Source organism: Salvia hispanica, chromosome 4 (genome assembly GCF_029641045.1).
Source record: "Salvia hispanica isolate PSC_SH4W2 chromosome 4, Shi_PSC_v1, whole genome shotgun sequence".
Lineage (NCBI taxonomy): Eukaryota > Viridiplantae > Streptophyta > Magnoliopsida > Lamiales > Lamiaceae > Salvia > Salvia hispanica.
In genome coordinates, this window is record NC_142695.1 from 55,184,858 (window position 1) to 55,326,539 (window position 141,682).

Genomic DNA, 141,682 nt, shown 5'->3' on the forward strand with positions numbered 1-141,682 from the left:
GGGAAATTTATTCATTTCATTTTAAAAAAAAGGTACATAGATAAAAAAAAAAGTACATATTTAAAAAAAAAAACGGGCTTCCACACACGAGCCCCGCCTCTCTCTACTCCTCATCGTCGTCGCTGCCGTCGCATCAGTCCTCTAAAATCGCGTATATATAGTGTTTCAAAAAAATTCAAAAAATAAAAAAAAAAGGCGCTGGCCGATCGCTCACCGATCGGCACGCCATTGTGGCGGCCCGCGCATCGGCGAGCTCCTGGAAATCTGCGTGCGCTCGCTGATTTCTACGCCGAAAAGGCGCTGGCCGGTCCCAAGCGAATCGGCTAGACGGTGCGCTAGCCGCCATTGTGGATGCTCTTAAGTAGAACAAAGCTAAGGTTTTGATTCATTTGGAGGATAAAGAGAGTAACCAAAATTACAACCTGATCCGCCGTTGTTGTAAAAGCGCTGCTTTTCATTTTAATGTTCAGCGACTTTATTTGTTTGCTTTTGCTATTTGGTAAAATTCCTTCCACATTAAGAGAAGGTTTTATTTTTTAGGTATTATAAATAACTGAAATCGCATCTTTTTGTTCACCTCTCTAGAGCAAGGTCAAAACACAATATTACCAAAACCTAAAAGATATGCTCCCTCCGTTCTTTGCTAATAGAAACATTTCTTTTTGGCACGGAGTTTAAGAATAGTATGTTAAATGGATAGTGGAAAAAGTAAGAGATAATAAAGTAAGAGAGATGAAGAGAGAATAAAGTAAAAGTGAGAATTACTTTTTACCAAAAATAGAAATGACTCAATTAACTTGGAATTTCCCGAAATAGAAAAACGACTCTGTTAACATGGAACGAAGGGAGTATTAAGCAACTCGTTGATTATTGGAGTATCTATTTTCTTGTTTAATAGGAGTAATATGGTGCAAGACCGGGGTATCAGATGATCGGAACGGTGACCGAGATTCTGTGGTAAAGCAAACCATATCCCACATTGGAGAATTGGAGAATGAACAAGAGTTGCAAACATATAAATGGGCTTCTCCAACTCCATTAGTATGAGGCCATTTGGGGTGTACCCCAAGAGCAAAACCGTGATGGCTTTGCCCAAAGCGGACAATATCATAATAATGTGGTATTCGAGTGTGCACCACCAATACCTAACAGATCCCACCTATACGTAGAGAGTTACCACAGATAGGTGAGAGAGAGGAAGAAGAAGGAGAAGCAATTTGCATTAATTCAACTTACAACGATAAAACAACTTATATAGTTGCATGTACGGAAATAATAACTCAATCAACCTACACGTAGAGAGTTACACAGATAGGCGAGAGAGAGGAAGAAGAAGCAGCAATTTGCATTAATTCATATATGTCAAATTACAACGATAAAGCAACTGATATAGCTCCACGTACGGAAATAACAACTCAATCAACAAACTAACTAACTATGATCTCATGCAATCGCGCCTATGGTGATTCGATCCTTGGTTCACACGTGTTGCATGCATCCATGCAACACTTTATTTTACTCTCATATGCGTTTATTCTTAGCTCGTGCTTCGCATATCGTAATATAATGAGTCGAGCATTATTTATCGCATAATATATCACATGTAGGCAAAGTATAAGGGAGTATCTCCATAATTTCTCTCGACAATGCTAACATTGAAAAATACCCTACAACTATTATTACTGGTAGAGCTTGTAATTTTTATGTCAAAATTCTTGTTATGCTACTATTCTATTTCTTACATACTCCTTCCGTTCTATAATAATGGAGGCGAAACTTTTCAGCACGGAGATTAAGAAAAATTGTGTTAGGTGAGTTAAGTAAAGAGAGAATGAAGTGGAAAATGAAAAAGGTAGAGAGATGAAGAGAGAAAAAAGTAAGAGAGAGTAAAGTAGGTGTGGAAAAATGTCTTGACTTTTACTAGAAAGAGAAATAACTCTATTACTATGGAACTTACCAAAATGATAAAATAACTCTATTAATATGGAACGGAGGGAGTACTACGGTACTATTTTTATGCAGGTTTTATGTTTGGTGGGAATAAAGAAAAGTTTAGCTATAATCTCTGAACAAATAAGATTATTAAAAGTAATTAAGCATAAAAGATTGTTTAGTAGTGATTTTTTATAACATCATAGCAATCTATGAATAAAGTTTTAATTTTTATTTCTGAATTTGTTTTAGTAGCGTAAATTTTACAACGTGCCCCTGAAATAAAATTTATGTTTTGATTATATAATTTATATTAATATTAACAGTATAAAGAAGGAAATTATCGACATAGATAGGGCTGGCAAATCGTGCGGATTGGGTCACTATCGGGTCAACCCAATATCGACCCAATGTTATCGGATCCCAACCCAACCCAAATCATCGTGTTCTTGTCGCAACCCAAACAGATTCGTGTCGGATTTGTGCAGATTTCGTGTCATACAAAAAAATATCGGTCGTGTCGGATTCGTGCGGATTTCGTGTCATCCAAAAAAATATTGGTCATCTTTTAATGATAGTAAGTTACTACAAAATATAAACGGTATACGATAACGACCGACATATGATATTATATAATTAAAATTTGATATTACACCATAAAATAAGATATTACAAAAATTAAAATAATTAATTATTTAAATAATGTTTAAATCCAAATAATAAAATTAAAGTATATTAAAATTAAATCTAACAAATAAAGTTAAAATAATTATTTTTTAATAAAATTTAAGTATGCAGTCATATTTTTTTATCATAAAAAATAATTAATAATAGTATTAATCATATTTTTACTAATAAAATTAAAATTAGAATATTTTTTAATTAATAGAAATAATTAAAATTAAAATTTAATATATTATTTTAATTAATAACATAATCAAAATAAAATATTTTTTCTTAACGGATAACCCAACCCGACCCGCATCCGACCCAACCCAACCCACAATTTCCGGGTTCTTATTGGGTCGACCCTATAAGGACCCAAATCTTAAACGTGCGTGTTCGTGTCGGGTTAACTTCGTGCGAATTCGTGTCGGATAAAAAATTGCCAGCACTACATGATTGACATTATTAAATCTAATTCAAACCCAAATACAAAGTTTATCTTTTATTTAAACTATTTTTAATACAATTATCTAATCAGCAAATCATCATCCGCCTCCACCACATCAGCATTCGCAGGATTCTAACCCTTGCCATACTCGTTCACTCACAAGAATTACACCCCTACTCACATGGCCATAACCGTTAGTTTTGTTTTCTTATAATCACGAAAATTTCTATAATTAATCGGATACCTTATATATTTAACCTTCAACCTTTGGCCTCTCATTCCTCATACTTTTCAAAACACTAATTAAATTCTGAAATTTCTCCAAAGATCAAAGGCGATGGACGAGACAGACACAGAGATAGATGATCTTGAATTTGAAGAAAGTAGTACTACTAGATGGTGGCCATCAACCATGGGAGAAGTTCGTGTGGACTTGCCTGCTGTTGATCCCTTTGCCCAATATTCTAATTACTTTGTTCCTGTCGTCCTAAATCCAACGCCGCTGGCCCCCTCCCGCGATCCGCCCCAAGGCGACGTTCTCTCCGGTTTCAAGACACGTCGCATTGACGATAAGGATCAACATGAAGAAGAGGTTTGTAGCATATGTCTCGACAATCTGTACAGTGGATCGGCGACGGTGACTGTTTTGGACTGCCAACACGAGTTTCACCCGGACTGCATAAGGCGGTGGCTCGTCGACGGCCAGAACTTCTGCCCTCTCTGCAAAGCTCCGGCGATCAAGTGACCTCTTTTAGTTTGAATGTTAGGGATTCCATATGTCAATGAAATTATGAAATACTAGTACTACCATTTTTTATGAATTTGGCAAAACTTTAGTGGTTTATTTAATTATCGTTTCATCAATTCTTAGATTTGTTTGAGGGGATCTATCAAATACTAGTAAACCAATTAATCTGATTGTATCGGTATTTATCGTTTCTTCAATTCTTAGATGTATGGATGATTATAACTCAGTGGCATTAAAAACAATCGACTATACCACTAAGCATGGAAAGATTCTTATTGAATATAGTCGATTTCCTTCCATATTTAAAAAGTTTCAAATTTTTATTTGTTTTGGTAGCGTCGTTCATAAAAGATGGATTCAAATAAATTTGTCACAATTGATTAAGTTAATCTTAATGTTATTAATAAGGAATATATCGCTCTTAGATAGAATCCACCTGAAAAATCAAAATTAATTTCAATAATAGAAACAAAAGTTACTTTCCATGTGATTTTCAACCACTAAATTTTCATAAACGCAAAATAAGATTCTTCCCAAAATATTTGAGCACAAGCAAGCTTATACGGCGGATCTAGAATTTTGGATTCGGGGGTACGACATATATATAGTTAGATGAGTTTGAAAATCCGTACAATCCTTTTCATTGTATTAAATACAAATGTTGTGTATAAAAATCCGTACAATCCTTTTAATTGTATTAAATACCAATGTCGTGTATAGACGCGAATATAACGACAAGACAAGAAATTCTATAATATAGATATAAACCTTTTGGACATAAAATATCTGAGTAAAGTTTATTTTTTTTTATTTTTATTTTATTAATATAGTACTAATAGATTTTAGAAGTAAACCTTGTGAACCTAAATAATTTAAGCAAAATGTCAATTATTTTTAAAAAATTATAGATGTGAATATATTTGCTACAAAATAGATAAATTATTACTCCCTCCATCCGTTAAATTTTGTCACACTTTGACCGGACACGAGTTTTAAGAAATGTAATGGAAAGTGAGTTAAAAAAATAAGTGAAATGTTGGTCCTACTTTTATATATTAGTTTTATAATAAAATGTGAGTGGAAATGAGTTGGTGGAATATGAGGTCCACTACCAAAAATGATTAAAAAGTAAAATTTGACAAATTTTGTGGAACGAATGGAAATGAAAAAATGTGATAAACTTTCAGGGACAAAGGGAGTAGTTTAAAAGTAATTTGTTTGATTATTTGATAATTTAATCAAGAAGTATATAAATTTATTCTTTTTATTGTTTTAGCATACAAAAAGATAATACATCTATTCATTCGATTGTTTGAATAAAACTAAATAAAAAAATAAATATGTTAGCATTGTAAAGAAGTAAGAGGAGATTGAACTTTTAATTGTATGAATAATATAAAAAGTAAAAAAAGGGTAAACAAATTGTATTAAAAAAAATAGAAATTTTTTGAAATATTAAGTAAAATGATATATTAATTGGTAGAATAAAACAAAACTGAAAAAAAGGTAAAGAAATCAAAACATAAAAAGAATTGAATTACGCAGCTAGACCACATAAATGCGTGCTAAATTATCTCAATACATGATACTAGGAGTACTAGTTTTTAGGGTTTGATTAAATTAATGTTGATATTATATATAAGGAGTATATCAGCACATTATCTTCAACCTCTCGTCTCATTATTCCTCCTCATTTCTCCCAAAGATCAAAGGCAATGGAACAGACACTGACAGGGGCACGTCGTTCTCTCTGCCTTCAAGACGCGTCGCTGCGACGACGATTCAGATATTCAAGATGGTGGCCATCAACCATGGGAGAAGTTCGTGTGGCCTTGCCTGCTGTTGATCCCTTTGCCCAATATTCTAGTTACTTTGTTCCTGTACACTTCCCAAATCCAACGCCGCCGCCGCCCTCCCGCGATCCGCCCCAAGGCGACGTTCTCTCCGGTTTCAAGACGCGTCGCTGTGACGATACGGATCAACATCATGAAGAAGAAGTTTGTAGCATATGTCTTCTCAATCTGTACCGTGGATTGGCGACGGTGACTGTTTTGGACTGCCAACACGAGTTTCACCCGGACTGCATAATGCGGTGGCTCGTCCACGGCCAGAACTTCTGCCCCCTCTGCAAAGCTCCGGCGATCAAGTGACCTCATATAATACTAGTACCATTTTTAATGAATTTGGCAAAACTTTATTGGTCTGTTTAGACTAAACGAATTAAACATATTGTATTAGTACTGGTAATGATCGTTTCATCAATTTTTAGATTTGTTGAAGGATCTATTTAATACTAGTAAACCAATTATTTATCTGATTGTATCGGTATTTATCGTTTCTTCAATTCTTAGATATATAACTCAGTGGCATTAAAAACAATCGACTACAATAAATACTCTACTAAGCATGAAATGATTCTTATTGAATATAGTCGATTTCATTCCACATTTGAAAAGTTTCAAAATTTTTATTTGTTTTGGTAGCGTCATTCATAAGATAAGAGACGGATTCAAATAAATTTGTCACAATTGATTAAGTTAATCTTAATGTTATAAATAAGGAATATATCGTTATTAGGTAGAATCCACATGAAAAATCAAAATTAATTTCAATAGTAGAAACAAAAGTTACTTTCCATGTGATTCTCAACCACAAAATTTTCATAATGAAAGCGCAAAATAAGATTCTTCCCAAAATATTTGATTTCAAGTAAGCTTAAACTTATACGGCGGATCCAGAATTTTGGATTCGGGGGTACGACAAATAGTTACATGAGTTTGAAATCCGAACATACTTTTCATGTATTAAATACAAATGTCGTGTATAGACGTGAATATGACGACAAAATAAGAAATTCATAGATATAAACCTTTTGGACATAAAATATCTGAGTAAGGTTTTTTTTTTTTTTTAATTTTATTAAAATAGTACTAATATTTTTAGAAGTAGACCTTGTGAACCTAAATAATTTAAGCAAAATGTCAATTATTTTATAAAAAATATAGATGTGAATATATTTGCTATACAAAATAGTAGATAAAATACTACTCCCTCTATTCTTAAATTTTGTCACAGTTTGACCGAACACGAGTTTTAAGAAATGTAATGGAAAGTGAGTTGAAAAAGCTAGTGGAATGTGGGTTCTACTTTTATATATTAGTTTATTATAATAAAATGTGAGTGAAAATAAGTTAGTGGAATATGAGGTCCACTAAAAATAATGGTAAAAAGTAAATGTGACAAATTTTATGGGACGGACAGAAATAAAAAAATGTGACAAACTTTCAGGGACAGAGGAAGTAGTTTAAAAGTAAACTTTTTGATTATTTGAGAATTAAATTCTTAGATTTTTAATGAATTTGGCAAAACTTTATTGGTCTGTTTAGACTAAACGAATTAAACGTATTGTATTAGTACTGTTAATGATCGTTTCATCAATTCTTAGATTTGTTGAAGGATCTATTTAATACTAGTAAACCAATTATTTATCTGATTGTATCGGAATTTATCGTTTCTTCAATTCTTAGATGTATGGATGATTATAAGTTTATAACTCAGTTGCATTAAAAACAATCGACTACAATAAATACTCTAGTAAGCATGGAAAGATTCTTATTAAATATAGTCAATTTCCTTCCATAAAAAGTTTCAAATTTTTATTTGTTCTGGTAGCGTCATTCATAAGATAAGAGATGGATTCAAATAGCATTTGTCACAATTGATTATGTTAATCTTAATGTTATAAATAAGGAATTTATCCCTATTAGATAGAATCCACCTGGAAAATCAAAATTAATTTCAATAGTAGAAACAAAAGTTACTTTCCATGTGATTCTCAACCACAAAATTTTAAGCGCAAAATAAGATTCTTCCCAAAATATTTGAGATCAAGTAAGCTTAAACTTATACGGCGGATCTAGAATTTTGGATTCGGGGGCACGACAAATAGTTACATGAGTTGGAAAATTCGAACACTCTTTTCATGTATTAAATACAAATGTCGTGTATAGACGCGAATAGAACGACAAAACAAGAAATTCTATAATATAGATATAAACCTTTTCGACATAAAATATCTGAGTAAGGTATTTTTTTTTATTTTATTAAAATAGTACTAATATTTTTTAGAAGTAGACCTTGTGAACCTAAATAATTTAAGCAAAATGTCAATTATTTTATAAAAAAATATAGATGTGAATATATTTGCTATACAAAATAGTAGATACAATACTACTCCCTCCATTCTTAACTTTTGTCACACTTTGACCGAGCACGAGTTTTAAGAAATGTAATGGAAAGTGAGTTGAAAAAGTTAGTGGAATGTGGGTTCTACTTTTATATATTACTTTATTATAATAAAATGTGAGTGAAAATAAGTTAGTGGAATATGAGGTCCACTAACTATGATAAAGCAACTTATATAGCTGCATGTCCGGAAATAACAACTCAATCAATAAACTAACTAACTATGATCCCATTCAATCGCGCCTATGGTGATTCGATCCTTGGTTCACACGTGCTGCATGCATCCATGCAAAACTTTATTGTACTCTCATCTACGCTTATTCTTAGCTCGTGTTTCACGTACCATAATATAATGAGTCGAGCATTATTTATCGCATAATATAGCACATTTAGGCAAAATATAAGTGAGTATCTCCATAATTGTTCTCGATGATGGTAACATTGAAAAATACCCTACAACTCTTAATATTGATAGAGCTAGTAATTTTTATGTCAAAATTATTAAAAGTAAACATAAAAGATTGTTTAGTAGTGATTTTTTATAAAATCAAAGCAATCTATGAATAAAGTTCTTATTTTTATTTCTGAATTTGTTTTAGTAGCGTAAATTATACAAAGTGCCCCTGAAATAAAGTTTATGTTTTGTTTATATAATTTATATTAATATTAACAGTATAGAGAAGGAAACTATCGGCACAGACACTATTAAATCCAATTCTAACCCAAATACAAAGTTTATCTTTTTGTTAAACTATTTTTAATACTATTATCTAATCAGCAAATCATCATCCGCCTCCACCACATCAGCATTCGCAGGATTCTAACCCTTGCCATACTTGTTCACTCACAAGAATTGCACCCTCACTCACATGGCCATAACCGTTAGTTTTGTTTTCTTATAATCACGAAAATTTCTATAATTAATCGGATACCTTATATATTTAACCTTCAACCTTTGGCCTCTCATTCCTCATACTTTTCAAAACACTAATTAAATTCTGAAATTTCTCCAAAGATCAAAGGCGATGGACGAGACAGACACAGAGATAGATGATCTTGAATTTGAAGAAAGTAGTACTACTAGATGGTGGCCATCAACCATGGGAGAAGTTCGTGTGGCCTTGCCTGCTGTTGATCCCTTTGCCCAATATTCTAATTACTTTGTTCCTGTCGTCCTAAATCCAACACCGCTGGCCCCCTCCCGCGATCCGCCCCAAGGCGACGTTCTCTCCGGTTTCAAGACACGTCGCATCGACGATAAGGATCAACATGAAGAAGAGGTTTGTTGCATATGTCTCGATAATCTGTACCGTGGATTGGCGACGGTGACTGTTTTGGACTGCCAACACGAGTTTCACCCGGACTGCATAAGGCGGTGGCTCGTCGACGGCCAGAACTTCTGCCCCCTCTGCAAAGCTCCGGCGATCAAGTGACCTCATATAATACTAGTACCATTTTTATTGAATTTGGCAAAATTTTATTGGTCTGTTTAGACTAAACGAATTAAACATATTGTATTAGTACTGTTAATTATCGTTTCATCAATTCTTAGATTTGTCGAGGGATCTATTTAATACTAGTAAACCAATTATTTATCTGATTGTATCGGTATTTATCGTTTCTTCAATTGTTAGATGTATGGATGATTATAAGTTTATAAGTTAGGGGTGGCGAAATAGGTTACCCACGGGTACCTGCACCCGAGAAATCGGGTACCCATAACCGATTTTAGCCAAATTTGTTGTCCCAATACCCATCCTGTGATATACCGAGATTATCCGGTACCCGTGTCGGGTATCCGGTACCCGACATTGCGGGTACCCGTACCCGACATGAAATCCTAATAAAAAATTTGAAAACTATAACAATCGTCAATGTTTTCTAATTTACTTTATTAATATCGATGGTAAACGTTGAATAGATTGAGAATAAAATTGAGGGACACTCTATAGCTAGTTCCGATGAGTTTTCAATTATATGTTCGTTGGAATAAGAAAAATGGTTTTAAAAGAACTCTTAGATTATTGAATGTAACAGCCCGCCCTCCTAGGGTACAATAAATGCGGCGGCTGCTACCCTAAACCAACTCTAAAGAAGTAAACATAGACTAGGGTTTCATTTAAAGAGTGTTGACCAAAAGAATTGAAAGAGATATCAGAGTATTAAATGCAACAACTTAACCTAGATGATTAGAGGAAAGAAAAGTATCATAAATCACGATCAAAATCTCGAGAGTACGACATCATATCCAAGTCAAAATCACAAGGAAAGACTAAGGCTTCAAACCGAAGGCAAGATGCAAATATTCCAAAAAGAAATTCTAGAGTGTATCAAAAATTCAGCGGAAAACGACCAAGAGAAAGTATAGCTATGTATGAAGACACAACTACGCTTGAAGTTCAACATATCCTTTTTAATTCATTAATCTGCTCAACACCCGCCACCACTCGTCGTCATTCAACCTGCACATAAGGAAAACACATGCAGGGCTGAGTATTTTGAAATACTCAGTGAGCTCGTTGCCAAAACATTTTATAAGTTATGCCACCCTTACCAAGTGAACTCGAGTTTTAAGCAGTTATAAAAGGAATATCACGAGTATCACAAAATATATTTTCATAGACTGGCCAGTCAAAATAACCTCCCATTTTCTCATCAATTATCAATCACAAACATTCCATGGTGCGACGAAAGTGTGGCCACACTTTTCGCCCACGAGACCGGCCGACTAGCAAGGACGGCTCTCGATCCCATTGTGTACACAGCCTGGTAGGGCTTGCGGCCCATACTCAGACCCGAATTCGTATAAGCATATCCAACAATCACATTTAAACAAACATAGGCATGGCATAACAGTTAAACCACCCTTATAACCCCGAACAACATTTTGATAAAATAAAAGAGAGTTTTTAGAGTAAAGCCCACCTCGACTGCTTAGTTTTCAAGTAGATTCGCTTTTCCGTTATCCGGCTTCGCAACCAAAGTTTCACCTTTTAATCACATAGGCACATATCACAAATTAGGTTCAATACTACTCTTACTCATGCATGTCTCATTACTTTTCCCTCTTCCCAACGATTTATCTTATCATTACTAATTAATCAAGATCATATTTATCGCACACGAAGATTTAACCATCAAACACACACTACACAACACATCAACACACACACACACGACGCACACACACACACGCCACACACACACACACACGCCACACACACACACGGCACACACACATACACATGTCCCCACATCCCTTTTTATCCCTCTTTCACTCAACCACGATGCATGAGGGTTCAAGAAGACCGATTAATCGGTTGGAAGAAGAAAAAGAAGAAGTAGAAGAAGAACAAACATAACTCTTAAACAAAAATACCTTTTTAGCGAAAAAAATCGGTAGAAAACAAGTATTAGCCTTGATTCTTCAGAGTTCTTGGATTAAACTTCAATTTCTTCTCAAAGGATGAAGGATTAATGGAGTAATGTAGAAGAAAAATTGAGAGAGTGTGTGGGAGGGTGGGGGCCGAAAATTATGGGGGCTAGGGTTGATGTTTCTCTTATTTATAGTGCTCAACAAGATCTTTAGATAATTAGAATAGAATATTTGGTAAGATCTCATTCTCCACAATTAAATAAATAAGTATAGTGAAGTAGAGAAGAAGAATTAACAAAAATAGATCCTAGGGCAAATCCTCCTAATTTTCGAAAATTAGGCTCCCAAAATAGCCAAGACTTTGTTTTGGTATATTTCCATATAGAATAAATATTATGGAGCAAAATAAATATAAGAATTCTCCCAATTTGGAGAAGAAATAGGCGTCCTCTATGCCTATTTAAATAAGGCATGGATTTTTGAATATTGACTAAAATAAGGTAAGGCAAGATCTCTTGAAGTATGGAAAGATTTGGTAGAATATTTAAATTCTAGGTATGGAAGGAAATCAAGTAGGGAGTCAAATAAAATAAAATAATTCCTTCCTTCCTAAAAATAGTGATTTTCGAAAATCACTAGAAAAATAAGGGGGCTCGATTTTTCCATCTCTAAACAAGGAAATAATTGGCTCTTGGAATTAATTTGGATAAATATCCCAAGGATTAAATAAATTCCGGAAAAATAGAAATTCCTTCTCCAAGGGGCTAGGGTTCGAAAATTACAAGATTTAGGGTGACAAGTATTTATGGAAATTTTCCTCTAATATTCTCACTCACCCATAAACAATTAAATTGCCACATAATCTCATAACTTAATATATCACATGCCACATCATTAAATCAAATAGTTTAACTTTTCAAACTTTCAACAAAAACCCTAGGCTCGACTTGGCCAAGGCATCCCATGAAATAAATGCATTCACGACTCCATGTCATCAAATAATTAATTCTAGGGCTTTAAATTAGGGTTCTAAATTTCAGGATGTTACATATAAAGTACTCCCACTATTCCGCCTTAATAGAGACATTTCATTTTTTTCACTCATTTTAGTAATATAATAATATAAATACTCTTTTGTACATTATTATCTCTCTTACTTTATTTTTTCTCCGCTCTAAATATTTATTTTAATTTTTCAAAATGAGTGCGTATATGACTATTACTCCCTCCGTCCACGAAAATTCGTCCCGGTTTGATCGGGCACGGATTTTAAGAAATGTAATGGAAAGTGAGTTGAAAAAGTTAGTGGATTGTGGGTCCAACTTTTATATATTAGTTTTATAATAAAATGTGAGTATGAACGAGTTAGTGGAATATGAGGTCCACTACCAAAAATGGTAAAAGTGAAATGGGACAAATTTTGGTGGACGAACGGAAATGGAAAACTGGGACAAATTTTCGTGGACGGAGGGTGTATTATTTAATTATTTACTTTGTTTTCTCCAATTTAACTATTTGAAACACCTCTATTAATATTGAATGGAATGTCTATTAAAAGATGGAATATGGCTAATACTAATAATAACGGGTATTATCGGGACTAACGGGTATACCCGCACGGGTAGTGGGTATACCCGCTACCCGCAAAAATCTAAAACACACTATCCGATCCCACCCCGTTTCCCGTTATCGTCGAGTAGTGGGTACCCAATACCCGGTGGGTAGCGGGTCGAGATGGAAATTATCCATTACCCGCTACCCATTTTGCCACCCCTATTTATAACTCAGTGGCATTAAAAACCAATCGGCTACAATTAATACTCGACTAAGCATGGAAAGATTCTTATTGAATATAGTCGATTTCCTTCCATATTTTATTTGTTTTGTCACAATTGATTAAGTTAAACTTAATGTTATTAATAAGGAATATATCGCTATTAGATTGAATCCACCTGAAAAATCAAAATTAATTTTAATAATAGAAACAAAAGTTACTTTCCATGTGATTCTCAACCACAAAATTTTCATAATGAAAGCGCAAAATAAGATTCTTCCCAAAATATTTGAGATCAAGCAAGCTTAAACTTATACGGCGGATCCAAAATTTTGGATTCGGGTGTTCGACATATAGTTACATGAGTTTGAAAATCCGTACAATCCTTCTCATTGTATTAAATGCAAATGTCGTGCATAGATGCGAATATATAATGATAAAACATGATTCATTAATATAGATATAAACCTTTTGGACATAAAATATTTGAGTAAAGTTTTTTTTTTTAATAAAATAGTACTAATAGTTTTTAGAAATAAACCTTGTGAACCTAAATAATTTAAGCAAAATTTCAATTATTTAAAAAAAAATTATAGATATAAATATATTTGCTACAAAATAGATAAAATACTACTCCTTCCATCCCTTAAATTTTGTCACACTTTGACCGGACACTGGGTTTGAAGAAAAATAATGAAAAGTGAGTTGAAAAAGTTAGTGGAATAAGGGTCCTACTTTTATATACTCCCTCCGTCCCATGCTACTCGCACTTTTCATTTTAGGCCGTAAATTTGAGATTGATTTTTTTATGTAATTAAGTTAGAATTTTAAGTGTAATGAGACGTCACTTAATAAAGGACCTCTTAACTTAAACTAACATATTAATTATATGCATTAATTCTAACTTAAACTATAAATAATTTAAGGAGTTTGTGACGTGCCAAAAAGTAAAAGTGCAAGTAACATGGGACGGAGGGAGTATTAGTTTTATAATAAAATGTGAGTGAAAATGAGTTATTGGAATATGAGGTCCACTACCAAAAAATGGTAAAAAGTGAAATGTGACAAATTTTGTGGGACGGACGGAAATGAAAAAGTGTGACAAACTTGGGACAGAGGAGGTGTTTAAAAGTAAATTTTTTTGATTATTTGAGAATTTAATCAAGAAGTATATAAATTTATTCTTTTAATTATTTTAACAAAAAAAAGATAATATATCGATTCTTCAATTGTTTGAATAAAACTAAACAAAAATAGATAATACATCTATTCTTTCAATTGCTTGAATATGGGTCCTATTCTAATGCTTTTAGTACCCTAATCCAAAATCAAGACTAAATCTCCACCCTTGGATTTTAAAATGAGTGGATGAGATTAAAGCTCACAAAATCTCAATAAATAGTAGACAAAATATCAACAAAAGGGTAATATCGTCATTATGTTATCATATGATAATTTTCGTGAGTGTTTTTTTATATCAACAGTGTGTATTACAAATATCAACAATATGACATTAGAATATCAACACAAGGACAAGAAAATATCAACACATTTTTATTGGGATTGGACATACATAATATTGAGATTTTGCCTACAATATATTGAGATTTTTTGTTGCATTTGTTGAAAATAGCTGTTTATCAACATGTACGAAAATTGAAATATAATTTATCAAATTTTATACCCGAACATCGTCGGAACATAAGCAATTGAGATCTCGTTGGAATCCTTATTAAATTATCTTTAATTTGATATATTTTTTGCGAAAAAATAATTTAAATTGAGAGAGTTACGTAAATTTAAAGATTTGAGATGATTTTGAGGAGAGAGAAAGTAGTTAGTTATAATCCTATATGTCATTAATACCCTTTTAATTTAATTAATAATTATTTAAATTTAAAATATATTACACTTGGCATTATATTAACCACAAGATCTTCTAATCTAATGGTTGAAAATTGGTCTCAATTTGGGATTGGTAATTAGTTAGCAATTGATTACATCCCGCTTGAATAAAACTAAACTAAAAAAAGTAAATCAATTATTTTAATTAAGAAGTAAAAGACTATTGAGCTTTTAATGGTTTTATTAACATAAAATGTGAAAAAACGGTAAACAAATTGTATTAAAAAAAAATTGTAATACGTACTAAGTAAAATGATAGAGAAACTTTAATTGTTAGAATAAAACAAGACTAATAAAAAGGTAAAGAAATCAAAACATAAAAAGAATTGAATTATGCAGCTATGTCTGAACTAAGGGGTGTCGAACTCAAAACCTGAACTTTGAAAATGGGGAGCATAACCAATAGACCACCAAAATGTGTTTGCTAAGTTATCTCAATACATGGTACTACTTTATTTAGTTTTGGTTGTTCTAAGATGGATACACCATATATATATATATTCAAACCTCACCCTTTTTTGTATACTCCGACTTTTCCAATCCTTTAAAATTGATTTCGAAGGAACGTCGGTTGTGTAGCCGAAAGTTATCTAAGAGCCCAAATTCTTTCTATACTAGTATATGACTTTTGATTTTATTTGATTCAATATCTTTTATTTTAATTAGTTATTCTTATTTGTTTTCTATACATTCTGTAAGCTTTATTCAATTATCTTGCTTGATTAGCAAGATACTCCCTCCATCTCAGATAATTTAACCCAAGGCCGTCCCACATATTTTGTTCCACTTCACTTTTATCATTTCTTGTAGTGGACCCCATATTCCACTAACTCATTTTTACTTACATTTTATTGTAAAATTAATACTTTAAAAGTAAGACCCACATCCCACCAACTTTTTCAACTCACTTTCCATTAGATTTCTTATAACCCGTGACGGGTCAAAGTGTCCCAAATTATCTGGGACGAAGGGAGTACATTTTAGGGTTTAGAATTCTATAAATAATAGAATTCTATAGTATTTTCATTAATTGAGAAATAAAGTTAATTACTTGTTCTCATTTCCGATTCTGGCAGAAATCGTCCGCTAGCACTTCAACTAGGGTTTATCTTTTCCTCTATGTGTTTGTGGTGCTCAGGCTCGATAGGTCAAGGAACTATCAATACCCATGCAAGTATAATTATTAATTTTTTTTTTATCAATTTCTTTTATAATGATTTGCTTCTCAATATATTGGTTGCAAACAACCAATTAATTTTACGCATGATATTATAATTCTTCAAATAAAATTAAATAACATAATTTAACTAGTCAAATATAATACTCCCTCTGTCCATAAAAATTACTCCCTCCGTCCCTGAAAATTTGTCACTTATTTCCTTTTTCGTCCGTCCCTAAAAATTTGTCACCTTTCACTTTTACCATTTTTGGTAGTAAACCCCGCATTCCACTAATTCATTCCCACTCACATTCTACTTTAAAACTAATTATAAAAGTAGGACCCACATGCCACTAACTTTTTCAACTCACTTTCTATTACATTTCTTAAAACCCGTGCCGGGTCAAATGATGTCAAATTTTAAGGGACGGAGGGAGTATGACATATTTACCATATTTGGCCGTCCACAAAAAATAGAGCACATTCATTTAAGGAAAGTTTTCAACAAAATAATAACACTACACATCATTTTATTTACCATTTGTGTCATTAGAATTAAACTTCTTTCTTACACTAATACTACTTCTCTCTTACTTTTTTCTACTTCTCTCTTACTTTTTTTCACTTTTCTCTTACTTTACTAATTCTACATTAAAATCCGTGTTATACGTTAATAACTGCCCTATATTTTGTGGACGGAGGGAGTAATAATAAGCACATAAGTACATGTATATACTAAATTAAGAAATACAAAAGCCAAAACAACTTAAGAAGAAAAAATACTAATCCTAGCCTGACGGCATTTCGTGCGTGATTTGGCATTGGGCGCCTTCGACGACTGCAACGCAACTACAATTCCGTAGACCGGATGGTGGCCCATGCTCGATTAATTTTCAAGAACATCGGAGACTTGAATCGGTTCCTGGTTGGAGGCTTGGAGACTTGAAAATCAGTGGTAATTAATTTTACTAACTACCGTAGAATTTATGATTCCGCTAATTAAAACTCCTACATAAGTGATAACATTCGATGCTCTTGTTTATAAAATTTTGTATGTGGTGAAAAATAATACACAAAGGCAAAATATAAGGGGTCTTCCTAGCACCGAGAAATACCCTCCACTGTTAATAATGGTTAAGGCGTTGAACTAAAAATATTTCTTGAAGTTAACATGTTCCTAGCTCTGACATTTTGATGGGTAGCTTTAATATTTGAATAGATAAGATTATTAACAATAAAAGACTATATAGCTGTGAAATTTGTTTTATAAAAAAATACTGTAAGTCAATCAGCGATTAAAATTATTTATTTATTATTTCTGGTTTGTTTCAGTAGCATAATTTCTGCGACATGGCCTTTCAAGATAATTAAGTTTAAAGTTTGATTAAATTAATCTTGATATTATAAATAAGCTGGAATATATCGACTTTGACATTATCAAATCCAAACCAGATTTACATAATCAAAACGCACTAACTATATAAATCTTCAAACCTTCGAAAAAAAGCTACTCCATGTACTTCTTACCATGCAAATTTCCATAATCAAAGCACAAAATCAGATTCTACCCAAAATAGTTGGGCTGAAGCTACTGTGCGCGCGCGCGCACATATATATATATATATATATGGGCATGTTAGGGTGCTACCACCCCTTAAAATAACACTATACCACCAATCTTAGCCAATCATTTGTACACGTGAACGAATAATAAGCTGCCACGTGGCAAAAAAAAATAAAAAAAAATCTGAAAAACTCGGCCAGCAATATGCTGGTCTTTAACCAGCAATTTTTCTTATCCAGCAATATCCGACACACTATACAACAATCTATAGATTGCTGTGTAGTGTTTGTAATATTGTTGTGTAACGTTTATAATATTGCTGTATAAGTGTTGTCACGGTGTCATTTTAAGAGGAGTTGTCATTTTAACAAGGGATGTACTATGGTGCCACCATAGATAAGATAACACCATACCACCAATATAGTCCGTTAGATCTCGTTTATGGACGCCTAGGATTAAGTTTCGTGAAAAAACACGGGTTTGCAGTCTACTTTAGTAGATATTGCAGTCTACTGTATTAGATATTGTAGTCATGATAAACTGCAATATTGTTATGGTAAGACTGCAATATTCAATGAACAGCACTGCAATCTGGTAACGTAAAATTAGAAATTTCCTATTTTACCCCTCCGTGTTTTTACACGTGGCAGCATGACAAGCACATGATTTTCAGATCCAATGGCCTAAAATTGTGGTATGGTGTTACAATAAAGAGTGTTGTCATCTTAACACATACATCTTAATCCTAGGCGTCCATAATCGAGATCTAACGGACTATATTGGTGGTATGGTGTTATCCTATCTATGGTGGCACCCTAGTGCACCCATATATATATATATATATATATATATATATAAAACCAACCTTCTAATCCAGAACCCAGAACTATCTCAATATTATGTATTAAAATTATCAACACAAAGACAAAACTTTCTCAATAGATTTCTGTTGATAAAATTATGTCTTTGTGTTGAGATTTAAATTTACATGTTATGTTGAGAAAGTTATACTTATATGTTGAGAAATTTCCAACATAATGTTGAAGTTCTGAGTTCTGGATTGGAATTAGTTAGCATTTGATTATAGCCCTATATATATATATATATATATATATATAGGGGCACACTATGGTGACACCAATATTAAAGTGACAATGTAACACCATTATCAACCGTTGGATCTCTTATATAGAAGGCTTAGAATGTATTGTAGAAATAGACCACAGATTGCAATCTTGGTGGTGAATAATGTGTTGCTTTGCAGGGTAATTTTGTCTTTTTAGTGGAATTAAATTCGAATATGGAACGGAAAATTCTGGTTATTTTGGGCGCTAACGCATGCCCACTACATGAGAAACTGAATCAGTTCTCTCTCCAAATCTCCCAGTCCGATCATTTACCGATTTATTCCAATCTATCATCCACGATTTTTTTTCATGAATTTTAAACAAACCCTAGTCTACTGCTGCTCTCACCAAAACTCTACACCAACGTTCTGTGGTTCTCTTCTTTTTCGTGTGGGATTCCCCCATCAGTAGTTAATCCCAAAATCGACGACTGTAGTTTGCTGATTTGCATTATCGGTTAGTCTGAATGTGAATGTGATTGTCCTCTTCAGTTTTATTTTCCTACCTTTTTTCACCACGATTAATCCAAAATTCTGGTTTGCATTATCTTGTTCTGTGTTTTGGTTTTATTAAGTCCATGAAATTTCTGGATTAAATTTACAAGAATCGGTTTTTGCTATGTTCTATGTAGTTTTTTTTGGGTGCTTACAGATTTCCCCGTTGATTCGGTTTCATGGAAATATTTTTTTTTCTGATTGATAGACCATGTTTTCTAAAAATTGGTTACAGATTGCTGGTTAAGATTGATTTGTTTGCTTACTCTAGAGTTACAGAATGCTTGGTTTGTTGTTCGAACTTATTTTTTTTAAAAGTGGTTCGACCCTGTTTGCTAGCTCTAAAATTGGTTACTAGGTCTTTTTTTATGCTCTATTTTATGTTGTTTTTTGCTTGTTTACAGTTTAATTTGGTTTTTTTTTTTGTTTGCTAATAGAACATTGATATTTTGCTTACTCTAGAGTTAGATAATGCATGGTCTGCTGTTGCACAATGTTTTCTAAAAATTGGTTGCCGATTGCTGATTGAACATTGATGTTTTGCTTACTCTAGAGTTAGATAAAGCTTGGTCTACTGTTGCACAATATTTTCTAAATAGTGGTTGTGGATTACTAACCAAGATTGATATTTTGCGTACTCTAAAGTTAGATAATGCTTTGTGTTTTGACCTTGCTTGGTTCTTTGTTGATTGCTTGGGTGTGAGCTCACTTTACACATTTGCTGGCTTATGACTGAATAGTTGCTTGTTGTAAGGCTGTTAAACGCTTCAGCTCATGTCAGTTAACTATTTGCTTGGTTGTCAGTGCACTATTTGCTTATTCTAGAATTAGACATGCTTGGTCTCATATTAGAAACTGTGTATACTACTTGATGAAGCATTGCTCATTCTAGATTTAGTAAATGCTTGGTTGCTTATTGAGTGAAGAATTCATTCTGTAATTCTATGTTGTTGTTTGCTTAGGTGGTATTTCATTTTATATGTTTGCTTATGTATGTATCGCCATTTGCTTGTGTGCAATTGTCATATGGTTTATCTTAAATTAGTTTTTGGTGTAATTAATTTGTTTTTTTGTAAAGAAACAGAGGAGTAAACTTTTGCAATGGTTAGAAATACGAAAAAAGTACGAAGACACATGGAAGAAGCACGAAAAAAAGGAGACGTTGATGTTGAAAAGATGGTAGCTAATTTCCCCAAACCTTGAATGCTGAATGACATTGATTGTGAAAAGTGACAATTACTTTGTTCTGATTTGAATTTGTTTTGAGTATTGGTTTGTTTTGGTTTAAGTTTTTTTTGGTTTTAAAATTTTGTTATCCGTTGTTCTGATTTTTTCTTTATGGAGAAATATGTTTGAATACTTGAAATTAGGAAAGCAAAATAAGGTAATGCTATGCCAACCAAACAAATGCATAAACATAATCAAGCATTAAATTAAATGTAACCAAGCATTTGGTTATAAGTACATTAACATTCTGCTAACAAAAGTATTCGTTCGCGTCTACCGGCAACTAAAGTGATATTAACACGCAATTCCATGTATCCAAGCAGTCATGAACATTAACTAGCAATAAATTGAATGTATCCAAGGAATCTAAGCATATCCATAAATTTAATCAAACAGTAAATTGAATGTATCCCATCAATTGGTTATTAGTTCTATGTACAAAGTTCCACGCATACAAGTATTACTCTGCGCCAACCTGCAACTAGAACATTATTAAAACGCAGTCCAATATATCCAAACTGTTGTTTATAAGTTAAACCACGAAAAGCCATACACATAATCAAGAAATAAAATGAATGTGTCCAAGCAATCAAAACAAATCCATAAGCATCGTAGAAAGCAATTCTGGCATCCAAAGTGTTGAATTTCTTGCCAATGAATGGTTTTAGGTTGTCAGGGCACTCAGGCACACAAGCAGCTGCACAGGATATAAAAAAAGCAATAATATCAAAAGAACCAAGCAAGAAATGGTATTACATCAAGCAAACTGGAGAGGCAAAGTCACAGTTGAGTTAAAACACAACAAGCATTGTCATTCAAACAAATAAGCAATACAGTATATTTGTCTTTGCAATTGCTTGTTAATTAATAATTTAAGCAAGCAATAGGAGTCGGGCACACAAGCAGCTGCATAAGATAAAAAACAAGCAATTATATCAAAAGTACCAAGCAACAAATGGTATTACATCAAGCAAACTGAAGATTCAAACTCAAAGTTGAATTAAAGCACAACAAGCATTGTCATTCAAACAAAGAAGCAATACAATATTTTTGTCTTTGCAATTGCTTGTTAATTAATAATTTTAAGCAAGCAATAGGAGATATTGGCAAAAACAAATGGAGCCAAGTAATTTAGCAACAAAACATATTTAACAAAGCAAATATATTTTATCAACTAAGCAATGCAAATGGATCACCATCAGAAAGCAACGCAACATATTAATAATAACGCAATCTACTTTCCGAAGAAACACAAATATTGAGTATCCTCCTAAATTGAAGAAAAATAAGGAAAGTGCCTCTTACCATCTTCAAAATCAGTGAAATAGATATCAGCAGGAACATCATTCTCCATAGATTGACTACTGACTGAATATTGAATTACAGAGAAGAGAATGGAAATAGCGCTTCAGATTAAAACAATCGCGTACACTGAATATAGCTATGGCGGTTTTTTCCTAGAGATTTCAGAGATAAATGGTGAAAATAGAAGAAAGAGAGAAGGAAGAAATACTGTGAATTGCGATTTGGAAGAAACGGATGCAAATGTATGGAGGTTTTTTCCTAGAGATTTCAGAGATAAATGGCGAAAATAAAGAAAGAGAGAATGAAGAAATACCGTGAACTGCGTTTCGGAAGAAACTGATGCAGATGTGATTTCCAGATATAGCCTTTAGCAATATTTTTATTCATTTTAATAATAAATCTAAACTGCCATATGTCACTTTAAAATTGAATCTCACACCAAATCTAACGCCTAAGATTGGTGGCACAGTGTCACTGAAAATAGCGTTGTCATTCTAGCAATTCCCTATATATATATATATAGAGTCCCATTATTCACAAATCTAGTCTTAAAGACCGAACTAGAGACCAAATTAGGGCCCTTAGATCTAGGGCTTAATGGATGAGATTAGACAATGCTATATTAATTTCACTCCTTCATTAGGTAGACAATTTACTTCAATGCAGGGGTATTTCGGTCAAAACATATATGAGCTCATCTCCTACCCCATCTCATATTCTCTTATTTCCTCCGTCTAAATCTCTCCTCCATCCATCTCTCTCTCTAAACAAAATTGAAATCCCTAGAACTCGTCGTCCTCAATGCATATGTCCCTCATTCGCGGTACCGCTGCCGTCGCCGGCGTGAGATGGCATGTGTTGCTATCACTCTCACGACTGTCACGCCCCTTCAATGTCGTCACCTCATCATAGTCGCAGATGCATCGTACCAACCACCATCGGTTTGCGCTCGGAGTTGTCTGCTCTACCTCTGCCTATTTCTAATCGAAGCTACATTGTCGTCATCTCCTTCGCGCTGCATCTGCTCACCGTGTTCGTTGCTGCTGTCGAGTGACCATCGTGGACAGAACTGCCTCGCTGCTGTTTCTGAGTACAAATAACTCTCGGATCTTGAAATGATGGCCATAATTGATTAAAAATGCGATGAGCAAGTGAGATTGGTGTGGGAAAGGTGATGCATTTTGTTTGATTACTGTTCAATTATTGGGGCAGAGTTTTGGTTTTCTGAGTCCTACTAGATGAAGTATTTGTAGAAGAATTTGGAGTCCTACTAGAAGAAGTAAAAAACCTAGTATAATGAAGTAATAACATTTTGGAATGAAGTAATAAACCTACTATTATTTACAATGAATAAAGTAAATTACCTTCAACGAATTAGAAAGAAACATGTGTTGAATCATGTGAAAATCTATTGGAATTAACTAAAATCCTATTTAAATGAAGTAATGACCCATTTGAATGAAGTAATAAACCTACTAGAATAAAGTAAAAACATGTTCATTTCCAACTTATTACGTAATGGATGGAATGAAGTAATACACTTACTTGAATGAAGTATAAACGTATTAGAATGAAGTAAAAATGTATTCATTTTCAATTTATTACGTACTGCATTGAAGTAATAAACCTAATGGAATGAAGTAAAAACCTACTAAAATGAAGTAATACCTACTGGAAATAAGTTCAGCAATGGTATTTTTCAATTTATTAGTACAATATGTTATACGTCAATATTAATAGTCATTTGTGTAACATCCCAACTTTTTGTCGTCTTGTTAAGGTGGGTAGAATGTAATATCTCGATTTATTTTTTTCTTTCTTTCTCAAAATGTTATCGAATGTTTAGCAAAAAAAAAAGGGGGAAGGAATTAAAGAATAATATAAATATAATTCTAGTAAATGAAATATCATATGGTCACACTAATGGAACCAAACTTTTTATTTTACTAAGTCTAACTACATGTATACATCTTCAAAACTAGAAAACGAAATTAAGGGAATTAAGGTGTATATATGTGGGCCTATTAAACTAAATCCTAGCCCACTTCATATTCGTTGAGTCACCATTGAGAGGGCCCAATTCATGCTCTCCTTCTTTCTTATGACAGGCCCAATACATATTCCATCTCCCAACTCCACACGTGGATTCCTCAAATCCTTGCCAAATCACTCCACCGCTTTACAAAATCTCCAACAAAATGCCATCTCATGTGTATTTATATAATCTCGTTCACACACAATAACATAACAATCCAATTATTCCATTCAATTTCAAAGAATGAGAAGTGAGAGATTTTAGAGTTAGCAAGGTAGTTTTTCAACAACAGCAGGTAACTACAACTCTTAGCCCTTTTCTATTTCTTCTCATCACATAGGAATCTTGCACAACTTCATGGAAAACACAAACCTCACATAAGTTAACAAACCTTGAGTCTAGCTTTCACAAGTTGCTCGTTCTAGTGAGCAAAATATATACATGTCACTTTAGTTTAGAATCTTAGCTAGTCCTCCATATATACATGTCACTTTTGTTACTTTGAAGCAACTCGGAGCATTTCAAAATTAATAAAAATTGAGAAAGTGAGAAGAGGGTTAGGGACTTAGCTTAGTTGTGCAAAGGTGACTCCGGAAGAAGAAGTCCTCGACGGAATGGCTGCCCACGAACTCCGAACAGCGGCCCTGCTATGAAGGCTCGAGGGCTGCAGCGAGATGGGAGTGATGGCAGTCTAGGACCACGACTCCAGCAGCAATTACGGCAGCGTGGCTTAGAACGGGCCGGGGTAGCGACGGGAGATGGCGACGGCGCTGTGAACCGCCAGGCACGGCGGCGCCGATTTTGGAGTGAGAAAGAGAGGCAGATAGGAAATTGGGGCGGAAGCGTGGAGGAGAAAGGAGAGTTCTTAACCGTATGAGAGTGAGATGCTGTGAGAAAGGAGAGTGACAACGACCAGAGGGTGCCGGCAATTGCGTTGGGAAACGCGAGACAGGTCGAGAGAAACAGAGAGGCGTGAGAGAGAGACCCCGGGATAAGGCGGCGCTGCAATCGTGTGATGAGGGAGATGGTGTGTGATTTCTGTGAAATTCTGAATTTTGGGAGACGGAGAAGATGAACATGTAAAATAAAATAAAAATAGGATGGACTATTTAATTATGTTGGACTTCCTTTGATAAAGTAATTAACTGAAAGAATTGGGCCAAGTAATAATTTTTGAGTGAGGATTTGGGCAGAAAGAATTAAAATGTTGTTTTGGGCTGGATCTAAATAAAGACTGATGAATTATTTGCTGGAATTATTAATTAATTTCTGAAAAGATTAAATAATTCGCGAATGGATTCCTTTTCGAAAATAAAGTGTTGAAATTGATAGCGCGCCTAATTAATCTCATGATGTACGTAATTGTGACTTTAGCCATGAGTGTTGTGGAGCCGAGAGTGTAGGTTTTTGTGGACGTGTATCGTCGGGTAACTGCATAAACCAAGAGAGAAAGTAAGTGCTTAGCGCAGCTATGATTTAATTGCTGTAGAAGGATTTTTGAAGGGCCCTAAGAAAGAATAAAGAACAAAACGAAAACACATGTAGGATGCATGCATTTTAAGTATATGTTTTCCTTGAGTCTGATTAAGTATATATTATTATTTTTTTTTCTCAAAAGACTATCTCTACGAGCAAGTGATGGTAGGAGTAAAGAAATTCAAGTTAAACGCAAGAGGTGAACTTTTCTATCCTACATTCTAATGTGGATGAAAATATAAACTTATGTTTGTTATTTGTGCAAATGATGTTGTCTTGCCATAAATGATTTGTTTTATGCCTATCTGTTTGGTTGGAACGTAAGAATCGAATTCGGGTCCGAGTGAGGGTGGTGTCCCTACTCGGATTAGTGTACACAGGTGACCGTGGAAGGTGGCCACCTTCCACGGCACAAAGATGATATAGTGGAGGCCGTTGGGAGGTGGCCACCTCCTCGGCTGAAGAAAGATGTAGGTGACCGTGGGAGAGCACCATCTCCACGGCACTTGGTGTTCAGATATGGCAAAAGAAAGAAAGAACTTAGACTGATCAGTCGAACTTTAGCTCACAAAGAATTTAGTAAGCTCGGGCCTTTTAAGAGAAAACCCTCGAGTGTTACTGTGATGGCATGACAATATTTTCGTTTTATGTATGTATATTTCGGCAATGTGTTCACTGAGTATTTTTATACTCAGCCCTGGATATATTTCTAAATGTGCAGGTTGAGCAGTGACGGTGGAGAATGCTGAGCAGAGTTATGATTTCCCTTTTATTTTAAGTAGAGGCTCTCGGCGGTGTATTTCTCCATACATGTGACCGTATTCATTCCGCTGCGTACTAAGATTTTAGTTAACCTCGATTGTTCTTTTGTACTCTAATAATTATTTATTGAATAGTAAGATTTTCATTCAAGTTTTGGTGATTAAGAGTTTGTTTGTGTTGTTTTCCCCTTTATTTCTAAGTGAATATTAGTCATTGTTTATCCACTTTCTATTCCCGTCTTCTTATTTCCCACCCCTAGTCACGGTTTCCCGACTTTGCTATCCCTAACAAAGTGCGGTCGTGACAATTTGATTCTTTTCATTTCTAATATTATTCATCCATTATACATTATTACTTAATTCAGATAGTTCCATCACTTCAACTGTTAGTTTGTAATTTATTGTACTTCATTTATTTGTTTTCTGACAATATAATGATACATTTATTTGTTTGTAATTAATTACTTCATTATAGTAGGTTTGATACTTCATTTCAGTGGTTAATTATTTCATTACATGTGGTTATAACTTCATCAAGTATGTTATTTAGTTCATTAAAAATATAATTTTTTGCAAACTATGCATACAACACGGTTCAATCCATATTACTTCATTACTTGATGTTATTACTTCATCAAGTGTGTTATTTAGTTCATTAATATAATTCTTCATAAACTATGCATATAATACAATTATGTCCATATCACTTCATTATTTGAGGTTATAACTTCATCAAGTGCGTTATTTAGTTCATTATAATATTAATTCTTCGCAAACTATACATACAACGCAGTTCTCCAACTGTTTCTTCTCCACTCCCAAAAATTCATTCAATCTACAATGAAGATTTCCACCAGAAATCCTTCAAAATCAAACCGGATGACGATAAATAGTTCTCGAAGCTTCTCTAGCCCGAATCAAGTAATTTATGCATTTCTTTTTTTGAAGAATTCTCCCAAGTAGTGTTTTTATTTTGCACTGTATGCTTGCTAGTAATCTGCATCACAACTAAACAATACGAAACAAGAAACAAGAAGAAACACACTCCAAGATTAACACAACCAATCATATAACTCAAATGTCGTGGATTTGGCAGAATTATTTTCTCACTTTTATTCAATTCAGTCAAAAATATCGAGCCTCCTCATGATGGAGATTCTCCATTGCTAAATTGGATAAACTAATTAAGGCTGAAAGCTGCTAAAGTGGATTATGCATAGCTCAAAACAACAACCAATTTAGCTAGAATTCAGAAACTATAAAACAAATTAGGATTCAAACAAAAGCCCCAACGTTTCAGAGAGAGAGAGAGAGAGATAGTAGACAGAGCAAAATTCCCATGGAAGTAATATTCAAACAAATTTCATAATCTGCAAACAATCGAGAACCACAGATAACCATAGATGTAAAACTACATCATAGTTGTTGTTTTCCCTAAATCTGTGACTTAGGTGAATGACCTAGTCAAATGAAGTAATAACCTAATAAAATGAAGTAATGACCTAATCAAATGAAGTAATATAGAAATATAAATAGTGACGATTTCCACACTTCTTCAATCAGCTTTCTCCACGCTGCTCTTGCAGCTTCTTCTTTTTAGCCATCAATGGCAGCTTGTCCGGCAACCTCTCCGGCCCATTCTCTATGGCCCCATGACCTTATCAATTATCTCCTTTTGCATCTCCTTATTCACAATCTTCCATGTGCTGAACCGATAATGTCGACGTCATCGGAGTTGTTCTCTGTCAATTCCTCGACGATGTAATCTCGATTTCGTAATCGATCGATTTTCCGGCGGAGTGCTTGGAGGCGAACAACTTGAGGGATCCGTAGGGAAGTCTCTGTCTGAAATAATGAGAGGAACTCCTGACAGCACCAGTGACTCCGACGATGGAGACGGAGGGGATGTCATTGCAGAGAGACAAGCTGAAGGAGAAAGGGGAATTGGGGTCGGGAAAGGTGAGAGAGAATTGTAGTGAGAGAAGTGGGTTAGATTTGGGAAGGGAGGAAGAACTGCATATTCCGGAAATACCCTTTTACCAATTTAATTAAATAAATAAATCAGATAATGTATAATTATTAATAACCATTAGATGTGATTAATGAGTGGATGAGATTTGGTCTCTAGTTCGGTCTTTAAGAAGGGTTCGACATTGATCACAACTCTCTCTATATATATATAGTCCCATTATTCACAAATCCAGTCTTAAAGACCGAACTAGAGACCAAATTAGGGCCCTTAGATCTAGATTTTAATGGATGAGATTAAACCACGCCTCATGAATTTCGCTACTTCATTATGTAAGCAATATACTTCAAATTAGGGGTATTTCGGTCAAATTACATCCAGGGTAAAAAATTTCAACGTTGCTTCTCTTCATTCACGCTGCGCATCTTCTTTCTCATCTCTCTCGCTCTCTTCTTCTCCAAATCGAAGAATTCTTCTACAAATCGACGCATTTTCTTCTACAAAGCGACACTAATCTTCTTCTCCAAATCGACGTTCATTTCTACTGCAAATCGACGCTCATTTCTACTGCAAATCAATGCTCAAACGTTGTTTCTCTGCCAAAATCGACGACTCCACAACTTCCTCTTCTACAATTGATGACATCTCAAACCTATTCAGGTCGAAATGTGATCTGTGGTTGACACTCAAAATGTTGACACTCGCAAATCGTTTACCGAAGGTGAAACTGCCGATTTGCTTGGAGTATCTGTGGGGTTTCAATTGTGATTCGATCATGAAGAGACATAGTAGAAGAGGAAAGCAGTCTAAGGTAAGAGATGGTTGCTTGGAGTTGTGCCTTTGATGTGTTCGTAGAAATGTTTCAAAGAATGTAGAGGTTTGATTAATTCATATACGGTGAAAACGCAGGGAAACTTGGTTTTTCGTAGGTATATGACATTTGCTTGATCAAATACTGGAATGAAGTAAAACCGTAGTCCAATGAAGTAATAATGTTTTAAAATGAAGTAAAATCCTACTAGAATGAAGTAAATATCTATTCATTTTTAATTTATTATATACCGGATTGATTTGTGTTTGTTATAATTTTTTACTAACAACAGTTAGTTTTTATGTTTTATACTAGTGTCTGGTTTTATTTGCCAAATAAAGTATATGTCCAAGCCTGGTCGTAGATGTGCCAAATGAAGAAATAAGGATTTGTCCAAGCTTGGTCGTACATTTGCCATATGCTACGTGGTTGGTCGGCATTCAAGGAATTGTGACAAAACAGATGAGAAGAAAAAGCAACTATATAAGTAATGAGTTGTTTTATTGATATTCTCTTGTTAGGATTTTGATTTTCTAAAAATGTGATACATTTATTTGTTTGTAATTTATTACTTCATTCAAATAGGTTTGATACTTCATTTCAGTAGTTAACCACTTCATTTTGATACTTTGTTACTTCATTCCATTTTGAATTTGAATCTGTTTAACTTTCTGCAAACTTTAAAGTGAATAGACTATGAAGTTTTTTATTCATATGTTAATATTGAACCTATTCATTTAAAGAAAACTATATATGTCTGCATTATTAAAGTATTTCCACATCCACAGTATTTATTATGATGTATTTGTATAGTTTGTTGTCGTTTAAATTTTTGAAGGTAAAATAAAATCTCATTTCAAAAAACACATAATAACTCTACTTACGAAGTACTTTTATGCATTTTGTTTCATTATTTATTAACCTTCCAATCTCTTACCAAATAAAATATACAGTATATGATTAAGATTATCATGATAAGTGTTCTGTTGGACAATCATTTATCAATAGTTCTTGTCTTGTTTTATGTTGACTCAAAGTAGTGAACAGAAGAAATGAATTAAATCATTTACGAGATAAAGTTTATAAACCAATGATATAAAGGATTCAAGTGTAGATGCGGACAAGTGATCACTACTTCATTTATACATGCATTTACTTCATCCAACAAGTATATCACTTCATCACAATAGCTTTTTACTTCATCGAACTTCAGGAGGGTTATTACTTTAGTTCACAACCTTATTAAATAAGATTATAACTTCATCAATTAGGTTATTTAGTCAATACAGGTACAAGTCCAACTGCACACTTATACATAAACACAATTCAGTTCATATTACTTCATTACATGTGATTATAACTTTATCGAGTATATTATTTAATTCATTACAATTATAATTCTTCGCAAACTATGCATAAAACAAAGTTCAGTTCATATTACTTCATTACTTAAGGTTATAACTTCATCATATGCATTTTTTAGTTCATTATAGTTACAATTATTCACAAACTATGCCTACAATACAGTTCAGTTCCTATTACTTCACTAACTCATTCTCACTCACATTTTATTTTAAAACTAATATATACAAGTAGGACCCACATGTCACTAATTTTTTCAACCCACTTTCTGTTACATTTAATAAAACCCGTGTCAATTCAAATGGTGACTAATTTTGGGGGACGGGGGGAGTAGGAGTTTATTTTTCTTTTTGGGATATCTCATCCTAAATGACACATTTCTTAACTCTCTCTCTCTCTCTCAGTTAAGTGATAAGATCTATAACAATTTATCTCATCTATTTTATTCAACCCTAAGTAATAGGAGTATATTTTCCTTTTTGGGATATCTCATCATAAATAACACATTTCTAAGTAATAAAAATGTCACTCTCTCTACTTTTTCTCACTCTTATTTTACCATATCTCCACTTACCTCACAAAACAACACTTCAAAAAATCTTGTATCGAACAAGAAATGCTTCACTTGGAGTGTGATGAAGGAAGTAAGTTTTTTCATGGCATCTCCTAAACTTAGGGAATGAAATTTTTGTTCTTGAGTAGATAAATTTAGGGATAATAGTTATATAAAACACGAAGTTTGATCAAATTCAGATCTGTCTCATGAAATTTTGAGCAAAATTTAGAATACTAAATCACGAAATTTCATTTTATTCTTATTTTCTCATCTATGCATAAATCAACGTAATTTTATGATAGTAAAGACGACAATATGTTAATACAATAAGAAGAAAAATATAAAAGAAAAAATACTTATATTGATAAACACGTTGTTTTGAATATCGTTAAACAATAACTTTTTTGGATGGATGAGACAATTGAGAAAAATTGAAACTTTATAATTTAATATTTCAATTTTAAAATTTATGGGACATATTAATGTTTGACCAAATTTTTAAAATTTAAAAGGCTGTTAACAAATAAATTTAACATACTTGTCATACTACTACTATTTATGAAATTCTTCTCTCTAGTTTTAATTGAAGTGAAAACACATTTGATTTTTTTTGTTTGCCAGAAAATAATCGCATGCTTCAAAGATATAAGTACTTATTTCTAGTACTCCTATCATACTTCATGGATTGTGGTGCCCTTAGCTACCCTTGTAACTTGAAAGAGATGTAGTGAAGACACAATTAACCAATTCATTGTTATTAGTAGGAATGGTTGGGTCTTACAAATTATAATTCAAGAGACCAAATATTCCACAAAAATACATTTTATCCCAATTCGAAAGGCACACATATGACATACCCATGAGGCAACAAACACTAGACATATTTAAGTCTCACCTCGCACCATCCATATCCAGCAACGAAAACACCTCACTCCCATTTGGCTGACTCGAAAATACACCGCTGAACGACCGACTAACCGAGTCCTCCTCCTCAACCGTGAAGCTGTCCGTTGGCAGCCGCTTAAGGACCTGCATGGGCACGCCCCATGACACCTCGGTCGTGGTGTCCTCATACGGCTGCCTCGGCACGGCCGAGTGCTGAAGCTGGCGGCAGTACTCCAAATCCCACAACACATCCACCATATTAGGCCTATCCGCCCCATTTTCTTGCAAACATTTCTCCACAGTCTCCCCAAACTTCCTCAGTGAATTCGGATTAATCTTCCCATCAAGACAAGGATCCACAACCTTCTCCAACTCCCCCTTCCTTTGCCACACCATTCCCCAATCCGCTAAGTTCACCTCCTCCCTCGGCAGGTCCTGATCAACCGCTGGCCTCGCGCATAGCACCTCCAGCAGCACCACCCCGAACGAGTACACATCCGAATTCTGCGTCAGCTGCAGGCACCTAAAGTACTCCGGATCCAAGTACCCGAAGCTGCCCTTCACCTCCGTACTCACATGAGTCTGATCAAGCGGCCCGGAATGAGACAGCCCAAAATCAGCCACCTTCGCCACGTAGCTCTCGTCCAACAAGATGTTCGTCGACTTAATGTCTCTATGAATGATCGTCCCGGTAGATCCCGTATGCAAATAATGAATCCCCTTCGCTGCCTCGCAGCATATCCGCAGCCTCTCCTCCCACGAGAGGCTGTGTATCACATCCCCATACAAATGCTCCCTCAAAGTCCCATTCTCCATGAACTCATATACAAGTATCATCTCGTCCTTCTCGTTGCAGTAGCCAATGAGCGAGACGAGATGCTGGTGTCGGATCTTCGACAAAACCCTTATCTCCGTGTGAAACTCCTCGAACCCCTGCCCGTGCCCTGCCTCGCTCCTCTTTATAGCCACTTTGTTTCCGTTCCATAGCGTCCCCTTGTACACCTTCCCGAAACCCCCCTCCCCGATCATCAGCTTCGCGTCAAAGTGCTTCGTCGCGAAGAGGATTCCGGACAGCGGGATCTTCAGCCCGAGGTTCAAGTCAGCAAAGGGCGTCCCGGTCACCGATGTCCGAGCAGTAGTCCTACAATAAGAACTCCCCAACGGCCAATTCAAAACCCCATTCTGCTTCACCTTCCTCTTCCTGAATCGAAGAAACACTACACCAAACACTACCAAAACCAAAACCAAAACCAATCCACCAATACACAAACCAAGAATCAGAAACAAGGCTTTCCCAGAACCATCTCCAGAATCAGAGGCCTTGTCTCTGAGAAGCTCCATTATCTCCACACCATTCAACATTGCATTCTTAACATCCGATTCAGAATTAGGGCCAACGCTTACATTCACAAAACCGGAATCATCGGTTTCCACCAACCGATCAATATAAAACGGAGCTGCCCCCTGAGAATATTTATCCCAGGGATACACCACAAAAGGCTCATCACCATCGATAGAGAGATTGAATTTAAATAAGTCATTCGAGGTATCACTAACAATGTCACAAAAATGCAACCTCAAGAGATGGCTAACTCCCTTCTTAACCTCAAACCGCCACGAGATATTATTGGAGCTATTAGCATTCATCTCTCTAGCAGTGTTGTAAACAGAATCAGGAGCAATGAATGGCGTAGCTCCACCGTCCTGATACTTAATCTCATCAGTGTAAGGGTCGGACTTGGAAGTGTTTCCGGGGAGCAAATACGGATCGTCGGGAACCCAATACCTCATCAGCGTGTCAATGTCCCGCGTAACGTTCTCGCCACCGACGTTAATCCTGTGAAGAATCCGCAGCGTGAAATCGCCCAAAACGCTGTTATAGCCTCCGTTATTTCCCTGATCACTCACGCGAGGAATGGGAACGGCGTAGTATGGAATTAGCTCCGGCGGCGCGAGGAAGACTTCAATTGCGTTTACGAATGCGGAAGATCGGTCTTTTTGAGAAGGATTGAAGTTGATCTTCAGCTTCCCTGCGGATGCATTGATTAAAAACTCTTCTACGATTGGGAATCCGTAGCGGCCGGCGCTCTGCGCGGTGAAATTGGAGAGGAGTGAGAAGCCGGCGGCGGAGACGTGGAATTGGGGATTTTCGAGGGAGGGGAAGGGGAAGAAATGGAGGCGTAGGATGTAGGTGCCGGTTTGGTCTAAATTGAGGTGGTAGGAGGATGGTTTTGTGAAGACTCTTGCGGTTTGGTAGAGTTCGTGGGTTTGGTTTGCGGCGGAGGAGGTGGTGCCGGTGGAGGAGAGGGAGAAGGTGGAGGGATTTTCGTCGCCAGTGAAGTTGCGTTGGAAGGTGTAGAGGTTGGAATGGGAGCCGCAGTTGATGAAGTAGTAGTCGGGGAGAGTACTGTAGGAGGAGGAGGAGGAGGGGAAGAGGAGGGATGAGAAGTGGAGGAGGAAGGTGAGGGAAAGTGATGAGAGGATGTTGCTGTGGGAGTGAAGGAGCTCCATGGATGATTGGATTTTGGGAGAGGAGAATTATTGCAGAAGAGAGATGGGATATTTTAAAATGGTTTGATTGGAGGGGAGAAGAAGATAGAGTTGATGAGCTTGACTTGAAGTTGACTTGGGCAAGTCTTGTGTTGTGGACCTCACAATTATGGAGTTATTATTCTACACTTATATGCTTTTCAAGGTTCTCTTTTATTTGATTTTTCAGATTTCATTAATTAGAAAAGTCTTCCATGTACATGTTGACGAATTCCCGAATGATCAGAGCAACTTCGGTAAGTTGATTCATGATATTATTAATTGATGTATTTCCTCATGACACACAAACATTAAGTATTACTACCATATTTAATAGTATAAAATTTTTTGCATCATTCGATAGTCGATACACTCTCTCTCCTATTGCCAATCATTGAGGAAAAACTTCAGTCCAGTGCGCATATGTCGGAATGGCAAGGAGAAAATTATTTAGATTAAATATAGTAGAGAAAATAATGAATGAGAAACTGAAAGAGAGTGATTATATTGAAAATAGGTTTTCTTTTCCAAAAAGAGAGATCCACTTATCTGTTTTTAAGTGATGTATTAGGATATATAGTAGGAAGGGTATTTGGTGATCTTAAGAGTATCCACTGTAGAAGAGTCGCAGCTCGTGGCTCTCTCGTGGCCTGGCCGCGGCGCTTGGGCGGGAGCCGCGGCTCTCCCTATTTTCATTTTTTAATTTTTATTTTATTTTATTAATTCTATAAATATACTCATTTTGTCCATTTTTTTTACCTCGTTCCAATCTCCACTCTTTTCAATTTATCTCCAATTCTACTTTGGTTTTAATTTTTGTTTTTATTAAATAATGCATTTTTTTAATTATTATAGTCCAATAATTTTATTGTAGTTAAATTAAAATATACACAAAATGAAAAAAATATTTATTTGGTGGCTTGGGCATATTCACTATAGTGTAAAACATGGGCGTTGGTGGCCTGGCCACGATTTTATGGCTTGGCCCGGCCAACTATAGTGGACACCCTTATCGTCCCTCGACAATCGATGTTGTCTTCAAGAAGAAGTTCAATTTGTTTTTGTTTCCTTCTACTTGTGTGATATTTTGGATGAATGCACTTTGTGTCAACCTGTCATAATTTATTGAAATGTCATTACTTAAAATAGAGAAAAGTGGGATAGATTTTGGTCTTCAGACAACTTCAACTATACACCAAAATCCATTTTGGGTATAAAAATCATCTCCCATGATACAGCAAACTCAAATCCATTTTTAGTGTTTTCTACGAATTTACACCAAACATGATTGTAAAATACCAAATATGGTGTTATTGCAAAAAATTATGAGATATTGCAAATCAGTTCATTATTATATAATTATGTGAATTAAAACACAAAAAAATATATAATAACAAATAAAGATGTTCGATCTCAAAAGTATTTGACTTGATATGATGCAAAAAGAAATGAAATACTCATCTGGACTTGCACTGATCAATTGTGGGAATAAACACAAATTTCTAAGTCTTGATTTTTTTTAATTTCATATCCATATTGTGGTATGCTTTATTTTTTGTAATTGTGATATTTTTAAATATATTTTGATTTATGTTTTAATTTTACCATAGCATATGAAGTGTATATTAATTTTCAAGTTAGTGTATTTTTCTAATATAAAGTATATTTAATATATAATAACAAAATTTATTTTATAATTTAATTTATTTAACTTTTTTATATAATGTTGTGGAATTAATGTGTAGTAATTTAAATAAGTAATATAATTGAAAGGGTATAAAAAGTAGGTAGATATAAAATATTCTTTGGGGTTTGAGTTTGGTGTAAATAATTGGAGTAAAATTATCTTTGGTGTTAACATATACTAAAAAATGGGTTTAAATTTGGTGTAAATAATTACAAATAGTCTCCATATCTTCACCAAATTCACCTCTGATTTCTCCTAAAAATTTGAATCCAAAGAAAAGAATATAACATGAATTAAATCAACGAGCAATATAGTACTTTCTAGGTAGAAATTATGTGATGTATTAATGAGCATTGAATTTAGAAAATATTGTGAGAGATATTAAAAAAAAAAAACAAAAAAAAAATATCACTTCTTTTGTAGAATAAATTGAAAATAGAAGTGTGATATATATCTTGAAACGGAGGGAGTACTTTTTTACGCAACGAAAAATAGTTGATTTTGGAAGGTGAGTGCACGGAAACTCGTCATGCTCTTTCTCATCTTTTTATCTGTAGTACTCCATCCGTCCATAAAGATTATCTCACTTTGATCGGACACGAGTTTTAAAAAATGTAATGAAAAGTGAGTTGAAAAGTTGGTGGAATGTGGGTCCTACTTTTATATACTCTCTCTGTCCCACGTTACTTGAGGTGTTTCTTTTTTGTTTGTAATTTATTACTTCATTCAAATAGGTTTGATACTTCATTTCAGTAGTTAACCACTTCATTTTGATACTTTGTTACTTCATTCCATTTTGAATTTGAAGTGAATAGACTATATGAAGTTTTTTATTCATATGTTAACATTGAACCTATTCATTTAAAGAAAACTATATGTGTCTGCATTATTAAGGTATTTCCACATCCACGGTATTTATTATGATGTATTCGTATAGTTTGTCGTCGTTTAAATTTTTGAAGGTAAAATAAAATCTCATTTCAAAAAACACATAATAATTCTACTTGCGAAGTACTTTTATGCATTTTGTTTCATTATTTGTTAACCTTCCAACCTCTTACCAAACAAAATATGTAGTACATGATTAAAATTATCATGATAAGTGTTCTATTGGACAATCATTTATCAATAGTTCTTGTCTTGTTTTATGTTGACTCAAAGTAATTGTAACACCCGTCTTTTTTTTTATACTTTTTCACGTTGAGTTTTGTTTTGAGAAAGAGCGAGTGATAGACTTTGATTAAAATACTGTCTTTGTCTTGATTAGTTGCGAATGGAAATAGTGGATGCTTGACTTGGTCATTGATTAATTGTGTGATGAAAATAGTCGATGAGATTGACGTGAGAATCATCAATGAGAAAATTAGGCGTTCGTCTAAGTACTTGGAATAACACCAAAGTACTTTACAGAAACACCACAACTTAATTAATACTCTAAACTAAATATTTGGGCTTATCTTTCTATCTTCCTTGTTTCTAGTTTTTGTTTCTTTTGGTTGACCGATTTTGAGAAGCCAAAATATTAAATAATTATTCTACTTCTTCTGTAGTCAAATAAATCTCTCCCAATCCCATAACCATACGGTTTCTTCCATAGGGCCGCGTTAAAATAAAACCAACCTTTTAATCCAGAACCCAAAACTATCTCAATATTATTTATTAAAATTATCAACACAAAGACAAAACTTTATCAATAGATTTGTGTTGATAAAATTATGTCTTTGTGTTGAGATTTAAATTTACATGTTATGTTGAGAAAGTTATACTTATATGTTGAGAAATTTCCAACATAATATTGAAGTTCTGGGTTCTTGATTGGGAATTAGTTAGCATTTGATTACAGCCCTTCTTCCATATATCCATCTTCCTTAAAAATCTCCAACTAAAACCTCCCCTTATAAATTTCTCCACAATGCAGCTTCATTTTCCTTTTCTATATCTGCCGTTATTTTCGTCTCCTCCACTAGAAGGTATATTCTCCTCCTCAAATTTATTAATGTGAAAACTTCAATTCGCTGATCCCATGGCCAAATTCTTGATATCACAGCATTGAGAGGAGTAGACCGAGAGAGTTGTGGATTTTATTCTTCTTGTTATTTTCTTCTTTCCAAAGGTATAATCATTCCCTTCAATTTTGTGTATACAACTTTCTGGTATTAAATCCATAGCACCATATTTTCCTTTTCTCACAGTTGAGAGGAAGCCGAAATCGAGTAACCTGTGAAACAGCCATCTTCCTTGCAATCTCAAATTTGTTCTCTTTCTTTCTAAAGGTATATCCCTTAATCTGAAATCCTCTCCCCATCATTTCATGACTTAGTTCACATATTCACACATGGGAATAAATTCTTGTGAAATTCTTGAAACTGTTAGTATGATAAATTGTGTGAAAGCCTCGATTCTTAACACTATTAGAAGTTGCCCTTTTGATCTTCCTTTGACCACAGTTCATGGAAATATATTTGTCTGCCCAAAAATGCTTAATCGAACATATGAGAAAAATTAAATAAAAGATGTAGAGAGGAGAAGGTGTCTCCTGCGAATATTGCTGCGTGCGAAAATTTGAGATTTAGAGACTGAGACAGTGAGTGAAAGGAGTGAGTTTTAGAGAGAGAAAGCCATGGTCGTGTTTCTGTTTTTGGGCGATAGTGTGAGAGCTGGAGAGAGAATTTTGGCTAGTTCTTTTGGTGAAGAAGCCGTAGGTGACGGCTGGGACTATTTAACCTGTGAATTGTTATTTTTTTATTTATTCTGAGTTGGATTAGGGAGTATACTTTATTAAATTCTTTTATATAATAAGATTTCTTTTGTTATTCTGTGATAAAGAGTTGACGTGAGGGTGGGAGTATACTTTGGTATATTATTTTAAATCGTTCTTTCCTGTTGTATATATACGTGGTGGCTGTAAGGATGAGGGAGTATGTAAATATTATTTTACCTTATTTAATTTGCTACTTTATTGTTGAACTAAATACTAAATTTTTAAGTAGACTACTTTAGTTTAATTATATGCTTGAAGCAGTAGATGGACTTTGTTCTAGACAGATTAGTTCTATCGACGATTTGATTTGAGGAAGGAGTTTAGTTTTGGGCTACATGATTTAAATTCGTGAGTGTCCCTTGTACGTGAGACTAAAGCCGACGGATGAGAGTATAATTTTAGTGATGTTTTGTTTGATTGATTATATGAAAGTTCTTGGTGGAGAGGATGAATGAATAATTTGAGCATATTCTAATTTAGCAATGCATGCATTGCTAAATTTATTTTTGCAAATTCTAATTTTGCATATCATGTTTTTCGAAAAGGGTGAATTGGTGCACGTTGGTTGCAGTTGGAACAGTGAGTGATTGAAGAGCTAAGCTTGTGAGGTGGGCTTTCCTTTTAAAAAAGGACTATGTCCTAAATACTTTTTATATGAAAGGAGGTGAAAAATTGTTTGTCTTGCCATGTTTTGTATTTGAATGAACCTATCTGAAGTGGCTATGCCATGTATGTTTAATCGAATTCGGGTCCCAGTAGGGCCGCAAACCCTGCTCGGACTAGTGTACACCCAGTAGATCGTGTGCTATCTCTTTGGAGTTGGCCGGTCTAGTGACTTGGCCACGTTCCTTGTCATGTATGTTCAGATATGGTGATGGTGGATGTGGATGGAAAATGGTTGCAACCGAATTTTATGTGAAAATGATTTTAGTGACTTGGGTTCTTTTCAATTAAAACCCCCAGGATCACTCGTTTTGGCTTGACAAACTGATTTGACATGTGTCCACTGAGTGCATCAAGTACTCAGCCCTGCATATTTATTTTCTTAATGTGCAGATTGAGCGACGACGGGCGTGGAGGATGTTGAGCAGAATTCATGGATTATTTATTGTCTTGCTTAGAATTGTTGGATATGTCGTGTCTTCATACTCGGCATTTTCCGCGTCTTGAACGCTTCCGCTAAGTGCATTTTCTTTCTTTAGAACTGTCTTGTCATTGAAAGTCAAACTATTTTCAAAATTGTTTATTGTCTAGTCATTATTTCCTTAGAATTGGTACCTTGTTGAGATGATATTATGTCATTTTTCAAGTTAATTCAGTTATTTAAATATTTTGGTCAAAAGTGTGTGTTTCCCCCCTTTCTTCCCCGCTCCTTTAATCCTCCCCTAGTCGCGATCAACCGTGTTTTCTATCCTTAGAAAATGCGGGCGTGACAGTAATGAACAGAAGAAATGAATTAAATCATTTACGAGATAAAGTTTATAAACCAATGATATAAAGGATTCAAGTGTAGATGAGGACTAGTGATCACTACTTTATTTATACGTGCATTTACTTCATCCAACAAGTATATCACTTCATCACAATAGCTTTTTACTTCATCGAACTTCACGTGGGTTATTACTTCAGTTAAATGAGATTATAACTTTATCAATTAGGTTATTTAGTCAAAACAGATACAAGTCCAACTGCACACTTATACATAAACACAATTCAGTTCATATTACTTCATTACATGTGAGTATAACTTTATCGAGTATGTTATTTAGTTCATTACAATTATAATTCTTCGCAAACTATGCATAAAACAAAGTTCGGTTCATATTACTTCATTACTTAAGGTTATAACTTCATCATATGCATTATTTAGTTCATTATAGTTACAATTATTCACAAACTATTCATACAATGCAGTTCAGTTCATATTACTTCATTATTTGAGCTTATAACTTCATCATGTGTGTTATCTAGCTCATTACAATCCTAATTCTTCACAAACTATACATACAACACAGTTCTCCATCCGTTCTTCCCCACTTTGAAAAATTCCTTCAATCTACCGCTATGATTTCCAACAAAAATCCTTCAAAATTGAACCAGATGACAATAAATTGTTCTCTAGCCCGAATCAAGCAATATATGCATTTCTTTTTCGAGCAATTCTCCGAGTAGTATTTTATTTTCTAATGTATAAATTTCCAGTAATCTGCATAACAACTAAAATATACGAAACAAGAAAGAATAAGAAACACACACGAAGATTAACACAACAAATCATGAAGTAACTCAAATAATGTGGTTTTGACAACCAATCATGAATTAACACGCAAAGAATAAAGTAGATGTACATATGAATAAAGTAGTGATCACTCTTTCTCATCTGCTGCATAATATAGTTTATATTTATAGGTTATTACTTCAGTAGATTTATTACTTCATTCCAACAGTTAATTACTTCATTCCAGTAGATTAGTACTTCATTCCACTTTGAATTTGTTTAACCTTTTTACAAAATTTAACATTTATTATAGAACTCAGTACCATCATCAAGTTTAGGAAAAATTCGTCCTATATAGGGCTTCAGTTAGGATGGACAGTCAGGTAAGTATGACACTGATATAAAACATGCAAACTATTGTTAGTGGAAAATTAAAACAAACAATTTATGCCTACAAATTTAGTTCATTATAACAACAATTTAGTTCATTCAGCTGTGTTATTACTTCATTATAACAACAATTAAGTTCAATAAGAGTCGAATTGATGGCATACTTTAATGTGCAAACAACACATAAGTTAAAGATGTTACTTTATTATAATGTTTTATTACTTCATTTTTACTGTGATTTACTTCATTATTATGTATTATTACTTCATTTTAGTAATAAAACCTACTATATAAATATATCATTTATATTACTTCATTATATGAATTCAATACTTCATACTAACTAGGTTATAGTTAATAGGAAAAAAGATCATTTATATTACTTTATTATCATAATTTATTACTTCATCTTATCAATTTACTATTTTATTAAAAATAATATGTAGTTCATTTTAATGTGCAAACAAGTCAGCAGCTGAGTTAAATACTAAAACCCTAAACCCATGCAACACAGTAAATAGATAGTTCATATTTAGTATCTATTACTTCATTACAAATGCTTTATTACCTCATTTTACGAAATTACTACTTCATCAAACAGAAAAGTATGCACTGCTGCCCGCATTAATTCGACTCAGAGCATGTCAGCATACTTTACTAGTCTTAGAAATCATACTTTAATTTGGGGCTGATAGTTCTTTTTTCATTGTTCATATTTAATTTGGGGGTGAAGTAAACATTATAGTTCATATTTATAGACTATTACTTCATTATCATGTTTTATTACTTCATTTTGGTAATATACCTAACTGTATAAACAAATCAATTATATTACTTTATTATCATATTTTATTACTTCATCTTATCAATTTACTACCTCATTAAAAATAATATGTAGTTCATTTTAATGTGCAAACAAGTCAGCATATACACTACAATAATATCAGCATTTAATATTCAACAAGAACAGAAGTTCAGTTTTACTTGTTATTACTTCAGGATAACCAAAGTTTAGTTCATTATGAGTACAAATCGCCAACTTAAGGTTATAACTTCATCAAGTGCGTTATAACTTAAGGTTATAACTTCATTACTTAAGGTTATAACTTCATCAAGTGCGTTATTTTGTTCATTACAATCATAATTCTTCGCCAACTATGCATATATACGATACAGTTCAGTTCATATTACTTCATTATTTGAGGTTATAACTTCATAACGTCTGTTATTTAGTTCATTACAAAATTAATTCTTCGCAAACTATACATAGAACATAGTTCTCCATCCGTTCTTTTCCACTCTGAAAAATTCCTTCAATCTACCGCAACGATTTCCACTAGAAATCCTTCAAAATCAAACCGGATAACGATAAATTGTTCTCGAAGCTTCTCTAGCCCGAATCAAGCAATATATGCATTTATTTTTTGAGCAATTCTCCCAAGTAATATTTATTTTCCACTGTATACATTTGTCAGTAATCTGCATAACAACTAAACAATAAGAAACAAGAAAAAATAAGAAACACACACAAAGATTAACACAACCAATCATGAAGTATCTCAAATACTGTGGATTTGACAACCAATCATGAATTAACACACAAAGATTAACACAACCAATTATTTTCTCACTTTTATTCAATTCGGTCAAATATATTAAGCTTCCTCGTTATGGCAATTTTCCAATACTAAATTAGATAAATTAATTCAAGCTATTTGTAACACCCCACTTTTTGAAACCCTAATTTTCAAACCCTAAAATTTTTGCATTTAATGTTTTGAACGTCATGGCATCCGTGAATTAATTGCCGAGTAAATTTTGGTTATTTGCTACTCTTGTGACCTAATTTGATTTAGGGTTTGAAGGTGCGTTGGCAGAATTAATTTTGTGTATATATATATATATATATATATATATATATATATATATTAATAATTCCTTTCCGTGAGAAAATATTTATTGGACTCAGTTTCGTGTTGGATCTGATAAACTAAATAAATAATAATACAAGTCCAATCTTACAAAAGAGTAAATTGCGGGCTACAGAATTTATATAAAAAAAATACCGGTGCTTGAATCCAAAATCATTTTTAATTAAATTCCTATTTCTTGTCTTGACCACCAAGACTTCCCTTGGTGGCAAATTTTAAACAAATATTTTGCCGAGGATCTTCCTCCTCCTCCCTAACGTATTTTCCTCTTCTCCCTTTTAATCTGCAAAGGAAATACCAAAGAATAAGATTAGTCAACACCAATTATTTTGTGAAATCATTTACGCATTTAACATCCCCCTTCTTACGCTCATAAACCACTCCCCACTCTGCAAATCTCTTCCAAGATTAGACCACAATCAACTCTCAATTATACACCCATTTTAAGCAGTATATAAATCCCCATACCCTAATTCCCCACCGCCGCTTACTCGCATAACACCATTCTTTCACAATCTCAAACACTCCAACAATGAAAGAAGCATCACCCAACGCCTTCATCTCCTTCCCGTCGCCGACGCTAGACTCCGAAACTTGGAGGAGCAAAAGAAAGCGGCAGCAACAGCAACTCGTCCATCCACCAATCTGCTTCATGTACAAACGGTATACACCTCCCTCACCCAAATCTTACTTTTACTGCTGCACTCATACATCCTACACCGTCCATTATCAATCAATAATCAAGCAAATCGAATTGAGGAACCTGATTAAAGAACCAACCTTTAACGAATCAAAAATTTAAGAACTTATTTCGCGCGGTGAATTCGGGGCTGCCGGAGCGGCGACGCAGCGGCTACTGCGGCGCCGAGCGACGGCGATAAAGCTCAATTTTCGATTCAATTTGGTGTGTGTGTGCCTGCTGAAATCTTCATTTGGAATATTGGTAAAAACTGAGAAAGTTTGGGTGTGTTCCTTGTTTGAGAATTTCTGGAGAGAGAGCCGACGGCATTCTGGATTGGTAGTATAAAGTGTTTCCTTTACTAAATTTTTTTAACTAATTGGTTATTGTCTTTAGGGAGTATAAATTGGTGATGTGTATTAAATGGATTGTGAGGTGTACGTGTTGTTTGGGAGTTGGAGTTAATTGCAATGGTATGTTTAATTCAAAGAGTCCATAATGAAGTTCGTGGGTGAAAATTAATCGAAATACCTAAACTTATAATTGAGAAAAAAAAAAATCTGTAATCTTTCTCGATAAAATAATCGAAGCCTTAGGGTGCATTCATCTTATTTATTACTTGATTCCTTGTGTTGATTTATGGGTGATTTTAAATCTCAAGGTGATTACTCGCAAGTGAATCGTGATCGCAAGGGAAAGAATAAAATTTTGGGTTAAGCAGTCGAGGTGGGCTCTCTTTTTAAATACGGACAATGTCCTAACTATTTTTGTCGATGGGAACGAAATGCAAATTGTTTATCATGCCAGAATTTTTGTTTTAACGTGCCTATCTGAAATGGCTTTGCCATTTATTATTTAAATCGAATTCGGGTCCTTGTAGGGCCGCAAACCCTACTTGGATTAGTGTACACCTATGGTAGACCGTGTGTCAGCGTACGGGTTGGCCGGTCTAGTGACTTGGTTTGTGGCCACATTCCAAGTCATGTATGAGCAGATATGGTAAACGTCTATGGAAAATTGGTTGCGCAACCGCAATTTTGAACAATGGAATATTTTGGTGCATCGGGTATTTCTAAAGCTAAAACCCTGGTGGTTACCTGAAATTGGCATGATAAATATAAATATTTTTGACAACTTGTTTTCGGCATGAGTCCACTGAGTGCATCAAGTACTCAGCCCTGCATATGTTTTCCTTATGTGCAGGTTGAGCGGCGGCGAGCTTGGGGTGGTGTTGAGTCGAACCTTAATCATTGTTGGATTTATTTTGAACTCAGAGGGACGTCGTGTCTTCATACATGGCGTCACTCTTACTCTTGGATGCTTCCGCTGAGATAATACTTTTCTTCGAAATTATATCTTTGAACCATTTTCACTCTTGGATTAAATTATGATAATTGTTGACTTTAGATTCAAAACCTAAGCATTTGCTTTGATTATTCCTCAGTTATTTGGATATTAAACGCTTCAATCAAATTCTTTATTGAAACCCTAGACCATTTCCCTTTCTTAAAGTCCCATTAGTCGCGACCACCCACATTTATTAACCCTAGAAAGGGCGGTCGTGACAGTTTGGTATCAGAGCCTCCGTTCTTTCCGCTCTGGACCCAAGAGTCTTTTTGAGTTATAGTCTACCCTTGTATCGATAGACTAAAATACTAAACGTCGAAGGCTCAACACCACAACTCGTCTCGCTCAACCACGAAAGAAGAGGTAAAAATATTTTGGTGACTTTTGAAATGTAATACTGGATTTTTGGAATTTGCAATTGGAAAATGGTCTCATTTAATAAGGTAATGGACTGAAGTAATAACTCAATTGAAGTTTATTGAAGTAAAATCCTATTGTGATGAAGTGGTATACTTGTTGAATGAAGTAAATAATGTAACTGAATGAAGTAGTAATAATCTAGGTGAATGAAGTAATAATGTAACTGAATGAAGTAATAGTCTAGTTGAATGAAGTAATTTAGGTAGAGGCTTAATTCTAAACAGAGCGCAAAACAATCCAACGACAAAAACCAACTGGAAGAATACACCCAAAAACACATAATTATTCATGATTATCCTCCTCCACCGATCAACGTCATACGCCTCAAACATCTGCAATCGTGCGGCCATCTGCACACCCTTCGCGTAATCGGTCAGAAAATCTCCGGCGCCGTTCAAGAACACCTTCACCTTCACCAGCTCCGCCGCCGCTCCAACTTTCCCAAATCATCCAAACACGTGTCCACATCCTCCTGCGCCGCTGAGATCCGCTTCATGGTCTTCGTCCTCTGCTCATCGGTCCTCGTCTGCACTAACGGATTGGCCTCGATCGTGGCTAGAGGGCGCCGGATCTGGTACAGCGCATCGCGCAGCGATTCGGAGCAGTTGCTTAACGAAATTGAACCAATCAAGCGCTAGAGATCGTCGGCTGCTGCTTGGAGAAACAGACCGAAGATTTGATTTGGATCTGAGACTAATTTGTGGCGGATTAGGGGCTGAACGGCGCGAAAACACGCCCTAGAGTCAGAATTGGCGTAGCAAAATGCTTGTGTTGATGTAGATTCTAATTCGTCTTCAACCGCATAATTTGTTGAAGTGGGTCCCAATCTGTCGATATTCTCCATGAGCGTTAGAATATTGAGAAATTGAAGCAGAACTCGTGAATTAAGGCTCAGCGTCACCTAATTCGTCAAGCAGGCCGCCGCCGTCGCCGGCCGATCCCCTCCAGCAGATTCTGATGAGCCCGAAAAGAATGAAACACCAGCTGCAACGTGAATTAAATGTGAATATTGCGAAATTGAATTGAACGTGGAATGAAGAAGATCGACGCAGATCGTAGATGGCAGATTGAAGAAGATCGACGCAGAGCAGATCGTGAATTGCGAGAGTGAAGAAGATTGTGTGAAAATTCAAAGAGATTGAGACAAAAAGAATCACGTTATCTATGTTGAGATTTGATTTCCTAAAATACCCCTCAACAAGTTTTTATTGAATAAAATATTAAGTTAATTGCAAATTAATCCTAACCACAAGATTAAAAAAATGAAGGGCCATAATTTGGTCTCTAGTACGGTCTTTAAGAAAGGTTCGACATTGATCACAACTATATATATATACATATATATATATAGGGGTGCACTGACCGCGTTATGTAATTCAACATTTGAACGAAGAACACAACCACCCCATGGTTTTTGTTACAACATTTGAATATTAGATTATTATGACACAATTTACCCTTAAGGTGACATGACCCAAATTTAATATTGTGTTTTTTTTAATAAGTCAAAAACAAGAGCATAATCTTATATTTTACTTTGGTTTGTTTGAAACGAACATTTCGACCAGGTTTGTATAACTCATTCTGGTACTCCCTAGTGTTATATAATGACTTGAATATTGGTTAAAATTTGATATGAACAGTTCATTCAGTTTTGTATGATGCATTCAGGTACTCAGTAGTTTCATACAATGACTCGAATATAGGATTATTATGACACAATATACCCTTAAGGTGACATGACCCATATATTCATCTAGTATGGCCCAAAAGTACAGAAGATGTTTGGGTTAATGTTTGAGTAATTTTCGGTCATTTTAATATTGGTAAATTACAGCAGCTCCTGGATTACTAGTACATAGAGACTCCAAAAATCATTTATAAAACGTGTTCCAAAAAATGAGAATTACAAGGTCTAAACATCGTTAAATTAAAATGGTGGTAAACTATAAAGAAATGAAAACACTTCGTTCAGTTTTGTATGACGCATTCAGGTACCCAATAGTTTCATACAATGACTCGAATATTGGATTATTATGACACAATTTACCCTTAAAGTGGCATGACCCAAATATTCATCTAGGATGACCCAAAAGTACAGAAGATGTTTGGGTCAATGTTTGTGTAATTTTTGGTCATTTTAATATTGGTAAATTATAGCAGCTCCTGGATTACTAGTATATAGAGACTCCAAAAATCATTTATAAAACATGGTCCAAAAAATGAGAATTACAAGGTCTAAACATCGTTTAATTAAAATGGTGGTAAACTATAAAGAAATGAAAACAGTTTCAGTAGTTTTAGCTATACGACAAAACAATTGATTAATATATGTAGTTTGCTATCATCTTTTTTACGTTTATCTTGGTTTTCTTGCTCTCCTTTGCAGAATGTTTGTATGCCGCCTCTTTATGTTTAATGTAAGTACCTTTCTTGAGAACATCTTCAGCTGTTCCTTTCCCTTTTTCATCTTCTACTCAGATGTCTTTTATGTTGTGCTGTATCTAAAACAAACAAAGCATAAAAAATGTGATTTTTTACATATCATGTTTCCCATATGTCTCCTATTATAAAAGAATATCCCATCTCAATTCATGAGTTCTTCAAAAGCAGAGGTACAGAAGGTAATTACATATAACATTAACCTTGTTTTGGGTCATCGATACCATATCTCAGTTCAGTCGAGTTTTGAGTGGAACTTTGACCTATTGCTTATGAAAAAATACCACAATTAAATAACAGAGTTCCCAAAAAGAATCAAAATTACATTCATTCAAAACCCAGAAAATGTAGTCGAAGTACCTTTCTGTGCTTTGGGTTTTGGTGGTAGCTTCTTCTTCACATTCATTTTTTGATAGACCAGGTTACATACAACAAATTGAAGTGAAAATTGGGTCAGATTTGAGTTGAGTTTCAGTAGATCAGTATACAAATTCTTACTAACCTTTTCCGTCATGCGTCGCGGTTCTAGAAGATCCTGTGTCGATCATTGCTGAAGAAGGCGCTAGGTTCCTCGTTCTCGTTGATTTCAGAATCGTCAACTGGTTAAGGGAGTTGTCACCGATTTCTGTAGGGTTTTCAAAAAATTGGAAAGATTTGGGTGAAATAGAGTTAAAATCAATGGTAGAGTAATGACTCCCACTTAATCCGCTCATAAAAAACGGAACGACAGTTGTTAATATTTTCCTATTCCTAATTTACCCTTCTCATGACACAGATCGCTCTTATTATGACTCAGACAATTCAGTTTGCAATCCAAATCATGGTCGTTCATCTACAGATCTAACAGTCCATATGTGGTCTGTATTTCTATACTAAGGGACTTCTTTTGACTGATTAAAACCCTATATATATATATATATATATATATATATAGGGGAGCACTAGGGCGTATCCTTAATTAGAGTGCTAACGTACATCCAACCACGTGCTGCCATGTGGCACGAAAAATGCAATATTGTATATATAAAAATGCAATACACATTTGTGAAGTTGTTCATGCATTTCCGCAGATTGCATTTTAGTTATAGGAAAATTGCATTTTTTATTGTTAAGTTTTGGATTTTCACATAAATTGCATTTTATATTGTTAAGTTTTGCATTTTCACATATATAAATGCAATCCGTATAGACATAAAATGCAAATTAAACAGTCAATATCGAAAATGCAAAACTCAACAATAAAAAATGCAATCTGCATGTAACAAAAATGCAATCTGTCGAAATTCAATTATAACTTTTACAAATGCATATTGCATTTTTCTTCATATAATATTGCATTTTTCGTGCCATGTGGCAACACGTGATTGGATGTACGTTAGCACTTTAAAATTAGTTAGCATATTAGTACATCCCTATATATATATATATAGGATTGTATTAAAATGACAACACCTCTTAAAGTAACACCATACCACCATTCCTAGCCAATCATTTGTACATGTGGACGAATAATAAGCTGCCATGTGGCAATCATAAAAATTGCTCAAGGGTAAATTTTCACGGACTGCAATATCCAATACACTAGAGTGCAATTTTTCCCGACTGCAATATCCAAGCGTTTATACTATTGCTATCTAGCATATATAATATTGCAGACTAGCGTGGTGTCACAGTGTCATTTTAAGAGTGTTGTCATTTTAACGCACCCCTATATATATATATATATATATATATATATATATATATATATATATATATATAGAGTTGTGATCAATGTCGAACCAATTTTAAAGACCGAACTAGAGACCAAATCTGGGCCATTAGATCTAGTTTTTGTGATGAGATGTGCTGCTGTGAAATTTTTTTCTGCTTCATTACTAGCCCATTTTACTTCATTGTATAGGTTTATTACTTCATTCTGTACCTAATACCTTGAAACTACAACATGTTTTTACTTGCTTCCAGTAGGTTTTGAAATGATTCAACATATGTTTCATTCAAATTAATTGACGTGGGTTTTTGCTTTATTAACATTTAAAAATGCAATTTATTCAAGTGAGTTTATTACTTCATTCAGGAACGATATTACTTCATTGGATGAGATTTTTACTTCATTCCAGTAGGACTTCAAATGCTTCTACACATACTTCATTCCAATAATTTATTACATTATTCCATGCGTTTATTGAACCAATATTAGTGCCATGGCGGTGGTGATAGATATTGTAGAGAGAAAGAACGGCACGCGACGGCGAAACCACATTTACGTACTGGAATGAAGTAAAAACCTACTGTAATGAAGTAAAAACCTACTAGAATGAAGTAAAAACCTACTAGAATGAAGTAATATATTCTGGAACGAAGTTAAATCTTCGTAACATGTTAGTATGACTTATTTACCTTCGGATGAATTAAAATAGGCTCGTGATGAAGGCGAAAATAATTTATAAATTTCTGTATCTTATCCATAAAAAACTAGATCTAAAAGCCCTAATTTGGTAGGGTTCGATGGTTCGGTCTTTAAGAGTTGATTTGTGGATAATGAGACTCTATATATATATAGGGGAGCATTAGGGCGCATCCTTAATTAGAGTGCTAACGTACATCCAACCACGTGCTGCCATGTGGCACGAAAAATGCAATATTGTATATATAAAAATGCAATACACATTTGTGAAGTTGTTCATGCATTTCCGCAGATTGCATTTTAGTTATAGGAAAATTGTATTTTTTATTGTTAAGTTTTGCATTTTCACATAATTGCATTTTATATTGTTATGTTTTGCATTTTCACATATATAAATGCAATCCGTATAGATAAAAAATGCAAATTAAACAGTCAATATCGAAAATGCAAAACTCAACAATACAAAATGCAATCTTCATATAACAAAAATGCAATATGTCGAAATTAATATTGCATTTTTCTGTATATAATATTGCATTTTTCGTGCCACGTGGCAGCACGTGATTGGATGTACGTTAGCACTTTAAAATTAGTTAGCATATTAGTACATCCATATATATATATATATATATATATATATAGGGGTGCATTAAAATAACAACACTCTTAAAATGACACTGTGACACCACGCTAGACTGCAATCTATAGATATTAAATCTATTTATTGATATTTAAAAATCTAAATATTAAATTTAATTTTATAAAATTAAATCTAATATTGAAATAAATAAAAAAACAAATTCAGTGAAAGATAACAAAATGGAAGAAGAATGATAATTTTGAAATAATATCAAAGTTAGTACATAACTAAAATAATATCAGATTTAAAATGTTAAAAGTGTAAAAAGACCAAATTGCCCAAACCCCCCAAAATAATATCAAAGGGTATTTTCGTACCAAAAAAAGCCAAAAGGACCAATTTCGAGATAAACCCTTAGTCCAGGGACTACTGGCGATATTTTTAAAGTCCAGGGACTATGGGCGAGATAAACCCATTGTCCAGGGACCATTTTTGTAGTTCACTCTTTAATCTTATATTTCTGAATTTGTTTTAGTAGCGTCAATCATATAACAATTAAACATGGACTTCAAATATATTTTACGTTTGATACGCTTTGATTAAAAACTTAGACCGAAGACTCAGACGACGTTCTCTCCAGCTTCAAGACGCATCGCTGCGACGACAATGCCGATATTGAAGATGAGAAGGAAGTTTGTTGCATATGTTTGGACGATCTGTACCGTGGATCGGTGAATGCTTTGGATTGCGACCACGAGTTTCATCCCGGCTGCATACGACGGTGGCTATTCCGCGGCAAGAACATCTGCCCCCTCTGCAAAGCTCCCGCGATGAAGCGACCTCATGTAACGCTAACTTCTCTCTTAGAGCAACAGTAGTACTTTGTTGTTGTTATAGTCATGTTTTTATATTTGGGATAACTGCTTCAAAAGTCATTAACTTTCATCAAATTCCAGTTTTTCCCATAAACTTTGAAAGGTTCATGTAATGTCATGAACTTTATATTTGGTCGCCGTTTTCCCATAACGGGTTTTCTGGCCATGAAGTAAGCTGACGTGTCTTTTTAAGCTGACGTGGTTGCTAAGGGTATGTTGAGTGAATGACGTGGATGACAAATTTTAAGCTGGCGTGTCTTATCATCCTCCACCACTCACTCCCATCACTGCCACCACCATGCCTCCACCACTCCTCCTCTTCCTCACTGCCAGCCGCCGCCGCCGAGGACTCCGATCAGCGACCACCATCATCGGAATGCAACGACTCCACCATCACCGGAATCAGTTGACCGAGCTGACCTACTCTCTCTCTGTATAAACCCAAAACCCCCAAATCTCCACCACCGCCGGAAGCAATCGGAAGTTGTACAATTGGCCCTTCCCCATCTCCCTCACATGATCCACATGGTCTTCTACTCCACCCTTCCTTCTCCCGCAGCAAAGTGTAGTGACTCAATTCAGCCCAAGCTTGAATCCGACCGCTCCAATTTCCGGCGCCGTCGGATGAGCTTAGAAGTTATTGAGAAACCACTCCGTGTTGGAAAAGCTTCCATCCGTTTTAAGGGTCTGAAACTAGATTGCTGCATTGGAGCTCAGCGATTCAATCGAGGTCACCAGATTGTTGCGTTGATCCTGCAACTCTAAATTCTCCCCTTGCTTGAGCGGTAAAGCAAACCCTAATCGAGAGGGATCGAGGTTAAAGCTTGGCTGGTGTCAAATCGCATGCAATAAATTGGCAAAATTAGAAGCGAATTGGTGGTGAAAAACGCTGGTCTTTGATGATTTGGGGAGTTGGAAATCCATGGCGGGGGAGAATTTGAGGGCGGCGGCGTTGGGGAGTGATTGAACTTCTTGTTCTTACGGCAGCCACCGCCGCCTCCTCTTCCTTTGCGCCGCCGCCGGAGAAGGAGCTTCCAGAGGAGAGAGCAACTTGTCGTCAGTGAGGACGACATCGTTTTGTCTATGGAAAACGACATTGTTTCATGAATTTCCGGCGTTCTCCACATCATATTTCAGGCTTGCCACATCCACACAATTTCAACAGGAAAACACTCGGGTCGGGTCAGATGGGAAAATGGCAACGCCCGATAAAGTTCATGACATTACACGAACCTTTCAAAGTTGATGAGAAAAACCGGAATTTGATGAAAGTTAATGACTTTTGAAGCAGTTATCCCTTTATATTTTGGCAAACCTTTATTTGTTTATTTAATATAATACTATAATTTTTAAACTAAATGAATTAGTTTTATCGTCGTGTACCGGGAGAAATATCATGTTTGATCTACCAACTCTATATTTATTGTTTTATATAATCGATACTACATTTAAACAAGCGGGGAAGGAATAGATAGAACATGATGAATTGCGGCTAACTCGGAAATGCTCGTTCGGATCGAAGATATTGAGGATTGGATTCAGATTCGGATAGCAGATGAGACGTGATACGAACTCACGGATCATGAATCAGACCCAAAGGTTCTCCACATGATAGTGCCTCTCTAGAGCACAAGGTCAAAACACAATATTACCAAAACGTAAAAGATATACTCCCTCCGTCCCACATAATTCGTCTCACTTTGACCGGACACGGATTTTAAGAAATGTAATGAAAAGTGAGTTGAAAAAGTTAGTTGAATATGAGTCCCACTTTTATATATTAGTTTTATAATAAAATGTGAGTAGGAATGAGTTAGTGGAATATGAAGTCAACTACTAAAAATGGTAAAAGTGAAATGGGACAAATTATGTGGGACGGACTGAAATGGAAAAAGGGACAAATTATGTGAGACGGAGGGTGTAACGACCTGCCATCCTAGGGTATAATAAATTCGGCGATCGCTAACTAGGTAACTTAAATGCAACAAAAATATAGGCTAGGGTTTCATTTAAAGAGATTTGACCTAGGTATTTAACGAGCTAACGAAGCAATAAGGCAACGGTTTAATCAAGAAAATCAATGAAGAGTGGATAACATAAATTACGATCAAAGTCAAGGGTTTGACACGAATTCAACAAAACACGATATGTCTCAATCTTCAAAACAACTAAATAATAATAATAAGTTTCAAAATTTAGCGGAAGCATCCAAGAGAAAGCGAAGCATGTATGAAGACACAACTTCACTCGAAGTTCAAAATATCCATCTTATTAATTAGATTTGCTCAACACCCGCCAACGCTCGTCGCCGTTCAACCTGCACATAAGGAAAACACATGCAGGGTTGAGTATTTTGAAATACCCATTGAACTCGTGCCAAAACATTTTAATAAGTTATGCCACCCTTACCATAGTGAACTCGATTTTTTAACAGTTATAAAAGAATATCACGAGTATCACAAAATAATTTCTTAGACTGGCCAGTCAAACAACTTCCCCGCTTTCCTCATCAATAATCACAATCACAATATTTCCATGGTGCGACGAAAGTGTGGCCACACTTTTCGCCCACGAGACCGGCCGACTAGCAAGGACGGCTCCCGATCCCACCGTGTACACAGCCTGGTAGGGTTTGCGGCCTTACTCAGACCCGAATTCGTTTATTCATAGCCACTGTAGCCTAATGGAGCGTACTCACAAACTAGGCATTAGGCACACAATATCATCAAAAGCAATCACAGGCATGGCATAACGTTTCAAACCACCCTTATAACACCAATCGATATTTTGACAAAATAAAAGAGTTTAGTGAATAAAGCCCACCTCGACTGCTTAGATTCCAAGTATGTTCTTCCCTTTTGTTTTCCCGCTTCGCAACCGAGGTTTCACCCTTTTACGACATATGTACATATCATGTATTAGTCTCAACATAAATTCCTAAATCATGCATATCTCACGCTTTCCCTTTTCCCATCGACTTATCTCCATATCACCAATCAAAATCAAGTCATGTTCATCATATCAATTTCATTCGTATCTTAACTCTAGATCTATCATCAACATATGTCACACAAGAGTATTTTGCCAACACACACATACACACACAACACACACACGCGACGCGCGCGCACACACACACACGGTTTCACACACGCACACATATTTTCCATGTTCCATTTATCCCACTTTCACTAAATCTAGATGCATGAGGGTTCAAGAATACCGATTAACCGGTTAGATGAAGAAGAATTAATATAAGAATACCTTTATGAGAAAAACGAACGGTAGAAACAAAGTAGAGACTTGCTTCTTCGAAAATTCTTGCGGCTCAAACTCTAATTCTTCTCAAAGGATGAAGGATTATTGTAGAAAAGTAGAAGAAAATTGAGAGAGTGAAAAGAGAGGGAGAAACTGTGGGTTATGGGGTGGGGGGCGATTTTTTTGTGAATGCTAGGGTTAGGTTTTTGGCCTCTTATTTATAGAGTTCAATAAAATCTTTAGGTAATTAAATAGAATATTTGGGAAGATTTGATTCTACAGAATTAAATAAAATAAGTATTGTGATGTAGAGAGGAAGGAAAAAAAAAGTGGCGTGAATTTGGGGTGGGATTTTCGAAAATTAAGGCTTTTAATTTAGCCAAGATTTTGTTTGGTATTTTTCCAGAGTAAAATAAAATATCACGGAGCAAAATAAAAATAAAAATCCTCTCAATCAAGTAGGAAATAGGCGTGTAATATAGCTATTCAATAAGGAATAGATTTTAAATATTAACTAAAATAAGATATGGCAAGATCTTCTTGAGGTATGGTAAGATTTGCTAGAATATTTGATTTTAGGTATGGAAGGAAATCAATAAGGAATCAATTAAACAAGTAAAATAATTCTTCCTTCCAAATATAGGTGATTTTCGAAAATCACCTAGAATAAATGGGGGTGTCGATTTTTCTCATTGAGGAATAAGGAATAATTGGGTTTTGGATTTAATTTGGATAAATATCCCAAGAATTAAATTAAATCTGGAAAATAGGATTTTTCTCCAATAAAATGAGGGGGTTCGAAAATTTCAAAAAATGAATAAAAGTGGTTATAGTATTTATGGAAATTTCCTAATTTTCTCACTCACCCTTAAACAAATAATTCACCACATAATTCACCTTTAATTCAAATATTCATATGCCACGTCACATACTCAACGAGTTGACTATTCAACCTATCTCAACTCCAAATCGGAATTAGGTCACAAAGAATCATGCATTAATCACTCATAATTAATTCCACATTTTCCTAGCATTTAATGCAAAAAATTTTAGGTAGCAAAAATTAGGGTTCGGAAAAAGTGGGGAGTTACAGAGGGAGTATTAAGCAACTCGTTATTTATAGGAGTATGTATTTTCTTGTTTAATAGGAGTAATATGGTGCCAGACATTGGTCTCCGATGATCGGAACGGTGACCAAGATCCCACCTATACGTAGAGAGTAATTACCACAGATAGGCGAGAGAGAGGAAGAAGGAGAAGGAGAAGCAATTTGCGTTAATTTCATATATGTCATATTACAACGATAAAGCAACTTATATAGCTGCATGTACGGAAATAACAACTCAATCAATAAACTAACTAACTATGATCCCATGCAATCGCGCCTATTGCATTAATTCATATATGTCAAATTACAACAATAAAGCAACTTATATAGTTGCATGTACGGAAATAACGACTCAATCAATAAACTAACTAACTATGATCCCATCCAATCGCACCTATGGTGATTTGATCATTGGTTCACACGTGTTGCATGCATCCATGCAACACTTTATTCTACTCTCATCTGCGCTTAATCTTAGCTCGTGTTTCACGTACCAAAATATAATGAGTCGAGCATTATTTATCGCATAATATAGCACATGCAGGCAAAATATAAGGGAGTATCTCCATAATTGCTCTCGACGATGCTAACATTGAAAAATACCCTACAACTATTAATACTGATAGAGCTAGTAATTTTTATGTCAAAATTATTAAAAGTAAACATAAAAGATTGTTTAGTAGTGATTTTTTATAAAATCAAAGTAATCTATGAATAAAGTTCTTATTTTTAGTTCTGAATTTGTTTTAGTAGCGTAAATTATACAAAGTGCCCCTGAAATAAAGTTTATGTTTTGATTATATAGTTTATATTAATATTAACAGTATAAAGAAGGAAACTATCGGCATAGACACTATTAAATCCAATTCTAACCCAAATACAAAGTTTATCTTTTATTTAAACTATTTTTAATACTATTATCTAATCAGCAAATCATCATCCGCCTCCACCACATCAGCATTCGCAGGATTCTAACCCTTGCCATACTCGTTCACTCACAAGAATTACACCCTCACTCACATGGCCATAACCGATAGTTTTGTTTTTTTATAATCACCAAAATTTCCATAACTGGTAAAATGATATATTAATTGGTAGAATAAAACAAAACTGGAAAAAAGGTAAAGAAATCAAAACATAAAAAGAATTGAATTACGCAGCTAGACCACATAAATGCGTGCTAAATTATCTCAATACATGATACTAGGAGTACTAGTTTTTAGGGTTTGATTAAATTAATGTTGATATTATATATAAGGAGTATATCAGCACATTATCTTCAACCTCTCGTCTCATTATTCCTCCTCATTTCTCCCAAAGATCAAAGGAAATGGAACAGACACTGACAGGGGCACGTCGTTCTCTCCGGCTTCAAGACGCGTCGTTGCAACTACGACGCTGTTATTCAAGATGAGAAGGAAGTTTGTTGCATATGTTTGGACGATCTGTACCATGGATCGATGACTGCTTTGGATTGCGGCCACGAGTTTCATCCCGGCTGCATACGGCAGTGGCTCTTCCGCGGCAAGAACTTCTGCCCCCTCTGCAAAGCTCCTAGCGATGAAGCGACCTCGCGTAACGCTAGCTTCTCTCTTAGAATAATAGTTTGTTGTAGTCATGTTTTTATATTTTGGCAAACCTTTATTTGTTTATTTAATAAGTATACTAGTATAATTTTTAAACTAAATGAATTAATTTTATCGTCGTGTACCGGGAGAAATATCATGTTTGATCTACAAACTCTATATTTATTGTCTAATATAATCGATATGTGACAAGCGGTGTGTGATCAAATACTAACTAAATTACAGTAATAACTAATAACTAATATCAATTTTGTATGTAAAAAATATCAACATAGAGACATAAATTTATCAATCTTCTTGCGTTGATTAACTTATGTCTTTGTATTGATATTTAAATTTGCATGTTGTATTGATATAATTACGTCTTTGTGTTGATAATTTTAATACACAGAATTGAAAGTTATTAGGTTATTATTGTAAATTAGTTAGCACACTAACGCAACCCAGTGACAATATTAATATTCATTACAAATACGATATACATTTAAAAAAGCGGGGAAGGAAGAGATAGACAATGATGAATTGCGGCTAACTCGAAAATGCTCGTTCGGATCGAAGCTATTGAGGATTGGATTCGGATTCGGATAGTAGACGAGACGTGACACGAACTCGCGGATGTTTATGGATGTTAATACATGTTTAAATGTATAAGTTAACTTAACAAAGTCTAAGTCTTTGTTTTAGTAGATCGGTTGTGGGCGGCGTCCACTTTAAGATAACACGGTCAGTTCTAAACAAAGAAAAAGAAAAATTTCACGACCTAGATCGAATTAGACTATCCATCGTGAAAGGTTGCAATGTCAGTCCACATATTTCTAAGCCTTATTGAAATAAGATGACATTGGTGTGGTAAAGCACTGAACGGATCTAACAACAAGACTTGTCTTTGGGCTATCTACTGAAAGGCGAGGTATTGATAAATATTTGTTTCTTAATCAATGTAGGTTAGCATTGAGCATACGGTATTGATTATGCATTACTTTGACTTATCAAATGGTGCGGGTTTTCGTAACCCAATAATCCTGATATATTGGGTAGTGGTGATTAATATCTAGCGGTGCTAGGATTGCTATTATGTTAAATCGTGCGCGAGGTGAGTCTTGTTTGATAATGTCTTCAAGGAGTGCGAAACAAGGTTTTATTATTCGGAACCTAGCTAGTTGGAGTTTGATTACTCTATAAATAATAAATAAACATTTCATGCTAAGTCCACTCTTGGAATTAATAAGAAATTAATTGATTAAGTCCATAGGAGACATTAATTAATTAATGAACATTTTTATCTTAAGCGCGGGAAATGAAAGTTAAAATGGAAACCCGGATTACTTATAATTTCGGATTTGGATGAGGAGAGTTCAATATTACTTACGTAGTGGTTGCTCGTAATATTCCAAATAAAGCTTATATTAAATTGTGGGTTCAATTTAATTAGTAAAAAGTAAATTGGATGAGCCCATATCCAAAACTTTCAATAGATCCATGTCTGGGCCCAAAAGGAACTTAATATAAATAGGAGAATAAAGGAGACAGAAAAATAATACAACTCATTATTTTTCCTCAAAATTTTCGTCCCTCTCTCTCCTAAAGGGTTCGAATTTTTCTTCTCCTCCATGGAGTAGAATTTCTGACTTCTTTATTTAAGTCCTAGTATTCCGGTGAGATCAGCCCACACTGATATTAGAGTACAGTTCGGGAACCAGAGAGAAGATTCGTGGTCTAGTATTCAAAGCGTCACTTAGAGAAGCAGCTAGCCATCATCAATTCTTTGGAGAATTAATTAGGTATTATTTCTGCTCCATAGAAAAGCATGTTTTAGGTTTCAATATTCTTAAAGCATAATTAATTCAAGTTATGAGCATGATACATGTGAGGATTACGTGAATAGATTTTGTCTAAATAATCTGCTAAATAGATCCGATTATTATGTGATTTATTTGTTCAATTAATAATTGTTAAATTATGATAATCTAAACGCACGCTTCCGCTGCCAGTTCCATCAACAACTATATTAAGCAACTCGTTGTTTATTGGAGTATCTATTTTCTTGTTTAATAGGAGTAATATGGTGCAAGACCAGGGTCTCCGATGATCGGAACAATGACCAAGATCCCATCTATATGTAGAGAGTTACCACAGAGAGGCAATAGAGAGGAAGAAGAAGGAGAAGCAATTTGCATTAATTCATACTCCCTCCGTCCACGATTAAAAGTCTCATTTCTAAATGGTGCGGGTTTTAAGAAATGTTAAGAAAAGTGGGTGGAAGAAAGTTAGTGGAATAGGGGTCTCACTTGTATATATTAGTTTTAAATGATATGTTAGTGGAATGTGGGGTCTCTTTACCATTTATGGTAATTATGAACCGTGACTCTTATTCGTGGACGGACAAAAATGGAAAAACGGGACTCTTATTCATGGACGGAGGGAGTATATGCCAAATTACAACGATAAAGAAACTTATATAGCTCCACGTACGGAAATAACGACTCGATCAATAAACTAACTAACTAACTATGATCCCATGCAGTTGCGCCTATGGTGATTCGATCCTTGGTTCACACGTGTTGCATGCATCCATGCAACACTTTATTCTACTCTCATCTGCGCTTATTCTTAGCTCGTGTTTCGTGTACTGTAGTATAATAAGTTGAGCATTATTTATCTCACAATATAGCACATGTAAGCAAAATATAACAGAGTATCTCCATAATTGCTCTCGACGATGCTAACATTGAAAAATACCCTACAACTATTATTACTGGTAGAGCTTGTAATTTTTATGTCAAAATTCTGGTTATGCCACTATTCTATTTCTTACATACATATTTTTATACAGTTTTTATGTTTGATGGGAATAAAGAAGGACCTATCGGCATAAATAGGGCTGGCAAATCGTGCAGATTAGGTCGGTATCGGGTCAACCCAATACCGACCCAATCTTATCGGATCCCAACCCAACCCAACCCAAATCATCCTGTTCTTATCGGGTTCAACCCAAACAGATTCGTGTCGGATTTGTGCGGATTTCGTGTCATCCAAAAATATATCGGTGGTGTCGGATTCGTGCGGATTTCGTGTCATCCAAAAAAATATTGGTCATCTTTTAATGATAGTAAGTTACTACACAATATAAACGTTATATGATAACGACCGGCATATGATATTATATAATTAAAATTTGATATTACACGATAAAATAAGATATTACATAAATTAAAATAATTAATTATTTAAATAATGTTTAAATCCAAATAATAAAATTAAAGTATATTAAAATTATATCTAACAAATAAAGTTATAATAATTAAAATAATTATTTTTTTGTCATAAAAAATAATTAATAATAGTATTAATCATATTTTTACAAATAAAATTAAAATTATAATATTTTTAATTAATAAAAATTAATAAAATTTAAATTCAATATATTATTTTAATTAATAAAAATAATCAAAATTAAAAAAAAATTCTTAACGGATAACCCAACCCGACCCGCATCCGACCTAACCAACCCAAAATTTTCGGGTTCTTATTGGGTCGACCCTATAAGGACCCAAATCTTAAACGTGCGTGTTCGTGCCGGGTTAACTTCGTGCGGATTCGTGTCGGATCAAAAATTGTCAGCCCTACATGATACACATTATTAAATTCTATTCAAACCCATATACAAAGTTTATCTTTTATTTAAACTATTTTTAATACTATTATCTAAACAGCAAATCATCATCCGCCTCCACCACATCAGCATTTGCAGGATTCAAACCCTTGCCATACTCGTTCACTCACAAGAATTACACCCTCACTTACATGGCCATAACCGTTAATTTTGTTTTTTTATAATCACGAAAATTTATATATTTAACCTTCAACCTTTGGCCTGTCATTCCTCATACTTTTCAAAACACTAATTAAATTCTCAAATCTCTCCAAAGATCAAAGACGATGGACGAGACAGAGATAGATGGTATTGAATATGAAGGAAGTAGTACTACTAGATGGTGGCCCCATCAAGCATGGGAGAAGTTCGTGTGGCCTTGCCTGCTGTTGATCCCTTTGCCCAATATTCTAATTACTTTGTTCCTGTCTTCCCAAATCCAACGCCGCCGCCGCCGCCCTCCCGCGATCCACCCCATGGCGACGTTCTCTCTGGTTTCAAGACGCGTCGCTGTGACGATACGGATCAACATCATGAAGAAGAGGTTTGTAGCATATGTCTCGACAATCTGTACCGTGGATTGACGACGGTGACTGTTTTGGACTGCCAACACGAGTTTCACCCGGACTGCATAAGGCGGTGGCTCGTTGACGGCCAGAATTTCTGCCCCCTCTGCAAAGCTCCGGCGATCAAGTGACCTCATATAATACAAGTACCATTTTTAATGAATTTGGCAAAACTTTATTGGTCTGTTTAGACTAAACGATTTAAACATATTGTATTAGTACTGTTAATGATCGTTTCATCAATTCTTAGATTTGTTGAAGGATCTATTTAATACTAGTAAACCAATTATTTATCTGATTGTATCGGTATTTATCGTTTCTTCAATTCTTAGATATATGGATGGCTGATTATAACTCAGTGGCATTAAAAACAATCGACTACAATAAATACTCTACTAAGCATGGAAAGATTCTTATTGAATATAGTCGATCGATTTCTTTCCATATTTAAAAAGTTTCAAATTTTTATTTGTTTTGGTAGCGTCATTCATAAGATAAGAGACAGGATTCAAATAAATTTGTCACAATTGATTAAGTTAATCTTAATGTTATAAATAAGGAATATATTGCTATTAGATAGAATCCACCTGAAAAATCAAAATTAATATCAATAGTAGAAATAAAAGTTACTCCCTCCGTCCGCGAATAGGAGTCCCATTTCATTCCGGCACGGGTCTTAAGAAATATTAGGAAAAGTGGGTGGAAGAAAGTTAGTGGAATATGGGGTCCACTTGTATATATTAGTTTTAAATGATATGTGAGTGAAATGAGTTGGTGGAATGTAGGGTCTCTTTACCATTTATAGTAATAATGAACCGGGACTCTTATTCGCGGACGGGCTAAAATGGAAAAACGGGACTCCTATTCGCGGACGGAGGGAGTACTTTCCATGTGATTCTCAACCACAAAATTTTCATAATGAAAGCGCAGAATAAGATTCTTCCCAAAATATTTGAGATCAAGCAAGCTTAAACTTATACGACGGGTCTAGGAATTTGGATTCGGGTGTACGACATATAGTTACATGAGTTTGAAAATCCGTACAATCCTTTTCATTGTATTAGATGCAAATGTCGTGCATAGACGTGAATATAACGACTAAACAAGAAATTCTATAATATAGATATAAACCTTTTTTCGACATAAAATATTTGAGTAAAGTTTTTTTTTAATAAAATAGTACTAATAGTGTTTAGAAGTAAACCTTGTGAACCTAAATAATTTAAGCAAAATGTCAATTATTTTAAAAAAAATTATAGATATGAATATATTTGCTACAAAATAGATAAAATACTACTCCTTCCTTCCTTTAAATTTTGTCAAACTTTGATCGGACACGAATTTTAAGAAAAGTAATGGAAAGTGAGTTGAAAAAGTTAGTGGAATGTGGGTTCTACTTTTATATACTCCCTCCGTCCCATTAAATATGCAATATCTGCTTTTCGGCATGAGATTTTATGTAATGTTGTTTTGTGAGTTAGTGAAGAGAGAGTAAAGTAAGAGAGAAGAAAAAGTAGAGAGAGTATTGTTTCCATTTTCAGAAACATTTCATTTTTAATGGGACAGACCAAAAAGGAAACCGTTTCATTTATAATGGGACAGAGGGAGTATTAGCTTTATACTATGTGAGTGAAAATGAGTTAGTGGAATACGAGGTCCACTACCAAAAATGGTAAAAAGTGAAATGTGACGAATTTTGTGAGACGAACGGAAACGAAAAAATATGACAAACTTGGGATAGAGGAGTAGTTTAAAAGTAAATTTTTTGATTATTTGAGAATTTAATCAAGAAGTATATAAATTTATTCTTTTAATTATTTTAACAAAAAAAAAAGATAATACATCGATTCTTCAATTGTTTGAATAAAACTAAACAAAAAAAAAAAGAAGTAAATCCATTATCTTAATTAAGAAGTAAAAGGCTATTGAACTTTTAATGGTTTGATTAACATAAAACGTGAAAAAACGGTAAACAAATTGTATTAACAAAAAAATTGAAATACGTACTAAGTAAAATGATAGAGAAACTTTAATTGTTAGAATAAAACAAAACTAAAAAAAGGTAAAGAAATCAAAACATAAAAAGAATTGAATTATGCAGCTATGTCTGAACTAAGGGGTGTCAAACTCAAAACCTCAACTTCAAAAATGAGGAGCATAACCACTAGACCACCAAAATGTATTTGCTAAATTATCTCAATACATGCTACTACTTGTATTTAGTTTTGGGTACAGCCGATACCCTTGTTCTAAGGTAGATATGCCATATATATCTTCAAACCTCACACTTTTTAAACTCCGACTTTTCAAATCCTTTCAAAATCATCCTTTTAAATTGATTTTGAAGGAACGTCGGTTGTGTAGCCGAAAGTTATCAAAGAGGTAAGAATCTAAATTCTTTCAAGTTATCTAAGAAGTAAGAACCTAAATTCTTTCTAAACTAGTAATATATGGCTTTGATTTTATTTGATTCAGTATCTTTTATTTTAATTAGTTATTCTTATTTGTTTTTCTTACATTCTGTAAGCTTTATTTATTTATCTGGCTTGATTAGCAAGATACATTTTAGGATTTAGAATTCTATAAATAATAGAATTCTACAGTATTAATTTTCATTCATTGAAAAATAAAATTAATTACTTGTTCTCATTCCCAGTTCTGACGAAATTGCCCGCCAGCATCTCAACTAGGATTTATCTTTTCCTCTATGTGTTTGTTCAAATCGTGGTGCTCAGGCTCGATAGGTCAAGGACCTATCAATACCATGCACGTATAATTATTAATTATTTTTTTTATCAATTTCTTTTATAACGATTTGCTTCTCAATATATTGGTTGCAAACAACCAATTAATTTTACGCATGATATTACTACCTCCGTCCCCCATAATTTGTCACCATTTGACCCGACACGGATTTTAAGAAATGTAATAGAAAGTGGGTTGAAAAAGTTTATGGCATGTGGGTCTTACTTTTATATATAAGTTTTATAATAAAATGTGAGTAGAAATGAATTAGTGGAATATGAGGTCCACTACCAAAAATGGTAAAGTGAAAGGTGACAAATTTTTAGGGATGGACGAAAATGGAAATAGGTGATAAAAATTTTCAGGGACGGAGGGAGTATAATTCTTGAAATTAAATTAAATAACATAATTTAACTAGTCAATTATAATACTCCCTCCGTCCACAAAAAATATGACATATTTACCATTTCTGCCCATCCACAAAAAATAGAGCACATTCATTTATGAAAAAATTTCAACAAAATAATAACCCTACACATCATTTTATTTACCATTTGTGCCATTAGAATTTAAACTTCTCAGTTACACTAACACTACTTCTCTCTTAATTTTTTCTCCTTCTTTCTTACTTTTTTTTTACTTCCGTCTTACTTTATTAATTCTATACTAAAATCCGTGTCATATACTAATTGCCCTATTTTTTTGGATGGAGGGAGTATTAATAAGCACATAAGTATATGTATATACTAATCCTAGCCTGACGGCATTTCGTGCGTGGTTTGGCACTTGGCGCCTTCGACGACCGCAACGCAACCACAATTCCGTAGACCGGATGGTGGCCCATGCTCCATTAATTTTCAAGAATCGGAGACTTGAACCGGTTCCTGGTTGGAGGCTTGGAGACTTGAAAATCAGTGGTAATTAATGTTATTGACTACTGTATAATTTATCATTCCACTAATTAAAACTCCTACCAAGTGATAACGTTCGATCCTCTTATTTTTAAAATTTTGTATGTGATGAAAAATAATACACAAAGGCAAAATATAAGGGGTCTTCCTAGCAACGAGAAATACCGCCGCAACTGTTAATAATGGTTGAGGCGTTGAGCTAAAAATATTTCCTTAAGTTAACATGTGAAAATCCTAGCTCTGACATTGTTCTTGCAGTATATTTTTACTATGTTTGATGGGTAGCTTTAATATTTGAATAGATAAGATTATTAAAAATAAAGGACTATATAGTTGTGAAATTTGTTTTATAAAAAAATAAGCGATTAAAATTTATTTATTTATTACTCCCTCCGTCCTGCATAAAAAAATGTAATAGAAAGTGAGTTGAAAAAGTTAGTGGCATGTGAGTCCTACTTTTATATATTAGTTTTATAATAAAATATGAGAGATAATGAGTTAGTGGGCCATTACTAAAATTGGTAAAAGTGAAAGGTGATAAATTTTTAGGGACGGACGAAAATAGAAATAAGTGACAAATTTGCAGGCAGAGACGGAGGGAGTATTTTTTATTTGTTTAGGTAGCATAAATTCTGCCATGGCCTTTCAAGATAATTAAGTTTAAAGTTTGATTAAATTAATCTTGATATTATAAATAAGCTGGAATATATCGACTTTGACATTATCAAATCCAAACCAGATTTACATAATCAAAACGCAAAACCCAAATTAAATATTTACTATATAAATCTTCTAAGCTTCGAAATAAAGCAACTCCATGTACTTCTAACCATGCAAATTTCCATAATCAAAGCACAAAATCAGATTCTACCCAAAATATATTTGGGCCGAAGCTACACTACATATATATCGTCACCCTAGCTATCGCCTCATTCCTCATACTTTTCAAAACTCCCTCTCAAATTTCTCCCAAAGATCAATGGCAATGGAAGCTACACAGACAGGGACACTCGTTCTTGAATCCCAAGCGATTCTCTGGTGGCCATGGACCACGGAGGAGTATCAAAGCACCGCGACGAGGTTTAATGAATTAGCCGAACGTGAAGGAACTACCGTTGAGGTCGTGCCTTTTGGCACCCCTCCTATGGCCTTCTCTTCCCTTCTTCCCAATGTCTACGGCTTGTATATCCGTGTGTGGGCCGTCAACAACGCAGCTGCATCCGACAACCACGTAGATTCGCCCCAAGACGACGTTCTCTCCGGTTTCAGGACACGTCTCTGCGACGAAACCGATCAAGAAGACGAAGAAGTTTGTTGCATATGCCTCGATGATCTGTACCGGGGATCGGTGACTACTTTGGAGTGCGGCCACGAGTTTCATCCTGACTGCATAAGGCGGTGGCTCGTCCGCGGCCAGAACTTCTGCCCCCTCTGCAAAGCTCCCACAATCCGGTGACCAGGCAGAGCACATTGCGTGGTATTCACGTTCATGTCTTTGAATTCAAGATTCTCTTAGTTTGAATTTATTTATCTGGTTTTAGCATACAAGATTACATACTGTCGAGTCTCGGTTATTTATTTTACTGTCGCCTTGTATAACTTAAGCGGACGATGCATTTGGTTCGAAACTTGAAAAATCGGGCCCCGTGTTAACCTTCCTTTGACGGAAAAAGCTGCCTGTTCTTGGTGTGGAGCCGCCGTTCTGATCAGATCAATAAGCGGTGAAAAAGGGCTACCTTCGCAGAGCTATACTGACCGGTATAAAAGCCATGACAGAAAAGCTGCCTGCAAAAAAAGAAGTGTGAAAGCCGTTCTACCGATTAATATAAATAAGGTTGTGAACTGGAAAAGGCTGCCCTAGAAAGTGCGTTAGCTACCGACTGGTCGGATTTGGGGTTCAAGTGTGTAAGAGTTTCGCATCAAATGCATCTGATATTGAGGTTATTCACCTTGGCGACGGGATTATAAGTTTTCGAGACTTGATGTTCGTGGTTTTGTTGCTTGATCGGATACGTCGATTCACGCTTGGAGAGTCGAGTGTTTGGATGTGTCGTTTATGCCATGTTTTGTGTTGTGTTTTGGTTAACTGAGAGATACGAATATTGTAATGTTAAAACCAAGTTTATATATACAAGGGGATTTTTTTATTGTTCATATGTTTGAAGTTCTGTGCATTTAGTTAATTGTAGTTATTTTATGCAATTCAAGTTTCCATTCTGGATACAAGTTTATCGGTTTGATATGTCACAAATTTCATAATTAGTAGTAATGCATTATCCAATTTTCTACAAAAATTAAATACTTCAAACTAAATAAGCTGTTCCAGATTCTTAAAATCGGATAACTTAATCCCATCTCAGATAACAGAACAGAAGGTAACTTTTTTAGACTATAGTCAATCAATTCATCACTAGGCCAACAAATGCACGTTGAGACGCCTCTCATTCTGTTATCTGCAAGACCGGCAGAGTTTTGGGGTTCGATCAAGCCAATAACTCAATGGTAAATCTGGATACCCGATCCCTCGGCTTTCCAATCGATCCCCCAACCGTGTGAAATATGGAAAATCATTCCACACAACAGCACTATAACTGGATTAGACAAACTGGTATTTATAAGAATGATCAAAGTATCATCTTAACATAATCTGAGTACACAAGACAGAAAGCAAGATAGGAAAATATTCCAATATTATACAGTTTTGGACCTTTGGTACTAGTAACCAGGATGTCGCTCTTCTATGTCGGGATATCATGCAAGAATAGCCTTTCAACGTCCCAAGCTTTACCGGTATAAGATAAGGAAGAGAATAGTTTTAAGAGACATCAAATGTGCAGATAATTTTCAAGTTATTGATCATATCTCTATCAAGTTAATCATATAACCAGAACAGTATACATACATAAGTTATACTCCTAACACAGGGGCTTTTGCATAAAAAGAGGTGGCAGAGAGTAGCAACGAAGTTGACACTATAGCTGCAGCACATGAATGACTTAACACGGCGCCATATGCTTACTACTTCATTCGGAAACTAAACTGATTTTCACGAATAAACAGTGGGGGCAGCAAGAAACTTACAGCCATGTTCATCCGCCATTCTTCAATTACAGACCACTGTTGCACTGCTTAATCTACAATACACCTTCTTCAACTTGCTGGACTGTAAAATACCAAGAACTTTTGAATCGTTGAGCAAAGCATCATTACTCCTGACAAAAATCGTCTGTTATCTCAGGCCCGCAACAGGGGCTTGACTGGTGGAAGAACTGATGTAGTTACCACAAGCCAGTACGCTCTAATGTAACGACATCTTTCGAGTTTCTGTGAGGAAGTTCCTTCACTCACAGCTCTGATTGTCTCCTAATTTTTCGTCATTTATAACTAACAAGAAATTCAAAAAGTTTAGCAAGCAAAATACCAATAGGTGGAGTTGCTGGTAGCTTAATTGTGTTAAATCTGATGGAAGCAACCACAACTTCAGCATTATAGTAATAACACTACAGATAGGTTTTATATATTGGGGTTTAATCAAGCTTTCAACATAATAATAACTATGCGACAATTACGACTTAATCCAGCAGCATAAATACAATCTATCTAGGCAAAAGAAACCAGCAGAGCAAGTGAACTATCATGATTGCCAAAAACCAGAATCAATGGACTAACAGTCAAGAAACTGCAATTAGAGTTGAAACACTAAGCAAAATGAACAATGCTTTGAATAAAATAAACCTTGTTCAAACACTAGGCAAAGCTACCAATAGTCTACCACTAATTCACAAACAGATTCATCATCTACTCATACCCTCAAAATCTGTAGCTTGTTCGAAAACGCAATCGCCACCCAATCAGGCTGCGAATACGACCACTGCAGCTGCTCAATCTCCGCCCCGGCAGTGTAAGCCAGAATCGGGTCCAATCCGCCCTCCACCGGCTGCCCCATCGACGAGAGGTCCCAAATCAGAGCCTGCGAATCATCCCCCGCCGTGCAAATGTGGCAGGAGCTATGCGGAGCCCATGCAATCGCATTCACACCGGCCTGATGCCGCTGCAGCTCCACCACCGGCAGCGTCGGGAAGCGAATATCCAACACCACGACCTTGCTGCTGTCCATTATGATGGTCGCCATGTATCTAGGATCCTGCTTATTCCACCCCAGCCGCACCAGCGGCGTGTCCGGCTCGGAGCTCTCATAAATTATAGTCGAATGCTCCTTATCGCGGAGATCGAAAACCCTAACCGAGCCGTCGGCGGAGACCGAGGCGAAAACGCCAACGCCGCCCCACGCGATGTCGTAGACCTCCTTATCGTGCGCGATTAGCTGCGTATCCACCACCTCCTTCTCGATGTCCCAAATCGTGCAGGTGGTGTCGATGCTGGAGGTCCCGATCCGGCGCGGCTCTGCTTCGTTCCAGTCAAAGGAGGTCAACGGACCGGAGAATTCGCTGTTGCGGTTGTTGTTGAGGAGGCTCTTGAGCTCGACGCGGCGGGGGGAGTCGGAATCGGAGATTTGCCAGAGGCGGAGGAAATCGGAGGAGGAGGCGAGGAGATCGGGGCGCTGGCAGTCCTTGTCGGGGACGAAGATGAGCTTGGTCGGGGGGTAGGGGTGGTCGAAGGAGAGGTCGGGGCGGATCTCGCCGGTGGAGTCGTCGAGCTGGACGATTTCGACGCGGTTAGGGTACTGCTCGAGGAGGCTGGAGATGGCGAGGCGGTATTTCTTGTCCTTGCGGACGCTCCAGTTCATGGCGTAGATGTGCCATGGGGCTTCGTACGTGTAGATTTCCGAGCGCCGCTGCTGCTCGTCGGAGCCGTCTTGGTTTGGGTCGCTGATTGCCCCCATTTTGCGGCGCGGATTTGGGTCTCTCTCTTCACTCTCCAACAGTGGAGAAGAAATGCCGCACGCGTGATGTGGTTGTACCTTAACGTACAAATACTCCCTCGTCTCCAAAAAAAATAAAAAAATAAAAGGATATTTACGCCTAAATTAAATTTTTAAAAAGTTGATTTTTTCTTACTAATATCATAAATATTATCTTTATTTCACATCAGTAAAAAAATTCCGGATATATTAATAGATTGAAGAACAAATTTAGAGGGTGTGCTTCAAGAAAAACTATTCTCAAAGATTGAAGTTATTATTGAGAAATTACGAAAAAAATGATATTATTTGTCGAAATTTTTTCATTAATGTAAAATAACAAATTCGAGATAAAATTCATAATATTATTTGCCATTTAAAGTTCATGGGAAAAATCTAACTTTTTAAAAATTTCAATAATATTAGATTGTCAATATCCAAAAAATAAATTAGTACTACTACCTTTTTGAGACTGTCTTTCAAAATCAAACAAATCATAAATTATGAAAATTCAACAAAATAAAAATCTTAGACAACATTTATAACAGACTCCTTAATGATTAATACTCGTTCAATTACCTTCTTATGAATTCTTATTTTTTTAATTCATTATTATTTTATCAATTATTCATTAAAATGGTACGTTTTGTTAATTTTATAGGGATATTGGAGTATTTTATTTGGAATCCAAATAAATACAAAAATAGGGAATAATGCTCAGCTGTTTATTATGCATTACTCTCTTTGTCCTAATTAAGTTAAATTAAAACTTTTAAAGAAGAAAATAAATTATTTATATTAACAAAAATATAATAATAAAATGATTAACACCAAAATAACAAGAAAAAAAAAAAGCAGTAATTAAAGAATTTAATATCGCTTCATGTACCATTTGAATGATATGCATTAATGAATATACTTTTGCCCCTTAACTTCAAAAATTTGCTAAAAGGCTAAAAATATTCTTGAATGATAATGTATTAGTGAATATACTTTTGCCCCTTAACTTTAAAAATTGCTAAAAGGCTACAAATATTCAAGAATATTAAAAAAACCCTCTAGTGATTATATTTATACCACGTCATAGAGATTAATGTTCTAATAAATTTGTCTAGATACTGTAAATTGTTCTAATAAAACTTTAGCAATAAAATTGTCTAGAGAAATAAAACAAATTGGGGCAAATACAAAATATACGTATTTTCGCAGGGCCTCGTGAAGAGCTGTGATTGGTCATTTACTTAAACACAGATAAATTCCACGAACTCCCTTTTTCCAGTTTTATAATGTTTCATTTCATTTGGCGCTGCAATTTCATAAATTTCTTAATCAAGGCCAGCCACCATCTCACCAGCTGCAGATTTCGCGCAGCTTCTGCAAATGGAGTAAAGAAGAATTATACTATAGTATTTTTTTAATGCTCTACTTTATTCTTGTCACTGCGCGAAAATAGTTAGGGTTTGCCATTGCAAATCACCATCAATTCGATCTGCTGCGTCGTTTTGAGAATTTGCCTCGCTGCTTCCGCCAATCCTCGCCGTTGGTGGTACGTTTGATTTGACAAATTTCCCCTCTGTTTGGTAATTTAATCGGTATTTACTCAATTTGCTGAAAAATGACGCTAAGATCAGTTAAATTGGTAGAATAGGGTTTTCGTATGCTCATTGTTGTGTTCTTAATCTAAATGAGGTTTATGCATCGGATTCCAGTGATTTTGTGATGATTAGTGTTATCTGCTGATTTTTGTGCATTTTAGGCTGTGAAGGTAAAGACAGTGCATTGCAGCTGGAGATACTGCCTGTTAATCGACTTGTAGACTGGCAGTTTGGTTCATATTGGAAGTGGATTTTGTGATAGACGCGTGCATTTGTTCGTAGGATCTCTGTTGTGTTTGTGGGAGTGACTTTTGGCTCTTGATGTGGAGTTCTGTCCATTTATTCAGCTTTCAAGGATGAAGAGGTCGAAAGGTGACTATTCGAGTGCTAGAAGGATCAAATTATCGTACATTCTGTTGGCTGCAGCTGGGTTGTACTTGATCCTTATTTTCTTCAAGTTTCCTGATTTTTTGGAGAGTGCAGCTGTTTTAAGTGGGGATGAAAGTGCCAGTGTTTTCGATGGATTTTCAATGATGGATGAAAAGAATGCTGAGATCAGTAAATCACGTGTTAGTTCTGATGGGTTCCACAGAATATTACATGATAATGAAAATCAGGATAATCCCCTAAAGCCAGAACAAAGCACTACACAAATGCAAAGAGATCAAAAATCGGTAACAAAGGCCTCACAGCAGCGCTATGGTCGAATAACTTCTGATATATTGAGGCGAATGAATAGGACTAAAAACTTGTCTGCAATGGAAAGAATGGCGGACGAAGCTTGGGCGTTAGGATTGAAGGCGTGGGAAGAGGCAAGCAAGTATGACGATAAAGAGATTGACATGAGTACTATACTAGAAGGGAAGCCTGAGTCATGCCCTTCTTGGGTTTCAATGGAGGGAGAAGAACTGGCCAAGAGGGATTTTCTTATGTTCCTTCCATGTGGTCTTGCTGCAGGCTCTTCTATCACAGTCATTGGAACTCCACACCAAGCTCACCAGGAGTATGTACCACAGCTTGCTAAAAGGAGGGTTGGCGATGGATTAGTTTTAGTATCACAGTTCATGGTTGAGTTGCAAGGATTAAAGGCTGTACACGGGGAAGATCCACCGAAGATTTTGCATTTGAATCCTAGATTAAGAGGTGACTGGAGCCATCATCAAGTAATTGAGCACAACACGTGTTATAGGATGCAGTGGGGAACAGCTCAGAGGTGTGATGGTTTGCCTTCCAAGGGTGACGATGATATGCAGGGTATGCTTCAGTTATTGTTCTTAATCTGCTAACATTGCATCCATTTTCAGTATACCATTTTTTGTATATGTCAATTTATTGAAGGATATAAAATGTCCTGATTCCTGACATCATATGATATGGTGACTGAAGCATATTTCTTGCGCAGCCGAAGCATGAAGGACTCACATTAACTTTCCAGTTGGGATCTCCAGATTATCAGTGTTATTTTAGTTATAGGGCCGCCAAAGCATGAACTCCCAAAATCCACCTTTATCTTTTATGTTTTTATGGTCAATAATCCCCGAAATGTGAGGCTATTGACCTGCCCTTATTAAATGGAAAAAGTCAAAGTGGTACATATTAATTTCATTAACTGAACTAAGGTAACCTTCATGATGTGAAGTACATGGGCTCCCATAAAAAATTATGCCTCTATGGTTCTATTTGTTATGCCGTTCTGGATTGTTTGGTGTTACAAACTTATGATGCTCATCTACTGATTTTGCGATATCTCTTTTTTCTCTTTGAACTTTGATCTTATAAAAAGTCTAACATGTAATCCTTGCAGTTGACGGATACTTGCGGTGTGAAAAATGGATGCGCAACGATATCACTGACACAAAAGAGTCCAAGATATTTTCGTGGTTTGAGCGCTTTATAGGGCGTGCTAAAAAACCAGAAGTAACCTGGCCATTTCCCTTTAGAGAAGGACGGATGTTTGTTCTGACCATCCGTGCTGGAGTTGATGGATATCATATAAATGCAGGGGGGCGTCATGTGACATCATTCCCATACCGAATGGTAAGTTCCAGCTGTTTTCACTGCATAACATCTACATTTATTGAGTTTCTATTATCAATTTTTAGTCGGACCACTGTTAATGTGATGGCTTTCTATGCAAAAGAGTTGGGTAATCTTTATTAAAAGGATCTAATATGTACTCTAATTTTTTGAACTTTTCATTTTATCTTAAGGTAGATGCTCTGTTATGGAAATTATACATGATTCTTATTATTTAAAATTGCTGTTCATTGAGCGAACTTTTATCAGATACGAGAGCTATACTTAGCTATCTACTTGTAGATTCCTTAGTTCCTGAAAATCCTAAAAGATATTCTTGTTTCTTGATCCTATTGTTACTTCTTGTCCAGGGTTTTACACTGGAAGATGCAACAGGGTTAGCAATCAAGGGTAATGTGGATGTTCATTCAGTATATGCTACCTCTTTGCCAACCTCTCATCCAAGTTTCTCACCCCATAGAGTATTAGATTTCTCTGAGAAATGGAAATCCCATCCCACACCCCAAGGTGGTGTTCAGCTCTTTATTGGGGTTCTTTCAGCCACCAATCATTTTGCTGAGCGTATGGCAGTAAGAATGACATGGATGCAATCTATGTCAATCAAGACCTCTAAAGTAGCTGTTCGATTCTTTGTTGCACTGGTATTTTTCTTTCAATTCTGGGTAAATTTTGTTTGGTCATCAATTTACTGAAAATAAAATAGGATAATTTTCAGGAACCCTCATTAAACTGTAAACTCAAGTTACTCAACTGTATCTCTACTTTTTTTAATTAATAGTCATTCTAAAACTTCAAAATTTATAAAATATACTATATGTATATACATACATGCGGTTGTGTTTATGTATATCTGCATGTTTTCTCCTTTCTTCATCTGAAACCTGTCACATTACAGTTCCTGCTTCAGTGCTTCTTACCACAATTTTTAGGCATTCTCTGCTGTATGTAAAATGACAACATAAGTAAAATATGGTCTTAGAGATGGTTTCAGAGTTTCTGGCATACATTTGAGCATTAATCATCCTGGAAAATAATCTGATAATTACTTTTTTCCATTGAGATGCATATTTGTACTGTCTGGTGATTCATAGGTTTTTTAATGTGTAACATAGATACAGACACATTTTATTTGAAATGGATTGCACATGTGCAACACATGAAATATGAGAACACGCTATTGATGGATGTTAGTCATTATGTTTGGCCAAACTTGTGGAGAGAGTGTTTATATTACAATGAATATTGATAGCAGTCCTATTGTACTCCTTTCTAATTGAGATGCAAAGATGGTGAAAAGATGGCATTGGCAAATATATTTCGGTTTGGCGAATGGTATACCATTGTGTACATTGCTTTCTTTATGGTATGAAACTTGGTGGGCTGTCATTTGTGAGTAAGCGTGTTTCTGCAATTTAATTAGTGATTACTAGCTACAGTTTGACCCACTTGAAGAGAATGTTTCTGTAGAACACAAGAAGTGAGGTGAATGCAGTTCTGAAGAAGGAGGCTGCTTACTTTGGTGATATAGAGATTTTGCCATTCATGGACCGTTACGAGCTTGTAGTTCTTAAAACTGTTGCCATTTGTGAATACGGGGTATGATACTATCTCTTCTTCGTTTGGTCTCTTGTAGTAAGATATTAACGTCTTCTAACCGGCACCTATATTTCATTCTAGGTTCGAAATGCAATGGCAGCATATATTATGAAATGTGATGATGATACTTTTATTAGGGTCGAGAGAATCTTAATGGACATCGAAGGCTTGTCACCAACAAGGCCGTTGTATCTGGGAAATTTGAACCTATTGCACAGGCCTCTTAGAACAGGGAAGTGGGCTGTCTCTTATGAGGTTCGTACATTCCCTTGTGTAAGAACAAACACGGTTCATGTTTGTGCCACAATCAGTATTGCCATATCCACAATCGTATTTACTATAAGATTGTCCTCTCTAACCACAGGAGTGGCCCGAAGAAATCTATCCACCCTATGCCAATGGACCTGGATACATAATATCAAGCGACATCGCCAATTACATCGTCTCTCAAAGTGAAAACCATAGCCTACGGGTTAGTAACATCTTGCAATTTGATCACTTCTTCCCGAGGAACATTGAAATTTTACTATTTACCCCATTATGCAGCTATTTAAAATGGAGGATGTGAGCATGGGAATGTGGGTCGAGCAGTTCAACAGTACAAAGCATGTTCAATATTCTCATAACTGGAAATACTGCCAGTACGGATGCATGGAGAACTACCACACCGCACATTACCAATCCCCTAGACAAATGGTATGTTTATGGGACAATCTGATGAAAGGGCATCCTCATTGCTGTAATGTTTGACGTAGGCTGAAATATTTGTCTCTTCGTACATACCTAGTCATGTGTAACTCTGCCTCCATGATTTTGTCGATGAGGGATGGCCTTATGCTTGGTAATGTCTTACTTCTACACAAGGCCTAGGCCAGTAGAAGTCGTATGCCATCATATCTGCTTGTTAAATGTTTTTTAGGTTTACCCTGATTTTCACCGATGCTCAAGTGAGCTGAGCTGTCCAAGCTGTATAGGATGGTGTAATGTAATGAAGAGCACTTCCCCTCCATGTCCAAATTTTGTGGAACACTGATCTTGAAAACTTGCGTAAGAAGTAGCTGTGTAGTTCTGCTGTAGCATTCTCATTAGTTACAACATCTGAAGTTCACTTTATAGTTGCAGTGTACCAAATTACCAATATGGGTTTGTTTATTTCTTTTGGGTGTCGGTAAAAGGATAATGAATTGCCGATGTGAGTTTGCGTATGAGTCTCAAACGAGCGACACATGGCTTATTTTATCAAAACCAAACTGCTCTTGGTTCAAGCTAGATTTGGGGCTTCAGCTTGGACTACGGAGCAAATTGGTTTTGATTATTTATGAAAAAAGAGCTGTGTCGTCGCGCTGGTTTGAGACTCATCTGCGGACTAAACTTAACATCGACAAATACCAGGCAATGTGCAATTACGGGTTAGGACAAACAGTCTGTTCATGTAGCTACTTGAAGGCAATAGTGTTCGAGTTGTTTTGTTTTACACGGTACTATTCTGTGTTTTAGATTTAACAAGGCTACCTCTTATTAAATTTGTTTTGGGAATAGTTCAAAAAATTGATTGGCTGCGAAGTATGACACGTCATTAGCTATAGGGAGTCAGTAGGTTCTGACATTAGTAACTCGATATGAAAAAAAAAATCGATGATTAATTTTGCTTTAGGCCCACAGTAGCAAATAATTGGTGTCTAGATTTTATGTTTGAAGTACTATATATAAAAATCAACTTGTATTTTTGATATATTTTCGATATAATTTTGATATATGAGACTCATGTATTATTATATCATTATTCATGTCGTATTATACAAGTGTTATAAAAAAATGAGATTAATATTCACTTATTTATTTTCGTAACACACTAAATTAATTTTAAAAAATCGTGTCGAAAGGAATGAAACTCGAAATATTCTACTTTCGCGTTCACATTGAGATTGAAGGTTTGAAGGCCAAGATCGGAAATTTGGAATAGCCGTCACTATTCGCAGCATCCACGTCCATTGTTTTCCCAATGCCATGTGTTCAACAATTATTTCTTTCATTTTCATTTAGATAAAATGATAGTGGTCTTCACTTCATCAAGATTTTATTCGTAATGTATCAGAAATAATATTAATCACACGTCGATTAATTTTTTTTTGTATGTTTATATATCAGAGATCAAATGGGACCCATATAAACAAGAATATTGAAAATTTTGGCATATTGAGAATTTAAGATGGATATGTTTGACCAATTGTGTGGACAATTAGGTTCCACGCATAATTGAGGGTGGTCTCGCTGACAGTTTTGTAATGAATAATTCGTAGTACATACCAAAAAATAAAATTCGATTTTGGTGAGGCACTTAATTAAAATAATAATCGGTGCATTATGATTTGATAGATAATTTTATCTCAAAATAGAAGTAATTAAGACCTGTGATTGTGAGCTCAACTCGTTTAGTCTCTCAATCACTAGGGATCATAATCGAATACCCATTCTATTTTGACTCAAATCATAAGAAATAGTATAAAGGAAAGTCGGTATAAAAATTTAATAAAATGTAAATTCTACTTTTATACATTTATTTTATAATGAAATATGAGTTAAATGAATTAATAAAATGTATACGATAAAAAATAGAGTAAATGAGATGCTAAATGGATAAAAAAGAAAATATGAGGATATTTGTTCTTGATATGTTTTTTCTCTGTAGTTGGTCTTTCCATTAATGAGAAATTTATTCATTATTAGTAAGTACTCCGATAACAAAATCTAGTGAACGAGACAACGAACAAAAAATGTATCAACATGATATATTGAAAAGATATTTAAATAATTTTCAGGGTTGCCGGCAATTAAATGTACTAATAAAGTAAATCTGACTTTGAGATGATACTGAAACAAAAAGCAAGTAGTAGTATGATTTTCAATACTTTCCCCCAAAATGGACTTTACAATTGGCCTTAATTTGTCGGGTAAAAGCATTACTAAAAGCCATAGATAAAAAGTAGTTGTAATAAAAAATATACTCATTCGTTATAATATTGTATATGGGGACAACCTTTTTCTATTACAATAATACTACTTGATCAATGAACAATATTTTATTTTTCGTAACACATTTTAATATGATATAGAATGTTATAGAAGCACGTATAGGCACACTTGGCATGCTATAATAGTACACACACGTAATAATCAATGTCACACACCTAACCTATAGTTTGGTGGTGTCACTTTCTAATCATGATTTATCCACACAATATCAAGATTTTATCAGATAGCATAGTCGACATGGACTTTGTAATTTAATTTCTCCATTAATATTTTCATAAACATGACATACACGTACTTTTTTGTATTGTCCTAATCTACACCTTCTGTTCTGGTTAACAGCCTACTTTATTTGACTTGTAATTAACACACTTGACACTACTTATGTATCTAGTTGGGGTTAGAAATTCATAAATACAGTAATTAATGTTCTCAGTTATAGCATGTGTATAACCATTCTTTTTTAGGGAATAATCATTACTTATAAGTTTATAACATGCAATAACGGCAAGAAATCTAGCGAAAAGGGTAATTTAATTACTAGACTTGGGCCATCAACAACAATGTATAGCGTATGCAAAAAGATTTAAATTTTAAATAATTATATTATCCACATATATTACTCCTATTAGAGTATTTCTTTCCTCTTCGTTGTATATTACAATTATAATTACGAATAAAACGAAATTAATAGTTGTTGCAACATATAGTCATTGGGCTATTACTATTGTTGTCCTAAATTTAAATATATTCAAATAAAAGAAAACAAAAAAGCGGGAAGGCGTCACGGTCATTATGGCCGCACGACTTGCATACCGATGCACGAAGATACGTGTATCAACCTCGTGACTATAGTCTATAGATATTGAGCGGCATGCATACTTTTTCTGTTCTTTAAGCACGACGTTGTATATGCTCATAAGCGTGAAGCTCTCTCAAAAATAAAAACTTAAATGCGCGCATCAAATTTAATAACACTAAATATCAAATTTAATCGAATTTCTCGATCCTTATAACGAGGCAGGAGCTGTCTCACCTGAATGAGCCATTTAGAAAGCAAAATCCATTCGTCTCTGCTATAAATAACTCCTTCAACTGCCTCTCTCAACGGTTACTACTTTCTCCTTCTCTTTCCAACGCTTCTACTTAACTTCACATTAATTGGCATCGCAATTCTAGAGAGAGAAAAAAGCAAGCGCCATGGATTTCAGCTCGTTCCTGACGTCGCTGGGGACGTCGTTCGTCATTTTCCTGGTGCTGATGTTCCTCTTCACGTGGCTCTCCAGGCGCCCCTCCAACCACGTCGTCTACTACCCGAATCGGATCATGCGAGGGATGGACCCCTACGAAGGTATCCGCCTCACTCGCAACCCGTTTACTTGGATTAAGGAAGCCGTCTCCTCCACCGAAGCTGACGTCATCAAGCATTCCGGCGTTGATGCCGCCGTCTACTTCGTCTTCCTCTCCACCGGTACCGTCTACATTACTGCGAATTAGCTCAAAATTGAGGTTTAGAAAATGTAGAATTAGAGTAATTAGGAAGGAAGCTGCTATCTGAACAGTATCGTGAACTTTGCTGTGTGATTAATTTTGCTTATGCTTGGTTGCTGGAAATGTAATTGCAAACTGGACATTCACACTCATGAGCTGGAAATTGGGGGTTGAAGCTAGATCTATCTGTTTTGTGTTCAATTGATGTTTTGGTGTCTAATTTCGTTTTCAATTTGACTGATTAAGTTTAGTTTTATACTGTTATTGATTGATCTGGTGCAGCATTGGGGATACTGGTTTTCTCGGGGATTCTTCTTCTTCCTGTGCTTCTTCCTATTGCTTATACTGCTGAGAACAAAATAGACGCTAATGAAACCACAAGTGAAGGGACTTTCAATGAACTGGACAAGCTATCCATGGGGCATATTGCAGTTAGTACTGTTCCTTCTCTGTTTTTGTTATTGTGGAATGATGTATCTGCTTAATAACATTGAATTGTTGGTGGATAACAGCAAAAAAGCGACCGGTTATGGGCATTTGTGGCAGCTACGTATTGGGTTTCTTTCGTTACGTATTATCTCCTGTGGCGATCGTACAGGCATGTTTCGAAAATGAGAGCTGAAGCTCTTATGTCGCCTGAAGTGAAAAATGAGCAGTTTGCTGCCCTTGTTCGAGACATACCTGCTCCCGAGAAAGGTCAAAGCATTAACGAACAGGTGGACTCGTATTTTAAGGCAATCTATCCAGATACATATTACAAGGCAATGGTGATCACAAACAATAAAGTGGTACTTGTTTCGACACTCTTTTGCATCTCTCCATCAATGTTTTGATTCGCCATAGCCTTTCTCTAGGTGTGTGCGTGTTTTCTCACAGGACATTTGGTGATCATATCGCGTATTGTAACTTGTCACCTTTTTTTCTCAGGCCAACAAGATTTATGCAGAGTTGGATGGATACAGAAAGAAGCTTGCGCGTGCAGAAGTCATCTATGCCGAGTCTAAAGGGACTGCTAACCCTGAAGGAACGAGGCCGACTACTAGAGCTGGCTTTATGGAGCTTATAGGTAAAAAGGTTGATGCACTAGAGTACTATGATAAAAAGATAAGAGAGCTGGTTCCAAAGTTAGAATCCGAGCAAAAGATCGCCCTGAAGGACAAACAACAACCTGCAGCTGTGGTTTTCTTCAATAACAGGGTAACTGCAGCAGCCGCTGGACAATGTCTGCACGATACAATGTTGGATAAATGGACAGTCATGGATGCTCCTGAGGCCCGCCAGTTGCTATGGACCAATCTTTCCAAGAATTTCTATGAGAGACTGATCCGGCAATATGTCGTCTATTTCATAGTGTTTCTCACCATCTTCTTTTACATGATACCTATTGGGTTGATTTCGGCTCTGACTACTTTAGCTAACCTGGAGAAGTTGGTCCCCTTCTTGAAACCAGTGCTGGAACAGTCTATGATCAGAACAATCCTCGGGGCATACTTGCCTCAGATTGCACTTATATTATTCTTGGCACTGTTGCCAAGTTTCTTGTTGTTCCTATCCAAGGCCGAGGGCATACCTTCACAGAGTCATGCGGAAAGGGCTGCCTCCGGGAAGTACTACTATTTCTCGGTTCTTAACATATTTATTGGTGTCACAGTAGGTCACACACTTTTCGATTCGTTCAAAGCTATTGAGGATAATCCAAACAGTGTATTCGATGTACTAGCAGCAAGTCTTCCAGGAAGTGCTACTTTCTTCTTGACTTTTGTGGCTTTGAAGTAAGACTCTTTTGCCTTTCTGAACTAGTTATGGTTTGTATGTTCTCAGCGAGACTGTCATTTCTTGCACCTGTTTTTTTAAAAAAATTCCAAGGGTTCAACGTTGAAAAATAGGGCTTTTCATGAAAAGTCCTTTTATTTTGTACTCATTCTTTACATCTTATTTTGAGTTAGCCTGCTGTGGTGAAATTGGACATCATCTCCGTAATATATCTTCGTCTTGATGGCTTGTAAACAGACTCAAATGCGCTACTGACTTTGTGCCTTCAGGTTCTTTGTTGGGTATGGGCTTGAGTTATCACGAATAGTCCCGTTAATTATTTTTCATCTAAAGAAGAAGTATCTCTGCAAGACTGAAGATGAATTGAAAGAAGCTTGGGCTCCGGGAGATCTTAACTATGGGACAAGATTTCCAGATGATATGCTCGTTCTGACAATCGTTCTCTGCTATTCTGTCATAGCCCCGGTAATCCTTCTATTCGGAGTGTTGTACTTTGGTTTGGGATGGCTTGTTCTACGGAATCAGGTGATTCTCCTCAAATCTCCTCCTTCAAGTTAGCTTTATAGACGGAGTAAAACATATATGACACTGACCCTACATGTGCCTCTCTCGTTTCCATAATCCATCCACAGGTGCTCAAAGTTTATGTGCCTTCCTACCAGACTTACGGCCGGATGTGGCCCCACATGTACAACCGCGTTGCAGTGTCGTTGCTCTTGTATCAAGCCACGATGGTGGGCTATTTTGGTGCAAAGGAGTTCGTCTACACTCCGGTTCTGATCCCACTTCCTATTTTGAGCCTCCTCTTCATATACTTCTGCACGATGAAGTACTACCGCTTCTTCCAGTCGACAGCGCTGGACGTTGCCTGCCGGGAACTGAAGGAGACTCCCAATATGGAAGGCGTGTTCAGGTCGTACGTTGCATGTAGCTTGAGTACGGAGAAGACGGCCGAAGTGGTTCAGTTTGTAGATGATTTGGCTCACGTTACCAGACCAGGTTCTGCGGTTTGATGTAAGTTACATGTTTTAGGCTTTGTATTTTGCTCTAGAATTGTCTTAATTTATTGGGTAATAGCATTTTGTTTATAGTTTCCACAAGGTTTGTTGTTGAGAGATTCTGTGGTATATATATCTAGTGATAGGAAATTTGTATGCCAAAATATGGTGTGTATTTGTGAAATTTAGAGAAAAAATGATCTCCTTTTTCCTGATTATTATGGTCTATGTTTTTTATTCAGGAAACAATGTTTATTCAAATTTGTACTCTAATTGTTAACTAAACTTCTAAAATGTATAGTACAAGTCCAAGATGTTTTATGTTCATATTTCCAGCTACTACTAACTCTTCATGCCTCCGCTCTATTATTATATTCTCCCTCTATCCCAGTTTATTCGGCTCTTTTTGTTAATTTGGATCGTCCCAACTTAATAGACTGCTTTCATTTTAACATAATAAAACAATTACAAAGTTGGCATTTGGAATAGTTGGTTAAGTGAACACTTAAATAGATGAAAAATGTAGTTGGGCCTCGTGAAAGTCCATCCTTGTTCCAAAAGGATCATTGGACCACCCTTCCTAATGTTTTTAAGCACAACATAAAAGATTGAATTTTCATTTAATAATAATTTAAGATGCACTTCAATTTTTAATTTAATAATTTTTAATGTATGTATACTTATTTAATTATTCATAAAATTCTAGCCCTGTAATCCAAATTTTATGGGAAAACTAATCTTTCGAAACTACAATTTTTAAAATACGATTCCAGAAAATATGAGTTATGAAATATCAAGATAATTTATTATGATTCTGAATTTATATGGATCAATTAAATTTGGTCAAATATTTGACATAATAGTTGCAGTGATCAAAATTTTAGTTGAGATAATTATTATAATATAATAAGATGATTCGGAATTTTAGAATTAGATATAATTTCTTGTTATTAATTGATAATAATAATAATAATAATATTATTATCACTATTATCATTATAAATTAGTTATTATTATTGTTATTATAATAGTTAATTATAATGCACGATTTTGTAAAATTACATTAAGATTTTATTACAACAATAATTAATGATGCAATAAGATTAATTCTGTTGGATTAAAGAATCGCTGAATAGATCAAATAAAGGTTTTCCAAATACATAAAAAACGCCTTTTTCATTGAACGTGACATTCAAACAAAGAGAATCATAATCACTTGATCGCGGGAGCTTTGTAGAGTGGGCAGAAGTTCTAGCCGCAGACGAGCCACCGCTGTATGCAGTCGGTGTGAAATTGAAAACATCTTGCGGCAGTGTTAACAGACAAGACCCTGATCAAATACACTTCAAGGGCAAGTAACTCCTTCATGTGCAGCAACTTGAATCAAACTGATCATTGTCCCTTGGTTTTCTTCCATGCTCCATGGCCGCCATAGTATTGCTTCAGATTGAAGAGCACGGGTCCTAGGCATGGCTGAAATGAAATATGACTCAAGTAATTAATAATTTTATAATTGAACTAAAACACAATAAATTTGAAATGAAGGTTAAAAGAAAGTTGAGTTAGTAGAAGACCTTGAGATGCAAGGAGCAGATGAATGGATGATATTAGGAACTGATGAGATGCAGAGACAGATTACTACTGCTGGTGAGACCCTCTTCTTCAACCTCCTCCTTGAAGTTCTCCATTGCTTCCTTGTCACCCCGAAAAAGTATAGTAAGTTGAAGGCTCTCATTACCAAGCTCCTCTTGCTCTACCAATGTTCTCATTGCTGAAATGCTCAAAGATGCGCTGCAAAATCTCAACTCAATATGTCCGAGCGTTGCTATTTCTCCTATGCCTGAAGGGAGCTCAATCAATTTAGACAAATCTCTTAGATTAAGATTTTCTAGGACTGGGAAATGGGAGTTGTCAGCATTCCAACAAACCAAATCACCACAACCATAAATACTCAAGTATTTCAAGTGACAGAATTTGCCCTCAACAGGGGTCCAAACAGATCCAATGACTGAATTTTGTAGCAATGTAAGCTTTACAAGATGGGGCAATGATCCAATCATCATTGTCAACTCTTCCCAGTCAACACCACAACCACTTAAAACCAGCACCTGAAGAGAACTTGGGAAAGTGAGGCTCGTAGCGAACTTACGCCACTTGGAATTGCCATCGAACTTTAATGATAGGTTTTGCAGCTGATGGAGGCAGCCAAGATTGCGGGGACAGTAATACCAACTTACTTCATCACAATATGATAACCGTAGTTCTCTGACATTGGGAATTCTCTTGCAAACCTCTTCACTAAGCCTGAAATTCTCCACTTTCAAAAGTGTGTATAGATTTATCATAACCATGCGATTTGCTTGATCTACGGGAAGAGGATCAATGAGACAAATCATGTCGACATCAATCTGCCTAAGCTGTACCATCTCCCAAATCCCATAAGGTGCAATTACTTTTGATTGATTTGGTAGAAAAATTGTTAATATTTGCAGATTCCAAAGCAATGATATCGACGAGGGAAGATAATAAAGAAACCGGCGAGGGATATAAACAAGACTCACATTAAGATACCGCAAGTTAACTTGCTGAAATATAGACTCACTTATGAATGTTGTAGCAATGTTACTCAACGTTCTGAACAATTTCATGTCATTCAGCTTGTTTATACCGTAACGACCTCCGTTGCATATCAGACAACGGACTGGGGCATCCGTGGTTATATTTTCATGATTCACCTCTCCATTGATTATAACCCGGCGCTCCCTAGTTATGCCTCGTGAAGTTTCAAACACTGATAAAAACTCCTCTTTCTTGGCAGTTTGCAGGCACAATTCTCTTACTAGATCATGTATTTTAAATCTACATACGTCTCCCTTATAGTCCCAACAATCCACTAATATGAGATTTCTCATATGAAGATCCCGTAAATAATCCGCTGCAACCTCTTCCAGGCTGCAAATGCGACAAAGTTGTATAAATCCCTCAGCAATCCAAAGTCTAAGAACATCCTCCCCGTAAATCTGTTCATCTTCTGGAAATGTTCCAAGGATTAGGAAACATGGCTTTAGATGAGCAGGCAAGTATCTATAACTCAAAGATAACACATTCAAGCATTGCTCATCGTTCCCTGTAGAATACAAAATTGATTGCGCAACATTCTCCCAGTAGGCTAGAGCCGTTGGGGACTTCCTGAGATGGCCTCCGACAACAACAATTGCGAGGGGAAGTCCTTTGCACCGTGCTACTATCTTCCTTGCAGTCTCCTCCAACTCAGGAGGGCAACCTTGCTGCTTTGCAAATGCATTTTGACAAAATAGATGCCAACCATTGGCCTCATCCAGAAAACTCATTTCAATGCCATAACCATTATCTCCCAAGTGATAAGCTACATCTGCAAGCCTAGTAGTCACCACGACTCGGCTTCCATTATTTGTATCCGGAAACAAGGATTTCACATTCATATCATCCCAGACTTTGAGGTTCCACATATCATCAAGAACAATAAAATACCTATGTCCATATAAACTCTTGTATAACCTTTCTCGCATCTCATCAACAGTTCCACTAGTGGATCGCCTCAGACAAGACAAGAGTTGTGCCAAAATTTTGTGAATGCTATACTCTTGAGATATTGTTGCCCAGAGGCAAACATCAAAGCGTTGCACTATATATGGATGATGAAATGCATTTATGGCCAGAGTAGTCTTACCGATTCCCCCCATGCCTTGGATGGGGATGACTCGTCGACTCAAGGGACCTCTGGTGAGCAGATGCATAAGTCGAAGTAAGATATCTTCTAATCCGACCGTGGAAGAGGTGAGAAGAGGCGTTGACTGTGTGGATAATGATGATGGTGATGGATATGTGGACGGCTCTAACAATCCACTTTGTGAACTCACGATGGATGCCTTTCTCTTCATGTAATCCAATCCTTGGGTTGCTTTGTGCAGATCCAGCAGGAATCGAGATGATCGCGTGTTTCCACAACGGATCTGATGCACCATATGTGCTTTGATCACACCTTCTGCCACTTGAGCTGCACGCGCAATTCGCATCTCTAAAGCTTCTGCTGTTTCTCTTCTGGCACCATGGGAATTGTCGTAGCTTTCCATGAAATCGATCAGGAACCAGACAATATCCCAAAGGGAGTCAATCTGTTCTTCCTCAAAGGTATAGTTGGGGTGATCGTAGATAAGGCGGAGATCATTTTGAAGAGAAACTAGAGCTGCGAAAGCTGCTGCCATGGATGAATCTCTGATTTCTGGTCTTTTTTTGTTTAGCGAAGATCGAGAATTTGAAGCCTGTTTATTTGATGAGATTTATAATGACCTCGGATATAAGCCCGTTGACCCACTAAAATCTACTAGTACTATACTCGACTTCAACTAAGGGAGTAATAACTTTTTTAAAAATATTAAAATAAAATATATACTATACTCGACTTCTGCAAACTTTAATTAATAAAAGTTCTACCACTCCACCACAAGGGCTCATGAAAAATATAAACACTAAATATTCTTATACTAAATCATTAAATTTTTTATTCACACAGACTAATTCGTTTAATTTTATATTCTAAACTTTAATTCCACTATAAAGTCACTAATTTTATTACTTTTGTAGTAATATTTTTGATATATAATTATTAGTTATAGTTTAATGCTATTTACTAAATATTAAAATTGTACAGTATATATTTAATTTATATACCCCATCTATTAATATTGAAGCATATTTTCATTTGAACTAAATAACACTAGTTTGTATTTAAGTATGTACTCCCTCCGTCCCAAGATAAGCGACTTACTTCTTTTGGGCACGTGATTTAAGGAATGATATTTAAATAAATTAAGGTGGAGAGAGTAAAGTATGAGAGATGGAAAAGTAGAGGAGAGAAGAGAGAATAAAGTAGGTGGAGAATAAAATAAGAGAGATGACTTTTTGCTAAAAATAGAAATAGGTCACTTATAGTGGGACACCCCAAAAAGAAATACAAGTCACTTATCTTGGGATGGAGGGAGTATATTCTTTGGATATACTAATATGCTAACTAATTTTAAACTGCTAACGTACATCCAATCATCCAATCACGTGTGGCAAAGTGGCATGAAAAATGCAATATTGTAAACACAAAAATGCAATATAAATTTGTAGAAGTGATAGATGAATTTTGTGGCAGCCAACGTATTGGGTTTCTTTTTCGTTACGTATTATCTCCTGTGGCGATCGTACAGGCATGTTTCAAATATGAGAGCCGAAGCCCTTAGGTCTCCTGAAGTGAAAATGAGCAGTTTGCCGTCCTTGTTCGAGACATACCTGCTCCCGAGAAATGTCAAAGCATTAACGAACAGGTGGACTCTTATTTTAAGGCAATCTATTCAGATACATATTACAAAGCAATGGTGATCACAAACAATAAAGTGGTACTTGCTTCGACACTCTTTTGCATCTCTCCATCAATGTTTTGATTTACCATAGTCTTTCTCTAGGTGTGTGTGTGTGTTTTCTCACCGGATATTTAGTGATCATATCGCGTATTGTAACTTGTCACCTTTTTCTCTCAGGCCAACAAGATTTATGCAGAGTTGGAAGGATACGGAAAGAAGCTTGCGCGTGCAGAAGTCATCTATGCCGAGTCTAAAGGGACTGCTAACCCTGAAGGAACGAGGCCGATTACTATAGCTGGATTTATGGAGCTTATAGGTAAAAAGGTTGATGCACTAGAGTACTATGATAAAAAGATAAGAGAGCTGGTTCCAAAGTTAGAATCCGAGCAAAAGATAGCCCTGAAAGACAAACAACAATCTGCAGCTGTGGTTTTCTTCAATAACAGGGTAACTGCAGCAGCTGCTGGACAATGTCTGCATGATACAATGTTGGATAAATGGATTGTCATGGATGCTCCCGAGGCTCGCCAGTTGCTATGGACCAATCTTTCCAAGAACTTCTACGAGAGACTGATCTGGCAATATGTCGTCTATTTCATAGTGTTTCTCACCATCTTCTTTTACATGATACCTATTGGGTTGATTTCAGCGCTGACTACTTTAGCTAACCTGGAGAAGTTGGTCCCCTTCTTGAAACCAGTGCTGGAACAGACTACGATCAGAACAATCCTCGGGGCTTACTTGCCTCAGATTGCACTTATAATATTTTGGCACTGTTGCCAAGTTTCTTGTTGTTCCTATCCAAGGCCGAGGGAATACCTTCACAGAGTCATGCGGAAAGGGCCGCCTCCGGGAAGTACTACTATTTCTCGGTGCTGAACATATTCATTGGTGTCACAGTAGGTCACATACTTTTCGATTCGTTCAAAGATATTGAGGATAATCCAAACAGTGTATTCGATGTACTAGCAGCAAGTCTTCCAGGAAGTGCTACATTCTTTTTGACTTTTGTGGCTCTGAAGTAAGACTCCTTTGCCTTTCTGAACTAGTTGTGGTTTGTTTCTTCTTAGCGAGATCAATCTCTTCTATTACGATCTTAATGAATCCTTCATTTCTTGCACCTGTTTTTTTTTTTCGAATTTCAAGGGTTCAACGTTGAAAAAAAGGTTCTTTTCATGGTTTACATCATATTTTGAGTTGACCTGTTCTGGTGAAATTTAACACCATTGCCAAAATAAATCTTTGTCTCGATGGATTGTGGACTGACTCAAATGCGGAACTGACTTTGTGCCTTCAGGTTCTTTGTCGGATATGGGCTTGAGTTATCACGAATAGTTCCTTTAATAATTTTTCATCTAAAGAAGAAGTATCTCTGCAAGACTGAAGATGAATTAAAAGAAGCTTGGGCTCCGGGAGATCTTAACTATGGGACTAGATTTCCAGATGACATGCTCGTTCTGACAATCGTTCTCTGCTATTCTGTCATAGCCCCGTTAATCCTTCTATTTGGAGTGTTGTACTTTGGTTTGGGATGGCTTGTTCTACGGAATCAGCTAATTCTCCTCAATCTTCCTTCATGTTAGTTATTCACTTATTTGAAATCTGTGAATTTTATGATGAGTTAGGTGGGATTTAGCTTTATAGATGCAGTAAAACATGTTACACTGACCCTGCATTTGCCTCTCTCGTTTCCATCCACAGGTGCTCAAAGTTTATGTGCCTTCGTACCAGACTTATGGCCGGATTTGGCCCCACATGTACAACCGTGTTGCAGTATCTTTGCTCTTGTATCAAGCCACGATGGTGGGCTACTTCGGAGCAAAAGAGTTCATATACACTCCGGTTCTGATCCCACTTCCTATTTTGAGCCTCCTCTTCATATACTTCTGCACCATGAACTACTACCGCTTCTTCCAGTCGACAGCGCTGGACGTTGCCTACCGGGAACTGAAGGAGACTCCCAATATGGAAGGCGTGTTCAGGTCGTACGTTGCATGTAGCTTGAGTACGGAGAAGACTGCCAAAGTGGTTCAGTTTGTAGATGATTTGGCTCACGTTACCAGACCAGGTTCTGCGGTTTGATATAAGTTACATGTTTTTCGTTTTGTATTATGCTCTCATAATTGTCTTAATTTATTGGGTAACAGCATTTTGTTGATAGTTTCCACAAGGTTTGTTGTTGAGAGATTCTGTGGTATATATATATCTAGTGGTAGGAAATTTGTATGCCAGAATATGGCGTGTATTTGTGAAATTTAGAGAAAAAATGGTCTCCTTTTTCCTGATTATTATGGTCTGTGTTTTTTATACACATTTTTTTTATGGGAAACAATGTTTATTCAAATTTGTACTAATTGTTAACTATAAGATGTTACAAGTCCAAGATGTTTTATGTTCATATTTCCAGCTGCTACTAACTCTTCATGCCTCCGCTCTACTATTATATTCTCCCTCCATCCTAATTTATTCGGCTCTTTTTGTTATTTTGGATTGTCCCAATTTAATAGACTGCATTCATTTTAACATTATAAAACATTACAAAGTTGGTACACATTTGGAATAGTTAGCTTAGATAGATGAAAAATGTAGTTGGGCCTCGTGAAATTAGTTATTATTCTTATTATTATCATAGTTAATTATAATGCACGCTTTTGTAAAATTACATTAAGATTTATTACAACAATAATTAATGATGCAATAAGATTAATTCTGTTGGATTAAAGATTTGCTGAATAGATCAAATAAAGGTTTTCCAAATACATAAAAAACGCTTTTCACTGAAACACTTGACATTCTAACAAAGAGAATCATAATCGCCGGAGCTTTACAGAGGGGGCAGAAGTTCTCGCCGCAGACGAGCCATTGCCATATGCAGTCGGGATGAAATTCGTGGCTGCAATCCAATGTAGTCACCGATCCACGGTACATATCGTCTAGACATATGCAACAAACTTCTTCTTCATCTTGATCCGTATCGTCGCAGCGACGTGTCTTGAAACAGGAGAGAATGTCGTCTTGGGGCGAATCCACATGGCCGTCAGATTGAGGCGACCAGAGCCTGACCACGACGTCGTAGCCTTGAAAGTGCAAGACCTTAAGAGTAAATCCATCATGCGCCGCTGCTTCATCCCAACCGTACATCATCGTCGCGTACTCCTCTAACTCCTCTGCGCTCACTGGCCACCGTAAAATCGCTACCGGCTCAACCTCAAGAGTATATGTCTGTTCCATCGCCATTGGTTTTGGTATGAAATTTGATAGAGAAAGAGAAACTATGAAAGAGAAGCTTTAGGGTTTTGAGAAGTGTGACGAATGACGTGAGCTTTGAAGATATATATAAGTTGCTTTAGCTCAAATTAATATTTTAGGAAAAATATCTGATTTTGTGTTTTATTATGGAAATTTTAATTATTGAGACTCGCATGGAATTAAAGTAACTTTTGTTATTATAAATGAAATTGAATTTTGATGAGACATCCCAATATGGAAGGCGTGCTCAGGTACTCTCTGCCTCTCCTATTGTAACGTACTCCCTCCGTCCCATTGAAGATGATCCATTTTTCTTTTTTGGTTTGTCCCAACCAATATGACCTATTACTTAAAATGAAACATCTTTATCTCTACTTTATTCCTCTCTCTCTTATTTTACTTTCTCCTCTTAATACACAAAATATAAGTGCATAAAATCCCGTGGCGCCCAAGGAAGGAGTCATCTTCCTTGGGATGGATGGAGTACTTTTTTCGTCCTAATTTATTCAGTAATTCTTCTTATTTGGATCGTCCCAACTCGATAGATTGATTTTACTTTAACAGTATAAAATACTCCATCCGTCCCTTATAATTTGTCACACTCATGATGTGGGAGATATAGACTAGCCTGTTAGGCGAGAGAGAGCTCATTAGTCTATATACCTCACACCAGTTATTCTCACAACCGATGTGGTATTGAGTCCGTAATAATTTGACCGGACATGAGTTTTAAGAAATGTATTAGAAATTGGGTTGAAAAAATAGGTAGCACGTGGATCCTACTTATATATATTGGTTTTATAATAAAATGTTGTAAGTGATAATGAATTAGTGGAATGTGAGGTCCATTAAAAAAAAAAAAGTTAAATGTGATAAATTTTTAGGGACCGACAAATATAAAAGTAAGTGACAAATTTTTTATTACAGATGTACGGATGGAGTAGTTACAAACTTCAGGAGTAATCTTTCATTATCACAATTGGAATAGCTTTATTACGTTAAGACTTAAGAGGAATGGAGTGTGTAACAGCCCAATTATTCTATGTTGGATCGGGATGAGATCGCCTGCTGTGCCAAATAGCACAGCAGGAATTGCTGTGCTTAAAATGCAGGTCTCCAAGGCATAAAACGGCAGGTATGTTTCTTCTATTTCCTTTTTCTTTTTCCTTTTGTTTAGATTATCCATTCTTTTTTCTTAAGAAATTGAAACTAGGATCCTTTGCATTTTTTATGAATGATACAGTGATAAATTGAAGCACAAAATTCTTTTTACTAAAGAAATTGGAACTACGATCCTTACCATTTTTTATGAATGATAAAGTAATAAATTGAAGCAGAAACAAAAAAGAATGAAAAATCTAAATAAAAGGAAAAAGAAAAAGGAAATAGAAGAAACATACCTGTCGTTTTATGCCTTGGAGACCTGCGTTTTAAGCACAGCAATTCCTGCTGTGCTATTTGACACAGCAGGCGATCTCATCCCATGTTGGATCTCTGGAGATTAAATAGACGAAAAATGTAGTTGGGCCTCGTGAAAATCCATCGCTATTCCTAAAGGCTCATTGGACCACCTTACCAATGTTTTTAACCCCAATACAAAAGAGATTGAATTTTCAGACTACTAATTTTAGATGAATATTAATGTTAAGTATAATTATTTTATAAATCCTAGAGATATAAAATCCAAATTTTTAGGGAATACTAATCTTTCAAAGTTGATTATATGTCTCCAACTTATAATTGTAACAATAATAACTACTCCATAATTTTAGGAAGTATTATTATTATTATGATCCATAATTTTCAAATGAAAAAATTGTCATTAAAATCAAAACTTTATTAGAATTTTAATCGTATGGGACAATTGAGGAAGGAAAATAAGGATACGATCTAATTCGCTAAGATAATCGGAAATTAACAAAAACTTATGATTTAGATGATAATTTTCTCATTTTAGAATTATATTAAAATTCTTTCAACAAATTATTAGTTGTCAACATAATACATAATAATGGTAACAAAGAAATAAAGGGTTTAATTAAAGAATTAGTATTAATAAATAGATCAAAAAGGTCTACCATGCAAGTAGTAGTACATAAAAGCGATATTTCATTGATCATGAATAGTTACACTGGCATTCCATGCATCTGAACATTAGCTGACATTTAAACAAAGAGCGAACCACAATCACTTGATCGCCGGAGCTTTGCAGAGAGGCAAGGTCACTTCAAGCCGCAGCATATGGGAAGAGGGGAAGAGAGTCAGTCAGGCAAGGTCACTTCATCTTCAAAGTTCAAGGGGCAAGATCTCAACAGTAACTCCTTCATGTGCACCAACTTCATTCATTGTCTTTTGCTATTCTTCCATGCTCCATGGCCACCATAATATTACTTCAGATTGAAGAGCACCGGTCCTATGCACATCCCGAAATAAAATATGACTCAAATAACCTAGGACGAATGGAGAAATTAATAAATTAACAGTTAAACTAAAACACAATAAATCTGAAATGAAGGTTGAAAGAAAGTTGAGTGGAATAGAAGACCTTGAGATGCAAGGAGCAGATGAATGGATGTTATTAGCAACTGAGGAGATGCAGTGACAGATTAGTACTGCTGGTCAGACCCTCTTCGTGAACCTCGTTCTTAAAGCTCTCCATTGTTTCCTCGTCACCACGAAAATATACAGTAAGTCGAAGGCTCTCATTACCAAGCTCCTCTTGTTCCGCCAATCTTCTCATTGCGGAAATGCTCGAAGATGCGCTGCAACATCTCAAATAAATATGTTCGAGCGTTGCTATTTCTCCTATTCCTGAAGGGAGCTCAATCAATTTACACAAATCTTCTAGACGAAGATATTCTAGGACTGGAAAATGGGAGCTGTCAGCATTCCAACAAACTAAATCACCACAACCATCAATAATCAAGGTTTTCAAGTGACAGAATTTGCCCTCAACAGGCGTCCAAACAGATCCAATGACTGAATTTTGAATCAGTGAAAGCTTTTCAAGATTAGGCAATGATCCAACCATCATTGTCAACTCTTCCCAATCGACACCACAATTAATTAAAAGCAGCACCCGAAGAGAACTTGGGAAAGTGAGGCTCGTAGCAAACTCACGCCACTTGGAATTGCCATCGAACGCCAATGCTAGGTTTTGCAGCTGATGGAAGCAGACAAGATTGTGGGGACAATAATACCAACTTACTTCATCACAATAGGATAACTCTAGTTGTCTCACATTGGGGATTCTCTTGCAAACCTCTTCACTAAGCCTGAAATTCTCCACTTTCGAAAGTGTGTTTAGATTTCTCATAACCATGCGATTTGCTTCATCCACAGGAAGAGGATCAATGAGACAAATCATGTCGACCTCAATCTGCCTAAGCTGTAGCATCTCCCAAATCACATAAGGTGCAATTACTTTTGATTGATTTGGTACATAAATTGTTAATATTTGCAGATTCCAAAGCAATGATATTGACGAGGGAAGATAATAAAGAATCCGGCGAGGGATATAAACAAGACTCACATTAAGATACCTCAAGTTTACTTGCTGAAAAATAGACTCACTTATGAATGTCGTAGCAACGTTACTCAACGTTTTCAACAATTTCAAGTCATTCAGCTTGTTTATACCGTGACGACCTCCATTGCATATCAGACAACGGACTGGGGCATCCGTGGTTATTGTTTCACGATTCACCTTTCCACTGGATAATACCCGACGCTCCCTAATTATGCTTCGTGAAGTTTCAACCACTGATAAAAACTCCTCTTTCTTGGCAGTTTGTAGGCACAATTCTCTTACTATATCATGTACTCTAAATATATATAAGTCTCTCTTATGGTCCAAGCTATCCATTAATATGAGATTTCTCATATGAAGATCCCATAAATAATCCGCTGCAACCTCTTCCAATATGCGAATATCAAAATGTTCTATACATCCTTCAGCGATCCAAAGTTTAAGAACAACCTGCCCGTAAATCGCTTCATCTTCTGGAAATGCTCCAAGGAGTAGGAAACATGGCTTTAGATGAGCAGGCAAGTACCGATAACTCAAAGATAATACATTCAAGCATTGCTCATCAATCCCTGAAGTATACAAAATTGATTGTGCAACATTCTCCCAGTAGTCTAGATCCGTTGGGGACTTCCTGAGATGGCCTCCGACAACAATAATTGCTAGGGGAAGTCCTTTGCACCGTGCAACTATCTTCTTTGCAGTCTCCTCCAACTCAGGAGGGCAACCTTGTTGCTCTGCAAATGCATTTTGACAAAATAGATGCCAACTATTGGCCTCATCCAGAAAACTCATTGCAACACAATAATCTCCCAAGTGATAAGCTACATCTGCAAGCCTAGTAGTCACCACAACTCGGCTTCCATTGTTTGTATCTGGAAACAAGGATTTCACATGCATATCATCCCAGGCTTTGCGGTTCCACATATCATCAAGAACAATCAAATACCTTTGTCCGAATAAACACTTGTATAACTTTTCTCGCATCTCATCAACAGTTCCACTAGTGGATCGTCTCAGACAAGACAAGAGTTGTGACAAGATTTTGTGAATGCTATACTCTTGAGATATTGTTGCCCAGAGGCAAACATCAAAGTGTTGCACTATACATGGATGCTGAAATGCATTTATGGAAAGAGTAGTCTTACCGATTCCCCCCATGCCTTGGATAGGGATGACTCGTCGACTCAAGGGACCTCTGATGAGCAGATGCAGAAGTTGAAGTAAGATATCATCAAATCCGACCATGGAAGAGGTGAGAAGAGGCGTTGACTGTGTGGATGATGATGATGATGATGATGGATATGTGGACGGCTCTAACAATCCACTTTGCAAACTCACGATTGATGCCTTTCTCCTCATGTAATCCATACCTCTGGTTGCTTTGTGCAGATCCAGCAGGAAACGAGATGATCGCGTCTTTCCACAACGGATATGATGCACCATATGTGCTTTGAACACATCTTCTGCCATTTGAGCTGCGCGTGCAATTCGCATCTCTAAAGCTTCTGCTGTTTCTCTCCTGGCACCATGGGAATTGTCGTAGCTTTCCATGAAATCGATCAGGAAAGAAACATTATCTGAAAGGGATTCAATTTGTTCTTTCTCAAAGGGAAATGTATGGTTGGGGTGATTGTCGATAAGGAGTATATTATTTTGGAGAGAAACTAGAGCTGCGAAAGCTGCAGCCATGGATGGATCTCAGATTTCTGGTCTTTTTTGAGAAAAGATTTCTGGCGGTTTATTTGATGAGATTACAAAATGACAGTAGCATAGCTTGTTTAGCAAATAAGTAGTCAATTATGAACCACTAATTATTTCATATCCATCCATCTCATGTTTAGCAGGTTTCTTTCTCCCATGTTTTGAACTACGTTGGACTTCTTGACCCGGATTGACCCACCAAAATCTACTTTTCAAATGGAATTGCGATGATTTGTAATCCACTCAATGGGAAAGAACGATGAGATGAATATTATTTGAAGGGCAAAGTAGTCATTACATTTGACCTAAAATTTTGGGCCCTTCCATTTGTCTAATTTTTTTTTTTCGTATATTAAGTTTGTGACCTTTTAGTCTCCAATATATTATTTTGATATATTTTAGTTCCAAACAAGAACAAATGTAAAAGACCAAAAAAGTTAAAAACTTCATTAATTTTTTTTTTTTTTCGTATATTAAGTTTGTGACCTTTGAGTCTCCAATATATTATTTTGATATATTTTAGTTCCAAACAAGAACAAATGTAAAAGACCAAAAAAGTTAAAAACTTCATTAATTTTTTCTATCAACTTTCTCTTACAATTTTTTTAAATAACTTAATCCACTTAATATGGACGATGGGAGTATTTTTAAAAGTACATCGTTGTTCTAAAGGCTCATACATTGAACACCTTTAACCAATTTTTAAGCCCAACATAAAATATTTGAATTAATTTAAAAGGAACTTCAAGTTGTAATCCAATTTTTTTGGGGAAACTCATCTTTGAAAGATGCGTATCTTTTTTCTTTTGTTTTTGAGTTGTCGAAAAAGTATAATAATATGATTCCAATTATTGATTCCACTTAGCCGGCAGGTCACTGTCAATTAGGCTTTTAGACCGATTTGATAGCACAAATTATTTTTGCTTTTGGCCCGTTAGAATACAAATAATTTCATTTGTTTCAGATCAATAATTTAATGGACTCTATTCATGCGGGCCTCATTTTGTCAGTGTAACTGATTTAATAAAATAACCATTTTAATAAACATAAGAATTAGGTACTGATATTCTAAAAAAATTGCTGATATTTTCTGAAACATACTCGCATATAACATAATTTTGTTAATATATTAAGAGTAGAGTAGAAATATCACACAAATTATTAAGCATGTTTGTCTACATATTTATTACTCATATCCACATAAAATAACCACATTTTGTCTTTTCGGATGTCTGTGTAAAATAATTTCATTTCAACAGTTATTTTATATATTATTTATTTATTCTCTTTCTCTTTTATATTATCAATTTTTCATTAAAACTCGTGCAGTTCAAACGATGGACTTTTTTTCTGTAGACAGAGGAAGTATTATATATATATATACAAATAATATGCCATATTAAGATAGAGAGTGAAGTCATTTTCGCAGTAGTGATGTTGCTCTTCACATGGCTTTCGAGGCGACCCGGCAACCACCTCGTCTACTATCTGAATCCGATCCTCAGTAGGTCGGATCCGAAAGAGCGTTTCCGGGTCAGCCACAACCCGTTAGCTTGGATTAAGGAGGCCGTCTCCTCCACTGAGGCTGATGTCATCAGACATTTCGGCATCACTGGTATTTCGCAATTGATTGTCCCATTTATTTGTATTTAGAGGAAATTGTGTATGACGTGGAAGGCTAAATCCATTATTTATTTGCCATTTTGTATACATATCAAAAGCCTTTAATTTTAGTAGGGCCTCCGTCTCAAAAAGTTCGTCACTTATTTTCATTTATGTCCATTCTATAAAATTTGTCACATTTAACTTTTTATCATTTTGGTTTCCAAATAATCACACATAATATTTCCTCGAATCTAAATCAATTGAATAGTAAACAACATAACATAATGATAATATAATTCATTATTTTAAAATTCCGAGACCAACCGAACTTCATGATTTTTGTGGCAATTTTCCCAAAAACTTTATTAAGAAAAAAATCAGAAAAGAAGTTTCAAATAAACTATCAGTGTCATCTAGTAATAATTGTTGCATGATACTACATAACACTTAATTCTACTTAGCTTACTTCCAATTTATAGACAAGATCTTCTAACATTCATGGTTCATGAAGAAATGAAAATAGTGGCACGTGGAGATAATGAAACTCAACTTTAACAATCTTTCATTTTTGCCTTTCTTCACAAATACACCAAACGATCCATATTATTTACGGAAAATTGAATTATTTCATTAATTCTAGTCGTGCGACTCCTGTCTAATAAATAAAAACATGAAATGTACAAAATCGTAAGAATTGTTGAAACAGTAGTTAATGGTACAATAAAATTAATTCGTGCTGTTTAAAGAATTATACTCATAAGACCAATAAAGCTAAGGTTTGCCAAATTCAACGAAAGTGCTAATTCAACGATCTTAAATAAGACATGGAAATGGAAATCCATAAATTTCATATTTTGCTCTAGATCATTTAATTCCTCGGTATTTATTAGCCTGTGAAGTACTCCCTCCGTCCCTCAAAGTTTGTCCCAATTTAATCTGGCACGGGTTTTAAAAAATTGTTTGACTTTATATTAATTGGAATGGTGTAGTGGAATAAGGGTCCCACATTGAGAAGATTGAGAGATGTATTTAATGTCTATTTTTAGAAAGATTCCAATTTGGACAAATTTTATGGGACGGACAAAAATGGTAAATTGGGAGGACAGATGGAGTAGTACACTAATTGTTATAGTAGCAGTCATTTTTTTGTTTAGACTCGGATGTACACTAATTATTATAGTAGCAGGCCATGAAAATATACACTAGTTCAAGTTCTATTTTTCATCGATGCAAGATATTGAATTTTTTAATTTTTTTGTCTATCAGCGCATCACTGGTCTAGTAAATAACAGAACGGCAGCCCTCGGTTATGGCCATTTGTGGTAGCCACGTATTGGTATCTTTCGTTGCATACAAACTCCTATGGCGAGCATACAAATATGTGGCTGACATGAGGGCCGAAGCCCTCGTGTCGCCCCATTTGAAGAATGAACAATTTGCTGCCCTAGTCCGAGACATACCTGCCCCTGAAGAAGGCCAAACTCAAATGGAACAAGTCCATTCCTATTTCATGGGAATCTATCCAGACACATACTACAAGTCCATGGTTCTCTTCTCACAAACAACACAAAGGTAAATTAGCGTGCATGTGCTGGCCTAGTGATAGAGTGCATATATTGTAACTTGTGTCCCAGTAAATCCTGAGAGGGGCAGAAGGATGCGGCCGCCCTCGAGTGAGAAATATATTGTTTTAGTACTATTAATTTCGCCCCTCCAAAATTGTATTTTGGATCTGTCACTGAACGCTTTCGTCTCAGGCCAACAAAATTTAAAAAGAGTTTGAACGATACAGAGAGAAGCTTAAGGGTGCAGAGGCCGGTGGAACGAGGCCGACTACTAGAACCGGGTTCATGGGGCTTATAGGTCAAAAGGTGGATACAATAGAGTATTACGATAATATGATAAGAGAGCTAGTACCAAAGCTAGAATCCGAGCAGAAGGTGACCCTCAGAGACAAACACCTCTCCGCAGCTATCGTTTTCTTCACCAGCAGGGCAGAAGCAGCCGCGGCCGCGCAGAGCCTACACGAAACGATGGTGGACCACTGGACCGTGGTGGAGGCCCCCGAGCCACGCCAGCTGCTATGGAGCAACCTGTCCAAGAACTTCTACGTACGAGAGAGTGAGTGATTCGGCAGTATCTCATCTACTCCATAGTGTTGGCCACCATCATCTTCTAAATAGGACGTTGGCAGTTCCAGGAGATATGAAGTATGGGAAAAGATTCCCTGATGATATGCTGATTCTTACCATCGTCCTATGCTATTCCGTCATGGCGCCCATGATTCTTCTCTTTGGAGTGATGTATTTCGCTTTGGGATTTCTCGTTAAATCATACTCCCTTCGTCCATAAATAAATGCTCCAATTTGACTCAGCACGAATTATAAAAAATTATAAGAGAAAACAAACAGAAAAAAAGGTTACTAGTAGTGAATTTTAACTTGATTGTTTTTTTGCTACTTTACATTTTTTAGTATAAGACAATTGACGTGTGAATATCTCAATAATATTGTATGTATCAACAGGTGCTCAGAGTGTACGTGCCCTCGTACAAGAGTTATGGGCGGATGTGACCGCACATGTACAACCGCATCATGGCGACGTTGATCCTGTTTCAGGTGACGATGGTGTGCTACTTGAGCGCGAAAAGGTTCTATTGGATTGAATAATTGGATTCATTGAGTTTTTTTTTTTTCTGATACATTGTACCTGAGTTTATATAGAACTCTAGACATAAATGTTTCTAGGAACTATACTACATAATAAATGTTATTCTATTTTCCAACATTTCTAGGAACTCATGTATCATTTTACCAATACTCTTGGAACTCATGTTCTCTCTTTTCAACACTCCCCCTCAAGTTGGTTAACGGGATTCCCGATATCCAACTTGCCAAGGACTTCTGCAAAATTCCTTGCTCCTACTGCTTTTGTCAGAATGTCTGCGAGTTGGTCTCTAGATCGAATAAATGGGAACTCAATAATTCCTTCTTCAATTTTCTCTTTGATGAAATGTCTGTCTATTTCAACATGCTTTGTCCGATCATGTTGGACTGGATTTTCTGCGATACTGATTGCAGCTTTATTATCACAGAAAATTTGACACGTCTTCTGTGACAAAAAACCTAGTTCACCCATCAATCTTCTAAGCCACAGTACCTCAGTTAATCCATGTCTGATCCCTCTAAATTCTGCCTCTGCACTTGATAATGCCACGACCTTCTGCTTCTTGCTTTTCCATGTAACAAGATTTCCTCCAACAAATGTGAAGTACCCTGAAGTGGATCTTCTGTCTACTGGGTTTCCAGCCCAATCGGCGTCTGTAAATCCATGGATATCCAGATGTTCACTCTGTCTGAACATTATTCCATAATCAAAGGTACCTTTGAGATACCGAACAACTCGCAGTGCCGCTTCAAGATGGTCGCTTTGGGGTCGGTGCATGAATTGACTTATCACACTTACTGCATATGCTATGTCTGGTCTGGTGTGTGAAAGATAAATCAATTTTCCGACTAACCTTTGATATCTTTCTCTATCGGCAAGTTGAGCTCCTTCTGTGATTTGAAGTCCATGATTAACTGCGATTGGTGTGTCTGCAGGTTTACAATCCATCATGCCAGTTTCTGCCAGAAGATCCAACGTGTATTTTTTCTGATTTATAAAGATTCCTTCCTTTGATCTCAAGACCTCGACTCCCAGAAAGTACTTAAGTGCCCCCAGATCTTTCATTTCGAATTCCTTGGCCAAATTCTTCTTGAGCTCTTCTATTTCATCGGAGTCATCTCCTGTAATAATCATGTCATCAACATAGATTATCAGACATGTAAGCTTGCCCCCCTTTTTCTTCATGAATAGTGTGTGATCTGCATTGCTTTGTTGATAATCATACTTCTTCATTGCTTCTGTGAATCTTCCAAACCATGCTCTAGGAGACTGTTTTAAGCCATACAAGGTTTTCTTCAAATGACATACTTCCCCGTCTTTAAAGTCTTCTTCGAAACCTGGAGGGGCCTCCATGTAAACTTCTTTCTTCAATTCGCCATGTAAGAAAGCATTAGTTACATCAAACTGGTGAAGAGGCCAGTCTTTACTTGCTGCAATAGAAAGTAATACTCGGACAGTATTCATTTTTGCCACGGGCGAGAATGTCTCAGAGTAATCCACTCCATATGTCTGGGTATACCCTTTAGCCACAAGGCGAGCCTTATATCTCTCGATGGACCCGTCTGGTCTTCGTTTGATAGTAAAAACCCATCTGCAACCTACAGTCCGTTTTCCCTTTGGAAGTTGACACTTTTTCCATGTTTTATTCCTCTCCAGGGCTTTTAGTTCTACCATCATTGCGTCCCTCCAATGCTTGATTTTTAATGCTTCCTTTACTGTTTGTGGAATTTCCTCTTCTCCATAGAGGGCTGCTTCAAATGCCCTGGCCAGCTTGGTTAAGTTTGCTCTTGCCACACTTCCTACTGGATATTTTGACCTCCTGCTCGTTCTTTCAGGTGAGTACCGTTTGGGTGGAATACCACGAGTACTTCGGATAGGTCGAATGTACTGTCCGGTGTCTTCATCTATAATCTCTATCTCTCCTCCTTCTGTAACAACATTGTCAGTACCAACATTAACAGAGTTCTCAAGATTGGTTACCTCAGATATCGGAACGGGTACTGTTGGGGTGTCACCTAGTTCCATAGGTTGGGTCGTGTTCGTGGCATGCTCGGCGACAGATGTAGCTGGCTCTGGTAGTCCTTCGGTAGAGGAGTGATTATTCGGCATAGGCAGCCAACTTATCGAGTCAATTATATTTATTTCCTTCTCCCCCTGACTTGGAAGTTGGGTGGCGTAAAAGAATTCAGTTTCTAAGAAAGTGCAATTCATTGTGGTGATAACTTGGCGGGTTTTTGGATTATAGCACCTATAGCCTTTCTGATGAGCCCCATACCCAATGAAAACACACTTATCTGCACAGGGTGAGAATTTGTTGCGCTCATGTTTGGGGATATGGACAAAGACCGAACAACCGAAGATGCGAGGTTCGAGGGACATGGCAGGAGGTATTTTAGACATGGTTGATAATTTTTGGAGGGGGTTTTTAAGGTCGAGAATTTTGGTGGGGAGACGATTGAGGAGATATACAGATGTGGCTATGGCTTCGGGCCAGAAAAAATTTGGGACTTTGGAATCAAGGATAAGGGCTCGGGTTATGTTTAGAATTGCACGATTTTTTCTCTCAGCTACCCCGTTTTGTTCCGGAGTGTAGGCACAGGATGTTTGATGGATAAGACCTTTTTCAGCGCAAAAATCTCTCATTTTAGTGTTGACATACTCTCCCCCATTATCGGATCTAAGGACCTTAATTTTGGTTTGAAATTGAGTAAGAATCATAGTATAGAAATCAGAAAATTTTGAAAAAACATCCGATTTATTCCTAAGAAAATATACCCAAGTCATGCGAGTACAATCATCAATAAAAAGGACAAAATATCGAAAACCATTTCCCCCAACCACTGGCGATGGGCCCCACACATCCGAATGTATTAAGGAAAAAACAGAGTCAACACGAGTATTACTAGATTTAAACGATTGTCTATGACTTTTTGCCAAAATACATGTCTGACACTCAAAAGTCAAGTTCTTAAGAGAATTTGGAAATAAAATATTTAAATAACTCACGGAAGGATGTCCTAACCGCCTATGCCATAACCACATCTCTAGTTCCTTAGGTCTTTGAGCCAACATTCCTCTGCCAGTTTGAGCTACCCCGTCCACATAATATAACCCATGGTATTCAGTGCCACGCCCAATCGTCGTCCCCGTCCGAATATCCTGTAGAAAACAACATTCAGGTTGCATTAGGAGTCTGCAGTTAAGTTCTCGTGTTACATGAGAGACAGACATCAATTTTTGTGATAACGTGGGAACATAGAGACAATTAGAAATTTTCAAAGTTGGGGATATTTGAATAGTTCCCGCTCCTTCAACCGGGACAAGATCTCCCCCAGCCGTCTCAATATAAATTCTTTTTGACTTCTTTAGTTCCCCAAAATCCGCCCTATCATATGACATAGTGTCTGTTGCTCCACAATCAAATATCCATCCTCTCTCATCCTTAACTTCAGATTTTTTGACTTGACAAGCCATAGAAATATCATTTAGGACCGAAAAACGATTCCTACATTCTATGTGGGGTGGTTTTTGAGCATAAGTATGAATCAAGGGTCTGTTTTGCAAATTTTGGGAAGCATGGGGTCTATTTTCTAAAGAACTCATTTTTGGGGTTGGAATGTGAGAGAGTGAGGAAATAAAAGGGTTTGGGGGCAAAGCCCCAAACCCTTTACCTTCAATTGATCGGGTGAAAGAAGCCCTTGCCGCCTCTTCAACTTTCTCGCCTCCTCCACTCGCTCCCCACCAGCCGCCTGCCGTCAAGCTCTCCACCGGCCGGCTGCCGCCGTTCCCGGCGCCGGAGGCCTCCTGGCCGCCCGCTGGGACAGCGTTTCCGTCCACTCCTTCTCGCCCCACAGCAACCTTTCCTTTGCCGGTATTGTTCCGGTTTGCTTTATGGCCGTCTTCCCACCATTCTGGGAAACCAACGAGCTTGAAGCACGTCTCCTTGGTGTGTTTGTTCATCCCACAATGTGTGCAATAAAGCTTTGACTTGTCTGATCCCCTCCGATTGTTGGAGTTTCCTCGCGGTGGTAGCCCCGATGAGCCTTGGTAAGGCGGCTGGGTGCCTCGGAATTGGGGTTGCGGTGATGGGTGTCTTGCTCCGAACCCACCGCCTATTCCCGAATCTAGGGCTTGTGCGGTTGGTTTCCAAATTCCTTCTCTGGACTCTTCTTCCTTTACTCTTCCGAACGCTTCTTCTGCGGTTGGTTCGGGCTTTTCCTTTAGAAGCTCTCTTCGGAGCCCATTGTGTCTCTCGTTCAACCCGGAGAGGAATTGGTATAATCTCTTCGTCTCGAGTTCCTTTTTGTATGTGTTGATTGCTATTTCACAGCAATTGTAGGGACAAGGCTTCCGGTTGTCCATTCCTACCCAAAGGTTCTGGAGTTCGCTCCAATAGGCTTCGAGGGAGTCGTTCCCTTGTTGGAGTTTGTTGGTTCTATCCTCCAAGTCATACACTTGGACTGGATCGATTCTGGTCCCAAACGTAGTTGTAAGGCTCCGCCACATCGCCTTGGCAGTTTGGTGTTGAGCAAACTGTAACACGAGTCGTGGCTCCATGTTGTTGATGAGCCACGAGAAAACTGTGAAGTCGGATGCTTGCCACTGCTGGAACTTTGGATCATTTGTTTCGGGGGAAGCCTTCTCTCCTTCGATGTGGTCGAGTTTCTCTCGACTTCCAATTGCAACGCGCATCAACTTCGACCAAACAGGGAAGTTTGTCCCATCTAGTTTGATTCCGATTGATACGGTTTCGATTGTTTTGTTGGCCATTGAGGATTGTAAACTCACTTGATCTTTTGTTGTTGGTTTTGCAGCAGGAGCTGAAATTGGTATGGCTGATTGGTTTGGGAGGTGTATGGAACAATGATGAGAGAAATTCTGAGTTCCAAAGAACTAATTTTGAAAAGGTTCTAGGATCGTTTTTTTTCTGCTCTTGATACCATATTGGATTGAATAATTGGATTCATTGAGTTTTTTTTTTTTCTGATACATTGTACCTGAGTTTATATAGAACTCTAGACATAAATGTTTCTAGGAACTATACTACATAATAAATGTTATTCTATTTTCCAACATTTCTAGGAACTCATGTATCATTTTACCAATACTCTTGGAACTCATGTTCTCTCTTTTCAACAGGTTCGTCTACACTCTGTTTGTAGCGCTGCTTCGTATCTTGAGCCTCCTCTTCGCCTTTGTCTGCATGACCAAGTATTGTCGATTCTTCAAGACGACAGCGCTCAATGATGCATGCCGGGAGCTCAAGGAGCCTCCCGACATGAAGGCATGTTCAGGTCGAACGTCCCGCCCTGTCTAAGATCGGAGGATCAGTTTGACGATGGTCTGTCACGGCCAATTTCTGTGGTTTGATCTGTGGAAATGTGAATCATCGTATGCGTCATATTTTTCCTCCACTAGGTTTGTTGTTCCACTCAGTTTCCTAACTTTATGTATCAAATCTTAATTAAATAATCCCTTTGTTCCTTATAAATTCCCCACTCAGTATGAATTTCAAAAAATACTCCTCACGTTCTATAATAGGAGTCATATTTGTCGTGAGCACAAATTTTAAGAAATGTAAAAAATAGTGAGTTGAAAAAGTTAGTGGAATATGTGGTGAATAGTTACGCATGAAATTCTATACATCTCAACAGAAGCTAACATTCAAACAAAGAGTGAAATCACTATCAAATGATCGCCTGGGCTTTTGCCGAGGGCGCAGAAGTTCTGGCCGGGGAAAAGCCACGCCATATGCAGTCGGGTGAAATTGGAAACATATTGCGGCAGCATATGGGAAGAGAAGAAGAGAGTTGGTCAGGCAAGCTCACGTCATCTTCATGGGGCGATATCTCAACAGTAACTCCTTCATGTCCAGGAACTTCATTTACACTCATCATTGTCCTTTGCTCCATAATATTGCTTCAGATTGAAGAGCACGGCTCCTAGGCATGGCCGAAATGAAATATAAAGACTTAAATAACATGGGACAAATGGAAAAAGAATTATTTTATAAATGAAGGGTGAAAGAAAGTTGAGTGGAATAGAAGACCTTGAAATGCAAGGAGCATATGTGAATGGATGTTATTAGGAACTGAGGAGATGCAGTGACAGATTTGTACTGCTGGTGAGACCCTCTTCTTGAACCTCCTTCTTGAAGCTCTCCATTGTTTCCTCGTCACCCCGAAAATATACAGCAAGTCGAAGGCTTTCATTAGCAAGCTCCTCTTGTTGGAGTACTTGACACACAAAATATAGGAACACTCAACAAAGATGATTTATGGAGGATAAGTATTTATAGATTTCTCACAAAAGGATTACAAACTACACACAAAGTGCTTCAGCACTACAAAGCTTTCTTCTCTCTTCCTCACTTGAGCTACGGTTCTTATGATTGATTGATATTACAATAAACTACTACACCCCTATTTATACATATTCAAATATAATAAAATAGTCAACTATTGCTAGCTACTATACACATCTCCATTACGTGGCTCATTAGCTTAATTAGGAAGATATTGCATGTAATCCACTAGTTCCACCGCCTGATAGAAGTTGATGAGGTAGATAGGTCGTGTCATCCTCATTACCATGAAGAATTCCAAGGATTACACCACTTATGATAAGGTGGTGATGCAGCAGCTTCATCACCAATGCTTAATTGTGAAGTAATTGAGTTAATAATTTCAACATCCTCCCTTAAGCTCAATTCTTCACGGTTTTCATCCCGAGCATAAATTTCAATCTTCTAAAAACATCGTTCTTTAGCGGCTTCGTAAATATGTCTGCAATCTGATCCTGTGACTTGCAGTATACTAACTCCACATCATTTTGGTTCACGTGCTCCCGAATGAAATGATAACGAGTATCGATATGCTTACTTCTTTCGTGGAACACCGGATTCTTTGCAAGTGCTATTGCAGATTTATTATCAACACGTATCTCCGTCGGGCCTTGTTGCGCGAATCCCAGAAAACTTAGTAAATTTCTCAACCAAATGCAATGGCACACCGTTGAACTTGCTGCAACATACTCGGCTTCACAGGTTGAGAGTGTTACTATAGCTTGCTTCTTGGACGACCAAGTGAAGGCAGCATCTCCAATATAAAAACAGTAGCCAGTAGTGCTTTTTCTTTCATCTAAGTCTCTTCCCCAATCGCTATCCGAATAACCAATAAGCTCAACATCTTGATTAGAGGGATAGAGCATACCTTCATTCAGCGTACCTTTAATATAGCGTAAAATCCTCTTGGCTGCATTCAAATGAGACTGTGACGGCGTTTCCATGTACCTGCTAATTAGTCCAACTCCATAGAGAATATCGGGCCTAGTGCACGTTAGATATCGTAGACTTCCAACCAGGCTTTTGAAGTAAGTTGGATCTACCTCTGATTCACCATCATGCTTCCTCAATTCTTGACCAATCTCCACGGGAGTATTAACGGGATTGCAAGACTCCATTTTGAACTTCTCCAAGATTTGTTTTGCAAATGAACTTTGAGAGATAAATATCCCATCTTCCTTTTGCACTACCTCAATTCCCAGAAAATGTGCCATCAAGCCAATGTCCGTCATCTCGAACTCCTTGATCATGCTCTTTGCAAAACTTTTCGAACAGATCGGATGTGAACTCGCCACCTTGGTCGGATCTGAGAACTTTAATATAGTGTCCACTCTGTCTTTCAACAAGAATTTTGAACTCTTTGAAAATATCAAACACCTCGGATTTCCTTTTCAAGAAATATATCCAAGTCTTTCTGGAATAATCATCAATGAAAGTCAAAAAGGTTTCAGAGGACCACATACGTCTGTATGAACGATCTCCAACGGGCGTGATGCTCTCCATCTCATTTCTTTAGAGAAGCTTGGCCTATGATGTTTGCCAAGTATGCAACCTTCGCAAACTTCTTCAGGATGATCAATATGCGGCAAACCTTTCACCATATTCTTTGTAGACAGCAGCTTCAAACCACCAAAATTAAGATGTCCAAGACGCAAATGCCATAACCACGATTCATCTTTAACAATAGCATTCATGCACTTCAACATATCATGTTTCACATTCAATGCAAATAATCTATTTTTGGACATCTTCACACAGGCAACCAAATTACCACGAGCATCATTGATAGTAAGGCGAGAATTCTTGATACTAACATCAAATCCTTTCTCCAGCAATTGACCAAGACTCAAAATATTACTTTTCATGGCAGGCACATAATAGACGTCATATATAAAACCATGATTTCCATTCTTCAGCTTAATCAGGATGTTACCTTTTCCTTGAACAGCAACTTTTGAGGAATCTCCAAAGGTCACGTCCCCATAAGATGTCTCTTTCAGCTCCACGAAGAGTTCTTTATTCCCGCACATGTGATTGCTTGCTCAAGTGTCCAAGTACCACATGCTGCACTGGTCACCTTCAAGTCCTTTGTGAATAAAAAAGAGAGGTTGAAGTTACCTGCTCATTATCATCTCCACCATCGGCATAATTGACTTGTTGATTGGTCCTGGTATTTTCGACTATTGGACACTCATAACTGTAATGCCCGAATTCGTGACAAGTATAGCACTCGACATTTGCTTTATCAAACCCTTGTTGATTGTAGGATTGAGAATAACCGCCTCTATACTGACCTCTTCCTCGTCCTCGTTGTCCATAAGAATTTCGACCTCTGCCTCGATAGGTGAAATAGTGTCGTCCTCCCTTGTTTTGATAATTCTGGCCTCGTCCTCCTTGGCTATGGTAATTCTGTCCACGTCCTCCATCATACTGGTAATTTTGGCCGCGTCCTCCTCGACCACGATAACCTCGACCTCGGCCTCGGTTGTATCCACCACGTGATGTCCCAGGCGCAGACTTCTTATCTTCTTGGATTGACATCTTCGCTTGTAGCATATGCTCAAGTGCCGGAGTGGTCTTTTTCTTCATGCGTTGCTCGTGGACTTCCAAGCTGCTCTGCAACTGGTCGATGGACATGGTGTTGAGATCTTTTGATTCGTCAATAGCAGCAACAACGTGCTCAAATTTCGACGTCAAGGAACGAAGAATTTTCTCTATGACACGAACATCTTCAATGTTCTCCCCTTGCCTTTTCATTTGATTCACAATAACTAATGTTCTTGTGAAGTAGTCTGAAATGCTCTCCGCTTCAGACATGGCCAAACTTTCGAACTCGCCACGTAGGATCTGCAGTCGAACTCGTATCGCCTTATCAACGCCGGTGAAAGCATTCTTCAGAATCTCCCAGGCTTGTTTTGACGTGGTGGCGGCACTTACTTTCTCGAACGTGGTTTCATCAATACCTTGATAGATATTGAATAACGCCTTCTTGTCTCGTTTCCTAGCGTCTCTGAGGGCGTTCCTCTGGTTGTTCGTCAGGGCATCTTCGGCTTCTTGGGAGGCAGGTTCGGTGTAGCCGTCTTGAACAATATCCCACAACTCTTGTGATTGCAACAAGACTCGCATCTGAATACTCCAATTTCCATAATTGTGTTTCTCCAATTTGGGAATTTGGGGCTGGACCATGTTCAACGTTGCCGCCATAGGTAGGATTGAGTGGCTCTGATACCAGATTTGTTGGAGTATTTGACACACAAAATATAGGAACACTCAACAAAGATGATTTATGGAGGATAAGTATTTATAGATTTCTCACAAAAAGATTACAAACTACACACAAAGTGCTTCAGCACTACAAAGCTTTCTTCTCTCTTCCTCACTTGAGCTACGGTTCTTATGATTGATTGATATTACAATAAACTACTACACCCCTATTTATACATATTCAAATATAATAAAATAGTCAACTATTGCTAGCTACTATACACATCTCCATTACGTGGCTCATTAGCTTAATTAGGAAGATATTGCATGTAATCCACTAGTTCCACCGCCTGATAGAAGTTGATGAGGTAGATAGGTCGTGTCATCCTCACCATGAAGAATTCCAAGGATTACACCACTTATGATAAGGTGGTGATGCAGCAGCTTCATCACCAATTGAAGTAATTGAGTTAATAATTTCAACACCTCTTGCTCCGCCAATGTTCTCATTGCTGAAATGGTCGAAGATGCACTACAAAATCTCAAAGCAATATATTTATATCACAACAACTCGGCTTCCATTGTTTGTTTCCGGAAACAAGGATTTCACATTTATATCATACCAAGCTTTGAGGTTCCACATATCATCTAGAACAATCAAATACCTTTGCCCGAATAAACTCTTGTATAACCTTATTCGCATCTCATCAACAGTTCCACTAGTGGATCCTCTCAGACAAGACAAGAGTTGTGCCAAAATTTTGTGAATGCTATAATCTTGAGATATTGTTGCCCAAAGGCAAACATCAAAGTGTTGCACGATACATGGATGTTGAAATGCATTTAAGGCAAGAGTAGTCTTACCAATTCCCCCCATGCCTTGGATGGGGATGACTCGTCGACTCAAGGGACCTCTGATGAGCAGATGCAGAAGTTGAAGTAAGATATCATCAAATCCGACCATGGAAGAGGTGAGAAGAAGCGTTGACTTTGTGGATGATGATGATGATGAATTTGTGGAAGGCTCCAACAATCCACTTTGCGAACTCACGATTGATGCCTTTCTCCTCATGTAGTCCATTCCTTGGGTTGCTTTCTGCAGATCCAGCAGGAAACGAGTTGATCGCTTCTTTCCACAACGGATCTGATGCACCATATGTGCTTCGATCACATCTTTTGCCACTTGAGCTGCGCATGCAATTCGCATCTCTAAAGCTTCTGCTGTTTCTCTTCTGGCACCATGGGAGTTGTCGTAGCTTTTCATGAAATCGATCAGGAACCAGACAATATCCCAAAGGGATTCAATCTGTTCGACCTCAAAGGTAGAGTTGGGGTGACTGAGGATAAGGAGTAGATTATTTTGAAGAGAAAACTAGAGCTCCGAAAGCTGCTGCCATCATGGATCTTTGATTTGTTTCTGGTATTTTTTTTGAGAGAATATGGAGAATGAGAAGCTTGTTTATTTGATGATATTATAAAATGACCTCAACATGGCTTGTCCAGCAAATAGTCATCTAACACAGCTGCGGTAGTGAGTTTAGAATTATTTTTGAGGAAGAAAACAATGTTCTACTTCTTTTATTTTTAACTGTATTATTAATGAAATGTGCCAAAATGTGTGGGCCTATTATTAGAGTAAATTGGCTCCTTGACGTAACAGGTTTATTTTGTTAAATAAATAAGGTTAGTCATAGGGGTGGCACGGTATACCCCACCGAAAATGTCATACCACTTACCGTATCGCAAATTGCTGTATGAGAAAATGCCATACCCAGTGGCGGATCCAGGTGGGGTCGAGTTGGGTCGGCCGACCCCACCACTCAGCCCTGGAGGCCTGGAGTGCCGCCGGTAAGCTCCTTTCTTCGACATCCAACCCTACGGCGTTCACGTCTCCGCCCCTACCTCACGCGGTGTGAGATAAGACCGAGCAGACAGAAATAAAGGAAGTGAGACAGGACGAACTCCGGAATCTGGCGGCGGCATCAAGGTGGAGACGGCAGATGTCGAGAATGGAGAAATGTTGAGAATTCAGAAATGGCTTTCAGTTTTTTTTCGCCGAAGAGAGAGAAAAGAAATGGGTTTGGCGATACGGGTGAGGAGAGAGAAGGGAGTTATCATTATTATTTTTTCTTCACATTTGATTATCTTAATTAATTCTTTTATGATATGGGGCGAGATTTGATTTATATTGGATTTGTTTTGCGATTATTTAATTAATTCATCAACGATGATGTACTTTACTAAATTTAAAAGGTTAGAGAGATCTTGAATTATGTACTCCATCTAATTGTAAAATGGCCTTTTGAATTTTTCTTTTTTATTTGTATTAATTGTTAGAAGTCCATTAAATGTATATTCTCATTTAATAATTTTAATTAATGTTAAGTATTTTTTTTATATATCACTAAATAAACTTATCTAATATAAACACATAGGAGTACTTATATGAAGTAAATATTTCTTGATTTTTTCTAATTTCAGTTTTATAATTTAAAATTTCAACCTTATTATTCATATTCAAATTTTTTTAACTTTTAAAAATTTGAAATGTTACAGAAAAAGTATACTCATTTCACCCATCATAAGCGACTCGTATTTTATTTTTGGATGTCCCTAATAATGTAAGTCATCTTTTCATTCGTAAAATATAACATAATTACTCGGCTTCTCTTTTTATTGTCCACTGAATTTTCTAGGGGACTGCCTTTAGCTCAATACCCCGTTTCTTCCTATGATGTCTGTACGTCCCTAGAACTTTCCTTGTTCTCCAGAGTGAGGAGGCTTGGCCGTCTTTCGTAGTTTTGGCCATGGTTGTAGCTGCATCGTATATAGCTCTTGCAGCTTTCCTCATTGATCTCTCCTCTCTCCACTCTGGTTCTTCTTCTTCGTGGCTACACCCCTCAGGTTGGTCGATCACTGGAGTCGGTTCTTCTTCCAGTGTACTTCCTTCTTCCACCATGGGTGTGAATTCTTCCACCTTTTCTTCTGGCGCCTGCACTGCGTCTAATTGGAGATAGAGTGATGTGTTGTCGGCTTCCTCACCACACCCGATGGCCTCTTCAGTCAACCGAAGCTCATCGTATTCCTCCTCTATGATTTCCTTTGATGCATTATCTTTAGGAGGTGTGGTTGGCGACTTCTCCTCATCTGCTTCCATCTCCTTAGTTTCATTTTCTTCAGGTAGTGCCTCTGACTTCACTTCAGCTTCAGCTGGTTCTCTCTCTTCAGCTCTCTTCACTCCTTCATTCACCTCTGCACCTCCATTCACCGCAGATCCGGCTCTATTTTCTTTCACCTCTTTGATCATTTCGGCTGACAGAGTCACTTGTCTGATCATGTCGTCCATGTGGGACTGCTGCTCCTCATAAGTGTGTTACATCTCCCTAATCATTTCGGCTTCTGATTTCGTGCAACTCCGGACGTCCTGTTGGGATGCAGTCATCTTCTCAGTCTCCCCCGCTACAAAGTTTGCATTATGATTCCCCTCGAATGTTGGTTTAAAAATCTGCTGAGGTTGAGGCTGGTGATGAGGTTGATCTGGACAAGTTTGGTCTAGGTAGGATTGGTTGTATAAAGGGTGAGGGTTGGGGAAGTCAGGTTGGCATGTAGGTGGGTAGGATTCATAACTTTGATATCTAGAGTAGGGTTAGTAGCTTGGATCTTCCATTGACCAGGTGGGTGTTTGGGTAGAGATTGGGTAGGATTCTATATAGGCTTGGAAACTATGATGTTCATCTGCCCTGTTCCATTCTCCCCCATATGAATGTTCCTGTTGATACACACCTGCTTGGCTTTTAGGTTTCCAGCTCTCGTTTGTGTTCCAGGAATTCCCGTAATCTGGAGGTGGTTAACCTGCTCAGCTCGGAAGTGGGCTTGACTAGGGATGGTTGGGCGTTGGCTGGACTGGATCATTGATTGGAGGGCTTATTCCAGCTTGTCAATTCGGCTCTCCATTAGATTGTCCTTGTCGTTTGTGGGAGTACTTTTTTCCTGCAATGAGGGCCTTTCTGCATCCTCGTACTCCCTCCTGGCAGTTAACAACTTCTCTAGGACAATCTTGGCCTGACTCAGTTTCAATTTGTAGAAGCTTCCTCCACTTGATGAGTTCACCAAATCCTTGCTCTTAGCATCCATTCCATCATAAAATTTGGAGTATACCTCCACTTCCTTCAGGTTGTGATTCGGACAGGCCTCCAGAAAGCTCTGATATCTGTCCCAATATTTGCCCAAGCTCTCACCATACCCTTGGGTGGCCTCCCTGATTTCCCTTCATCGTGTAGTTGTGATTGATGCTGGAATGTAGTGGTTTAGGAACTCTATTTTGAATTATGCCCAGGTGTTGATGCTGTTGGGCTCCAAACCTCTAAACCATGCATCTGCTTCAATCTTCAGAGAGAGGTGGATGACCAGCTTGAGATCTTCCTCACTTGACCCCTCTGGCCTCTTCTGCACCCTGCAAATTTTATCAAACTCATGAAGAAATTTAATCGGGTCCTCGGCATCAGTCCCCAAGAAGATAAGTAAGATGGTAAGCACTTCTGGGTCCATGTACATAGCTCTCTGCCCCTTTTTCATAGATATGGTAGATAATGGTTCAGCCACAGAGTAGGCATAGATCGAACCTATCTCCGGATCTTCCAACTGCGCACCCTCCATTGTGGCTTCTTCTTGTGTCTCCTCTTGGTCTGGGGTGGCTATCACTTCCAGTGAGTTCACCAAGGTGGTGTCCTCACTCTCTTCACAGCAGGCCCCTAAGTTAGTTGTTGGTGGAGTGGGAATTGATTCCTCTCGGGCATCTTGTGGCTCCACTCCTTCTGCTTTTTGCCTCTTTGACTCAGTGCCTTCGAACTGGGGTAAACAAAAAGAAACAAAAAGTTTATTTATAAAATTTAAACTAAAACTTTTTCCTAAAACTTGAGACGCTATGCCCATCTAAATGTCTTTTGGCATTGGCAGTCCTTGGGCTAGCACCAGAATGAAAGTTGATCAGTACTCATAGACAAGGTTGTTGATCTTCTCCTGCTGCCTGAGCTATCTCAAAAAACTGCAAACAGAAACAAAGAAACAAAGAAGACATTAAAAATATTTACACCCAAGGTATCTCACAACAAGTTACCCCTTGCACCATCATCCCCGGCAACGGCGCCATTTTGAACGGTCGCCCTTTCCGACGTGATCAAGCTAGCCTATTCCAGCCTGTTTCATCTACAAAATGCGGGTGAGTGGATCCGGTAGAGGTTTGGGCTGATCAAGCTGAGTGACTCTGACTTGAGCGAGAGGAAATGAGAGGTTGGAAGGGAAGCGACGTCAAAAACCTTAACACACTAATACTAATAACTAGTATAGGGAAATAAGGATCGATCTCACAGAGATAAAGCGGTTTGAAATGTTTGTGTGATACGGCTTGGGGCTTGGTTGCTGTCACGCTTTACTTTAGGGGTTAGGTTAAGTATCTACTGGTGCGGAAAAGAAAAGAACTAACTAAGCTGGTCAACTAAACTACCTAATGGATCAACTCAGAAAACATTACTATAAAAAGGAAAACAGCATAATCGGGTTTGTCAAACCCCTGCAAAACTGTACAAAAAGCAAAATTAACTTTAACATAATCGTCTTCTTCAATGGATCAGCGTAAAGAAAATAGAGCAGCAACAGATCTGAAAAGCTGAAGAAGACGAAACACTACAAAACACATAAAACTTAAAAATTACTTCTACGATCTAAGCTACGACAACGTAAAAACAAGAACTACGGCTAAAGCATGCAGAAACGAAAAGAAAGCACGTAGATCTAAAAGGAAAATGAGGACTGAAACAGAAAACAACATATCTAAGCTAAGACTCAAAAGAAAACATAAAACAGAAAACAGATCTAAGCATTAAAACATAAAACAAGCACGAAGCTAAGGAAACGACACAGAAACTTCAAATTAAATTAAAACAAAACAGGAACAAGCGTCGATTACATAAGCAGGAAACAGAACTAAGCTAAGAAAGCAGAAAATTATTTCATCACCCCTTCTCAAAGTGGAATTACAAAATAGAACTTTAAATTGTACGCGAAAAGCAAGGAAAACATCTAACTACCAGCTACTCTAAACGGAACCAAGTGTGTGCAGATATTTGAAAGCTTGGAAATGAAGAGAACCTTGATTTCAGTTCTGGAAGAGAGCTAGAAATCCTACCTACTCTAAAGAGAACCCACCTAAACTACTAAGCAAGAAAAATAATGTGGGGGAACTCCCTTCTCTTAGCGTGCAAGACTCCTTTATAGGAAGACGTAGGGCTCTGATCCCTAGGTACCACCCCTGAAGTGACACTTTTGCCCTTCACACCTTAGATGGAGTTCGTATTCTACTCTCCAGTACAAGGTTGGCTGGCTCCGATTGGAATGTGACTTGATCAGCTCAAAAGCCGCCTCTTTTCTCTTCTTTTCCGAACTTTTGCTTTCGCCCTTTGAATTGATGTGATCTTCGTTTTCCGGCGAAATCTACACACATCTGGCTCAAAAAGGGTCGTTAGTTTGCTGAATTCAGTGCGGTTTTGCTATAAAACACATGCATGAAACGGGCCTAATCAGTGTGTTGTAGGCCTTGCACTGCATTTCTTGCAGCCTCCCTCTCTCCTTCTCATCAACCTTGGGCTTCTTCTCATCACTACCATCACTATCCTTCTTTTCACTCAGAATATCTCATAGCCCTTGTTGCATCAAGATGACCTTCATCTTCAGCCTTCACATGCCAAAGTCATTCTTACAAGTGAATTTCTCCACCTCGAACTTGGTTGTGGACATTTCTCGAACATATGATGAGCAATGGCCAAGATCGGCTTAGAAACGGAGCTCGTGAAATAGGAGACATCTTGCAGCGGTGAGAGGCAACGTCACTTCAAGCCGCAGCATATAGGAAGAGGGGAAGACGGTCAGGCAAGGTCACTTCATTTTCAAAGTTCAAGGGGCAAGATCTCAACAGTAACTCCTTCATGTGCACCAACTTCATTCATTGTCCTTTGCTATTCTTCCATGCTCCATGGCCACCATAATATTATTTCAGATTGAAGAACACCGGTCCTATGCACATCCCGAAATCAAAATACACTCAAATAACCTGAGACGAATAGAGTAATTAAAAATTTTAATAATTAAACTAAAACACAATAAATTTGAAATGAAGGTTGAAAGAAAGTTGAGTGGCATAGAAGACCTTGAGATGCAAGGAGCAGATGACGGAAGTTATTAGGAACTGATGAGATGCAGAGAAAGATTAGTACTGCTGGTGAGACCCTCTTCTTCAACCTCGTTCTTGAAGCTCTCCATTGCTTCCTCGCCACCCCGAAAATGTATAGTAAGTCGAAGGCTCTCATTACCAAGCTCCTCTTGCTCCGCCAATGTTCTCATTGCGGAAATGCTCGAAGATGTGCTGCAAAATCTCAACTCAATATCTTCAAGCGTTGCTATTTCTCCTATGCCTGATGGGAACTCAATCAATTTACACAAATCTTCTAGAAGAAGTTCTTGGAGGACTGGAAAATGGGAGTTGTCAGCATTCCAACAAACTAAATCACTACAACCATCAATAGTCAAGGCTTTCAAATGACAGAATTTGCCCTCAACAGGGGTCCAAACAGATCCAATGACTGAATTTTGTAGCAATGAAAGCTTTACAAGATGGGGCAATGATCCAACCATCATTGTCAACTCTTCCCAATCAACACCACAACCAATTAAACTCAGCACCCGAAGAGAACTTGGGAAAGTGAGGCTCGTAGCAAACTCATGCCACTTAGAATTGCCATCAAACTGCAATACAAGGCTTTCCAGCTGTTGGAAACAGCCAAGATTGCGGGGACAGTAATACCAACTTACTTCACCACAATAGGATAACCGTAGTTCTCTGACATTGGGGATTCTCTTGCAAACCTCTTCACTAAGCCTGAAATTCTCCACTTTCGAAAGTGTGTATAGACTTCTCATAGCCATGTGATTTGCATTATCCACGGGAAGAGGATCAATGAGACAAATCATGTCGACCTCAATCTGCCTAAGCTGTAGCATCTCCCAAATCTCATAAGGTGCAATTACTTTTGATTGATTTGGTAAAATAATTGTTAATATTTGTAGATTCCAAAGCAATGATATCGACGAGGGAAGATAATAAAGAAACCGGCGAGGGATATAAACAAGATTGACATTTAGATACCGCAAGTTAACTTGCTGAAAAATCGACTCACTTATGAATGTCGTAAAAACGTTACTCACTGTTCTCAACATTTTCAAGTCATTCAGATTGTTTATACCGTAACGACCTCCGTTGCATATCAGACAACGGACTGGGGCATCCGTGGTTATTGATTCATGATTCACCACTCCATTGATTAAAACCCGACGCTCCCTAGTTATGCCTCGTGAAGTTTCAAACACTGATAAAAACTCCTCTTTCTTGGCAGTTTGTAGGCACAATTCTCTTACTAGATCATGTACTTTAAATGTATATATGTCTCCCTTATAGTCCGAACTATCCACTAATATGAGATTTCTCATATGAAGATCCCGTAAATAATACGCTGCATCATCTTCCAATCTGGTATCATGAAAATGTTGTATAAATCCTTCAGCGATCCAAAGCTTAATAACATCCTGCGCATTAATCTGTTCATCTTCTGGAAATGATCCAAGGAGTAGGAAACATGGCTTTCGATCAGCAGGCAAGTATCTATAACTCAAAGATAATACATTCAAGCATTGCTCATTGCTATCTGTAGAATGCAAAATTGATTGTGCAACATTCTCCCAGTAGACTAGAGTCATTGGAGACTTCCTGAGAATCCCTCCAACAACAACAATTGCTAGGGGAAGTCCTTTGCATCGTGCAACTATCATCTTTGCAGTCTTCTCCAACTCAGGAGGGCAACATCCTTGCTGCTCTGCAAATGCATTTTGACAAAATAGATGCCAACTATTTTCCTCATCCAAAAAACCCATTGCAACACAATAACCGCCCAAGTGATTGGCTACATTCGCATTCCTAGTTGTCACAACAACTCGGCTTCCATTGTTTGTATCCGGAAACAATGATTTCACATTCATATCATCCCAGGCTTTGAGGTTCCACATATCATCTAGAACAATCAAATACCTTAGCCCGAATAAACTCTTGTATAACCTTTCTCGCAGCTCATCAACAGTTCCACTAGAGGATCCCCTCACACAAGACAAGAGTTGTGCCAAAATTTTGTGAATGCTATAATCTTGAGATATTGTAGCCCAAAGGCAAACATCAAAGTGTTGCACGATATATGGATGTTTAAATGCATTTATGGCAAGAGTAGTCTTACCGATTCCCCCCATGCCTTTGATGGGGATGACTCGTCGACTCAAGGGACCTCTGGTGAGCAGATGCAGAAGTTGAAGTAAGATATCATCAAATCCGACCATGGATGAGGTGAGAAGAGGCGTTGACTTTGTGGATGATGATGAATTTGTGGACGGCTCCAACAATCCACTTTGCGAACTTGCGATTAATGCCTTTCTCCTCATGTATTCCATTCCTTGGGTTGCTTTATGCAGATCCAGCAGGAAACGAGATAATCGCGTCTTTCCACGACGGATCTGATGCACCACATGTGCTTCGATCACATCTTCTGCCTCTTGAGCTGCACGCTTAATTCGCATCTCTAAAGCTTCTGCTGTCTCTCTTCTGGCACCATGCGAATTGTCGTAGCTTTTCATGAAATCGATCAGGAACGAGACAATATCCCAAAGGGATTCAAACTGTTCGACCTCAAAGGTATAGTTGGGGTGATTGTGGATAAGGCGGAGATTATTTTGAAGAGAAACTAGAGCTGCGAAAGCTGCTGCCATCGATGGATCTCTGATTTGTTTCTGGTATTTTTTTTGAGAGAAGATGGAGAATGAGAAGCTTGTTTATTTGATGAGATTATAAAATGACCTCAACATGGCTTGTCCAGCAAATAGTCATCTAACACAGCTGCCGGTAGTGAGTTTAGAAATATTTTTGAGAAAGAAAACAACGCTCTACTTCTTTTATTTTAACTGTATTATTAGAGCATCCGCAATGGTTAATAGGCCAGCCATAGGTCAGCAATAGGCCAGCCTTTCTCTCCTCTGTCACGTCAGCAACACTAAAAAAACCACCTGCCACGTCAGATTTAGGCCAGCCATAGGCCAGCCGCAATAAAAACAATTCAAAATATACTACATCTACGGAATTAAAATTGCGATATACGGAATTAAATTTACGACACATATACGGGAAAAATAATCCATTCCATTAAAAAAAAAGTACAAAGATTTAAAAAAAAAAGTACATGATTTTTTTTTAAAAAAAAAGGGCTTCAACACCCGAGCCCCGCCACTCTCTACTCCTCATCGCTGTCGCCGTCGCCCTCCTCGTCGCCGCCGCCGTCGCCGCCGCCGCTGCCGCCACCCGTGGTATCTGAGCCCACGTCGGAACCCCCCAAGCGTGACCTCGCGATCTCTAAACCAGCACGCATGCTCTCGAGCATCTCGAAAAGAATCCTCTTCTCCGTGGGGTCAGTGGCGTTCTTCCACTCTCGAAAGACCTGTAACATCTGAGCCCGCGTTTGGTTACGCGAATGGAGAGTGTACTCGAGTGGGGCGGCTGGGAGGGCGGAGGACTGGACCTCGCGGGGCGATAGGGGGGATCCGCCCCTCGCAGCCCGCTGCACCTGCTTCTGTCCAACCGGGCGGGGGCGACCAGTAAATGAAGGAGGGGATGGAAACTCCTCAGCATCCGGGGGGAGGTCGTGGGATCCGCCGCTGCTGCCGCTGTAGTCGCCGCTATAGTTAAGTCGCTGCTTCTTCGGCCACCCAGCGTCGCACCCCGCCCGGAACTTCTCCGAGTCCTTCAGCAACAAGAAGCACTCCCAGAAGGTGAACTCCTTATACTTCCCCTCCAAGGGGAACTGACTCGCGGCTATCCTCCGGGCGTCGTCCTCAGTCTGCCCACTTTTGAGCTGACGGAGGGCGTTGGCGTACAAATTCGCAAAACGGCCCACTGCGGCCCTGGTGCGCTCCCACCCCTTCCGGACCTCCTCGTTGCTGAAGTCCTTCCCGTGCGGGCAGTGCCTCTTATAGGCAGCACTGATCTTCGCCCACATGTTGACGACCCGTTGATTGTTCGCAACCAGTGGATCGTCTCACACCTCCAACCACCCCTTGGCCACCGCGGCGTACTCATCCTCCGTCCACTTCCTCCGGCCGGTGGCAGTGGGCTGCGATGACTCGCCGACCGCCTTGCCCTTCCCCTTCCCCCTCGTCTTCTTCCTCGGCGCGGCCGGCGTCACTCGAACGGGAGTATCATCGTCCCCGAGATCGATCCCCATATCATGCAATGACAGAAGGTCATCGCCAGAGAACTGCGTCTCCACCGGGGTCGACGTGTGAGACGAAGCCGTCAAAAAATCAAGCGAGGGCCGATATACCGCGTCCCCTCCCGGTGACCCCTGCACCCCCCCCCGGCATCCCCCCCTGCCACATCATCCCCATCATCTGCTGCAGCATCATCTGCTGCTGCATCTGGGGCATACCCCCCCACCCGGGCGCTGACTGCCCGCCGCTCCCCTGCCCGCCGCCCGGCATCCCCCACGGCATACCCCCCTGGTTCCCCCCCATCGCCCCCCCCGGCACACCAGCCATCATCCCCATCATCTGATTCCAAGGGATGTTAAATCCCGGGCCCATCTGCCCCCATCCAGATCCCACGGGTACTGTGGGAGTCTGAGAGCCGCTCGTCGCCGGACTGGACTCATTGTTGTGATCCATCACTCGATGATGCTCTTGAACAGAAAGTTAGAGAGAGAGAAAACTCGTTAAAACAAGTGGTGCAAATGAAAATGAAACGAAAATCGCGTTTATATATGATTTTAAAAAAAAAAAAAAAAAAAAATCGAAAATCGGCGCTGGCCGATCGGGCCTCCACAATGGCGGCTAGCCGATCGGCTAGCGTTTCGGCCAGCGACGAGCGATCGGCGAGCCCACGCCGATCCGCTCGCCGATTTGGCGCTGGCCGATTGCAATGGTTCGGCTAGCCGATCGGCTAGCGCGACGAATCGGCTAGCCGATCGCTAGCCGACCATTGCGGATGCTCTTAATGAAATGTGCCAAAATGTGTGGGTCTATTATTAGAGTAAATTGGCTCCTTGACGTAATAAGTTTATTTAGTTAAATAAATAAGATTATCATAGATTACGAAAGAAAAAATATGCTTACAGATTCTATATTTTATTAACTATATTCAATTCAATTTTATTTAATTTATTATTACTTTTAGAAAATTATTGATAAAAGATTATTTATAAAAGTATTTAAATATATCCTCTAAAATAAATATTTAAGTCAGATGATAAAATTACTTCATTGTATTGCCGTCGTCCAGCAATAATGGTCTCTTTTGCAATTTCGTTCGTCTTTCATTTGGAGTTTTATTTGACATTCATATTAAAACTAACATGCAAAACTTTGACCCACATTTCAGTAATTTTACCAACTCACATTTTTTTAAACTCATAATAAAGAGGGTCTCGTAATCATCAACAAGGGAGCTATATTCTAAAAATAATATTTAAATATTATATTTAAGTACTCCCTGCGTCTCTATGTAGCTGAGTCGTATTCTTTATTGGGTTGATCCACTGTAGCTGAGTCATTTTCTTTTTTCTCTTACTTTACTCTATCTTTATCCTTTCTACTTTATTCTACTTTTACTTAACTCATTTATTTTTTCTTAAATCCCATGCTGAAAAGAAGTGCATCTACTACAAAGGGACGTAGGGAGTATTGTACTTGATCCTACGAGTTTTTCCCGGATCTGTCATCGAGTGGGAGAAAACTTAGGAGTATACAACACCATGTTTAATTTGAGGAATAATAATAAAGTTGGGCCTCATAAAAGTCCATCATTGTTTCTAAAGGGTCATTACACCAGTGTTTTTTAAGCCCAACAGTGTTCGTTGCAAATTTCAAGTGTTTCTACCTAGTAAGAGAAGAATGTAGATTTTTTTTTCCGAAGGAGAAGAATGTAGATTGAGTATTAAATTGTGGACTACAAAAAATTCAGACAACTTTGATCAGAATAGTAACGGAAATTAAAATGAAGACATAATCAGAATCTTGATCTATCAACAACGGAAAAAGCAAATTGTTTTAATAGAACCCTCACCAGATCTAAGATTTGATGAAACAATAAATAACGATACAATACAATTAATTTTATTAGTTCAAAGAATTATTATATAGACCAATAAAGTTTGCCAAATTAATAAAAAAAAAGTGAAATGTAAGCCTACCCGAACCCGTATATTGGGTACCCAATACGGGGAAGGATCCCCTCCTGTGCATAGCAGGGGTTGTGCTTCAAAACACAGCACTTTGTGAATAAAACACAAGTATGCTTCCTTTTATCCCTTTTCTTTTTCCTTTTCTTTTATTTAATTGTGTGTGTGGAAATGGCACAGCATCTGCTGTGCTGTGCACAACAAGGGATCCATTTCCACCCAATACTTGACGTACGATTTTCTGATATTTAGTAGGGCAACCCTAGATTTCAATGAAGGCACGCAGTACCAAACCACTCATGAAATACAGAATATAATTAGTTTTTAACTTATTTGCCTTTTGAATTCCTTAAGTTATTAGTATAATTTTATAGTATTTAATTTTTATGTATAAATATGTGTATATGTGTATATGTGCTTATTACTATTACATTTTACTAGTACTAGTTAAATTATGTTAATTGTCATATATTGTGACAGTTGAAATTTGTTATTTAATTCTATTTTAAAAACTACTACTATAAATATTACTGTGATGCGTAAAATTAATTACTACTATTACTACTTGTTAGCAACCAACATATGGAAAAAGGCTATTTCATTGATCGTCAGTAATTACGCATGACTATCCATACATCTTATTATCTTAACATAGGCAAAATAACTAACTATAAGAGAGAATCACAATCACTTAATCGCCGGAGCTTTACAGAGGGGGCAGAAGTTTTCGCCGCAGACGAGCCACCGCCGTATGCAGTCGGCATGAAATTCGTGGCGGCAATCCAAAGTAGTCACCGATCCCCGGTACAGATCATCGAGACATATGCAACAAACTTCTTCTTCATCTTGATCGTCGCAGCGACTAGTCCTGAAACCGGAGAGAACGTTGTCTTCGGACGAATCCACGTGACCGCCGGATTGAGGCGACCAGAGCCTGACCACGACGTCGTAGCCTTGAAAGTGCAAGACCTTAAGAGTAACTCCATCATGCGCCGCTGCTTCATCCCAACCGTACATCATCGTCGCGTACTCCTCTAACTCCTCCGCGTCCGCGTCCACTGGCCACCGTAAAATCGCTACCGGCTCAACCTCAACAGTATATGTCTGCTCCATCGCCATTGGTTTTGGTATGAAATTTGATAGAGAAAGAGAAGCTTTAGGGTTTTGAGAAAGAGAAGCTTTAGGGTTTGGGTAGCTTTAGATTAGATTTGGGAAATTAAACAAACAAAATAAACGAGATCTTCTGTTTCGATATGATCCAAGAAATAGTAGTACTACATAACCTACTTATGATTCGAAGTATTTACCAAAAATGTGCTCTTCTTTGCGATATTGATAGATTTCAAATTTGCGTTGTGGTTGCACTCTGGCTAATTAGATAAATATTGATTATTTGTCAACTCGATTCTAACTAAGGCGATTATTTCCTTATTTATTATATTAAGATTATTTATTTAATCATAGCGTGACAAACCCAAAATTTTACTTTAAGGCCATGTTTTATAATTTACGCTACTAAAACAAATTCAGAAATAAAAAATTTGGAACTTTTACTCTTATGAAAGGAACTTTATCAATAGCCAGATATTTACCCTAACTACATTTTGCATAGTAAACACGTTAAAAAATTGTTAATTTGGAAGGTGATCAACTTCAAACTTAACAAATCGAATAAATCAAGTGATAATAGAACAAATGTTAGTTCTAAATACGGCCTGATGCGGCCCAATATGTACAACCACGTTGCATGGCTACTTCGGTTCAAAGGAGTTCGTCTACATTTCGGTTCTTATTTACACTAAACTGAAGCTTTAAAAAAATATTTTATATATTATGTCTTTTTTAATCACAAAATTTGAAAAAAAAAATTAATTTTAATTTAGTGTAAATCTAAAAATATGTATTTTTTACTTAAAAATAAAAAAGAGATTCGTTTTTCTAGTACCATTAGAGCTAATTACCTATCTTATTTTAGATTTTAGTTTACAATGAAGATGGTCTAAGACTATGGAGGAATGGAGTTCGTAACACCCCAGTCATTTTATGTTGCATCTAAGGAAAATAAATAAACCAAAAAGTTCAAGTATAAATGAAAGTTTTCCAAATACATAGAAAGCGATATTTCATACTATCGTCAATAGTTACACATGAAGATCCATACAGTACATCTCAACATAAGCTAACATCCAATCAAAGAGCAAATCTCAATCAATTGATGGATTAAGCTTTTGCAGAGGGGGCAGAAGTTCTGGCCGCGGACAAGCCACCGACCACCGTATGCAGTCACGGTGAACCGACCAGACACAGCATATGGCAAGAGAGGAAGAGAGTCGATCACTTCAATGGCAGAGATCTCAACAATAACTCCTTCATGTGCAGCAACTTCACTCACACTCGTCATTGTCCTTTGCTATTCTTCCATGTTCCATCATAATATTGCTTCAGATTGAAGAGCACGGGTCCTAGGCATGGCCGAAATGAAATACAACGACTTAAATAACTTGGGACAAATGGAGTAATTAATTTAAACTAAAACAAAATAATTTTGAAATGAAGGGTGAAAGAAAGTTAAGTGGTATAGAAGACCTTGAGATGAATGGAAGTTATTTGGAACTTATGAAATGCAGAGACAGATTAGTACTGCTGGTGAGACTCTCTTCTTGAATATCATTCTTGAAGCTCTCCACTGCTTCCTCGTCACCCCGAAAATATACAGCAAGTTGAAGGCTCTCATTACCAAGCTCCTCTTGCTCTACCAATGTTCTCATTGCGGAAATGCTGGAAGATGCGCTGCAAAATCTCAACTCAATATGTTTGAGCGTTGCTATTTCTCCTATGTCTGATGGGAACTCAATCAATTTACACAAATCTTTTAGATAAAGAAATTCTAGGACAGGAAAATGGGATTTGTCAGCATTCCAACAAACTAAATCACTACAACCATAAATAGTCAAGGCTTTCAAGTGACAGAATTTGCCCTCAACAGGGGTCCAAACAGATCCAATAACTGAATTTGGTAGCAACGAAAGCTTTCCAAGATGGGGCAATGATCCAACCATCATTGTCAACTCTTCCCAGTCAACACCACAGCCACTTAAACCCAGTGTTCGGAGAGAACTTGGGAAAGTGAGGTGCGTAGCAAACTCACGCCACTTGGAATTGCCATCGAACTCCAATGTTAGGAATTGCAGCTGATGGAGGCAGCCAAGATTGCGGGGACAGTAATACCAACTTACTTCTCTCACATTCGGGATTCTCTTGCAAACCTTTTTACTAAGCCTGAAATTCTCCACTTTCGAAAGTGTGTATAGATTTCTCATAACCATGCGACTTGCTTGATCCACGGGAAGAGGATCAATGAGACAAATTTTGACAACCTCAATGTGCCTAAGCTGTACCATCTCCCAAATCCCATAAGGTGCAATTACTTTTGATTGATTTGGTACATAAATTGTTAATATTTGCAGATTCCAAAGCAATAATATCGACGAGGGAAGATAATAAACAATCTGGGGAGCGATATAAACAAGAACCACATCAAGATACCGCAAGTTAACTTGCTGGAAGATAGACTCACTTATGAATGTTGTAGCAACGTTACTCAACAATTTCAAGTCATTCAGATAGTTTATACCGTCACGACCACCGTTGCATATCAGACAACGGACTGGGGCATCCGTGATTATATTTTCATGATTCACCTCTCCATTGATTAAAACCTGACGCTCCCAAGTTATGCCTCCTGAAGTTTCAAACACTGACAAAAACTCCTCTTTCTTGGCAGTTTGTAGGCACAATTCTCTTACTAGATCATGTACTTTAAAATTATATACGTCTCCCTTGTAGTCCCAACTATCCACCAATATGAGATTTCTCATGTGAAGATCCAATAAATAATACGCTGCAACCTCTTCCAGGCTGCAATCGTCACAATGTTGTATAAATCCTTCAGCGATCCAAAGTTTAAGAACATCCTGCGCGTAAATCTTTTCATCTTCTGGAAATGCTCCAAGGAGTAGGAAACATGGCTTTAGATGAGCAGGCAAGTATCGATAACTCAAAGATAATACATTCAAGCAGTGCTCATCGTTCCCTGTAGAATACAAAATTGATTGTGCAATATTCTCCCAGTAGGCTAGAGCTGTTGGGGACTTCCTGACATGGCCTCCGACAACAACAATTGCTAGTGGAAGTCCTTTGCACCGTGCAACTATCTTCTTTGCAGTCTCCTCCAACTCAGGTGGGCAACGTTGCTGCTTTACAAATGCATTTCGACAGAATAGATGCCAACTATTGTCCTCATCCAGAAAACTCATTGCAATACGATTACCGTTATCGCCTAAGCGATAAGCTACATTTGCAAGCCTAGTAGTCACCACAACTCGGCTTCCATTGCTTGTATCCGGAAACAAGGATTTTACATTCATATCATCCCAGGCTTTGAGGTTCCACATATCATCTAGAACAATCAAATACCTTAGCCCAAATAAACTCTTGTACAATCTTTCTCGCACCACATCAACAGTTCCACTAGTGGATCCTCTCATACAAGACAAGAGTTGTGCCAAAACTTTCTGAATGCTATACTCTTGAGATATTGTTGCCCAAAGGCAAACATCAAAGTGTTGCACTATATATGGATGTTGAAATGCATTTAAGGCAAGAGTGGTCTTACCGATTCCCCCCATGCCTTGGATGGGGATGACTCGTCGACTCAAGGGACCTCTGGTGAGCAGATGCATAAGTCGAAGTAAGATATCTTCTAATCCGACCGTGGAAGAGGTGAGAAGAGGCGTTGACTTTGCTATTGATGATGATGGTGGATTTGTGGAGGGCTCCAACAATCCACTTTGCGAACTCACGATTGATGCCTTTCTCTTCATGTAATCCATTCCTTGGGTTGCTTTGTGCAGATCCAGCAGGAAACGAGATGATCGCGTGTTTCCACAACGGATCTGATGCACCATATGTGCTTTGATCACACCTTCTGCCACTTGAGCTGCACTTGCAATTCGCATCTCTAAAGCTTCTGCTGTTTCTCTTCTGGCACCATGGGAATTGTCGTAGCTTTCCATGAAATCGATCAAGAAACAGACACTTCCCCAAAGGGATCGAATCTGTTCTACCTCAAAGGTATAGTTTGGGTGATTGCGGATAAGGCGTAGATTATTTTGAAGAGAAACTAGTGTTCCGAAAGCTGCTGCCATGGATGGATCTCTAATTTCTGTTTTTTTTAAGGGAAGATCGAGAATGAGAAGGTCGCTTCTTTGATAAGATTATAAAATGACCTCAACATGCTTGTACACAGCATATAGCCCAACTAATACTCCATTCATCCGCAATAGTATAATATTTTATCCGCATCACACAGTTGCCGGTAGTAAGTTTAGAATATTTTTGAGGAAAGAAACAACGTTTATAATTCTTTTATTTTTAAGAGATATTGGCTCCTAATATGTTAGTAACTTTTAAAAGAATTGTTTTTTCCACGAACTTTTAATTTGGTAAATCATATCATGTACTTTATCTGAATTTGTTATTCTCACCAGCGAGAATATTCCGGCTACATGAATGGATTGAAGAACAATTTTAGAGGGTGTGCTTCAAGAAAAAAACTATTCTCAAAGATTGAAAAACTTGAAACTCCCAAAATTGTTGTCGAGAAATTATGAAAAAAATCCATATAATGATATTATCTGCCGGAATCTTTTCGTCGGTGGAAAATAATAAATTCTGGTAAACTTTGTGATATTATTTACCAAGTTAAAAGTTCATGGAGAAAATCTAACTTTTTTTTAACATCATTATTAATGAAATGGGCCAAAATTTGTTGGCCTAATATAAATTGGCTCCTAATTGACGTAATAGGTTTATTTAGTTAAAGAAATAAGGTTAGTCATAGATTAAGAAAGAATAAATATTGTAATAGCCCGACATTTCTAGGGTATAATAAATACGGCGACTGTTAACTAGGCGAACTTAAGGCGACAAGAATATAGACTAGGGTTTCATTTAAAGAGATTTGACCAAGTGTTTAATGAACTGTCAAGGCAATAAGCCAACGGCTTTAAATACGAAAAACAAGATTTAATAGCTAACATAGGCTAAGCTCAAAAATCAAAGGTTTATTGTAGTTCCAACAAAACGCAATATTTTCCAATATTCCAATTCAAAGAAAAGAGTTCAAACCAACCAAAGATAATAAGTTTTCCCAAATATTCAGCGGAAGCAATTCAAGAGAAAGCGGAGTCATGTATGAAGACACGACTACACTCAAAATTCCAAACATCCATATTATTCGATTCAACCGTCTCAACACCACCGACCGCCCATCGCCGCTCAACCTGCACATAGGGAAAACACATGCAGGGCTGAGTATTTTGAGCATACTCAGTGGACTCATGCCTAAACATTTTATAGTTATGTCACCCTTACCATAGTGTACTCGAAGTTTTGCATTTATTTAAAGATAAGCATCGAGTATCACAAAATATATCATGGACTGACCAGTCAAACAATACCTCCCATTTTCTCATCAATCAACAATATCATGGTGCGACGAAGTGTGGCCACACTTTCGCCCACGAGACCGGCCGACTAGCAAGGACGGCTCCCGATCTCCCGTGTACACTAGCCTGATAGGGTTTGCGGCCCTACTCAGACCCGAATTCGGTTTTTATAGCCCTTTAGCCTAATGGAGCGCACGCATCGGGCACCCACAATATCCAAAATAATTATAGGCATGGCATAACAGTTTAATCCACCCTTATTGCTCCACTTTCATATATTTGCAACATAAGAGAGAGTTTAGAATAAAGCTCACCTCGATTTCCTTCGATTTCGGGTACGTACTTCTTCTTGTTATCACACCGAGAACGCGAGCTATCACCTTTAGTTCATGTATTTCAAATAAGTCTCAATCATGGATTAAAATCATGCATGTTCTCACGTTTCCCTTTCCCATCGATTATTTTCAATATTCTCATTCAAAAATCAAAGTAATATTATCATATCATTTTTATTCACACCACAACTCTAGATTTAACATCAAATCGTGTCACGCATGAGTGTTTTCCACACACAACACATGCACACACACACCACACATGTGCATGCCTACCGAGGCGTGCACACACACACACGGTCTCAACACATACACACACGGTCACACACCCACATATGCATCCAAATTCATCGATTAATTCCCCTTCACTCGATCTAAATGCATGTGGAATCAAGAACACCGATTGATCGGTAGAAGAAGAGAAGATCAAAAATAAAAATACCTTTTCAATAGAACAATCGGTAGAAAACAAGTAGGATCTTGATTCTTCAACGAATTCTCGAATTTCTACTTTAATTCTTCTCCAAAAGATGAAGAATTAATGGAGAAAGTAGTAGAAAAATTTGAGAGAGAGTGAGGAGAGAGAGATCAAAACTTTTGGGAGTGGGGGCGTGATTTTGTGATCTAGGGTTTAGGTCTTCTCTCTTATTTATAGAGTGCAAGATTTAATATCTTTAATTAAATAAATTAAAGATTTGGAAGAGATGTGGAAGAGAAGAGGCGTTAATTTGGTGAGAAAATAGGGGTTTCGAATTTCTAGTCTATTTAATTAGCCTATGATTTAATTTGAATATTTCACGGAGTAGAATAAAATATCACGGAGCAAGAAAAATAATAATAAATCTCCCCAAAATATATGGAAAGTGGCGTGTAGTTTCAATTCCTCAAAAGAGATTTAATAAAAATCCTATTTAAATTAGAATATGGTAAGATCTTCTTAGATTTGGCAAGAGATATGCTAGAATATTTGAATTTATTTATGGAAGAGAATAAACAAGGGATCAAAATATATAATAAAAATAATCCCTTCTCCCATAATAAGAGATTTTCGAAAATCTCTTTAAAGAAATCATAGGGGCCGAAAATTCATGGAACAAATTAGGGATATTCGGACTTTGGATTTAATTCGGATAATTATCCCAAGCAATAATTAAATCCAAGAAAAATAGGATTTCTTTCCAATAAATAGGAGGGGTCGAAAATTCCACATAATTAAATAATGCTCCTATTTAATTCTCACTCATCCCTTAGGAAAATAATTCACCACAATTATTATTTCTCCCCACATTAAAATATTCACATTTTCGAATTTTCACCTCCACTTCACATTTTCCAACGACTTTGACCATTCCACGACCACGTCATATTTTCCACCATATTGACTATTCAATAGCCACGTCACATATTCAACAAGTTTGACTATTCAACTCAAACTCAACTCCATATCGCAATTAATTACTCATCATTTAATCCACATATATCATAGCATTAAAAGCATTTAATGCAAAAATTTTCACGTCACAAAAATTAGGGTTCGAAAAAGCGAGATGTTACAAATATGCTTACAGTTTAGATTTTATTAACGATATTCAATTCCATTTTATTTAATTTATTATACTATTTTTAGAAAATCATTGATAAATAATCAAATGACTCCCCCAGTCCCATAGAAATAGGCCATATTTCCTTTTTTGTCCGTCCCATAGAAATAGTCCACATTTTTTTATGTCAACCTTTTTCTCCTTCTATTTTACTTTATCATTTATGGGTCCTACCATCTACTACACAATTTCAACTATTTGTTCTCCTTCTCTCCTACTTTACCAATTACACATTAAAACCCGTGTCGATCCCAAATGACATATTTCTATGGGACGTAGTTATAGAAGTATTTAAATATATCCTCAGACGATAAAATTACTTAATTGTATTACCGCCGACCAGCAATAGTGATCTCTTTTGCAATTTTGTTCATCTATCAATAGGAGTTTTATTTCACATTTATTGTATATAATAAGTAAGTCGCACATTCTATTAACTAGGGATGCCTAAGATTTACGGTTCAGGTGGTTAACCGCGAAACCATAACTGGCGGTTACAGTTCCGAATCTGAACCGTGAGATTTAAATGGTACTGAAACCGTCACTTTTGGAACCGTAGTTTGATACAAATTCTAATGTTCTGGAACCAAAACCGTGTCGGAACTGAAACCAAAATCGACGTTTTAGAAATGGAACTGGAACCAAAACCGTGGCCATCTCTACTATTAACCAATATATTCTATTCACATTTAATAATAAAACTAACATGCAAAACTTTGACCCACACTCCAATAATTTTACCGAGTAACATTTAAAAAAAAATTAAACTGGTAAAACAGGAAAGGGACTCATAATCGGCAACGAGGAAGCAATATTTTCTAAAGATAATATTTAAATACTCCATTAGGGATGTAATCAATTGCTAACTAATTACCAATCCCAAATTGAGACCAATTTTCAACCATTAGATTAGAAGTGGTTAATATAATGTCAAGTATAATATATTTTAAATTTAAATAATTATTAATTAAATTAAAAGGGTATTAATGTCAAATCCTATATGTAGTAATTATAACTAACTACTTTCTCTCTCCTCAAAATCATCTCAAATCTTTAAATTTACGTAACTCTCTCAATTTAAATTATTTTTCAAATTAAAGATAATTTATTAAGGATTCCAAAGAGATCTCAATAGCATATGTTCCGACGATGTTCGGGTGATGAAATTTGATAAATTATATTTCAATTTTCGTACATGTTGATAAGCAGTTATTTTCAACAAATGCAACAAAAAATCTCAATATATTGTAGGCAAAATCTCAATATTATGCATGTCCAATCTCAATAAAAATGTGTTGATATTTTCTTGTCCTTGTGTTGATATTCTAATGTCATATTGTTGATATTTGTAATACACAATGTTGATATAAAAAAACACTCATGAAAATTATCATATGATAACATAATGACGATATTACCCTTTTGTTGATATTTTGTCTACTATTTATTGAGATTTTGTGAGCTTTAATCTCATCCACTCATTTTAAAATCCAAGGGTGGAGATTTAGTCTTGATTTTGGATTAGGGTGCTATAAGCATTAGAATAGGACCCTACTCCATTATATTTAGTTTATTTGTACGTACTTGATACATCATCGAGTGGAAGAGGAGAAAACCTAGAGTATATAAACACCATGTTTAATTTGTGGAATAATAATTATGTTGGGCCTCATAATCTAAAGGGTCATTGCACCAATGTTTTTTAAGCCCAACAGTGTTCGTTGCAATTTCAAGTGTTTCAAACTAGTAGGAGAAGAATGTAGATTTTTTTTTAATGTAGATTGAGTATAAAGTTGTGGACAACAAAAAAATTCAGACTTTGGTCAGAATAGCAACGGAAATTAAATGGAAGACATAATCAAAGTTTGGGGAAAAATTGGTTGCTCAGTTTACTAACAGGAGGGGAAAAAGGAGCGAGAGGAGAAAAGAGAAGTGAGAAAGATTAGCTGAGGGTTCCTTGAGAATTCATCTCAGAGTGAAGAAATAGCTTCAGTTTGCCGATTTCTTTGTTTCTTTCTTCTTGTTCAGGTTATCAAGTTGTGTTTCTCGTTTGTAAATGCTGAGATTCTGTGTACTCCCAAAATCGGAATAAAGTGTGTGTGTGCTTGTTCTTCTGTGGGGGTAGACTTACGTCGAACCACGTAAATTCCTGTTGTTCATCTCATTCTGTTTTTTGTTCTTAATCTCCATTTACAAACCTTCATGATCTATCAACAAACGGAAAAAGCAAATTGATTTAACATAACCCTCACCAGATCTAAGAATTATTTGATGAAACAATAAATAACTGTAATACAATACAATTAATTTTATTAGTTCAAAGAATTACAATACAGACCAATAAAAGTTTGCCAAATTCATAAAAAAAAAGTGATATGTCAGCCTATCACCCGAACCCGTATATTAGGTACCCAATACCTGACGTAAGATTTTCCGATATTCAATAGGGAAACCCTAAATTTCAATGAAGGCACGCAGTGCCAAACCACGCATGAAATACATACAAACTAGAATTAATTTTTTAAGTTATTTGGCTTTTGTATTTCTTAAGTTATATATTAGTAGGGCAGTATTAAGGTTCTGTTGCCCTCTTAGTATCTATTTCCTTCTTAATAGCATTCATTAGATTGATAAAATGGATGGACTAGATTAAAAGAGGAAAACTGATCCCATGTTGCATTATTAGGTTCATTCTGTGCATTATATGGATATTGTAACACCCGACTTTTTGACATCTTTTTAGCTCTTCTGAAAGGGACGTCGAATGGCTAGACAAATTATTTTTTTACAGATAATTGTTAAGACGATCAAAGGAGCATCTGACATTTATGATCGATCAAGAGAATTTTTGAATTTCGTTTAGTACAAAGGAATTCAAGTTCAAATAAGCAATCAAGTCCATGATGGTAAAGTACAAGTGTTGGGCTATGTCTAATTTCTCTTGAGCCCAAGTTCTTCTATGCTCGGCCCAATAGTTGAAAGAACAGCCACTTGAAGCCCACCTATCTCCTTCCCACTTCCTGCAGTGAACAAACAAAGACATTTAATACCAAGGAGGACCAGCAAGAATAAAACAAATATGACAAATCTCCTATCTGCAAAAATATTTATTTTAACTCCAACCTCAGCCCCTCTTGCACCGACAGCTTCAGTGTATCCTACACATCAAACAAAATCAGTTAGGGGACAGCTTGTTTGACTCCCTAAAGGACTGCCAGCCATGCCACGTCCCCAATGTCTCCAACCGATTGTCACCTCTTTAGCTAACAACACTTCTATGCCTGCTAGATAAATCCAAATTCAGTTAAGGAAAGCATGTGAGGAGTTATTGAACATGAGTACACCTGCACAAAGTGTCAAAATTTATTAACAAAGAGCCAAAGAAAAAGCTGGCTGTTAAATTGGTAGTGCAAGTAAATTGAGATTATGTGGTGTTAAGATGCTGCAGAGTTTGTTTTACTATAGATGTGTTTTGAAACATAGTATTATTGTCTTAATTGTGAAAATTATATGATATACTTTGAGTTGTTTATGCTACAGTATGTTTTGTAGTTTGAATGATGTTCAGTTATTTAAGTCATCAGTTGGTTTTGTCTTTCCAAATTTTGTTTTGAACTTTGCCTATCTGTTTGTCTAGCAAGGGCAACGTCCCTACTAGACCAGTTCAGTTTAAGCGAATTCAGCATTAGTTCCAGGAAAAATAGATCATGATCACAGTTTACAAAGAAATGCTTTTAGTGTCCTCGGGCCTTTTAAGATAAAACCGTGAGCTCGCTCAGTAGTGGCTTGACAAAACCAGTATCTTTTCAGTAAAATATATTTCGGCATATGTCCACTGAGTACATGTTACGACCTCAACAACCTCGCCTACTGCAGCTGCTGCAGAGATGAATCCAGCTTCCTCGTCAACTGAGGAGACGGTAGAGGAGAATGGAGGTGAGGAGAAGATATCAGGGGAAGACGTGTTAGCAGAGGAGAGTGTAGCGACTAGGACGCTGAGGCCGCGGGAGCAAATCAGGCGACCGGATCGATATCAAAACTTCGTCGCCAAGTAGGCGCCGAAGTATGGAGAGCAGTAGAATTAGGAGTTAATTAAATTAAGTATTTTGTTTTACTTGCTTATTGTTATTTTATTTTATTTTTGAACTTAATTAAGTCGAGCGTTTTATAAGCTCCGTCGGGTTTTCTTTGTTGGTTCTTTCCCGATGAATAGGACTAGGTCGAACCAACCCTAGGGTCTTAGATATATAAATAGGGCTATTCATTAATTCCGTCATTCAATTAATGAAGTAATATTTTGCCCATATAAACTTGCGCAATACACAAACGCAAAACCTCCCGCTGCCGACGGAATTCTCTTCAGCGCCAGCCGCCTCTGTTTTGTTTCAGCCGCCGATCCCAAGCTTAGGGACACCGGATTCGTGTGTTGTTGGTTTCGTGACGGGAATTCTTCGTTAAGAGAAACGTTATCATAACAAACTGGTGCTTTCATCCTGAACGAATGGAGATTCAAGAAGAATTGAACGGCTCCCCTGTGGTATTAACAGGGGGAAATGCTCAGGAGTTGGGTACTGGCCCTTCCCGCTAAAGGTGCTGGCAGCGGAAGCGCATGCAAAATAAATCACATAATAATCAGATCTATTTAGCAGATTATTTAGACAAAAGCTATTCGCGTAATTATCACATGTATCATGCTCATAACTTGAATTAATCATGCTTTAAGAATATTGAAACCTAAAACATGCTTTTCTACGGAGCAGAAAAATACCTAATTAATTCTCCAAAGAATTGAAGATGGCTAGCTTCTTCTGTGATGCTTTGAGTACTAAACCACAAATCTTCTCTCTGGTTCCCGAACTGTATCACAATATCAGTGTGGGCTGATCTTACTAGAATACTAGGACTTAAATAAAGAAGACAGAAGAAATCCTTTTTGGAATAGGAGAAGATTTCGAAAATCTCCTCAGCTTAGGAGAGGAATTTCGAAAATTACACTAATCTGAATTGTGTTATTTCTGTCTCCTTTATTCTCCTATTTATATTAAGTTCCTTTTGGGCCCAGACAGGGATCTATGGAAGGCTTTGGATATGGGCTCATCCAATTTACTTTTCACTAATTAAATTGAACCTACAATTTAATATAAGTTATAATTGGAATATTACGAGCAGCCACTACAGAAGTAATATTGAACTCTCCCCATCCAAATCCGAAATTATAAGTAATCCGGGTTTCCGTTTAACTTTCATTTCCCGTGCTTAAGATTAAAATGTCCATTAATTAATTAATGTCTGCTATTGACTTAATTAATTAACTTCTTATTAATTCCAAGAGTGGACTTAGCATGAAACGCTTATTTATTATTCATAGAGTAATCACACTCCAACTAGCTAGGTTCCGAATAATAAAACCTCGTTTCACGCTCCTCTTGAGGACATTATCAAACGAGACTCAGCTCGTGCACGATTCAATATAATAGCAATCCTAGCACCGCTAGGTATCGATCACCACTACCCAATATATCAGGATAATTGGGTTACGAAAAACCCGCACCATTTGATAAGTCAAAGTAGTGCATAATCAATACCGTATGCTCAATGCTAACCTACATTGATTAAGAAACAAATATTTATCAAGACCTCGCCTTTCAGTAGATAGCCTAAGGCAAGTCTTGCTGTTAGATCCGTTCAGTGCTATACCACACCAATGTCATCTTATTTCAGTAAGGCTTAGAAATATGCGGACTGACATTGCAACCTTTCTCGATGGATAGTCAAATTCCATCTAGGTTGTGAAATTCATCTTTTTCTTTGTTTAGAACTGACCGTGTTACCTTAAAGTGGACGACGCCCACAACCGGTCTACTAAAACAAAGACTTAGACTTTGTTAAGTTAACTTATACATTTAAACATGCATTAACATCCATTAAATGTAAAACATAACAACATTATGACAAAAATAATCTGTTTTATTTATTGGAAAATAAAATAAGAGTTTTACAGTATTCAATCACTCGAAACGTGATTTCTAGTATACAAACTCTAACACCCGCCGCAATCAAAATACGACTCGCGGTCCCCCGCGACCACCGCCGCGTGGAGAGCGCCTCCCCGGGGAGGGTACATCTGCTGATCCGTTGACGCTGGGTTTTGATCGAATCATGACACGTTTTGATCAGTTGTAGGTTAGGATGGATAACTCGGATCGGAGGGTGGATACTTTGGTGAATCCGGTGTTTCACGAGTCGGAACCTCCGGACGATGAATTTGATTCGGATGAAGAGGAGTACGCAACTTATCGCGACAGGAACCCTCGACGCCAACACTTAGGGATTCGCGATAGAGGAGGAGGACGGCGTGGAAGAACGGGTGCATATGCAGCCTGCGACGATTATCGTCGGGAGGGGGAGTGGCGTCATGATTACGCGCCAGAAACCAGGCTGGCGGTACATCGACAGCAGCTCACCTCGAGTTGGGATCCGCCTGAACCACGTCATAGGGGAGGTCGCGACCGGCGTCGTGCATCCTGCTGGGATCCACCACGTCACTGAGATCGTACCTTTCAGCATGATTACGCTACTCGCGAGAGCGTCAAGATGCGCGCCCCCCATTTTGATGGAACGGATGCCACAAATTAGATTTCTCGGGTGGAATATTATTTCGACCATGTTCGGATGCCAGAGGAGGAGCGCCTTCACTATGCAGTTATGTTATTTGACCCTCCGGCTGCAGAATGGATTTTTAAGTACCGAAACAATAATCGTTTCGTTACGTGGCCGGAGTTTGTTGAAGATGTGCACCACAGATTTGATCCCCAGAGCTTTCGGAATTACATAGGTCCTCTCGCCAAACTGGTTCAGACGGGCACGGTGGCCGAATATCACGATACTTTTGAGAAGTATTTGAACAGAGTGGAGGGTCTTTCCGATTATGATTGATTCCTATTTTTATTGAAGGCCTAAAACAACCTCTGCAGGAGAAAGTGGAGTTGCAGCAACCGCAATCCCTTGGGAGGCTATGGCATTGGCCCTTCGATTAGCCGCTAACCGAGAGCACCGCCACCGGTCCAATACATCGTTCCAAAAATGCCAATGGTCTAGTCGTGATTCGAAGCAGCAAATTGGACAGGCCGCCAGCTCTCAGCTGGTGCCATCAGGGGGTCCCCCCATCCGCGATCGAGAATGTGCAAAAGTAGTCCCGATTCTGGTTTCGAATGCTGAAAAATCGGAGTGATCACGAAAAGGATTGTGCTGGCATTGTGCGGAGAAATATGTCCCGGGCCATGTCTGCGCAGTGAAGCTTCTCTGTTATGTTGGAGAGGAGGACGCGGAGGACCTGGATTGTAGCTCGGAGGAGCAACAGAACGATATGGCTATGATTACAGCTGATATTTCCCATTTACACGCATTGACTGGAAATACCCGCGCTGCTCCGTTTCAAGTTACAGGTGAAATTGGGTCTACTACAGTAGCTGTGTTAATTGATACTGTAAGCACCCATAATTTCCTGCACCCAAGTTTCGCAGAGCGTTTACAGTTGTCGCTGGCCTCAATCCGCCCTTTTCATGTCTATGTCGGCAATGGAGCCTCTCTGGTTTGCTCACATGTGGCTCGGCGAACCAAATTAATTATGCAAGGTGCGGCCTTCTTGACGGATCTGCATATTCTGGATATTCACGGACCGGATGTTATTCTAGGGATGGCATGGTTAGAATCATTGGGGAAAATTTCGGCGGACTTTGTCGGGAAAACATTGGAGTTTCACCAAGGAGAGAAATCGGTTGTGTTGCAGGGTTCTCTCCCAGGGCCTCGGGAAATCTCCCTAAACTCGCTAGCCTTGCTGGCTTCGCATTCCTCCGCCCACGAATTCTATGAAATTGTGGCATTGGATGCCGCCGACGAACAGGGGCTGCTGCTGTCTGCCGAACAGCAATTCCCAGTGGACTTACCTGTCGAATTTCGCCGGGTACTGGAGGCGAATCAGAAAGTGTTTGATCTGCCGATGGGGATGCCACCTGCCCGCGCATTCGACCACAGGATTCATTTATTGCCAAACACGAAGCCGGTAAATGTGAGACCATACCGCTATCCATATTTCCAAAAACATGAGATAGAGCGGCAAGTGAGAGAGATGTTGGAGCAAGGCATAATCCAACGGAGCCAGAGCCCGTTTTCGTCGCCTGTCTTGTTGATTCGGAAGAAGGATGGCACGTTTCATTTTTGCATTGACTACCGAGCTTTGAACTTGGCGACAGTACCAGATCATTTTCCTATTCCCACTGCCGATGAGTTGTTTGATGAGCTGGGGAAGGCCAAATTCTTCACCAAACTGGATTTGAGATCAGGATACCATCAGATACGGATGCACGATGCGGATATATTTAAAACAGCATTCCGTACACACGACGGGCACTTCGAGTTTTTGGTAATGCCTTTTGGCTTGACCAACGCGCCGTCAACTTTCCAGGCCGCTATGAACAGCATTTCCCAACCACTACCACGGAAATGTATTATAGTGTTCTTCGATGACATTCTAATCTACAGCCCGGACTTGGATTCACATTGTGCGCATCTATCTCAGGTTCTATCCATCCTACTTGAACATCATTTTTTGTAAAATTGGCAAAGTGTGTATTCTGCAGTACTACGGTTGAGTATTTGGGTCATTTAATTGCAGAGGGAACCTTGAAGGCAAATCCGTCCAAAATTGAGGCCATGACGTTGTGGCCCGTACCGAAGAATGTGAAACAATTGCGCGGCTTTCTTGGTTTGACCGGATATTACCGGCGTTTTGTGGCCAATTACGCACTTATCGCAGCGCCCCTGACGGACCTTCTTAAAAAGGATTCATTTGTATGGTCAGCTGCGGCAACTGATGCTTTTGACGTTCTTAAGAAGACTATGACATCAACTCTAGTGTTGAGACTGCCAGATTTCAGCAAGC

General features: G+C 37.1%; 9 protein-coding genes, 1 long non-coding RNA gene and 4 pseudogenes across 16 annotated transcripts; 5 read left to right on the plus strand and 9 right to left on the minus strand.

The window, feature by feature from the left end:
- Nucleotides 1-31,668: 31,668 nt before the first annotated feature.
- On the minus strand, nucleotides 31,669-34,392 carry LOC125198704 (putative receptor-like protein kinase At5g24010 pseudogene; annotated as a pseudogene).
- A 9,682-nt stretch (nucleotides 34,393-44,074) lies between these two features.
- On the minus strand, nucleotides 44,075-46,631 carry LOC148929473 (uncharacterized; annotated as a pseudogene).
- A 21,651-nt stretch (nucleotides 46,632-68,282) lies between these two features.
- On the minus strand, nucleotides 68,283-70,837 carry LOC125196109 (WD repeat-containing protein LWD1-like). 5 transcript variants are annotated; one of them, XR_016128993.1, is made up of 3 exons: nucleotides 69,726-70,836; nucleotides 68,999-69,301; nucleotides 68,283-68,508 (listed from the first exon to the last, which is right to left on the minus strand). XR_016128993.1 is itself a non-coding variant. In XM_048094488.2 (2 exons), exons 1-2 carry the CDS (start codon nucleotides 70,758-70,760, stop codon nucleotides 69,124-69,126), a joined length of 1,041 nt encoding a protein of 346 aa, XP_047950445.1. In that variant the 5' UTR covers nucleotides 70,761-70,837; the 3' UTR covers nucleotides 68,510-69,123. The 5 variants fall into 5 exon arrangements, 3 of the variants coding, with proteins under 3 accessions (XP_047950445.1, XP_088913568.1, XP_088913569.1); XR_016128994.1 differs by lacking the exon at nucleotides 68,283-68,508 and adding an exon at nucleotides 68,510-68,699; XM_048094488.2 differs by lacking the exon at nucleotides 68,283-68,508 and having other exon boundaries at nucleotides 68,510-69,129; nucleotides 69,726-70,837.
- Nucleotides 70,838-72,060: 1,223 nt separating this feature from the next.
- On the plus strand, nucleotides 72,061-77,119 carry LOC125195454 (Galactosyltransferase family protein). Its single transcript, XM_089057141.1, has 8 exons — nucleotides 72,061-72,324; nucleotides 72,535-73,627; nucleotides 74,178-74,410; nucleotides 74,761-75,051; nucleotides 75,878-76,006; nucleotides 76,088-76,261; nucleotides 76,371-76,478; nucleotides 76,553-77,119. Exons 2-8 carry the CDS (start codon nucleotides 72,730-72,732, stop codon nucleotides 76,754-76,756), a joined length of 2,037 nt encoding a protein of 678 aa, XP_088913267.1. The 5' UTR covers nucleotides 72,061-72,324; nucleotides 72,535-72,729; the 3' UTR covers nucleotides 76,757-77,119.
- Nucleotides 77,120-80,141: 3,022 nt separating this feature from the next.
- Nucleotides 80,142-83,516, plus strand: LOC125195455 (CSC1-like protein ERD4). The gene is made up of 6 exons (XM_089057778.1): nucleotides 80,142-80,507; nucleotides 80,810-80,958; nucleotides 81,040-81,315; nucleotides 81,455-82,299; nucleotides 82,570-82,825; nucleotides 82,933-83,516. The coding sequence occupies exons 1-6, from the start codon at nucleotides 80,237-80,239 to the stop codon at nucleotides 83,311-83,313; spliced, it is 2,178 nt and encodes a 725-aa protein (XP_088913904.1). The 5' UTR covers nucleotides 80,142-80,236; the 3' UTR covers nucleotides 83,314-83,516.
- An 876-nt stretch (nucleotides 83,517-84,392) lies between these two features.
- LOC125193328 (late blight resistance protein R1-A-like) lies at nucleotides 84,393-87,626 on the minus strand. Its single transcript, XM_089056060.1, has 2 exons — nucleotides 84,873-87,626; nucleotides 84,393-84,771 (listed from the first exon to the last, which is right to left on the minus strand). Exon 1 carries the CDS (start codon nucleotides 87,540-87,542, stop codon nucleotides 84,906-84,908), a length of 2,637 nt encoding a protein of 878 aa, XP_088912186.1. The 5' UTR covers nucleotides 87,543-87,626; the 3' UTR covers nucleotides 84,393-84,771; nucleotides 84,873-84,905.
- Nucleotides 87,627-88,619: 993 nt separating this feature from the next.
- On the plus strand, nucleotides 88,620-90,973 carry LOC148929474 (CSC1-like protein ERD4; annotated as a pseudogene). Its single transcript, XR_016129092.1, has 3 exons — nucleotides 88,620-88,721; nucleotides 88,863-89,706; nucleotides 89,983-90,973. The product of XR_016129092.1 is annotated as a CSC1-like protein ERD4 (transcript).
- A 3,036-nt stretch (nucleotides 90,974-94,009) lies between these two features.
- Nucleotides 94,010-97,177, minus strand: LOC125194233 (putative late blight resistance protein homolog R1B-16). 2 transcript variants are annotated; one of them, XM_048092345.2, is made up of 2 exons: nucleotides 94,480-97,177; nucleotides 94,010-94,347 (listed from the first exon to the last, which is right to left on the minus strand). In XM_048092345.2, exon 1 carries the CDS (start codon nucleotides 97,150-97,152, stop codon nucleotides 94,513-94,515), a length of 2,640 nt encoding a protein of 879 aa, XP_047948302.2. In that variant the 5' UTR covers nucleotides 97,153-97,177; the 3' UTR covers nucleotides 94,010-94,347; nucleotides 94,480-94,512. The 2 variants fall into 2 exon arrangements, with proteins under 2 accessions (XP_047948302.2, XP_047948301.2); XM_048092344.2 differs by having other exon boundaries at nucleotides 94,010-94,384.
- LOC125193813 (putative late blight resistance protein homolog R1B-12) lies at nucleotides 94,010-120,868 on the minus strand. Its single transcript, XM_089057478.1, has 2 exons — nucleotides 118,185-120,868; nucleotides 94,010-94,347 (listed from the first exon to the last, which is right to left on the minus strand). Exon 1 carries the CDS (start codon nucleotides 120,839-120,841, stop codon nucleotides 118,217-118,219), a length of 2,625 nt encoding a protein of 874 aa, XP_088913604.1. The 5' UTR covers nucleotides 120,842-120,868; the 3' UTR covers nucleotides 94,010-94,347; nucleotides 118,185-118,216.
- LOC148929475 (hyperosmolality-gated Ca2+ permeable channel 3.1 pseudogene) lies at nucleotides 98,599-100,963 on the plus strand (annotated as a pseudogene).
- On the minus strand, nucleotides 104,460-106,128 carry LOC148929476 (uncharacterized). The gene is made up of 2 exons (XM_089057483.1): nucleotides 105,108-106,128; nucleotides 104,460-104,595 (listed from the first exon to the last, which is right to left on the minus strand). Exons 1-2 carry the CDS (start codon nucleotides 106,126-106,128, stop codon nucleotides 104,558-104,560), a joined length of 1,059 nt encoding a protein of 352 aa, XP_088913609.1. The 3' UTR covers nucleotides 104,460-104,557.
- LOC148929477 (uncharacterized) lies at nucleotides 106,170-106,974 on the plus strand. The gene is made up of 2 exons (XR_016129005.1): nucleotides 106,170-106,343; nucleotides 106,576-106,974. It is a non-coding gene; the product is annotated as an uncharacterized LOC148929477 (long non-coding RNA).
- On the minus strand, nucleotides 109,859-110,983 carry LOC148929478 (uncharacterized). Its single transcript, XM_089056862.1, has one exon. It carries the CDS (start codon nucleotides 110,981-110,983, stop codon nucleotides 109,859-109,861), a length of 1,125 nt encoding a protein of 374 aa, XP_088912988.1.
- A 5,524-nt stretch (nucleotides 120,869-126,392) lies between the features above and the next one.
- On the minus strand, nucleotides 126,393-129,527 carry LOC125194230 (putative late blight resistance protein homolog R1C-3). The gene is made up of 2 exons (XM_089057482.1): nucleotides 126,883-129,527; nucleotides 126,393-126,758 (listed from the first exon to the last, which is right to left on the minus strand). The coding sequence occupies exon 1, from the start codon at nucleotides 129,501-129,503 to the stop codon at nucleotides 126,900-126,902; it is 2,604 nt and encodes an 867-aa protein (XP_088913608.1). The 5' UTR covers nucleotides 129,504-129,527; the 3' UTR covers nucleotides 126,393-126,758; nucleotides 126,883-126,899.
- Nucleotides 129,528-141,682: the final 12,155 nt, after the last annotated feature.

Coding starts and splice junctions, on each gene's coding strand:
- LOC125196109 (XM_048094488.2), bottom strand. CDS start 70,760: ATGGGGGCAATCAGCGACCCAAACCAAGACGGCTCCGACGAGCAGCAG.
- LOC125195454 (XM_089057141.1), top strand. CDS start 72,730: ATGAAGAGGTCGAAAGGTGACTATTCGAGTGCTAGAAGGATCAAATTA. Junction 73,628..74,177: donor GGGTGACGATGATATGCAGG/GTATGCTTCAGT, acceptor TAATCCTTGCAG/TTGACGGATACTTGCGGTGT. Junction 76,479..76,552: donor GTGAAAACCATAGCCTACGG/GTTAGTAACATC, acceptor CCCATTATGCAG/CTATTTAAAATGGAGGATGT.
- LOC125195455 (XM_089057778.1), top strand. CDS start 80,237: ATGGATTTCAGCTCGTTCCTGACGTCGCTGGGGACGTCGTTCGTCATT. Junction 81,316..81,454: donor TGATCACAAACAATAAAGTG/GTACTTGTTTCG, acceptor TTTTTTTCTCAG/GCCAACAAGATTTATGCAGA. Junction 82,300..82,569: donor TTGACTTTTGTGGCTTTGAA/GTAAGACTCTTT, acceptor TTGTGCCTTCAG/GTTCTTTGTTGGGTATGGGC.
- LOC125193328 (XM_089056060.1), bottom strand. CDS start 87,542: ATGGCAGCAGCTTTCGCAGCTCTAGTTTCTCTTCAAAATGATCTCCGC.
- LOC125194233 (XM_048092345.2), bottom strand. CDS start 97,152: ATGGCTGCAGCTTTCGCAGCTCTAGTTTCTCTCCAAAATAATATACTC.
- LOC148929476 (XM_089057483.1), bottom strand. CDS start 106,128: ATGCGCGTTGCAATTGGAAGTCGAGAGAAACTCGACCACATCGAAGGA. Junction 104,596..105,107: donor TTTCACCCGATCAATTGAAG/GTAAAGGGTTTG, acceptor TGTTTTCTACAG/GATATTCGGACGGGGACGAC.
- LOC148929478 (XM_089056862.1), bottom strand. CDS start 110,983: ATGGCGGCAACGTTGAACATGGTCCAGCCCCAAATTCCCAAATTGGAG.
- LOC125193813 (XM_089057478.1), bottom strand. CDS start 120,841: ATGGCAGCAGCTTTCGCAGCTCTAGTTTCTCTTCAAAATAATCTCCGC.
- LOC125194230 (XM_089057482.1), bottom strand. CDS start 129,503: ATGGCAGCAGCTTTCGGAACACTAGTTTCTCTTCAAAATAATCTACGC.